General features: G+C 42.9%; 3 protein-coding genes and 1 pseudogene across 10 annotated transcripts; 2 read left to right on the plus strand and 2 right to left on the minus strand.

Moving 5' to 3' along the window:
- The first annotated feature begins 42,448 nt into the window (after nt 1-42,448).
- On the plus strand, nt 42,449-52,214 carry ALKAL2 (ALK and LTK ligand 2). 2 transcript variants are annotated; one of them, XM_030921258.1, is made up of 7 exons: nt 42,449-42,462; nt 42,647-42,907; nt 43,565-43,874; nt 45,103-45,156; nt 45,319-45,399; nt 48,370-48,434; nt 51,631-52,214. In XM_030921258.1, exons 3-7 carry the CDS (start codon nt 43,622-43,624, stop codon nt 51,634-51,636), a joined length of 459 nt encoding a protein of 152 aa, XP_030777118.1. In that variant the 5' UTR covers nt 42,449-42,462; nt 42,647-42,907; nt 43,565-43,621; the 3' UTR covers nt 51,637-52,214. The 2 variants fall into 2 exon arrangements, with proteins under 2 accessions (XP_030777118.1, XP_030777119.1); XM_030921259.1 differs by having other exon boundaries at nt 51,634-52,214.
- A 1,276-nt stretch (nt 52,215-53,490) lies between these two features.
- ACP1 (acid phosphatase 1) lies at nt 53,491-69,056 on the minus strand. 4 transcript variants are annotated; one of them, XR_750425.2, is made up of 6 exons: nt 68,911-69,056; nt 61,744-61,817; nt 61,383-61,651; nt 56,566-56,627; nt 54,686-54,791; nt 53,491-54,545 (listed from the first exon to the last, which is right to left on the minus strand). XR_750425.2 is itself a non-coding variant. In XM_010386091.2 (6 exons), the coding sequence occupies exons 1-6, from the start codon at nt 69,002-69,004 to the stop codon at nt 54,468-54,470; spliced, it is 528 nt and encodes a 175-aa protein (XP_010384393.2). In that variant the 5' UTR covers nt 69,005-69,053; the 3' UTR covers nt 53,491-54,467. The 4 variants fall into 4 exon arrangements, 3 of the variants coding, with proteins under 3 accessions (XP_010384393.2, XP_010384392.2, XP_030777117.1); XM_010386091.2 differs by having other exon boundaries at nt 61,383-61,496; nt 68,911-69,053; XM_010386090.2 differs by having other exon boundaries at nt 61,538-61,651; nt 68,911-69,053.
- Nucleotides 69,057-69,345: 289 nt separating this feature from the next.
- On the plus strand, nt 69,346-117,064 carry SH3YL1 (SH3 and SYLF domain containing 1). Of its 4 annotated transcripts, none has more exons than XM_010386088.2 (10): nt 69,346-69,887; nt 81,045-81,155; nt 84,456-84,569; nt 86,706-86,770; nt 99,765-99,877; nt 100,806-100,934; nt 102,829-102,997; nt 104,348-104,426; nt 109,414-109,470; nt 116,213-117,064. In XM_010386088.2, coding segments are annotated over exons 1-10 (1,029 nt in total). In that variant the 5' UTR covers nt 69,346-69,886; the 3' UTR covers nt 116,404-117,064. The 4 variants fall into 4 exon arrangements, with proteins under 4 accessions (XP_010384390.1, XP_010384391.1, XP_030777116.1 ...); XM_030921255.1 differs by lacking the exon at nt 69,346-69,887 and adding an exon at nt 71,028-71,221; XM_010386089.2 differs by lacking the exon at nt 100,806-100,934 and having other exon boundaries at nt 116,213-117,056.
- On the minus strand, nt 95,233-95,654 carry LOC104680235 (annotated as a pseudogene).
- Nucleotides 117,065-144,179: the final 27,115 nt, after the last annotated feature.

Raw genomic sequence — 144,179 nt, forward strand, 5'->3', positions numbered from 1 at the left:
GTTGGGGTTTGGTGAACACATGGATTCAAGGCACTACCATGCCTGTATCTGAAGGGTATATGTTAGTGTGTGTTGAAAGAATGCATTCATAGAACTGTCATACCAGTATTTGAAGGGTACAAGTTAGTGTGTGGGTGAACATATGCATTCATGGACCTATCATGCCAGTATTCAAAGGTTACATGTTAAGGTTTGGTGAATGTGTGCATTCATGGAACTACCACACCAGTTGTATTAAGTTTCCCATGGCAGCTTTAACAAATTGCTGCAAATTTGATGGCTTAAACCAACACACATTTATGCCCACACAGTTCTGGCAGCTAAATGACCAATGGGTTTCACTGGGACAAAATCAAGGTGGTGGCAGGGTCCTGCTTCTTGTGGAGGCTCTAGAGCCCATCTGCTTCCTTCCCTTCTCCAGCACCTGGAGGTCACCCTCATTTATTGGCTTGGGTCCCTGAATTGCATCACCTTTTCTTTCTTGTGTCCATTGTTTTCTCATCTTCTTCCTCATCTGTCTGCAAATCTCTCTCTGCTCCCCTTTCATAAAGACACACGTGATTACATTTAGAGCTCACTGGGGTAATTCAGCATGATCTACAAATTTCAAGCTCCTTAACGTAATCACATTTGCAAATTCCCTTATCCATGCAACATTCTCAGGTTCCAGGGATTAGGATCTGGATAACTTTGGAGGCCATTCTTCAGAAGACCACACGAGTCAAGATGGGTAAACATCTCTGTTGTCCCAGAACATCCCATTCTGCTCCAACTGCATCAGGAAACAGCCAGCAACTCCTGCAGGCACTGAGGTTCTGTTTCCTGTCAAGACAGTGTCTGTTCTTAAACTTCCTATCAAGGGAATCATGCAATACTTACACTTATGCCTGGGTTTTTTACTCAGCATGTTTTTCAGATTGTGTTGTTGTGTCCAATTCCTTTTAATTGCTCAGTAGCATTTTGCTGTATGATTGTATCATCTCTTTAAAATCTGTTTTCCTGTTGATGGGTACTTGGTTAAGGCTTTGGCAATTGTGAGTAAAGCTACTACAGACATTCTTATACAAGTATTTTTGTGGATGGTTATTTTTATACTTCTTGGGTAAATACCAGTGCAGTGTAACAGTCATAGAGCAGGTGTATTTTTACCTTAATGAGAAACTTCCAGTTTCCAAAGTGCTTGGTCTATGGCCCTTCCTGAGCACCTGTTGAAGAGTTCAAGGTGCTTCGCAATCACCTCAACAATCAGTGTGGTTGAATTTTTAATCTTAGCAAATGGTATACACTGTGCAAAGTGGTATCATCTGACATTAATTACATTATCCTCATATCTAATATTTTTGATATTTTAATGTTTTTATTGAACATGAATATATTTAGTGGAATATATGTATAAGTCATTGAATCATTTGTATTTATTTGTTGGAACTCTTTATATGTTCTTTACAGAAATTTTTTGCCTGATATGTGTATTATGAATATTTTCTCTAAGCCTGTTTTGCTTTCGTGTTGTCTTAATGATCTGTTTTAAATAGAATAATTTTTAACTTCGATACAGCTTAATGTTCCAATTTGCTCCTTAGGTAAATGCCTTATTTTGTTCACTGTAAGAACTTTTGCCTACTCCACAGTTGCCAAAACATTCTCCTATGTTTTCTTTTGGAAGCTTTATAGTGATAGCTTATATTTTGTATTGATCTATGAACCATAGTTTACATGTGTAGTGAGAAGTAGGGATGCGGGTTGTTTTTTCTCCACATTTTTTTTTTCAATTATCCCAGCATCATATAAAAGAAAATATTCCTTTCTCCATTTAACTTCTCTAGAACTTTTGCGAGAATTCAATTTACCTCCCATATGGGTGTCTATTCCATCCTTCTCCTTGTTTCATTGATGGAATGGTCTATGTGTGTACTAGTATCACACTGTCTTCATTGCTAGAGCTCTATAGTAAGTCTTGAAATTAGGTAGAATGTGTCCTGCTGCTTTGTTCTTTCTTATCAGAAGTATTTGGGTTATTCTGAGTCCTTTGCTTTCCATATACATTTTAGATTTAACTTGTAATTTTTTTCAAATCATACTGTTGAGATTTTGATTGGGATTGCATTGAATCTAAAAATCTATTTGTGGATATTTGAATTCTTAACAAAACTGAGTGTCTAAATTAATGAAAATAGTGTTATCTCCATTTGCTTAGGTCTCCTTTAATTTCACTGTATATGTTTTGCTCATTTTTATAAAATATGCTCCTATTAAATACTTTGTTTTTTCACTCTATTATAAATAACATTTAATCTCATTTTCCACATGATTGATGCTATCATATGGAAGTACAATCAATTTTTATATTTATTTTGTATCTTATGGCCTTGCTAAATTCACTTACTCTCATAGTTATTTTGTATATTCCTGAGAATTTCCTGCATAAACAATGGTGACATATGTGAGCAAAGACAGTTCTGTTTCTTTCTTCCAATCTATATACCTTTTTATTTCTTTTTCTTGTGTGATTGCACTGACTAAAAGCTCTGGTTCAATGTTGACTTGACATAATCAGAAAGAATATCTTTGTCTCGTTCCTGACTAGGAGGAAAGCCTTCAGCATTTCACCATTAAATGAGCTGTAGGTTTTTCATAGATTCCCATTCACAGATTAAGGATGTTTCTTTTTATTCTATGTTTACACTTGCTGAAAGTTTTATTTAACATGAATGCATGTTTAATGTCATCAAATGTTTTCCACGTATATTAAAATGATCATATCCTTTTTCTTCTTTATTCTGTTAACATACTGATTTTTATTGATGGATTTTCAAATGTTAAATCAACCTTGTATTCCTGGGATATATCCCACTTGATAATGATCTTTTATCCTTTCATTTGTCAGTGTGTTGTTACAAAGCTTTTGAGATTATGTTTCTGGAGAATAATGCCTTTGTCATGTTTGGTATCAGGGCTGTGTGGGCTCAGAGAATACACTGCAACATGTCCTCCACTGTCCTCTACTTTCCATCAGAGTTTATTAAAGTTTCTGTTATTCCTTCCAGCGTTATTCTAGATAGCACCATCTAGACTCAAAGCATCTTTGTGGCGAGGTGTTTTTATAAACTTCAATATCCTTTAATACAAAGGTTCAAATTTTTTACTAGATATATGGTTATTCAAATTTTTAACTTATTTTTGTGTCATTTTTATTAAACTGTATAACAATTTCTCCATTTTCTCCCAGTTATCAAATTTACAGGAATAACTTTGTTCATAATATTCCCTCATAATATTTCTAAATTTTGTAGAAATTGCAGTGAGATCTGCTTTTTTATTTCTGATGATAGTAAGTTTGTGTTTTCCCATTTTTCTTGATTGGTATTTCTAGAGGCTTGTATTTTTTTCTGTTCAAAGAACCAACTTATAGCATTTATAATTGTCTTTAATGTTTACATTTCTCTATTTTACTTATTTCAGCTCTTTATTATTTACCTTATTCTATTTATTTGGGTTTTTTCTTTTTCTAGTTCCTTAGACGTAAAAACGCATTTATTGCTATTTTCTAATATCAGCATTAAAATCTCTGGATTTTCTTATAAACACTGATATTGCTATGTTTATTTTCATAGAGTTCAAATATTTGTAAAAATGTTTCTAGTGCTTTCATCCCTTTCCCATGAGTTATTTAAAAATGTGATTTAATTTCCAAGGATTTGGGTGTTTTCTAGATCGGGGGCAGTTGTATCAATTTCTGAGAAATGATGTTAAAAATCTTCACTATAATTTTGTATTTGGCTTTTTCTCCCATTCTATCATGCTTCTTTCACTTATTTTGAGGCACTATATTTAGCTACCTACCTTACTAATGATTATTTGGTCTTCCTACAAACTTGAAATTTTTATAACTATTAAATACTCCTTTTTATTTCTTGTAATAATTCCTGCATTAAGTCTACATTGTCTGGTACTAATATAGCCAATTTAACTTTCGTATTTTGATTGCCTGGTATATTTTTTTCATCATTTTTACTTTCAACTTATGTTTCTTTATATTTAAAGTCCCGCAGGCAGCAGGTAATTAAGTCTTACATTTTTATTCAGTCTGACAATCTCTGCAATTTAATTGTAATATTTGGCCCATTTACAATTAACATAATTATTGATATGATTGGGTTTCCAAAATGGAATCTTAAGACTGGCATGTGAATGAAGCTAAGCTATCCTGATAAGTGAAAAAGCAGATGGTGAATAAATAAAAACCTCAGCTAATAATTAGCTAACCCCTGGCCAACACCCTGCCAAACACCAGACTCTTAAGTGAGGTCAACCTACATCATGCATCAGCTACCCGCTGGCCACCAACAGACCTGCCAACTATCCACTGAATGAAAGAGCCCTCCAGAGAGTGGCCAAATAACCACCCATCTAACCTACATAATTGTGAGCTGAATAAAATGACTATTATTTTAACTATTAAGTTTTGAAGTCATTTGTTACCTAACCAAAATTAACTGATACACTATCTCACTGACTACTGTTTAATTAATTTAATTATACTTTCCTCTGATTATCCCACCTCTAATTTAGTCCAAATTTTTTTTTTGCCTGATACTTTCCCATATTATGGATCTATCAAAAAATCTGTCAAGCCCACTTTTTGATTAAAAAAATAAATTTTTCCTAAATTTCACTTAGTGGATGATTTGAGATTGTTTGATGTCTAAGACTTCTTCCCATCTTTGAGAGATGACATGTTTTCTCAGATAATCCCACTTCACCTACCTAAGCTTTCATTCTGATAATTAGGAGCCCTATTTTTCTTTTACTATATTTACTCATCCTTTACCTTTCCCGTTCTTTCAAAAACTTATCTTCAATATTCTATCAGTTATAGCACCTTACGTAGGCAAGCAAAACTCTCACTCATGTCTACTACTGAATCAGTACTTAGATAGGGACTATGGTGTTGCTGAGAAGAATTAATGGCCCTGAAAATCAAAATACATGGGAATATTTGTATATTAATATAAGGTCATCCTGAAAATATACAAGGGAAAGAATGAGACCCTTTTAAAAGTGTTGCTGGTCATCAACCCACAAATACGTCTAAACATAGTAAGTTTGTGGATACAGGTCATGGGCACATTGTCGTCAATATATGTCACTAATGAGAAAAACTAGCTCTCAAGCTTACTTCCACCCTACAGATAAATCAGGATATAAACTGAGAACTTTGCCACAGCCAGTGCAGAGGGCACTCAACTGCAGTCACATGCTATCCATCCTGGTGAGAGTCCCATGTTCTTGCTGATTATGGCATAAAACAAGATTTTGCACAAAAACATATTTAACATTTTATTATATATATTATGTGTGTGTGTGTGTGTGTGTGCGTGTGTGTGTATATATATATATATATATATATAAATTTCCATGTTACTAACATATTTGGAGCCCCAGAATAATTTTTTTCTATAAAATTCAGGGTGCCTGAGAAACGGCTCCAAAGACTAGAATATGAGGTATTGCTGTTGGCTAAACTATATTTGTTTTCATGCCCTCACATTCTCACAGCACAATGTTTTATTTATGGGAACTCTATATAAAACTTGGAAAATTAAACAAAAACAAACAGATACGGTTTGATTCTGAGTCATGGGAGTTCAAAAATTATCAGCTCAACAATGTGTTCACGGGATCTTCATGACTCTCATCTTCTAAAACAGTATCATGATAGACATGGCAAAGATACTTAACACATGCCACCAATCCCACACCATCACTCCACTTTTGAGCCATAAAATGTTTCTCTTGGACCTGACATAGCAAGAGAGAGTTCCAGGTTCAGCAGGAGGCATCCCAAGGGTGTGGAAAATAAGAAACCATGAAACTGGGTACATCTGGAAACACTGAGCTGTGTGTTGCAAGACAGGGGTGGAGAAGTTGACAGAGGACTATGAGTAATCTTTGCTAGCCAATTTGGCTCTATGAAGAACTATCTCTTCATCCATCTTCTTCTCATGATAGCTGTTGGGCATAACTATGGAACTTTAGAACTTAAGCTAAGTTCAGTGAGCAGAGATTCATTTTCATATTTGCCCTCATAGATTCTAAAACACCCAACAATTGGGTCACATGTAGGAGAATGGAACTGGATCCTCATCTCTCACCTTATACAAAAATCAACTAAAGATGGATCAAACACTTAAATCTAAGACCTGAAACTGTAAGATTTCTAGAAGATAACATTGGGAAAACCCTTCTAGACACTGACTTAGGCAAAGACTTAATGACCAAGCACCCAAAAGCAAAAGCAACAAAAACAGAGACAAATAGATGGGCCTTAATTAAACTAAAAAGCTTCTGCACAGCAAAAGAAATAATAAGCAGAGTAAACAGCCAACCCACAGGTGGGAGAAAATCTTTGCAAACTATGCATCTGACAAAGGACTAATATCTAGAATCTACAACAAACTCAAATAAATCATCAAGAAAAAAAAGTCTCATCAAAAAGTGGGCTAAGGAAATGAATAGATAATTCTCAAAAGAAGATGTGCAAATAGCCAACAAACATGAAAAAATGCTCAATGTCACTAATGATCAGGGAAATGGAAATCAAAACCACAATGTGATACCACCTTACTTCTGCAAGAATAGCCATAATCAAAAAAACCAAAAAATAATAGGTGTTGGCATGGATGTGGTAAAAAGGGAACACTTTTATACTGTTGATGGGATTGTAAACTAGTACAACCACCATGGAAAACAGTGTGAAAATTCCTTAAAGAACGAAAATTCCTTAAAGAACTACGATTTGATCCAGAAATCCCACTCCTGGGTATCTACCCAGAGGAAAAGAACTTATTATATGAAAAAGATACTTGCACATGCATGTTTATGACAGCACAATTTACAATTGCAAAAATATGGAACCAGCCCAAATGCCCTCAATCAATGAGTGGATAAAGAAAATGTTGTATATATGTGTATATATTATGGAATACTACTCAGTCACAAAAAAGAATGAAATAATGGCATTTGCAACAACCTGGATGGAATTGGAGACCACTATTCTAAGTGAAGTAACTCAGGAAAGGAAAACCAAATATCATTTGTTTTCGCTCGTAAGTGGGAGCAAAGCTATGAAGATGCAAAGGCATAAGAATGATACAATGGACTTTGGGGAAATGAGGGAAAGGGTGGGGGGGGGTGAGGGATAAAACACTACACATTGGGTATGGGGTACACTGCTTGGGTGACGGGTGCACCCAAATCTCAGAAATCACCACTAAAGAACTTATTCATGTAACCAAACACCACCTGTTCCCAAAAACCTATTGAAATAAAAAAACAGAATCTGAGCACACATACACACACACACACACAAATAAATAAATATATTTTTAAAAAGAGAAAGAAAAAGAAAGATAAAGAAATAAAAGAAATGAAAGAAAAAGGAAGGAAGGAAGGACAGACAAGAAAAGCAAGAAAGAAAAGAAAGGAAGGAAGGAAAGAGAGGAAAGAAAGAAAGAAAGGAAGGAAAGAGAGGAAAGAAAGAAAAGAAAGAAAGGAAGGAAAGAAAGAAAGAAAAGAAGAGAAAAGAAAAAAAAAGAAAGGAAACGAGAAGAAAGGAAGGAAGGAAAGCAAGCAAGCAAGCACGCACACTGCATTGGTATGAGCACTGCTTCAGAGCAGGAGATCACATTGGAGCCTCCGTCTGCCTGCCACACCCTGCTCAAAAACAACAACAAAAGAAGACTCCAAAAAGGAATAGAAGTCTCTAAGCTTTCCTTGTAGCACTGAAGGTTTCCATTCTCAATGCCTATTGTGTCCAGCCTGCCTCAGGGCTCAGAAGGCTGCCTGGGAGGAGTCGACCCCTCTTAGCCCAGAACAGCTCAGTGCCGTTCCTAACTGGAGGAGCCATGAGACGCCATCATTGTCACTAAAAGGCTCATCTGGGAAGGTGACTCACAGGTTCTTGCTGCAAAGCACCAAGGAGAGTTTGTTGAAGAGAATCTAAGAATTCTAGTTGAAATTCATGGGACTCGACTTCTGAAGACACCTAGTGCTATAAGGGGAAAAACAAACAAAAAGGCCCTCAAGTGTCGGCCTTGAAACACCAGAAGCACAGGGCATCTGGAGATCCCAAAGAGCCGACTGCTGAGCGGAGTGTTCCTGGGAGTCCGGTGACAGGAGTGGTGCCAGGCCAGGTGTGGGTGGCGAGTTGACACTGCCCGGGTGTGGCGTAGAAAAGGCAAGGGAACATGAGCGTGTCAGCATGGTCTGCAGGGCCCCACAGCAGGAAGACAGTCTTCCCATAGCTGGTCATCCCTTTAAGTAGGTTTGCCACTCCATCTTGAGATTCTCATCATTCTCACCAGTTTGCCAACGTAGCAACATGTTTTCCCTATCTGTTTGCTTCATGTCATCTCAAAATCAAGTATCACATGCACAAGGCCCTTCCTTCTGCATGCTCTCGACAAAGAGCTCTCTGCAGCAGGGTAGCCCTGGTGAGCCTGCCCCGTGTCTTACAGTGGTATTTATAATGGCCAGTCCTCAAGCTGGGCCCACTTTCCCACGCACCCTCCTTGTCACATGGCTCCTCTCGCCTCTCTTGCCACCTGGCTGCTTCCTGGAGGTGGAGCAGGTGAAGGTGGGCGTGATGACAGAGACAGGTTTTACACTAATCTTTTTAGATCCAAAGTAAATACTTTTCAATTTCTTTTATGGCATGGCTACTAGCCTGAAAGAGAAACACCACACTAGCAGTTGCATTGGAAAAGAAGATAAATTACTACCAATTGTTCCTTTGGGTCAGACTCCAGATTAAACATTTTTCATTTATGAGCTAACTTCAGCACACAATTACCCTGCATGATAGGGACTCTGGTTCCTGTTTTGCAGAGGAGGAAGCTGGAATGTAAAACTTGCCTAAGGTCACATAGTCTGAATACAACTCCGGGATTTTGACTCCAAAGCCACATCCCTCCTGCTCCTCCCCACCTGCCCCACCCACATCCTCCTGTCCCCTTGAGCACACCCTCTGCCATCCATGGCTTCCTTCTATCTGGGGACACAAAAGCCTCTCTTTATGCCTGGCCAGACATCAGAGACGAGTATGGTAAAAAAATGACCTGATACATCACAGTTGACCTTTTCTCATGATTTGCCATAGGTGGAGTGGGTGGAACCTGTACATACGTTTTCATTTTTCACCTGTGGGATTCAAGAACTGTCGAGAACAGTGAATTGCCCATACTTTTTGTCAGTAGCAAAGCTAGGATCTGCTTCTCAGTCTCCATCTCTGTCATCACCCACAAACCAAGTCCTACACCAGCCACACACGGGATGCTCAGGCATCCACACTGGGGGCAGAGCACACTTCCCTGAAAGCAGTGATGTAAGTACTGGCATGTATCACTTGGATGAGACTTTTATACAACTTCTTTTACCTTACCTTTTGAGATCCAAAGTAAGTGTGTTTTAATGTCTAAACATTAATATTATTTTAGATGCTTAATATACTTTTAAGTTTCTTTTATAGCATGGCTATCCTATTGTCTATAAATACAGGAAATATTCTACCAAAGGTATTATTACGTAGGCCATGGCACTTCATGGATTGTCTCAACTCCTGCCTAAAAAGTCAGCGCTGGGTGATTTCCAAGTTGCAGGGACTCTGTGACTCCAACAGAACCCTGGGCTTTCAGGGCCATGTCACTGGGGTTTATTACCCAGCATCCACGGCTGAGCAAGACCCTGGGATTTTGATGCCATGTCACTGGGGTTTATTATCCAGCATCCATGGGTGAGCAGGACCCTGGGATTTTGATGCCATGTCACTGGGGTTTATTATCCAGCATCCACGGGTGAGCAGGACCCTGGGATTTTGATGCCATGTCACTGGGGTTTATCATCCAGCACCCGCGGGTGAGCAGGACCCTGGGATTTTGATGCCATGTCACTGAGGTTTATCATCCAGCACCCGCGGGTGAGCAGGACCCTGCGATTTTGATGCCATGTCACTGGGGTTTATCATCCAGCACCCGCAGGTGAGCAGGACCCTGGGATTTTGATGCCATGTCACTGGGGTTTATTACCCAGCACCCACGGGTAAGCAGGACCCTGGGATTTTGATGCCATGTCACTGGGGTTTATTACCCAGCACCCACGGGTAAGCAGGACCCTGGGATTTTGATGCCATGTCACTGGGGTTTATTACCCAGCACCCACAGGTGAGCAGGAACCCGGGTTTTCGGGGCCATGTCACTAGCGGTTATTATCCAACACCCACGGGTGAGCAGGACCCTGGGCTTTCAAAGCTGCGTAACTGGAGTTCATTATCCAGCACCCATGGGAGATACATCTGTGTGTCTTGGGCTGTGCTGGTCACCAGAAAAAAAGAGAAGTGAGATAGGATCCCTGTCTATCGAGGGCTCGGAGCTAAGCAGAAATCTGTCCCATTTAGCCTGGTCCATCACTCCAGCTGCAGACATGGTCCCCGTTGCTGCAGATGGAGCAGAAGTTGACTCTGTGCTGCAGGACAGAGCACCTCCACATGGGCTACCTCACACTGGCTGTCAGGGAAACCTGAATGTCTGGAGGTTTTCTCTCCCTTTTTCTCTCTTGCTGTGGCCTTTCCTCTGCCTTTCTCAGCAATGTGCAGACTTCTGAATTGACAGGCTTAAGAGATGGATATGGGTCTCAGCCAGCAACAGTTTTGATCGCCCATTTTGACTCACCTCACATCACCTGATGACAATTTCCACAGCAGCCCCTCCAGAGCCACTTCTGAGAAGGATGTGGTCAAGATGAGCATCCACTAGTTGGAACCTACAACCAGGCAGGTGCAATTCAGATGTCACACTGCACCCAGGACCAGCAGGCTAGGTTTGGCTAGGGTGAAAGCATGAACTCCAGCATGAAATCTCACTGTGAAAAGTGCTCAGAGATGAAGAGAGGGTGTGGGGAGCAGCCCATGGCAACTGGCATCACTCTGTGAAGTCAGGAGGCATCTGCTTATCCAGGAATACAGATGCAGTGCCCCAGGCCCACCAAACAAACCAAGTTGGAGCAGAGACGTAGAAGTCTGGGGAAAAAATGTTTTCTGCTTTTGTTTCATTTTACTTGATGATAAATGGGGGATGAGAAAGAGTGGCCCAAATTTATAGAAAAGAGTTAGGATTCCTATTACCTAAGAGCTTGCTAATTCTTTTTTCTTTGTTTTATAAAATATATAACAATCAAACTTTTAAAATATATCCATGGATGGAATGAAAGGTACAAAGCGGTGTGGTAGACAGTTTCTCAGCACACCTCTCCGCAGTGCCAGCCCCTCCCTGGAGTCACTACGGCACTGCCTGGCGCTTTTCCTCCGGACCAGGCGTTGCTCCCTGAATCCTAAACCCAGGAAGAGCATCCCAGGCTCTAGGTCCTGCCGTAACCAGCGTGGATCAGGAGTTTCCACCGGAAATTTACCTCTTAAAAACTTAGCCGTGAGCTGTGACCACACCACTGCACTCTAGCCTAGGCGAGAGAGTCAGACCTTGTCTCAAAAAAAACCCATAAGTTTTCCTTCCCTGAGCTCTCCTCCTCCACCGTGTAGCTGAGAACTTTAAACATGAAGGAGGCGGCGACCCCAACTGCCTTTAATTAAAAGCTCAGTCCCACTGCACAGCAGCCTTAAAGAACAACTTCTTCAGGATGTTGGAAGTGTCAAGTCCGGTCCAAGGCGGAACCTGCGTTCTAATTCCTGCTTCATAATAAGCACATGCTGCGTGGATTGCACCTGATGTCCAAGGGGAAGGGGGTGTGGGGCCCGGATGTGCCGGCTAAAATCAAGCAACCCTGTGGCACGTGCGGGGAGGGCTGGCCCCTCCAGCCTCCCTGCAAGCAGAGCGCCGGCTGTTTACATCTTGGTGCTGTTCTGTCACTTACTAAGCCACCAGGGGAGATGAAACATTCCAGCCCTGGTGGTGCATAAGTGAGCGCCAGCTGTTTACATGTTGGTGCTTTTCTGCCCGCGCACACGTCTGCACACACATCCGCACACACGTGCCCCCACACACCGGCGCCCACACACACACGCCCGCACACACACGTGCCCCCACACATGCGCCTGCACACACGTGCCCACACACACATGCCCACACACATTGCTGCACACACACGCCCGCACACGCACCCGCATACACCCCACACGAGCTTGCACACACACCCACACACACATGCTCGCACACACCCGCGCACACACGCACCCGCGCACACACATGCCCACACACACATGCCCTCACACACACGCCCTCACACACACGCGCCCACACGCACATGCCCAGCAGATGTCTTCTACCAGCAGCGGAACGCAGGCGGCAAGGCCTGTCTCCTGCATTCCTAAAACGTGGACACGTGAGGGCACGTCCTTGCCGGGCTCCCTCCCCATTCAGCCACGTGGGCTCAGCAGCCAAGCTCCCCACCTTCATTCACATTCACACTCGCGTTTATTCAGAGCAAGGGAATAAACGTGTCTTGATATTACACTGTAACTGGTTAGTTCTTTTTCAAAAAGGGAGAAATCAGGACTTTATTATTTCTGCTTATTGAAACAGGCTCTTTTTTGGCTGACACCAGATTATACAAGCATCTGCTTGTTGCTCTATTCTGAAAGCAATGTAAAAATCTGGTTTCTTACTCTTTCCTCATATTATCACTGTTACAACCATGGCTTGGATTTCAGATTCATGTATCCCTAAGCTTGAAGGTCCATGTCTGGTGAAGCTGATTAGCTGCAGGGCAACAGGAAACTGGATCCTCCGGGATAACAAGAAGAACCATTCTCTTTACAAACATAGAAAAACTTTTTGCCAAAATGACAGACAGGTTCTCCTGAAACTGCGAAAGTGTGTGTCACTCTGACACCACATCCTGTCTCTGACTCACCAAGTGTTTCTCCTGCAATCCCCCTGTTGAAAGCTGGTGCAAGGGGCTGTGAGGAGCCTCCAGGCGAAGCCTAGCTCCTGCCAGACCTTGAAGCAGCCATAGCCATCACAGCACCATCGTGGCAGCCTTGATCTGGCCAATGTCCTTCCACCCTCTTACCTGAACCCCAGTGTCCAGGCCAGGATAGGAGAGAGACTCTTGGCATCCGTTCCTTAGAAGCTCCCTTCTGCTTCCATATCCAGGTCACTGTCACACAGTACAAAGTCTCTGCCACCAGCAGGGCCAAGAGCTGCGGGCTCTGATGTTCATCCCATCATAATAAACGTGTTCATCAAACTAAAGCCTCAGACTCTCCTCTTTTGTGTGGGCTGACAGCTCTGACTGTACAAGAGAAAGTGGTGTTGCCGAAAAGTGAAAAATACCATTTACTTGGGGGAATGGTGAGTCATTCTAACTGAATTTGCACAGAGCCTGCAGGGGTCCTACAGGATCCACCTGTTTCACATTTGCAGGACAGAGGTCAAGGAGGTCATGCTGCCAGGGTCATATGCTAATTAGTGGAACAGCTGGGACCAAAACCTGCCTTGAATGAGGCAAGCTGTGCAGAGCCGCTGGGTCAGGACCTGGCTCCCCCGCGCTCAGGAAACGAGTCTGCGTCTCTCATGCTGCTGGAGCACCGCCTTCTACAACACTCCTCCCTGACTCAGCTCAACCAAACTCGTCCATTTACCACTATTCTGGGATTTAAACTAAATTTCTTTTCACTCGTTTCCCACACTGGCCATGCCGGGCGGCTCAGGATCATCCAGGCCTCCCTCAGGCCACCTACATTCGAGTTTCTGTGGATGCTCTCAGACCAAGGTGGGCGGTGACCCTCATGCACCCATTTCCGCCCCATAGTCATCTATTCAGCATGAGACAAAAATCCCATCTGAACTCCATTACATGTTATGCAAAGCATATGCCCTAAGTTGCAAGCACTATTCAGTATTCATACAGGAAACACTGTCTGGTCTCCCATAACAAATATAAACATTCTGGGCCTACCCTGTCTTTTGGTGAGTGCTTGCTGGTTGTCCTAATCAAAGAGAACATTCCTCTTGGAATATTAACTGCTACTTTTATTAATTAGGCTCTTCTGAGCAATCTTCCTGCAATAACCTTTGTAACACTGTTTCAATAGCTTTTTGTATTAAGACAGGGCCTTCAATATCACCTAAGTAAACGGTTTTGATTTAAAGAGAATTAAAAGCCTTTCTGACTGAAATTTTTCCCCAATGTCCTGTTTAAAATTTCCACTCTTGGTCAAATGAAGTAAATGAATTGATTTAACCATTAAAAATGTTTATTATCTACCATGTTTCAAACATTCAGCTAAACAGAGGAGTCTATAAGAAACACAGTAGGTGCATTCCAGTCTCACCACACGGCCTTTCTGACCCCACAGCCCCCCAGGTGCTTGCTAACATCCTAGCCTGTGGGTACTGACCTGCTGCCATGGCCGAAAGTCGTGTATTCTCAGGAGAACTCGGGAGAGCATCGTGAGGGACGCGTCCTCAGAACATGGGAGAGCATTGCGAGGGACGCGTCCTCAAGGGAACTCTGGAGAGCATCACAAGGGACGCGTCCTTGGGAGAACGTGAAGAGTATCGCGAGGGACGTGCTAGAAGCTGCTGGCCTGTTTTCAACCCACAGCCCCAACGGCCACTGGCTCGAGACTCTTGGGCTGAGGGGCCATGAGGCCACCCCTCTTCCTTCCCGCACCCTGGGCACTGCACAGCCGTCTACTTTGCAGCCTTGGTTGCACTTTCTCCAGCTACTTGCTGTGGAAACTATGATAAAGTTCAGCCTTGAAGGCACTGGGTAACCTGTTTTATGGTTTTAAAAAAAAATTCTTCTTTCTCCTCTCCTCAATTTAAAGACATCTGTTTCATAAATACCAAGTGAGAAAATTAGTGAAGTGTTAAATAAACGCAAGTAGAAACTGTATTAGTCTGTTTTCACGCTGCTGATAGACATACCCAAGACTGGACAAAAGAAAGAGGTTTAATTGGACTTACAGTTCCACGTGGCTGGGGAGGCCTCACAATCACGGCAGAAGGCCAGGATGAGCACATCACCTTCCACACGCATGCCGCAGGCAAAAAGCAAGCCTGTGGACGGCCAACTCCCGTTTTTAAAACCATCAGATCTCGTGAGATCCATTCACTATCACGAGAACAGCGCGGGAAAGACCCGCCCCTCACGAGAACAGCGCGGGAAAGACCCGCCCCTCACGAGAACAGCGCGGGAAAGACCCGCCCCTCACGAGAACAGCGCGGGAAAGACCCGCCCCTCACGAGAACAGCGCGGGAAAGACCCGCCCCTCACGAGAACTGCGTGGAAAAGACCCGCCCCTGTGATTCAATCATCTCCCACCAGGTCCTTTAGCACACGTGAGGATTATGGGAGCTACAAGGTGAGATTTGAGTGGGGACACAGAGCCAAACCATATCACAAACAGATAACACTAAAAACCAAAACCAAAGCAACTTCTAAGCCTGACACAGGTCAGCTGTCCAGGGGCCCCTGTCTCCCCCCCTCCCCCGCACCCAGAGAAGCTTCCTCGTGGCAGTGAGATGCCGCCAGGGCAGGGGGTCAGAAGACAGGGGGGTCTGGCCTCAGTGGTGAGGGACCCCTGGTGCCCGGGCTGCAGACAGACGCCTCAGTGTTTTCAACTTGGGAAACAGAGCCACGCCATCAAGACAGACGGCCGAAACTCCCACTGCAGCCAAGCCTCTCCACACCTTCCCATCGCTCCCACTGCAGCCAAGCCTCTCCACACCTTCCCAGTCAGCAGCAGTTGTTTCAAGAGATTTCGAAGAAGAAACAGGTTCAGTCTTGATGCCAGCTCTACACAGCAGTGACCGAATAGCCCCAAGGTTTAGTCACCTAAAGCCAGTGAGAGAGGAAGTACAGGCAAGCCCCCAAAGGTCCTGTCCAAATGGACAGAAACGTATTTGTATTGGTTGCCTCCTGATCCCGGCCTCAAACGGTGCTTTGTAATCTGTGTTTTCTTTGGATTCACTGAAGTGGGGGATTGTTATGCATTTCTGAGCTGCACAAATGCTACCTCTTTCAGTAACAACTCTCCCAGGATTAAAGATGATAAAAAAAAAAAAAAAAAAAAAAACCCACTGGCTGGCAAGCCCCCAAGCTGAACACAGACCTAGATGTGTATCACCCTCCCCACAAGTTATTTTTTCCACTGAATTAAATTCCAGATGTTTACAAGCACAGATTTCTGTGTTTCTCTGGTCAGAAACGTGATGTGGTCCGTTGTGTGGAAGCCAAAAGAGGCGCTCGGAGGCCCCCATAACGTGACGCTAAATGTGGAAATCCAGTGAAATCATCTTTGCGTAAAACTGGCTCACTTTGCTTTTTAAGATGCGGTTGTGAATGGGAGCTAGGGCACCTCCATTCCCCGTGAACCGAATCCATCTCAGGTTCTTCTAGTCAGCATGGCTACGTGCCAAAACACACCTAGGGTTAAACTGGGGCTCTTCGGCCGGGCGCGGAGGCTCAAGCCTGTAATCCCAGCACTTTGGGAGGCCGAGACGGGCGGATCACGAGGTCAGAAGATCGAGACCATCCTGGCTAACACTGTGAAACCCCGTCTCTACTAAAAAAATACAAAAAACTAGCCGGGCGAGGTGGCGGCGCCTGTAGTCCCAGCTACTCAGGAGGCTAAGGCAGGAGAATGGCGGGAACCCGGGAGGCGGAGCTTGCAGTGAGCTGAGATCCGGCCACTGCACCCCAGCCTGGGCAACAGAGCGAGACTCCGTCTCAAAAAAAAAAAAAAAACAAAAACTGGGGCTCTTCCACCTGTCCCTTATTCCCACACTGGGGACTTCACAGAGGGCCCACGCCTGACCACTTTGCACCTTTTCCATCTACTCTGATAGAATCATCTCAATAGGACAATGCATATTCATGTTTTGAATCTAAGTACTCCTGCATCAGTCACGAAATCGAGCCCCTGGCCACTGAGGCCTCCCCGTTCACCTCCCAGAGGCTGCCACTTTCTTCAGGGCTATCAGATGAAGGCAGCAACAGAAACACCACGACAAGGCCGACTTCAGGCTGCAAAGCTGATGACGCCCCACAGGCTCTCCAGCTTTCCCCGTGTACTTCACCCCTTTCCCTGCGGGAAAGCCCCCAGGCATTCCTGATCCCTAGTCAGAGCTGTGCTGCAGCCCCGGGGCTAGGGTGGGGACAGCGAATGTGTTTGTCCACAGACCTTCCTCAGGTCACGTTCTGAGTCTGCTTCTCACTCCTGCCCCCTCCCACCCTCCTGGTTCTGCCATGGACAAGCTGAGGTCTCCCTGGGACCAGGGGACCCTCATGGCCCAGCCGCCCCACCCCACCATCTCCCAGGCACGTGAGAAAAGATCACATTCTCTGTGTTTTGGAGATTTCTTCTAAATGTATTTTCCAACTATCATTTCATATCAAATCAGCAAGAAAAAAGATAAGTATGTGTGTTCACCTGGCCATCTTAAACCAAAGCCACTTAACCAACTCATTTGTTTTTCTAAGTATGTTTTAACACTGCTGTGAACAATTCTCCCTCCTCTTATTCTTTCATTCTCTCTCAGTACACACACACATACACACACACACACACACACACACACATACACACACACCTTCCCTACTGAATAGGATCCCTCTGCTATAGGAACAATGTCTTACTCTCTCTGGTATCATTTTTAGTTTGCATAGGAACCACTTGGCATGGTTGTTTAAAATATAAAGGGCTCTAGGCCTTAGACAGTTTGATGCAACAGCCCCAAGCAAGCCTACAAATCTGCATTGTAAGAGCTCCCAGTTTTTTCTGATGCTAGGAGTTAATAGCACATTTTGCAAAATATGTTCGGGTGTTCTGTATATAAGGCATGCTATAAACATATGTTGCCTTCTTAACATAAAGGAACTAACATTCTTTCTGCCTATTTACAAACAAGAAAATAGGCTTTACTTAGAAATGAAACTCAGCTAAAGGTAAAAGATGTCAGGAACATCTCCAAGAAAGCCAGAGTCAGCCTCTAAACTTTGCATCAAGAACGACAGAGGCTTCACTGAGGGCCCAGGGACGCTTGGCAGCTGTGAGGCAGCCCTTTCTGTGCTATCGAGGAACTGGGCACTTCTCCACTCCCTTCCCACAAGGTGGGTCTCTGCTCACGGTCCCTCCTTGGGGGCCTTCCTGGGTGGGGGAGGTCGTAAGCCTACCCACTGCACGGGGAAAGCCTGAGAGCTGGGAGAGAAGTCAACAACAGTTAACAGCCTCTGTAACAACAGTCAGCACCACAGTGTACAGTAAACGTAGAAATTCAACTCCAGTGAAATCTTATTTACTTTATGGAGATCATAGACCACTTAACATGATTGAAATACATTCAAGATGGTTGTAGTCACAGATTTCCCAAAAAGGATGTAGTTATCCAAGATTTCATATGTATTCACAGTCGGAAACACTGTCAGGCAACAGAAAGCAACTGGCCAAGCCACTGCATGCATGTCAGCATGGCAGAAAAATCAGGCCAATAAATCACTGTGACTCTTTGCTGCCAAACCACAGCTAAAGGTGTTCGTCAGCACCACGGGCCACCTCTCAGCGGAGCTGAAGGCAGCAGAACACTTTGGGTGGGTAGAACTTTGATACAAATGTAAATAACTTTTAAAATCTCTTTTGGGAAGTATACTTTCTTTTGTGGTTATAATACATCTAGGTCATTAACAGCCATGAGACTTCTATTACAATACATAAATGCAAGCAGAGAGGCCAAACAAACACGTCCAGTCACAGGAGTCCTGGGAACTTGGGAAGGCCAGTCACGCTGAAGGACAGGGACCATGATTATTTAATTTAAAATATGTAGATGTTAAGTAGAGTCATCTAACTCTGTGTTCAGGTGGAGGTTTTAAATCTCAGGCTTGCGGCTCTCATGTTTGATCTGATGTGGATGCTGTTGATGGCTAACAGCAGATCAATTCTTAAGACTAACATTGACTATTTCTAATCCACTTTAAGGAAAACTTGCCATTCTCTCATCACCTTTACGGGGGTGGGTAACATTTCTGATGAGAACAAAATGCTTTCTGGTCGGATATCTGAAATGAAATTGGGAAGTAGAGCAGCGCCTCGGTCCCGAACCTCTGACATCATCACCTTTCCAAGGGAATCAATTCACTTTGTAAAACCCACAGAATTACACCACCTCCATCATTAATGAGAGTAATTAATGTCCTTTTCATTTTATTATTTTGATATTTTTATGAAACCGTTTAAGGAGACATGTTAGTCTCTGGAGGAGGAAAATCATGAACATCAGAGGCGTGTTCTTGAATTAAACGGTCAGTCTCATCCGACATGGATTTCCAATCGAATTCTGAGTCACAGCCTGACAAGGAGAAATACTGGTCTCCGGATAAGTTAGAATGTGCAGAAGAAATGCTTGGGCAAAATAGACGAGTTTCGTTCTGTAAAAGATTCAGGACTTAGTGCTTGTGGTTGGAGTGGTGGACATGGCAAGACAGGAGCGGAAGAGAGAGATGGAGAAGACTCAGGGGAACTGCATCTGCCTCTGCTGCTTGTGTGGAGACCAGTGCAGGGACCATGGACGGGAGAGTCCTGATGTACTCAATGTAAATACCAATTGTGTGCTTCTTTTACAGTGAAAACATATTCCTCATGTTATGGTGTTATTTACCAACATACAAAACTAAATACTATATCATGCTGTGTTCTCTTAGGCATATCTCCGTGAAGGCCAGCCACCAACACAGCATAATAAATAACTGTATACACTGAAAAAAAAAATACTCAGGAGGGGAAAACATGCTACATTAAGCAGAGCAATAGCTAACTGTAAAATCCCCAGATTGAAGTCTCGTGGTCAGCAGAAAGAGCAGAACTTAATGCTAATTAAAGCTTCATTTAACAGGAAGGGTGAGTTAACAAGTGGTCACCATAGCAACAGAAGAAGCGAAGGGTGTCTGCGTCCCCACACTGCACACCTGTTGAATCCCTTTATCTTCACAATCCATTGCACCGACCCTTACCTGACAGCACGTTACCCTTTCTCAAACAGGTGGGGTCATAGTGGAACAAAGCATTTTATAGATGATATTAAGAAATAAACTCAGAAACTACTACTTTCATATAAGACAGCATGAGTTCGGTGGACCGCTGATTTCAAACTCATGCACTTCACGTCCCGCTGATGGTGAGCACCACGGGATGAATTCACTGTTTGGCAGCCTTGGCTTCTCGGCTGCTCAAGCTCCAGAGTCCCATTCTCAGCTCGCTGTGCTCACCTGTGGGGACTTCACCTTTCCTTCTGCAGCTTTTCTGGAAGGCCAGAGCCACCACCTGGGCCCCTCCTTCATCTTTACCCGACTGGTCCCCAAAATAATCATTATCCACTCAGCGGTCCCAGCCTCCTTGTTTGATAAAATAAGCCTTTTTACCATCTTGTTTACATAGTTACCTTTAAAAGCCAGCATAAAAAAACCAAAAACCTTGATTCTGCTACTTAGTAAAGGGTGCCATCTTAAGTAATTTAACTTCTCTGAGAGCATGAGAATAAATCAGTAAATATTTTTTTAAGCAGTGAAACTTTTTTTCTAGGTACAATATTAGGCAGAAACCCAATTTAAAAATAAAAGCCGAGTTGTAGATTCAGCGAGGGTTAGGGACCTGATTCTGATGTGCCATCTCCCCATTCAGACAGGGGCTTCCTGGAGCTCCTGCACCCCCAGCTTCGGTTCCTGTGCAGTTCTAGGATCAGATCAATTAACTCGACAACAAGAGAGACATATGGAGATTCCTACACAAAGACTCTCAAGCACAAAGAAATCCTGCTGCCTGTAAAGTGGAGCTGCCTCAGCTCTTGATGAACGACATAAAATGTAAAAGTAGTTGTCATTTTCATAAGTAGTCACCCAGATTCATATCCACAGAAAAGATAAGAGTAAGTTGTCATTTTCACAGGCAGTAACCCAGATTCCTACTTGCAGCGGCAGCGCTAAGTCACATGAATCGATTGAATCGTCAGTGGGTTCACTGATGGGTTAAAATCGTCTATTTTGGGTTGAGTTTGGTAATATGTACCAGAAAACCAACTTGCAGTGGCTTGACCAAATCAATAATCATCTTTTGCATAAAACCAGCAGCCCACTATTAGGCAAGCCAGATTGAAACAGCAGGTCCACAATTCACTTAAGTCCCAACGTTTCTCTGCTTCATACACTCTGGGTTTAGTTTTTGTCTTAATGGTTTTAAAGTGGCTCTTACTTGTGTGATAAGAGATCATGTGTGCAGCTGCCCAAAGGCCACCCTCACAATTGGGCTTCAGTGAGTAAGGAGGCAAGGGCTACCTGCCGGCAGGTGTGCCGAACACCTGTGCGACCACAGTCGGGCCCCACGTCCCCTGTGCGACCACGGTCGGGCCCACATCCCCTGGGGCTGCTCCGGTGGGCTAAACAGGTCCTCAAACCTTGCTGCCTGTTCTCACTGCTCCCTGGAGAGCCACCCCAGCGGACTGTCTCCACACTGGAGATCACCCGTCCTGGAAACTCCCTCCCTCACTCCTTCTGGTCTGGAAGTGGGCGGGGTCCCTGGGTGTTACAGCATCTCTGTTTCCCCATAGCCTGCCCCTTCACTCTGTAGATGATGACATCACTAACTCCTCCCCTGAGTATTCTGGCAACAAAGGAGCCAGCAGACAAACCTCTTCTCTTACACAGACGACCTACGCCAGACCTCATCACCTAACAAAACGCTCACCCACCTACTGCTTTTAGCTCAATTTCCAGGAATTCAGATGAAGGGAAGTGCTCTCATGGGACCAGGTGCAGTTCTTCCAGTCCACTGCCCTGCAAGCCTCAGGGGAAGCCCACTGCCCGTCAGGGAGTAGCATGTGCTTTGTTGGAGGCGTTGGAAGTGCCACACGCTACATGTCCGGCCCTGAGCGGGAGAATAGGTGCAGGGACGTGCTGGGAACGCTGACTGTGGCTGGTTCAGGTCTAGCTACAGAAGAATAATGAAGACTGAGGGTTGGAAAAACAAAACCTCAAGTGTGAGGCAGCCAACCTGTGACCTTGAGGGACTGTCCTGCAGCACAGCGGGGCCATGGGAACAGGAGCAGACACCCCGGCCTCTTCAATACCTGTGTGTGTATCAACACCCCGGCCTCCTCACTGCCTGTGTGTGTATTAGACACCCCGGCCTCCTCACTGCCTGTGTGTGTATTAACACCCCGGCCTCCTCACTGCCTGTGTGTGTATTAGACACCCCGGCCTCCTCACTACTTCTGTGTGTATTAACACCCCGGCCTCCTCACTACCTGTGTGTGTATTAGACACCATGGCCTCCTCACTACCTGTGTGTGTATTAGACACCCCGGCCTCCTCACTACCTGTGTGTGTATTAGACACCCCAGCCTCCTCACTACCTGTGTGTGCATTAGACACCATGGCCTCCTCACTACCTGTATGTGTATCAGACACACCAGCCTCCTCACTACCTGTGTGTGCATTAGACACATGGCCTCCTCACTACCTGTGTGTGCATTAGACACCCCGGCCTCCTCACTACCTGTGTGTGTATTAGACACCATGGCCTCCTCACTACCTGTGTGTGTATTAGACACCCTGGCCTCCTCATTGCCTGTGTGTGTATTAGACACCCCGGCCTCCTCACTGCCTGTGTGTGTATTAGACACCCCGGCCTCCTCACTACCTGTGTGTGTATTAGACACCCCGGCCTCCTCATTGCCTGTGTGTGTATTAGACACCCCGGCCTCCTCACTACCTGTGGGTGTATTAACACCCCGGCCTCCTCACTGCCTGTGTGTGTATTAAACACCCCGGCCTCCTCATTGCCTGTGTGTGTATTAGACACCCGGCCTCCTCACTGCCTGTGCGTGTATTAGACACCCCGGCCTCCTCACTACCTGTGGGTGTATTAGACACCCCGGCCTCCTCACTGCCTGTGTGTGTATTAACACCCCGGCCTCCTCTCTGCCTGTGTGTGTATTAGACACCCCGGCCTCCTCACTACCTGTGTGTGTATTAGACACCCCGGCCTCCTCACTACCTGTGTGTGTATTAGACACCCCGGCCTCCTCACTACCTGTGTGTGTATTAGACACCCCGGCCTCCTCACTACCTGTGTGTGTATTAGACACCCGGCCTCCTCACTGCCTGTGTGTGTATTAGACACCCCAGCCTCCTCACTACCTGTGTGTGTATTAATACCCTGGCCTCCTCACTACCTGTGTGTGTATTAGACACCCCGGCCTCCTCACTACCTGTGTGTGTATTAACACCCCGGCCTCCTCACTGCCTCTGTGTGTATTAGACACCCCGGCCTCCTCACTACCTGTGTGTGTATTAGACACCCCGGCCTCCTCACTACCTGTGTGTGTATTAGACACCCCGGCCTCCTCACTACCTGTGGGTGTATTGACACCCCGGCCTCCTCACTACCTGTGTGTGTATTAACACCCCGGCCTCCTCACTACCTGTGTGTGTATTAGACACCCCGGCCTCCTCATTACCTGTGGGTGTATTGACACCCCGGCCTCCTCACTACCTGTGTGTGTATTAGACACCCCGGCCTCCTCACTACCTGTGTATTAGACACCCCGGCCTCCTCACTACCTGTGTGTGTATTGACACCCCGGCCTCCTCACTACCTGTGTGTGTATTAGACACCCCGGCCTCCTCATTGCCTGTGGGTGTATTGACACTCCGGCCTCCTCATTACCTGTGGGTGTATTGACACCCCGGCCTCCTCACTACCTGTGTGTGTATTAGACACCCCGGCCTCCTCATTGCCTGTGGGTGTATTAACACCCCTGCCTCCTCATTACCTGTGGGTGTATTAGACACCCCTGCCTCCTCACTACCTGTGTGTGTGTTAGACACACGTGCTTTATACATGTCTACTTTAAGCCACCTTTGAATTTCCTGTTACTTATCACCAAAATCATTGCTAAATGTTTCCATTTCAACTTTCAGATCAACTATGGCCTGAGTATGATAGACTTATCCATGCTTTAAACGGAATATATTATTTTCAACTTTGAAAATAGAAATATGTAAATCCAAATGCAGAAATGTGAGAAGAAAAGAGAGCAAACAGAGTGGAAGGTCAGGTGACCTTGCCTGTCATGAACATTAAGGTCAAGGTGTGTGAACTGTGAAATTTCCAAGAGAACCTCACTGAAGCAAAGGATGGAGAAAGAATCGCATTTGGCGCTGGGAGGGTGCAGGCGTGGGTGGTGCAGGAGCTACATCATTTTTATACCCAGAAATCAACAGCCACTATTTGAAATAATCTAAATTTGTGCTGCTAACCTTCAGTGTGACACAAATCACCTGGGGATCTTATTAAAAGCCAGTTTCCGATTCACTAAATCTGTATGGGGTGGGAGTTAAGGGCAGAGAAGCTCTCAGAGGGTGTCGAGCTGACCCTGAACCAGACTTTGAGGGTCAAGGTTCCAAATGGCATTGCCAGCAGCAGGGCAGACACTAACATTGTAGGAATCATCCCAAGAAGTGAACAGCCTGTAAGTCACACGTTGAATGTGAAAGAAGTCAGGGTGTGTGCGTGTGTGCAGTGTGTTTCTCTGTGTGTGCACGTGTGTGCCTGTTTTTGGCTCTGTGCATGTGCGTTTCTATGTGTGCACATGTGTATATGTGTCTGTGCATGTGCATTTGTGTGTCTCTGTGTGTATATTGGTTTAGATCTGTTGGAGAGTTTCTATTTGATGAGATCGATATATTTCCCCACTTTTTGGAAAGGACGGTGTATATAGAAAGACAATGAGTACTTACGTTATGTGAACGGAGTCTCTCTTCGACCCTCAAATGTTTTATAGAAAGTAATGATGAAGGCCGGGCGCGGTGGCTCAAGCCTGTAATCCCAGAACTTTGGGAGGCCGAGACGGGCGGATCACGAGGTCAGGAGATCGAGACCATCCTGGCTAACACGGTGAAACCCTGTCTCTACTTAAAAATACAAAAAACTAGCCGGGCGACGAGGCGGGCGCCTGTAGTCCCAGCTACTCGGGAGGCTGAGGCAGGAGAATGGCATAAACCCAGGAGGCGGAGCTTGCAGTGAGCTGAGATCCGGCCACTGCACTCCAGCCTGGGTGGCAGAGCAAGACTCCGTCTCAAAAAAAAAAAAAAGAAAAGAAAGTAATGATGATGGTGAGGATTATAATAATGCATGTTTCCTGAATAATGAAAAGGAGTTACAGTACACTTTTACCTAGTTTTCCAAAGCGCTAGGTCAAATTTAGCTAAAGTGTGCTTGGAATTAATGAGACTTGGAAATGCAAAATCTCAGAGCAGTAAACATCTCTTTGTTCTAATGTTCTTATGTAACCATTAAAACTTAAATATTAATACTAAAATAACTACTGTAAAATAAAGTAAACATGTAAGAAAATAATGAAAATAATTCTAAACCATCCACAAACACTTTTGAAACTCCATATCTACACAGTGACATAAAGAAATTTAGATGTACCCAAGAAATAATGAATAGTGATTTTCCTTATGAAGAGCTGATTGGCTTTAAAAATAAATTGACCACAGGTTCTTTAAATAACAAACATCCCTGGCACATTTGAGGTTCAATTCAACTTAAATTTCACCTCCATTTCTCAGGGACACACATAAGTAATTATGAGCATGTCGTCTGGGTCAACTCTGAAGACATGCCCCGTAAAGACTCCAGCCAGTCGCTTAGGAGGGATTTCTCAGGGGTGCCAAACATTGGGAAGCATCAGGATGATGAGTCCCTTGTTTCATTTTACGTCCGACGCTCTTGCGTCATATGGCATAGACACTGGTATTGCATGTAACAGTTTCTCAGGGCCGGGTGCGGTGGCTCAAGCCTGTCATCCCAGCACTTTGGGAGGCCGAGACGGGCAGATCACGAGGTCAGGAGATCAAGACCATCCTGGCTAACCCGGTGAAACCCCGTCTCTACTAAGAAATACAAAAAAAGCTAGCCAGGCGAGGTGGTGGCGCCTGTAGTCCCAGCTACTCGGGAGGCTGAGGCAGGAGAATGGCGTAAACCCGGGAGGCAGAGCTTGCAGTGAGCTGAGATCCGGCCACTGCACTCCAGCCTGGACTGGCAGAGCAAGACTCCGTCTCAGAGAAAAAAAAAAAAAAAACACAGTTTCTCAGAACTGACTGCATTTTAAAAGAAGGAGGAAATTATAATTACCAAGCCCCTGTGTATGGGACTATTTTTCATAAATCTGTTAATCATAAGGGTTCAAGTAAAAGCCGAAAATGTAATGAGCTCTTTCCCTTTTTGTACATACAAGTTGTACTAATATAAGAAATAAGCTGGGCCCAATGAAAGCTACAACTTGAGAGTTTTATGAATTTGTTTCCACTATTGTCTATGACTGTGATTTCAATCTGCTGACAATAAGAACGTAACTTCTTCCTGTGGTGTTATGCACATGAAACTCACCATTAGAAACATTCATTAAGGTTTGAATAAGGCCAAATCACAAGCGTAAGAAGAGCTGTCTACCATTTTAAACAGCCATCAATTAATTTAGGCAAAAACAGTCCCTTGAGAACTGTTTATTTTTAATACTTCAACGAGAAAAGCCTTTAACATGACACTCTTCAGTGTCAGGTGTCGTTTCAGTCTGGACTCCACTGGACTGGCCACATCCACATTAATGTCATGGTTATTGGTGGCACTGAGTAAGGGTCCCACCTAAAGAAATCAGTATCAAACGTGCTGAATTGTGCAAGCCGCATTTACTTCTTGCTATACAAATACTATTTATAATATAAGTGCAATATAAGATCAATTACTAAAATGTGTCAAGCAGTTAAAATATATCTTAATCTTAGTAAAGTTATAGCAATTTAAAGATACAGGCTTTACCATAAAAATGTCCCTTTTAAAGGTGGAATCTCGGCCGGGCGCGGTGGCTCAAGCCTGTAATCCCAGCACTTTGGGAGGCCGAGACGGGCGGATCACGAGGTCAGGAGATCGAGACCATCCTGGCTAACACGGTGAAACCCCGTCTCTACTAAAAAATACAAAAAATTAGCCGGGCAAGGTGGCGGGTGCCTGTAGTCCCAGCTACTCGGGAGGCTGAGGCAGGAGAATGGCGGGAACCCGGGAGGCGGAGCTTGCAGTGAGCTGAGATCTGGCCACAGCACTCCAGCCTGGGCGACAGAGCGAGACTCCGTCTCAAAAAAAAAATAAATAAATAAAGGTGGAATCTCTTCTCCAACTCAAATGTTCCCACTCTGGGGAAACCAATAATCACCCACTGCCATCTGCCAACACCCCACTCAAACCAGATGTTGTTCAGATCTCAATGTAATGGTGCTAGAGCTGACCATTATTATTCTTAGTATGACAATCTTCTAATGTCTATTTTTTAATGTGAAGTAATGATTACATAGAAAATAAAAGCAATATCCAGGCTCACCTTGGAGATAGTGCAGGCTCAGTTCCAGGTCATCCCAATAAAGAGATATTGCAATAAAGTAAGTCACCCAAATATTTTGGTTTCCCAATGCATACAAAAGTGATATTTACACTATAATGTGGTCGATTCAGTACACAATAGTATTACATCTGAAAAAAGTATAAACATTAATTTAAAAATGTGTTGCTAAAAATGCTAACAATGCCTTCAGTGAGTCATGATCTTTTTGCTGGTGGAGGTCTCCTCCCTGTTGATAGGTGATGAATGATCCTGGTGGTTGGGGTGGCGGTGGCAATTTCTGAAAATAAAACAAGAATAAAGTCTGTTACATAGATCGACTCTTTTTTCATAGACCATTTCCCTGTAGCATGTGATGCTGGTTGATATCATTTTACCCAGAGTAGAACTTATTTCAAAATTGGAGTCCATCTTCTCTAACCCCTGCCACTGCTTTATCAACTAAGGTTATAAAATACTCTAAATCCTTGGTGATCATTTCAACAATGTTCACAGCATCTTCACCAGAAGCAGATTCTACCCCAAGAAATCAGTTTCTTTGCACATGCATTAGAAGCAACTGATCACCTGTTAAAGTTTAAAGTTTTTATCATGAGATGGAAGCAATTCAGTTCCATCTTCAGGCTCCACTTCTAATTCTAGTTCTCTTGCTATTTTCACAACATCTGGTTACTTCTTCCATTGAAGTCTTGAATGCCTCAAAATCACCCATGAAATTTAGAACAGACTTCTTCCAAAGTCCTGTTTATGTTGATATTTTGACCTCCTCCCATGAATCATAAATGTTCTGAATGGCATCTAGAATGGTGAATTCTTTCCAGAAGGTTTTCAATTTACTTTGCCCAGCTCCATCAGAGGAATCACTATCTATGGTAGATATAGCCTAGCAAAATATATTTCTTAAATAATAGGACTGGAAAGTCAAAATTGCTCCTTGATCCATGGACTGGAGAGTGGATGATGTCTTAGTAGGCATGAGAACAACACCCATCTTCTTGTACATCCCCATCTGAGCTCATGAGGGACCAGGTGTCAATGAGCGTTAATATTTTGGAAGGAACCTTTCTGTCTCAGCAGTAGAGCTCAACAGCAGGCTGAAAATACTCACTAAACCATGCTGTAAGCAGAAGTGTTTTCATTAGGCTTTGTCGTTTTATTTATAGAGCACAGGCAGAGCAGACTTAGCATCATACTTTCAGGCCCTAGGGATTTGGGGAATGGTAAATCATCACAGGCTTCAACGTAAAGTCACCAACTCCATTAGCCCCTAACAAGAGAGGCAGTCTTTCTTTTAAGCTTTCAAGCCAGGCATTGACTTCTCCTCTCTAGCTATGAAAGTCCTAGATGGCATCTTCCTCCAATAGAAGACTGTTTTGCCCACATGAAAAATCTGTTGTGTAGTGTTACTACCTTCATCAGCGATTTCAGCTGGATCCTCTGGAGAACTTGCTGCAGCTTCTCCATCAGCACTTGCTCCTTCACCTTGTACTTCTATGTTATAGAGATGGCTTCTTTCCTTAAACCTCGTGAATAAACCTCTGCCAGTTTCACACTTTCCTTACGCAGCTTCCTCACCTCTCTCAGCCTCCACAGAAATGAAAAGAATTAGGGGCCCTGCTCTGGATGAGGCTTTGGCTGAAGGGAGTGTTGTGGCTGGTTTGATCTTCTGTCCAGGCCACTCAAACTTTCCCCATAGCAGTAATCCGGCTGTTTTGCTTTCTTGCCACTCATGTGTTCACTGGAGTAGCATTCTCAATCTCTTTCAGGAACTTTTCCTTGCACTCACAACTTAGCTAACTGGTGCAGGAAGCCCAGCTCTGAGCCTATCTTGGCTTTTGACCTGCCTTCCTCACTAAGCTTAATCATTTCTAGATATGATTTAAAGTGACAAACATGAGACTCTTCCTTCCACTGAAACACTTAGACTTCATTGCTGGGTTATCAATTGGCCTAATCTTAGGCTCGGTGTGGTGGCTCATTCCTATAATCCCAGCACTTTGGGAGGCATAGGCGGGTGGATCACTTGACGTCAGGAGTTCGAAATCAGCCTGGCCAACATAGTGAAATCCCGTCTCTACTAAAAATACAAAAATTAACTGGGTGGGGTGGCACTTGCCTGTAATCCCAGCTACTCGGGAGGCTGAGGCAGGAGAATCGCTTGAACCTGGGAGTTGGAGGCTGTGGTAAGCCAAGATTGTGCCACTGTACTCCATCCTGGATGACAGAGCAAGACTCAGTCAAGAAAAAAAGAAAAATGACCTAATCTTAATATTGCTGTGTCTGTGGGAATAAGGAGGCCTGAAGAGAGGAGAGAGAGAAAATGAAATGGTTGTTCATTGGAGCACTCAGAACACACACACTTATCAGTTAAATTCGCCATCTTATACGGGTATAGTTCATGGTGCCCCAAAACAGTTACAATAGTAACATCAAAGATCACTGATCATAGATCACTATAAAACACATAATAAAAATGAAAACGTTTGAAATATTGCGAGAATTCCCAATATGTGACACAGAGACGTGAAGTGAGCATGTGAGGTGGACAAATGGCACTGATGGACTCACTGGATGCAGGGTGGCCACAAGCCTTTGATTTGTTAAAAGGAGACTATCTGTGAAGCACAATAAGGCAACATGTGGGAAACGGTGAGCATCTGTCATACATCAGCATGGCAAGGAATGTTAACACCTAACGAGGGCATGTCATGTCCCACTCAGGAGCCCAGCGTCAATGTGCAGATAGCAGGAACCAGGAGATCCTCAGGCCACTGCCCATCTTCTGAAAGCCTTTGAAAATGATCCAAGGGCATAACAGCTGCCATATGATAGTGGTAAATCGTTCATAGATGGGGGAAAAAGGTAGATCTAGAATGAATCTTTTCTGAGCACCTAAGAGGATATGGGTGGTGACAACGCACACGGTGATGGAGGTTTTATTTATTTATTTATGTATTTATTTATGTCTTTTATGATGTTGACTTTTTTTATTACACTTTAAGTTCTGGGGTACATGTGCACAACATGCAGGTTTGTTACATAGGTATACATGTGCCATGTTGGTTTCCTGCACCCATCAGCTCATTATTTACATTAGATATTTCTCCTAGTGCTATCCCTCCCCCAGCCTCCCCACCCCACCAACAGGCCCCAGTGTGTGATGTTCTCCTCCCTGTGTCCATGTGTTCTCATTGTTCATCTCCTACTTATGAGTGAGAACATGTGGTGAGTGAGAGCATGTGGTATGTGGTTTTCTGTCCCTGTTATAGTTTGCTGAGAATGATGGTTTCCAGCTTCATCCTTGTTCCTGCAAAGGACATAAACTCATCCTTTTTTATGGCTCATAGTATTCCATGGTGTATATGTGCTACATTTTCTTTCTGCAGTCTATTATTGATGGACATTTGGGTTGGTTTCAAGTCTTTGCTATTGTGAATAGTGCCACAATAAACATACATGTGCGTGTGTCTTTATAGTAGCATGATTTATAATCCTCTGGGTATATACCCAATAATGGGATTGCTGGGTCAAATAGTATTTCTAGTTCTAGATCCTTAAGGAATTGCCACACTGTCTTCCATAATGGTTGAACTAATTTACACCACCAACAGTGTAAAAGTGTTCCTATTTCTCCACATCCTCTCCAGCGTCTGTTGTTTCCTGACTTTTTAATGATCACCATTCTAACCAGCGTGAGATGATATTTCATTGTGGTTTTTATTTGCATTACTCTAATGATCAGCGACGACGAACATTTTTTCATATGTCCGTTGGTTGCATAAATGTCTTCTTTTGAGAGGTGTCTGTTCATATCCTTCTCCCACTTTTTGATGGGTTTTTTTTTTTCTTGTAAATTTGTTTAAGTTATTTGTAGATTCTGGATATTAGCCCTTTATCAGAGGGATAGGTTGCAAAAATTTTCTCCCATTCTGTAGGTTGCCTGTTCACTCTGCTGATAGTTTCTTTGCTGTGCAGAAGCTCTTTAGTTTAATTAGATCACATTTGTCTATTTTGACTTTTGTTGCCGTTGCTTTTGGTGTTTTAGTCATGAAGTCCTTGCCCATGCCTATGAACTGAATGGTGTTGCCTAGGTTTTCTTCTAGGGTTTTTATGGTTTTAGGTCTTACATTTAAGTCTTTAATCCATCCTGAGTTAATTTTTGTATAAGGTGTAAGGAAGGGGTCCAGCTTCAGCCCTCTACATATGGCTAGCCAGTTTTCCCAGCACCATTTATTAAATAGGGAATCCTTTTCCCGTTGCTTGTTTTTGTCAGGTTTGTCAAAGATCAGATGGTTGTAGATGTGTGGTGTTATTTTTGAGGCCTCTGTTCTGTTCCATTGGTCTATATATCTGTTTTGGTACCAGTACCATGCTGTTTTGGTTACTGTAGCCTTGTAGTATAGTTTGAAGTCAGGTAACATGATGCCTCCAGCTTTGTTCTTTTTGCTTAGGATTGTCTTGCCTATGTGGGCTCTTTTTGGTTCCATATGAAATTTAAAGTAGTTTTTTCCAATTCTTTGAAGAAAGTCAATGGTAGCTTGATGGGGATAGCACTGAATCTATAAATTACTTTGGACAGTATGGCCATTTTCATGATATTGATTCATTCTAACATAACATGAGCATGGAATATTTTTCCATTTGTTTGTGTCCTCTTTTATTTTGTTGAGCAGTGGTTTGTAGTTCTCCTTGAAGAGGTCCTTCACATCCCTTGTAAGTTGGATTCCTAGGTATTTTATTCTCTTTGTAGCAATTGCGAATGGGAGTTCACTCATGATTCGGCTCTCTGTTTGTCTGTTATTGGTGTATAGGAATGCTTGTGATTTTTGCACATTGATTTTGTATCCTGAGACTTTGCTGAAGTTGCTATCAGCTTAAGGAGATTTTAAGCTGAGAAGATGGGGTTTTCTAAATATATAATCATGTCAGTGACAGAGGTTTTAAACCTGTGAGCTGGGGGAGGGAGTGCACCGCTGAAAGCCAGGCCTGTTGAGGGCGTCGGCAGAGCAGAAATATTGCTGCTGATGCCTCAAAACTGTAAAGAAAGAAGGCGAATTTCCATTTGAATATATATAGAGAGAAATACATGAAATACATCTGACGCATTGTATTGATTTTTGAGCATTCAGCAGCAGAGCCTGGGAGTCACTACTGATGGGGGCCCCAGATTCTGTGAAAGCAGAGATGACAACTAAATGGGACCCAAATTCCTGAGTCAGAACGAGGGTGGCACATGCATTGTGACACTCTGAATGAAGCTGTAATCACTGCTTCACCATGACAGGTTCTAAGACAACAAAAACCCAAAATGTTACCACATAAACACAGTCCCTGAAACATGGGATTTTGAAAGGAAAACCAGGAGTGTATTTGGTCAAAGTCAACTAAATTATGAACAGCACGAAAAAAATAACATAGCCAGTTGCTTAGTTTATAGAGACAATTATATTTACTAATTGATTCAATCCTTCAAAAAGACCTACACACTAAAAAGAAAGGGAAAGTAGCCCCACTTTGCTCATGAGGAGATTAAAAGCCCAGAGCCACAGGCACTGGCTGTGGCCACAGTGAGTGTCGGAGTAGGAGTCAAAAATCAGCTGCCCCTGCTTGGTCTCCTCTGACTCAAAGCCTTTCCTTAACTCTTACACACGACTGATGGGAGTGTAAACTGGTACAGCCACTTAAAAGCTAAAACTGAGAACAGAACCTCTATATGGTCCAACGAACCTCCTACTGAATGTTTATCAAAGGGGAGGGAAATCTCAATATGAAAGGGATGTCTGCACCCCCCAATTATTGCAGCACTATTCACAACAGCCACAATGCAGATTCAATCCAAGTTGACAGCAACAGCAGGTGAATACAGAGGAAATGTGGCAAAATACACACTGGAATACTACTCAGCCTTAAAAAGAAGAAAATCATGTCATTTGCAACAACACGGGTGAACCTGGAGGACATCGTGCTAAGTGAAATAAGCCAGACACAGAAAGAAAAACACCGCATGGCCTCACTTACATGTGGAAGCTAAAGAAGAGCTCACAGACGTGGTGAATGGAACAGTGGTTACAGGAGACAGTGAGGGAGTGGGGTGCTGGCGGGGGGAGCTTGGTTAACACGAACAAACCTACAATTACAAAGGAAGAAGTTCTCGTCTCCTCAGAGGGTAATTGACTGTATTTTCAAGCAGCAGAAGAGAGGATTTTGAATGCTGTCAACACAAAGAAACGAGAACTGAGGTGATGGATATGCTAATTAGACTGATTTGATGATTACACATGGTACACATGCACCAATATTTCACACTGTACCCCATAAATATGTACAATTATTACATGTCAATTTAAAAAATCCATGGGAACAAAAAGTAGAGTTGCTTTTGCCAGAGTTTTGGGGAAGAGAGAAATGATGAGCTAGTGTTTAACAGGTCCAGAGATTCTGGTCAGCATGATGGAAAGTTCTGGAATTGAACAGTGATGATGATGGTTGTACAAAATTGTGAATTTACCTGATGCCACAGGGCTGCACTCTTAAAATGGTAAAAATGGTAAGTTTTATGTTGCATATGTTTTATCACAATTAAAAATAAAATAGTACATGCATTCATTTTGAGAGAAAACAAAAGTCTCCTTCTTCACTTTGAAGGTGTCAACTCCCAGCCCATAAGCACAAAGAGAAAACCTCAGAGTCATGTCTGATTTATACTGAGAACAAATTGAAGAAAGTAATTTATATTATGAAGAGTAAACTTACGGAACTCATTGCCGAAAGAGGAGGTACAGACATAAAAATATCCAAAGACATCTACGAGAAATTGTTCATTTATTGACAGCAGCCTAACAGAACATGGAGCACGATCAGGTTTTGAGTCACCCTGAGGTTCGCATCACAGCACACAAGCAGCTTTTTGTCCCACTGCCACTGTGCCCCAGTGCGTTTCTGAGGACAGGAATGAGGAACTGGATGTATCTGCAGATCCTCCCCATAGCAAAAACGCTGCACCTTGCACACACCTGGGTCCCTGCTGTGTCCAGCCCCAACCTGTGCACAGTGAGGACAACATACCTGGTGATCAGGACAGGGTCAACCCTGAGATGCCCAGTGCCTAACTGTGCACAGCGAGGAGAGTACACCTGGTTGTAAACACAAGGTCACCCCTGAGATGCCCAGTGGTTTTACATGGTGAGGGCAGCACACCTGGTTCTCAGCACATGGTCACCTCTGAAATGCCCAGTACTTGCACGTTGTGAGGGAATCACACCGGCTGTCAGCATGGCGTCACCTCTGAGATGCCCTCCCGTTCACATGTGTAGCAACAAAAAATGTCTGGCTTAACAAGTATCATTCTCAGCTCCCAGACAAAGCAGAATAGGGTGTAAGGCTCATATTTAAAGCTTTATTTTGTATTGTGTCTGTTTTTATAAATTGTCTGTTTCTTTTTTCACGTAGGTAAAAATTACATCTTCAATAAGCCAAGTAATAGGAACTTACTTTGCTCACCACAGTGCCTGCTCCGCCTCAAACTATGCTCAGGATGTGGCCAGCACGTGGTCAGTTTTTGCTGAATGGAGGGAAGAATTAACTTTTGGAGGCTACACATGGTCCCAAGCTCAAGGCTATGTTTTCAACGGTCCTTTTAAATGCTCTTACAGAAATGTTCATACTGGGAATGCCAATGTCAGGATGAAACAGGTGATTTCTATAAAAGATGATTCTCTTAGGAAACCAAGACTTTCTCTACTCTCCATCCTCATCTCCATGCCCCAGTTCTGAGCCTCCTCCTTTTTTCGCCTGCATCAACTACAAATGTGGCTGTGTCCATGCCGAGGTTTCGATTCAAATACCATGTCCTCAGAGATGATTCTAAAACCACCTTATCAGATGCAGGTCCCCTCCACCCTCACCATCTTATCTCTATCTCAGCATTTGTCTCTCTCCTTCTTCCCTCTTTCTTCCATGCTCTTTTTATAACTTCCTACTATTCCATATAGTTACCTGTTTGCTGGTGTTTATCTTCTGAAGCAAGAAAACCATGCAGGAGGGACTGTCACACCTGCAGCACCTGGTGCAGTGCTGGACGTGGGGGACACTTTTCATCTCTCTGCTTAGCAACAGCATCTGACGGAAGGAGGGAAGGTCAGAAAGCCCCTGGCTTGCCTGTCTGCCCACTGGGGAGGGTGGGCAGAGGCAGGCAGGACTGGTCTGTCTACCCACGGCCCCAAACTCTTTTCCTCCATCATCCATAGCTACCTCCATAAAACACAGATCTGATCATGTTGGTCCCCTGCTCAAGGCTTGTCAATCATTTCCCACCGCCTGCAGGACGAAGTTCAGAGTACTGCAAGTGGCATTGAGAATGGCCTCTTCTCCCCTTGTCTCTCCTACACTCTGCTCCGGAAGGGTCCCTCACACATTCCAAGCGCGCTGGGACCCGGCACCTTGGCTACTTTACATGTGCCTTCCCTGCCCCCTTCATCCATAAACCAGCCTCAAGGGAGTGGCTCCCACCCTACACTCAGCCCAGTCTCCAGGAGCACACAACACATGGGACACACTGCACCAAACAATGCCGGTTTCTTGTGGACAGAATTTCTCCCTCTGTCCCCTGAGCACCTGAGGACCCAAGCAATGGCCATGGGATGTGTGAGTGAATCAAAGCTTCTTAGCACGAATTCTCCCTTCCTTCCTGGAGGTGCAGACTGTTTCTGTTTGATGTCCATTTCCAAGCATGTCCAACCTGTGGCCCACGGGTCACATGCAGCCCAGGATAGCTTTGAATGTACCCAACAGGAATTTGTAAACTTTCTTAAAACATGGCATTTCTTTGGTGATTTTTAAAAAATCTTATCAGCTATTGTTAGTGTTAGTGTATTTTACATGTGGCCCAAGACAATTTTTCTTCTTCCAGTGTAGCCCAGGTAAGCCAAAAGGTTGGGCATCTCTGCCTCCGTTTTTTCCCGGGACCAGCAACTGGCCTGCGTTATACTGGTGCTGCCTATCTGCTGTGGTCTCAGTGTCTGTGTCTCCCCAAAGTGCTTGTGCTAAAACCTAATCCCAAGAGTGATGGTGTCAGGAGGTGGGGCCTTTGGGAGGTAATGGGGTCCTGAGGGTGGAGCCTGATTAATGGGATTAGTGTCCTTGAAAAAGGGACCCCAGAGAGTTCCCTTGCACCTTCCACCAAGTGAGGACTCGGTGAGAAAGCTCCATCTATGAAGAAGGCGGGCCCAACGTGAGGACTCGGAGAGAAAGCGCCATCAGTGAGGAGGGTGGGCCTCGGAGAGAAAGCGCCACCGGTGAGGAGGACGGGCCCCACGTGAGGACTCAGTGAGAAAGCGCCACCGGTGAGGAGGACGGGCCCCACGTGAGCACTCGGTGAGAAAGCGCCACCGGTGAGGAGGACGGGCCCCACGTGAGGACTCAGTGAGAAAGCGCCACCGGTGAGGAGGACGGGCCCTCACCAAACACCCAGTCTGCCTTGATACTGGACTTCCAGCCTGCGGAACTGAGGAATATGTTCCTGTTGTTTATAAGCTACCTGTGTATGATATATTGTTCTAGGAGCACACATGGACTAAGACAGTGTCTCAAGCACTCTGCCTAATGGACTGCATTATAATAGTGGCAAAAATATCAGAGAAAGCAGTCTTGAAATGTCCCCATGGTTTTAGGGAAGGGTCAGTTGAGCAAAACATACACTGTTCTTAACTAGGGCTATGGATTCATAGCCCTAGTACATCCCAGCCAGCCACACTTATATACCATCCTAACAGCACAGGTACCATGCCCCAGGCAGCAGCAGGGGCCCTCACGCACAGGTTTGAATCCTACTCCACTGGACTGAGCCCTCACCCACTGTTCTGAGTGCTGGTCACATGGAAACTTACTAATTCAGGATATTTCAGTCCACTTCTAACTATAGATTTTCTATGCAGCTGTGAACAAGTCACCAAATTCTGATGCCCCAGACGTTCTCCAGGATTGGATAATGCTCTTTTTCATGCCATATTGTAAGGGACAAAATACAGGAAAAAAATAGACCACTATGACAGCAGACACTCTGAAAGGCAGTAACAGCGATAATTGATCAGTTACAAGACATTTAAACTACACTAACAAGTTAGCATACTTTACCTTATTCAATGCTTATAAAACCTCTGAGGTTGTACATACTCCTGTCCTTTTAGACATGAAGAAACTGGGCTCAAAGAAGTTGTCTTGCCCAAGTTCACACATATGTGAGCAGGAATCAGAACCTGAGCCCATTTCTGTGACTTTGAAGCCCACATCCTTTGCACTCTGCTGTGCTGTGTTCTTGAAAGAAAGTGGAGTTCAGGGGAGGTGACTCTCCATCTGTTCCTCCCACCCCCTTCCTACAGCCCCATCTTCCCAGCAGATCCAAGAGGTTCTGGTGCCTCCTCCTCAGGAGTTTGCAGATGCAGTTCCCTCTATCCAGGAGGCACCCCCATCACTGTGGTTAGCTTATCCTAGAAACAAACAAAAACATACTTTGGTAGGTGGTGCCTTTATGACACTTTGGATGTCTCTGCGATGAACCTAGATCATTGTGTGTGTCACTTCTGATCAGGATATTTGCTTTCCTGCAGAAAACAGATGGAATGCAGATATATCACTGTTGTTACTCAGCATCTATGAATATAGTTTGTTGAAATATTGTCATAGATGAGTTTGACTGTTGATGTAGCCTTTATACCAAATAAAAGGGTTTTTTTTTTTTTAATATGTTGATGATGGGTGTGTTCTTTCAAATTTATTCTTACTGCTTTCATCAAAAGATGTCAGATTGGTGCCTCCAAATGGCAAGTAAGCATCACAGTGTTTTTAGATTTTAGAACTAAAATTCAGTTTAAAGGAACAAGGTAAAGTCCATACTTCCTTTAAGCCTTTCCCCATGAAAAGTCCTCTTTATCTTGGCCATGGAACAATAAATTTTTTAAAAAAGCAAAGCAGCCATGATATCTTATCCCAACCCTTTAAATAAAACTTTCACCTGATTTCTGCATAGCAGCGTGCATTTGCAGACGCAAAAGTGGTGTCGAAGAATGGGACGGCAGTAGATGACCATGTTTTTGGAATCATCTTCCTCCCTGAAGGGGAGAAGCGTTACACAGAATGCTGCACTTCATTGATCTAGAATAAGCTGCAGATATCATGCATACATTTTCACTTATAAGAGTCTATATTTATTACATTTATACTAGGAAAATTAATCCTGTTAGAAAGCTTGTCTTCCTAAACGCTTTAAACACTGTTTAGTACGTGCCTGGCATACTAATAGCATTTTGATAGCTTAAAAAAAAAACAGAATTGGTAAATATTAAAGAGTAAGCAATATTTGTTTATAGTACATGATGCTATCCTTTATGAAAGGTGATTATTTTATTCTACAATATGAACTTTAGATTGTTAAATGATTGACATAATGACTGAAAAATATAACAATTCATCTTAAAGCATGTGGTTAATACATACGTATTTTAGAAGTCTTTGAAGGCAGCTAATATTCATCTAAAATTAAATACGTACCCTCTGGATGAAGAAAAAAATGACTGCAGTCAAAACACCAGAACTTTTTGGGAGGCCGAGGCAGGCAGATCATGAGTTCAGGAGATCGAGATCATCCTGGCTAACACGGTGAGACCCCGTCTCAACTAAAAATACAAAAATATTAGCCGGGTGTGGTGGCAGGCGCCTGTAGTCCCAGCTACTCCGGAGGCTGAGGCAGGAGAATGATGTGAACCCGGGAGGCGGAGCTTGCAGTGAGCTGAGATGGCGCCACTGCACTCCAGCCTGGGAGACAGCCAGACTCAGTCGCAAACAAAACAAAACAAAACATCAGAACTTTAACCTGTTTATGAATTGAAAAAAATAACTCAGGCCGGGCGCGGTGGCTCAAGACTGTAATCCCAGCACTTTGGGAGGCCGAGACGGGCGGATCATGAGGTCAGGAGATCGAGACCATCCTGGCTAACATGGTGAAATCCCGTCTCTACTAAAAAAATACAAAAAATTAGCCGGGCGAGGTGGCGGGCGCCTGTAGTCCCAGCTACTCGGGAGGCTGAGGCAGGAGAATGGCGTAAACCCGGGAGGCGGAGCTTGCAGTGAGCTGAGATCCGGCCACTGCACTCCAGCCTGGGCGACAGAGCGAGACTCCGTCTCAAAAAAAAAAAAAAAAAAAGAAAAAGAAAAAAATAACTCACCCATCTCATGACCTATACATAGTACTCTTAGAGTAGATTAAATACAGGTTTTTATTTTTTTCTCTGCTTGGTTTTCTTCCTAGGATCCAACACAGTTTTCTCAAAAAGATAACCAACTAAATCAAATCTAGAAAAAAACTTTTTTCCAGTAATCCTAGAACATAGTTTGTTGCTAATTTTGCCTCTTTTCTTTTTGGCTTCCTGGACCCTTGACAGTAGAATGTTGTTCACGTTCTAAAGGAAGGAATTAAATGATTTAATATGAACATATCACCTCTTCTTGTCTGCAAATAGATGGTGAAACTCATAGTGATGATCTCAAGTGAATTATCTTCAGCTTTTTGTAGGGAACACGGCATCTTGTTTTAAGACTTGTTTTGGTAATAATTTTAGTATTATGTAATTTTAGAGTTTGGAGACCAACTAGCCCAATCACCTCATTTTACACAAAAAGTAGAGGAGAGACTAAGCGATTTGTTAAATACAGCTTCATATGTTCATCTGCACTGGGATGCTTTACTTTGCATTAACCGGCATAGCCAATGAATTTAGCAGATCAGACTATACTGACACAACACAGCTGATTCTTGAACAACACGGGTTTGAAGGGGTCCACTTACAGATTTTTTTTTCAAACGTGGGTCGAAAACACAGCAGCTGGAGGATGCGAAACGCACGCAGAGGGAGGGCAACTTTCCGTATTTGCGTGTTCCACAGGCCCATTGTGGGACCTGAATGTGCCTGGATTTCGGTATCTGCTGGAACCAGTCTCACGCTATACCAAGGGATGACTGCACACGTATTTCTGGTGACTGGAGAACTCCAAGGGGTTCATCTTGACAATACCATTAACTTAAAAGTTCAATAAAGATGAACAAATCAGTGGTACACTCTAAGTTTGTTAAAATCTGTAAAATTTGTTTCTGTAATATAAAATGAGCAGCACCTAGATAATTTTAGCACAGAACTTTGTAAAAACAAATGAACACATAAATTGCCTGACTCTTAATTGTAAGACCTCATTAATCCAAAGACCAACCAAGCATCAGCTCTGCTGCTGTTGATTATCCACCAAACCTCTGCTGAGCTGGGCAAAAGTCTTGGCCCACACTTGGATGTGGCTCGTTCAAGGAATCCATTTGTCCCAATAAAAACTGCAAAAGAAAAGAGATAATATTAATTACTAGCAAGGCTTCCTCGGTAGGTAGAATTTGTGTGTGTGTTGGGGGGGGAGAGCCTACTGGTATTTTATAGAAGAAATTTAGCTTTTGATTGTATAAAATACTATTCTAATAGAGTCTACGTAAATTTAAAATACGTGAAAATGTGTTTTCTTCTTTTTACCATACAAAGCTTTTTGAAAAACTGTCTTACACCAAGCTATTTTACAACAGTAAAATCTTCTCATGGTTCTATTTTTCTGGGAACTGCGGTGTCCACCAGCCTGTGGGCCCTGCGAGCAGGACAGGGAGCAGGGCCGGGGAGGGCCGGTTCCATCGCCAGGCGTCGCTCTCGCCAGTGGAACTCAAGTGTCTAAAGGGAAAGGGAGAAAGGAAAAATGCCTCCTTTTAAGTGCCTAAGGTCTGTTTGACATAAAATTTTACTTTTTTTCTGAGTGCATTTTAGCAGAAATGTTCACATTTCAGTCATGTTGCTTGCAAAAAGAAAAAGAAGAAAAGCCTCGCTGTGAAATCAAACCATCTGTTTTTAAAGGGAGCGGAGAGAGCGCACATCCCAAGGGCGTGGGGCGGGGTCCTGAACAGGCATATTTCATATCTTCCCTCTCCACGCTGCCTCCTTGCCCAGTTCTGCCGGACACTTTCTCCTAAGGAAACAGACCCGGTGCAGGGGGGAGAGAAAGGACGCGGAGACGGGCGCAGACGGGGCCTCGCCGAGAGCTCAGGGGACCGGGGCGCGCAGCCTCCAGCCCGCACCGCCCGCGCGCACGTGCGCCTGGGCCAGCACCTTCCCGCCGCGGTCCCGCGGCTGCCGCGATCCTGGTGCAGGCCTTTAATTCTCGCCCACTCCGCCTCTCTGATTGTACTCAGAACACCTTTCCCAACCAGATCGCGGACTTGGAAGACGTCCAGCTCTTGCCCAGAAAGCACCAATCGAATGGGAAAATGCGCAACGGATGGATAATACATTTTACAAGAATAAAACAAAAGAGGCAAATTGCTGAACTTTCACAGATGTGCCGGGCTTCAGCCAAAGAGCCAAACTTTCTAAAAGACGAGCCCGGGAGGCAAGTGCCCTCCTGTGGGCTTTCCCTGCCGGGGCGCGAGGTACCTGCCGGCCGAGGGTCCAGCGCAGAGGAGCGCGCAGGCGGCGCGGTCCCTGCGGGGGAGGGACCTTCGCTAGTCCTGTCGCGGGGGGTCTGGGGAGGCGGTGCAAGCCCGCCCCGCTCGCCCAGCTCCTGCCTCCTGGCCACCCCGCTTCGGGGACCCGGGCTTGGGGACCCGAACCTGGGGACTGGGCTCGGGCGGGGCAGACCCCTCGGGGTCCCGAGAGCGCATCCCTCCAAAACGGATGGACTCTAATTGACTTATTAAATGTCGAAGCAATCGGGCAGCTCCCTTTTTAATAGCCCAAGATCTACATTTAGACAAAAACAGAACCGAGTTCCTGGTAAAGGCGTTTCTTCTCATCCTGTCACAAGTGACAGGAACGGAGGGAAACAGGCTGGGAAAAGGGGCGGGGGGAGGAGAAAGGGGGGAAGAGGAGGAGACGGGGAGTGGGGGAAGGTGGGGCAGGAGAGGAGACGGGAGACGGGGAAGGTGGGGAGGAAAGGGGCGCGGGAGACGGGGCGCGGGCGAGGGGGAGACGCGGTGGAGATGCGGGTGGGGGGACCGGGCGGGGGCGGGGGCGGATTGGGAGGGGGGCGGGAGACGGGGGGGGAGGCGAGAGCGAGGTGAGGCGGGGGTACTGACGAAGATCCGCATGGGGGTACGAACACTTCAGCGGCTTCTAATTAAAGCCCCGCTCCGAGCCCTCGGGGACCCGCCTGACGTCGGCGGGCGCGGGGATAAGAAGCGCCCCGAGGTCCGAGGCGGGAGTCGGAGACGGCGCACCCCAGGGCGGCCGCGGGTCCAGCGCTCGGAGCGGCGGAGTCCCCGCGTCCCCGCGTCCCGTGCGCTCCGCCCGCCGGGCATGGAGTAGTGGCGAAGCTCGGGGCGCGGGGACAGACGTGCGCACAGACGGCGGCGACTCCGGCGGCTCCAGGTAACCGGCCCGGCCCCGACGCGCAGGTGGCTCCGCGGTGGCGCGGGGCAGGTGCGGGCGGGCGCAGCCGCCCGGAGGCGGAGGGGCTTCCAGCACGTGGCGCGGCCGGGGCCAGCGCGAGGGTCCGCACCCGGCCTCCCCCGTGGGTTTCGGGGACTCGGCGCCCGCCGGCGACCACCGCACAAAGGCAACGCTGGAAACTTGAGCGCTGCCGCCGGGCCCTGCGCGCGGCGCCGCGTTCTTGGAGAGAGGTGGGCGCGGGGGCGCGGCCCCTCCGAGGTCCGCCCGCGGCCGGGAGCTGCCTGGCACCCGCGGCTTCCGAAGGGGAAAGAAAGTTGTGCCCGCGCCAGGCGCAGCGCGCTCGGCGGACGCGGCCTTTCGGGCGAAAGTTAGGAGGGGCCGGGCGGGCGGGCGGGCGGGTTCCGGGGGCTCCTTTCGGCACCAGCGGCGGTCGCTCCCCGTGGGCGGGACCTCGGGCGGGATCGTCGAGGAGACCGCGGCCCCCTCACCTGCCGGCTCGTTCCTCGGGGTCCGCGGAGGTGCAGGGCCGGGTCCAGCGCCAGCGGCTCCTCCCGCCTCCCCTCCCCCCCCGCCCCGCACTCCGTCCCCCTCCCCCGCTGACTTTCTCTCCGGCCCCCCGCGCCCCTTCTCCCGCAGCAAGCCCAGCTCCCGGCGCGTGTCGGAGTCTCCCAGCCCCGCGGCCCCGAGCGCACGATGCGCGGACCCGGGCGCCCCCTCCTCCTGGGGCTGCTGCTGGTGCTGGGGGCGGCGGGGCGCGGCCGGGGGGGCGCGGAGCCCCGGGAGCCGGCGGACGGGCAGGCGCTGCTGCGGCTGGTGGTGGAGCTCGTGCAGGAGCTGCGGAAGCACCACTCGGCGGAGCACAAGGGCCTGCAGCTCCTCGGGCGGGACTGCGCCCTGGGCCGCGCGGAGGCGGCGGGGCTGGGGCCTTCGCCGGAGCAGCGAGTGGGTGAGTGGGGCCGAGCGCGCCCGAGGGCCGGGGCTGCTGGGAAATAGAATTGTCTTTGAGAAACACGTTTCAAAAAGAGACATCAATTTTGACCATTGAACAGCAGAATTCCTTTTTTTTTTAAGAAAAAGAAAATAGCAGCAATAGGTCCGCGCATGAGGCCTGGCAGAGAAGCGCCCGGTCTCCTCCTGGCGCGTGTGAGCTGCTGTGCGGGTTGGTGCTTTCCGCACGGAACTGTCACCCGTCACTTTGGAAATGGAAGCATTTCCAGCAAAGCGTTCCCAACTGAGAAGGAAGCATCCAGGCTCCTTCGTGGCCCTGCCCAGAGTGGTGGCCCACGGGGAATTTCCCAGGAAAGCATGAAAGCTTCTAATGCTTTTGTGACACAATCAGGTCAAATATGATAAGGTCAGTTTTACCCCGGCCGCGTCAAGTTAGGAGTGAATGAAGACTCTCACTAGGGGGATGCCCTGCGAGGGATGCCAATGCTCCTCTTCAGAGGGCCTGACTTCACACACAGTCGGGGCTCAGCCAGGAGCCCTGAACGGGGGAGTGAAGCTGGAGAGGGTCGTAAACACGCAAAAACAAAGCTGAACTCAAGAACACCCGCAGGGTTCTCCCCACCCACTGTCTGCGGAGAACCCTGGTGGCAGAAGTTTGCCTTACTGAGTCTTTCCCTAGGATTCTTACCTTACAAACCAGGTTAATGCATATTCCCACTAATTCACACCTCACTGAAACGTGGTCTTTTAATCCTTATTCTAAATATTTATCTAGAAAAATTAATATTCTATAACCCATTTTTTTTGTTTGAAGGATCAAGGGTTCTCTAAAAACTTTGAAATGTTGTGGGATTTGATTCCCAAGGTCCTCAAAATTAAAGTGCCTAAAAGTGACTTATTCACTGGAAGTTAAATGTTTAAAAGAAAAAAAAAAGTTTTCTTACCTCTGTAACTTCGTGGTCTCTGTCTGCATCCCATGGGGTAGAGAGCAGACATAACCCTGGAGTTTCAGGAGTAGTTACTGTTATTTCAAGGAAAGTAAATGTCCCTGATACTGAGTCTTCTTCACTGTCGTGTGTTGCAATCCAGGGCCCCAGCCTTTTTTATTTTGTGTAAAGCAACTTGGCTAGTGTGGAGTTTCTAATTTTCTTCAACATTCACTTAAGATCACATTTTTAAAAAATGCTTCCTTCAGGTAATATACTACTTTATTTTCCCTGAAACAGAAATTGTTCCTCGAGATCTGAGGATGAAGGACAAGTTTCTAAAACACCTTACGGGTAAGTTTCCTCCTCATTCCTCACCTCTCCCAGAGTTCCTCACCTCTCCCAGAGTTCCTCACGTCTCCCAGAGTTCCTCACCTCTCCCAGAGTTCCTCACCTCTCCCAGAGTTCCTTTGTACCTGTGAGTCTTCATGATCTGTTTCTTCTTCCATGTTCCAGGCCCTCTTTATTTTAGTCCAAAGTGCAGCAAACACTTCCATAGACTTTATCACAACACCAGAGACTGCACCATTCCTGCATGTAAGTAACGGCATTGAATTTTTACAAAATGCAAGCGCAGTGCAGGCAGCGGTTCCCACCTCCTTCCATTTCCTCATATAGGCCCCTGCCTTCTTGGCTCAAATTTGCCTATTCCTTCCTCACTATGGAGTTAGGGGCCAAGATGGCCAGACCATTGCAGAAGATAACTAACTTCTGCATCAGCTAATGCCAAACTGGAAATTATTTACAGTCACTGGAATAATAGGCTCTTGGGATGGGCTGAACTCCGATTCTCCTTCTGTTGTTAATTCTCCTCCAATGCCCATGTTTGTGCGTACTCTACTATGGCAGTCAAACAGATGTTAAGAATGAGTTGCTAAAATGACTCCAAGAATCAGATTGACCTGGATCATCTCCACTGCTCTGAGCAGACTTTTTCCTCCCATCAGTAATTATAACCTCATCACCCAAGAATTTCATTGTGATTTCAAAACTGTTTCTCTGGCTGGCTCCATCACTCCTTCAGAAATGCAGAGCTGCCCTTATCAACCTAGCTCTCAGCAGTAGCTTTCTCTCCTGTTTATTTTCAGTCTTCCTAACCTGCTTCTGGCTATTTATTCATAACAAAACATTTTATTTCTCCAAAAGTAGCTCCTTGTTCTCTTCACTGAAACCTTATTAGCTACAGTGATAGGGCCCTAACCCATTTTTTTAAAATTCAGACTCCAACTTTCATTTCATTTAAGGCTTACAGAAAAGTCACGCAGAGACACTAGGCATCCTGCTAACTGCTGTCATCAGGGCTCTCCAGCCAGACCAGGCAGCAGACGAGACTTGCTGTCCTGCCTTCCCCCTCCAAAAACAAACAAACCAAAAGCCAATGTACACAAAGCATAAGTGCTTTTCTTTGTTTAGGCAGCAAAATTACTTCAAATAATAATAACCATCATTTATAGGGCTTCTTCTGTGTGCCAGGTGCATGCCAATGAACCTTAGCCCACTGAAGTAGTGTCACCAGCACGTTTTGGACAAGGCTGAGGCACATGCATGCTTAGCATTCGCACCAACAGCACGAAGACACATGGAACACAGCCTCGGCCCCTCTGACCATGCTTTAGCGACACCATCCTCACGCCAAGGCCAGCAGCACACACTTCCTGAAGAGTTTCGTTTTCATATTCTTGGTGCTGGGCCCCACCCTTCCATGTGGACCTGGCACACTAGTACTGTTTTCTTCTTTTGGAATGTAATCACCTGTTTGGGAATCATTAATGTGGCTCTTGGGGCCAGAAAATTTTATCATTTGTATTGTTTTGATGTGCATATATTTTAATTACATATTTCCTTACAGTAATAGGATCACAGATTCCAAATTTGGAAGTGACCTCTGAGTCATTCAATCTCATCTCTTCATTTATGGATAAGGAATTGCTTTTGCGCTGTCAGATATCAGCAAAGCTAAGGCACAGATCTCATGGTTGACTCTGCAGGCCTTTTTCCAGGGCATCAAGCTGCGCCCCCATTCGATACCTCCTTTTGCTCACAGCAGCTCGGCTTTGTGATACTAAGCTCCTGATCACAGCTCAGCCTGGGCCATGGAGAGGGAGAAGGCTGAGAGATCTGTGCCTTAAGATGGGAGGCTACTTTGTTGCTTTCTGCCTCTTCTTAGCCCATAAAGAACTGGAGAGCTGAAGTTGGACCACTTTTTTACTGCATTAGGCTGTATAAAAGAAAGTCCTTGGGATCCTGAAATATCAGACCTGAAGGAACTTAGTGCCTTCTCAAAGTGTGGTCCTATGGGGAGCTTGCTGGGAAAGCAGAAGTAAGTCCCATCTAGACTTGTTGAACAAAGTCTACATTTTAGTAAGATCCCCAGATGATTGGTCTGCACATGAAGGTTAGCAAGACATTGCTGAAAACACCTGGGTTAAGCAGGATGTGGTCAGCTGGGACCCTGGACATGACACAAGTGGAAGTCTTTACAATTCATTGATTAGATCAGCCATTGAAATCACACAATCCACTGCATTCATGATGTGGAATCTGTTTAGGAAAACTACATTCTAAAAGGCATGATGCTGCTTGTGAAAGAGAAAGCCAGGCGTTCAGATGACCCAGGGCCACTGTTTGGGCATGCTCTTTCCCTTTGAAAAACATTTTCTGTTTGAAAAATGCCTAACAATATGTGCCATAAATATTTAGGAGGTATATTTTTGGAAGTAGAGCTGGCTACTTATCTAACATATTGTATACATTTGTCATTGTCAGTCTACCCGTTCAACTCAGATTTTCAGTTGGGTATAAATTCTTCCTTTTAATAGGATTTTTCTATTCTTCAGAAATAAACTGTAATAATTTACAAACAATTTCAGCTTTCCATAGATCTTCACCCTGAGGACATATTTTCCCTTATGGCCATGACCACTACACCTTCTCAATTTCCACAGGCAGCATGGCCAGAATAGTGGAATGGGAGACTGTGTACGATACCAAGGAGTATCAGTCTCTGCTTAGAAATGGGCACATTGCTTCCGCTCGCCATCCACTCCAGGCCTCTGCTCTGCTGACTTTTGACCCACTTTCTTTAGAATTTACAGGCAGAAGGCTTTGTCCCATGGTCAACTCAAGTTGGGATTCAGCCTGCAGATGACCCAAAAGTAGCACAAGGGTATGGAAGGATTGTTACGTAGGAAGCAAAATGAAGTTATTTCTGAGAGAAGCAATGGGCAGCCAGCTCAGCCATGCAGTCTGCGTGTCTGTCCCTCCTCCCTCCGCAGCCCCACTTACATCATCCCACTTCTGCCATTGAAGCTTAAGCTCTTGAAGTACCATAAATTATTAAGTCAACAACTTAGAACCCATGCCTGCAGATTATACTCCGTATTGCTTCCAGGGAATTAAGATATTTAAAGAAATAAATGGCTTTAGTAGCTGATATACTTGCAAAAAAAAGTGATTTATTTGTTTTTTAAGTAACTGACAAGGGTCTGTGATTTATTTTCACCATAGACTATAAAAGATGTGCCAGGCTTCTTACCCGGCTGGCTGTCAGTCCAGTGTGCATGGAGGATAAGGTAAGCTTGGACAGAAGCGCACTGGAGCGCATACCAAAGACGGGAATCCTGCTTGGGACATGAAAACTTCATGGGAGTTTAGGAACACTCATTCTTTGGCTGAGATAGCCGTATTCTAAGTAGAGATGGTCCAACACTCTTATCTCAGTGCTGAAAGCCGCCCTACTGGCCTGTCTACACTGCCCAGGCAGCTGTTGTTAACTGCTCACCGCATGGCACATGGGCACTGAGTGGGTCCTGCTCTGAAACACAGCAAATCAGCCAGTTTCAGCATATGACTGAATGCATAAGCCAGGAACAGACTAAAATTGTCCCTGTTTACTTTGAGGCATTCATTCATTCACTAACACTCACAAGTTGAGTAGATGACCAACATTGTCCATGTAAATTCAAATGATCACATCTGGTAAATGTTTGAGTTGTAGTCTATCATGACAAAAAGCTCATAAAGAACAGCTATCCTCTTTAAATGTTTCCATCAATGTTTTTTATTTTCATAGCCTCTAATAGTAAAAACGTAAATGCATAACACATTTATGAACTGAACTTTGTACCTGGGCCCCTCGAGGGCTGATATGCAACATGTAACACCAACCATCAGCAGATGTTTTGAAGGGTAAGGTTTTATTTTCCTGACACAAATGCCACAGAATTCAGTCACGTTAGACAGCAGGATGCCACTGTAATTTCACCAACTTTATACTTACTACATATCTTGTGTGTGTGGGCACTGCCAGATGCCGGCTGCACCAGCACAAGACAGACAGGCTTCCTGCCCATTGATAGCTGTTCAGAGCACATTCATGAAGGGAATATTTTTCTAGTGGTTACTCGAGTTTGTCTCATGTAAAATGGATGAGGGTAGGGTAGTGCTCTTTCCTATACAGATGTGCTCTCTACGGAGAAGCAGTGCTTATGAATATTTAGGTAGCAGCAGTAGAAGGGTTGCATGCATGACCCCAACAGCAGCAGGAAGCATCTTTCCCAGTAGAAGAAACTGCTGCTAATGAGAGGAATGGCACGGGGAGGCAGGCCGGTGGGTAATGGCGGGTTGAGGCTGCGTTTTGCAGTTTCACTGCACTTTTTCTTTGGAGATAGTGAAGGTTTCAATGCCAGGCAAAGCTGGGAAGTGCTGTGTAGTAATGTCCCCCCAGGTCCCTCCTCTTTCCAGTTCTCTCGAGCTGCTCATCCACTGCCTGTATGTCACACGGACTTTCTTCTCTTTAAATCAGTGAACAGATGTATATTCCTGTCACCCAAGGTGATATGCCAGGGGAGATGAGATTTTTTTTTTAAGGTATTTCTTTATAATTAAATCCCATTGTTCCCAGAGATGAGCCAGGGACATCCTTGGAAATTTTCCACTTACTTACAAGTGAGGAGAGCCAGTTCCCCACTGTTTTAGCCACTCGAAGAGCTACTCTGTCTACATGTCCATTAGCCAACCCCTGCCTCCCCTCTGCTGGCTGCTGCTGGAGGCAGCTGCAGTTACACTGAAGGACGTGGTCATTTCAGTGGGACTCAGGCTCCTGGATGGGTCTCTGCATGGCACTTCGTGCTTCGCAAATGCCACAGTGATGCCCCGCAGAAAAGCTGTGGCGGAATCCCGATAGTCTCCAGCACCCTTTACATCACTCTCCCCATCATCGGACAACCACATCAGAGCCTGACTGACGATGAGATGCAGGTAAAGGTAACAGGGCAAGGCCCAGGCTCGCAAGCTTCTGTTCCCAAAAGGGCACCTGCTTGACAGCCACAGGTGTCGCAGCTGTAACTGGGTTCATTTTGGCCAAGACATAGGTATAGTTTAAAACACTGATACCCTCTTAACTATAATTTCATAACTTCTATTTTTATTTATTTATTTATTTTTTGAGGCAGAGTCTCGCTCTGTCGCCCAGGCTGGAGTGCAGTGGCCGGATCTCAGCTCACTGCAAGCTCCGCCTCCCAGGTTTACGCCATTCTCCTGCCTCAGCCTCCCGAGTAGCTGGGACTACAGGCGCCCGCCACCTTGCCCGGCTAGTTTTTGTATTTTTAGCAGAGACGGGGTTTCACCGTGTTAGCCAGGATGGTCTTGATCTCCTGACCTCGTGATCCACCCGTCTCGGCCTCCCAAAGTGCTGGGATTACAGGCTTGAGCCACCGCGCCCGGCCAACTTCTATTTTTTTAAAGATACCTTCTTCAAATTCCAAAAGTTTTAAACGGCAACAGCAAACTGTTACCTGGCTAGTCACCACAGTGTAGATACAGTCCGGGGTTTCTCTGTGCTTTGCAGACCTCAGTGAGACACCAGAGGGCAGGGCAGGCATCCCAGGGTGCCCACACTAGTGCGACGGTGTGGCATCAGGAAGGCTCTGCAGTCCCGGTTCTGCTGCTTAACAACCTGCCACACGCACTTCCGTCCTGACACACAAGGACGGCAGGGCAAGACTGCAAACCATGACCTTGTCTTTGTAAAGAAAGGCCCAGAGCCTGAGAAAAGCAGGTGTTTAGCAGGAAGGGCTCTGCCCTCATCTCAGAGCAAATCCATTTGCCGCATTCTGAAGCTCATTAATAGACCTCTTCAGGCCAAAGAGAACAATGTCCCCACCTACCTTCCCTAACAGTCACAGACGCCCTTCACTGTTGGAATTCCAGGTCAATCAGAAGCCTGAGCTCTGGAATGTTGTCAAAGAAAAGGAGTTCTGAGTAGTGAGTGCCCAGTGCACTCTCCCAAATGCAGCCTTATCTTAGTAACCTTGAAGTTTATCATTCTTTTAAAAATAAACAGAATACCAATGGTTTAGATATTCCAACAAAGAATGCTAGAAACAACTGTCTAATCTTGATTATTAGCTTTACCAACTCTGAACACTGAGGTTGCACAGAACTGCCAGGTAAATCCCTGTGGCCTGGACTACTGAGGATTCTAATAGCACATGTAAGACTAAGCACTCTTCTTCAAGCTTTAATAAGCATCCACATGTATCTGTGATGACTTTCATTGCTTTAGCATCGCAGCCATGTAGTAAGTGCAGAAAGAAGTTATTTTTCAAAATACAAGAGACTACACTTTTTGGAACATAGAGACAGACGCACTCTGAGACTGCCTATGTTTATACACATGTTGTGTCCCCTAACTGAAGTGACAGGTCTTCTGGAATTCACAGGAAGAAGTGTGGATAGTCACATCAAACACAATGTATTTGTTTTCAGCAGTGAGCAGACTGTACAGGAGCAGCACACCAGGAGCCATGAGAAGTGCCTTGGAAACCAACAGGGAAACAGAACTATCTTTATACACATCCCCTCATGGACAAGAGATTTATTTTTGCAGACAGACTCTTCCATAAGTCCTTTGAGTTTTGTATGTTGTTGACACTGTTTGCAGATACATATTCGATAAATCAGTGTATTGAGTGATATCTGTCACTCTTATTTTAAAAACAACCACAAAAGGAATGCTCCACGTTTGATGTGTAGTGCTATAAAACACAGAGAATATTTCATTTTCTTGATTAGGTGAAATCACAAAAAATGTTTCTTTAGAAACGTAAGCAGAATCTTAAAGTATATTTTCATATAACATAATTTAATATTCCGTATTACTTTCACTGTTAAATTCTCAGAGTATTATTCGTAATGGCATGAAAAATTAAAATTTTGGTCATGTTTTAGGAACAGTGTGGAGTGTAAATCTGTGGCTAATTCTGTCGGTCCTTTGTATAATAAATGTAAAATAGTATTCCAGCTATTGTGCAATATGTAAATACTGTAAATAAACACAAGTAATAAATGAAGTGTTTGTTATAATGACTAGTCTTCAAAGTGACTCTCTACCTCTCTAACAGGTTCACTGTTGGGAATTCGTGACTTCAGATTTACTGAGACCATGACACTGGCAAAAGGTCACAGAATATAAAAGTCATAAACAAATGAAAACTTGAAGCCTAAGAATTTCTCTAAGGGATAATTAGCATTTTTTTAAAGTAGAGGCTACTATATATTGGTGACATAATTTCTTGAGATAGGCCCTGATTTGCTGGGAAATATTCCAAATGAGGTTGTATCCATTATTTCCCAAGCGATTTTGTAATCATGAAAATGCAAAACTAGGAGGAACCTTAAGACTTCTAAGCAGTCTCAAAATTTTACATGTAGATATATTTTAAACAGATCTAACTGGATCCAATTTAAAAAGCTGAATTCAGCAAAGCAATGTTTCTCCATTCATATGAGCCCTTGTCGGCAGATGGTATTGTCTGGGTGTAGCCATAAGGACAGAATAGTCAAGAGTCCTAGGATTTGTTTGAGGATGTGTATTTATAAACATTAAAGAAAAACTATAGGATTTTATTTCCAAACATAAAGGAATAGAAGAGTAAGAAATTTTGACTTTGAGATAATTAAAAGCAATTACTGAATGAAGAGAACAGGGTGTAACTTTTGAAGTCTTCTTATTTAATCCTGTTTTCTAATTACAGCTCATTACTTGACCTTTTCTTCCCAATTTTTTATGTTTTAAGGATATAATGTTCAAATATCCAATCGATTAATATTTAATCCCCTAAGTTTTCTGTATGTCTGAGTAATTCCAATAAGAGCAAGACTCACTGAGTTTGCAAACTTTCTTCCTATGAAGACAGCGTGGCACTTCCACATGATACAGTGGGGAAACTACTCACTTTCATCTGGCAGCAGCTCATCCTCCAGGCACCAGTGAGTCAAGGATCAAACATGTCTCCTCCCCCTGGCACTGCCTGGGACCCTGATGATACTGGTCAGGAGTGCAGATGTTCTGGCCAGGTGGCTATGCATCACTGCACAGGAGGGCACAGCGTAGAGGCAACATGTCCAGAGGATGGTATTAGGCAAGGACATTTCCAGCTGTAGGACCTCAAACTTCTTTCAGAAACTAGACATTATGATATGCGGCAGTAATGTGCTTATTTTCATCATTTTACTTTCTCATCCTGAAGATAAAACATGCACACATAACATCATAGATCATGTAAAAAGGACAAAACAATGTTTTCAAATGCTTCCTTGTCAATAAAAAAACAGGCAGACACCAGATTTATATCTCTAGTTGTATTTTTGTAACTCCCCAGTTTATTTTGAAATATTCATGATTTTGACATTATCTCAAAATACACAGAAATTACCTATATCTGCCTATACACTTATTAAATGCTGATGAAGAATACTTAATATTTAAGCATGCCAAATAATAAAGCTTTTCCCAACTTTTAAAAATTTTAAAAATAAGCCAATTTATATTGGACATTTGGGTTACATGTGCATATAAAAACAGTCATATTCCTCAACTGACCATAGTTAGACTAGCATACAAGCGTCCTTCTTTCTGGATATAATTAAGTTTCAGAGGCAAAGTGGTTCAGATGGGAGCCAATGAGCTGACCTCCTCATGAAGTAAACTCGACAAAAATCATGAAGTATTGAAGGTGCTAACGACTGTTTCCATAAATGTTTCTCTCTTCCCTATCTTTTCAATATACAAGTGTGCAGTATGGGTGTGTATAAATTAAAACACTTCTAATCTAGACTGTGAGCTCCTATGGAGAGGGCTACTGTCAATCCATAAAAGGCCCGGGGAAGAGAGAGGTAGCACAGGGAGCAGAGGGCACCTGCCTTCCATCAGGCCATCCACACAAACCTACTGAAGAGGTAGACTTGACTATCTAAGTCTCAGCGGGCTCAGATGCTGACCTGGGCGTTCAAGTGAGGTTTTCCTTCATTATGTTTTATGTTGTTTGTTCTACTATTTTTGTAATTGGGGCAAAGTGAGATGTTCAACTAGTCTAAGAATGCTTAATATACCCCATAAACTGTCAGAATCAAATAATTTTATTGATTCTTCTGCCAAACATAACTGATTTCCATCTACAATATTTTTTAAGGTAAGAAACAGTAAGTCAACTGAACAAAGAGCTAGGCCTTTGGGCTCTGGAACATGATTACACACTGACTGAGAATGCAGGACCTCAGGGTGGGGTCTAGTCAGGCTGGCCACAGCAGGGCATGAACCTGCCTCAGTGGGCCTTCTCCAAGAACGCTCTGCAGCACCTGACACATTGCTGGTACACCGTCTCAAAGTCAGAATCATTCCCCTAAATGGACAGGAAAAGAAGAAAATGGCAAAACCTGCATAACAAAAACATCCTTAACACAATCTACTCTGTTATTTAATACTGCAGGATACAGACGTGGTGGGTCATCATATTAGCCCTAAAACGTGAACTGTACTTACATAATAGGGATCTTCAATAATAAGTTGTTTTTGTGGATCATAGCTCCCAAGTAGTTCAATTTTAGCTTTGCAGGTTTTAACTTGATTACTTTTTCTATTCAAATCTCTGTAAAATTGAAACATGAACTTAGTTTTCTGATCTATGGTTTCAAGTTAAACAGGGACATCTGCTAGGGTCTTATGAAACATCCATATCGAAATCAAGACAGGATGACCTAATTTGAAATGAAACAGAACACTCAGCAGGCCCGTGTGGCCCCTTCTGCAGCTGTATGCCACTGCCCTCTCTCTAGGCAAGAGAGTTTGCCACAGCAGCTTATTCTCACTGATTCTGTTATACAAAATATACAATAATTATATTTTCTCCCACGAAATATATTTTGAGACAATCAATCAAGTTTCAGAGATAAAACAAAGGTGACAGAAAGGAACCCAAAACACCATCTGAACCAGTTCCAAAACAGAGGGCTACCAATTCCATCCTCAAGTGTCTTGACAGCACTTCCCGCAGCATGACCCACTCCTTAATTACTCTTCCTTCTTTTACTCCTCAAGCCTCTGCCCAAGCTGAAAACTCAGCTTCACTCTAGACTTCCACCTTTAGCTTTCACATTGCTACAAAAGAAAAAGGCAAACTGAACTAAGTGCCTCCATTTATTTAACACATTCGACTGAGCACCTACGACAGATGAGTCGATGAGTCAGGCATGTGCTTTATGTGGGAATGGAACAGCCAAGAGCCCCGTGCGTGAAGGTTTACAGCAGCTCAGGAGTAGGCGCAGGGACGAGAACTGCGGGCAGGCCTAAGTCTAATGCACAATCTGGCCTAGTGACAGGGTAGCGGAATACCTCTACAAAGAAATGAATTTCAGCTGACCCACAAAAGGCAAATAGGAGCCGAATGGCCCAAGCAGCAAGGAGGAGCTTCCAGGCAGAGGAACAGCACATGCAAACGTGAGGCTGCAGGAACTCCGCTTGCCCCCCACACACAAAGAAACACAGTGCTCAGTGCCGATCAAAGCAAATGGGGTCTCCTAAAAAGGTGTTTTTACGATACCTATAAGCTATGGTGTCAGTGAAAACAATGAGAGCAGAATAAGGACTGAAAAATAAAATTAAAAAATGCATGCATTTTAATGAAGGTCCTGATTAATATAAAGTAATTAAAACTGGTGCATCCCTATCTGTTCATTTGTACAAAAGTAATTAAAAACACAAATAGTTTATCTTCATCAAAAACAAGTACTATTTATGAAAAAGTAGTGATGTAAGTCAGAATCCTGGAGTGACATTAAATTATGATTAGTTCCCAGCGACGCCCTAAGTAGAGGACTGGGGCAGGTCAAGAGAGTGGTGACTGAGGCAGGACGGCAGCGCCCTGCCTCACTGAACCTAGGCTTAAATCCCACCACATTTACCACGTTAGCTGTGTGAACTTGGGGACACAACCTAACATTACCATTTCTCACGTCCTTCTTTCACAAGATGGGGTAATAATAGGAACCTACAGTTGCAGAGCTTTGGCCTGAGAATCAATAAAACACTGCCCTGTCCAGGAATCATTACAGCAAAAATAACAAAATCGCTCTCATGCAGAACAATGTGCCTGATACAAAACTATCACAGTCAAGCTAGTTTTCCAATTAAATCATGCTATTAATAACTGGACTTTCCCTTTTCTAAGGTGTATTTCCTTGAAAATACCTAAGGGACAATTCTAGATTACTAAGTTTTTTTGCTGTTCTAAATAAATAATTCTACATATGGTGACCATCACTATTAAAACCTTTAATATAGAAAAAGTAAATCTGGACAACAAATTACTTGGCCCATTACTGAACTGAGAGTTGAACAGACATATTCTTCAAAAACAGGATTACCTCAGATTGCTTTCATCCATACATAGTATATAATCAAACGTGGCAAAATCTTCTTTGGTAATCTAAAATTGAATAAGAAGTCAAAATACAGTGTTTATACCATTTAAGCCTAGAGGAGGCAAAGATATACTAAAAGAAAAAAAAAACTGCTATATTTGAGCCTGTTATTCACTAATTAACAATTTAATTAAATAAATAATTCTTAGGATACTTTTAAGTTAGAACACAGAGTTAACCTACTTCTCAAAACTGAACTGCAAAGAAATTTTGTATTATAAAGTTCCATACAATAATCATAAAATAGTATAATGTGTAGACACAACGTTTATACATCAGCTTCAATTCCTTAGTAACAATGTATAACACGGTCAACATACTAAAATTTCACATATTTAATCCCCTTCATTATTCTACTCTATTTCTCATTCCACAAGCACTGAACATCCGGGGCCCCAGTGACACACACCAAGCTAAGCGGATAGAGCCGTGTCTGGTGGAGCCCTTCTACACGGGGCAGGCAACACACAGGAGGCACAGATGCCCCGGAGGAAATAAAGCAGAGAGGAGATACACACAGGTCTGGGGCAGGGAGAAGGAGAAGTATTAAGTTGCGTAGTCAGAGGTGGTCACTAAGAAAGAGACACAGGAGTCATAACCGACAGTCCTCCTTTATTTTGATCGAATATCCATAATTTAAACCTGACACAGAAGAAAATGCCACCCAGTATTTCTACTGATTGCAACCTGAAAGCTTATCATTGTTTTCTGATATAATCTATAAATATACCTACTTAAAATATAAATAAAAAGATTTTGTGAATTTCAACTACTATAAATAATGGCAGAATAAGAAACATAAACATACATACTGCGAAACAAAGGCGCAAAGTGTAACTTTCCTAATATAACTTGTTTTTCTGAAAAATGAGAAATTTCGGCGTTTAGCATGCACTTCCAGAAACTAGAAAGGCCTGTATTTCGTCAACACTCCCATGGCACTGACTTATTTCAAAACTGAGAATAAGTACAATACTGAATTTTTTTTTCTTTTTTGTTTTTAGAGAAAAGGTCTCACTGTCACCAACGCTGGGATGCAGTGGTGAGACCATAGCTCACTGCAGCCTCAACTTCTTGAGTTCAAGCCATCTTCCTACCTCAGCCTCCCAAACAGCTGGGACTACAGGCACATGTCATAGCACCCAGCTAATTTTTTACATTTTTGTAGAGATGGGTCTCACTATACTGCCCAGGCTGCTCTTGACCTCCTAGGCTCAAGCAATGTTGAGCCTCTCAAAGTGTTATTAGGATTATAAGTGTGAGCCACCAAGCCAGAACAGTATTATTTCTCCAAATTAGTTATGTGAGAAATGCCCTAAGATTTAATACTAAACTTGTTTCAAATTCTGGACTAATTGTAAATTTTTCATAAAAAAAGACTTAGTAATCGTTACATAATTTTTAGATGTTACAATAATTGAGAAAGAAAAGAAACAGCTATAACTTATGTAACAAATGCACAGTAAAGGATTTCCACTTGCAGCTATAAATGAAACAGCTTGTGGCAAATCATCCCTATTACTAAAAACAATTAGAAACCCCATATACAAAACCAATGCTCTAGTGACCATCAGGCTTTGGGGGCCACGAGGCCGCTCTAGCTCTGCGGCTCTCGCACAAAAGCAGCCACACACTACAGGTGAATGAACAAGTCTGGCCGTGTTCCAATAAACACTGTTCATAAAAAAGGTACCTCAAAAAAAGGTGCAGTCCCCAACCTGCAGACTCCTGCCACTTGCCACTTCTCTTCCCGCTAAAACTGGGCAATGACAAGGCCTCAGAACAGGGATCTCAAACAGTTCAGTAGCAGAACTCTTTAACTCTTTACAATTATTTAAATCCTATGTTATGGTTTGGATGTGTCCCCCAAAGTTCCTGTGCTGGAAACTTCATCCCCAATGCAACAACAGTGAGAGGGAGGATCTTGATCAATGCTACCAGCTTGGGAGTGGGCTCCTGACACTGATGGGTCCTCTCTCTCTCCTGTTTTCCTCCTCTTGTTTTTCTAGTTCTCGCTCTCACTCACTCTGGGACACTCTCGACTCCTTCACCTTCTACCACAGGATCAGGCAGCAAGAAGGACCTCACAGCCCCATGAGCCCCTTGACTTTGGACTTCACAGCCTCTGGAACTACAGGAAATAAATCTCTGTTCGTTGTAAATTACCCAGTCTCAGGTACTGTTAGAGCAGCACAAACGGACAAAGATACACAAGCAACAAAACAAAGAGAAAAAAACAGAAAAGGAAAGCAGATTCACAAATGGTCCAGATAATCAGAAAATCAGATAATCAGAGTTGCCACGGTATTTAAAGCACTTGTGATAGTATGTTCAAGAAAACACAGAGCAAGATGTAGAATTTCACCAGAAAAATAGAATCTACAAAAAAAAAAAAAAAAAGAAACTTAAAGAATTAAGTAAATAACAGACAATCTTGATACTGTTTGAAAATGGCAGAAAGATCTGTATATCAGAAAACAGGTCAGCAGAAAATATCAGACTGAAGAAGAGAGTGAAAAGGATAGAAAATAGAAGAGTGTTAGAAATATATGTTCAATATACATGTAAGGTGAATCTCAGGAGAAAAGAGAAAGAGAAGTACAATACGAAAAGATAACAGCCTGGGATTTTCCAAAATTGATGAAAAGCATCAAGTCACAACGTCAAGGATCATATCTGGTCTACCACACCGAAACTGCTGAAAACCAAATTCCGAAAGAAAAACTGAAAGACTGCCAGAGAAAGTATCAGACAACAAAAAGACAACCCATTAGACAAATTTTTCAAATGATAAGCAGAAACACTATCAATCTTCAACAAACTTTTTTTAGAGAAGAAAAAGAGGGAACATCCCCAATCTGTTTCATGAGGATGTGTACCCCACTACACGGTGTCTGCTGGGCATGACTCCAACAGAACACAGCAGGTGCACACCGTTACCACAGCAGCACTATCTGCAGTAGCCCCAAACTAGAAACCCCCTGACCCCCACCAGGAGGACAGCGGACAAACTGTGAAATGATATCGTATCCGGCAATGACAATTATATTGCCACAATCAACACGGAGATTCTCACAAGCAAAAAAAGCTGACAGACAACAGCATGTACTATAATTCCACTTCTATGAAGTTAAAAAGTACAACCAATTTTTTGTGGGGATTTCTGGAGGAGTGGGGAGGGGGCTATTATGGGACCTCAGGGTTGCACTCACAATCTGTGTACACAAGTCAATGAAAAGTTTACCGAAAAGAGAACATAATGCATAATAAAGTAAAAAAATCTCCTTTGAACTAACTGGGCAGGAAGCTCACGTATTCTAAAAGACTAACTGTAAGAGTTAAAAATAAGCACCCTAAAAACATTTCATTTATTGCCGGGCGCGGTGGCTCAAGCCTGTAATCCCAGCACTTTGGGAGGCCGAGACGGGCGGATCACGAGGTCAGGAGATCAAGACCATCCTGGCTAACACGGTGAAACCCCGTCTCTACTAAAAATACAAAAAACTAGCCGGGCGACCTGGCGGGCGCCTGTAGTCCCAGCTACTCGGGAGGCTGAGGCAGGAGAATGGCGTGAACCCGGGAGGCGGAGCTTGCAGTGAGCTGAGATCCGGCCACTGCATTCCAGCCCGGGCAACAGAGCAAGACTCCGTCTCAAAAAAAAAAAAAAAAAAAAAACATTTCATTTATTAAACACAGGTTGAAAGGCACTGAGAAAATTGAGATTTTAAGAAATGTACAATAGTTATCACACAAATTGTGACATTAGTAAAGGAAAAGAACTTGTAAACAAAGATCTGATGTGATACTGATTCATAAAACACACCTTAAAAATTTCTTAAAAGAAACAGGAAAAAAAAAAAGCAAGAAACGTGCAAATACTGCTTCTAAAACTGTTCTTTAAAAAAGTTCCTAATATGTCTTTAAAATACTTCATTTGCATCCACTCTTATTACACACTTAGTGTATAAAAAAAACTGACCTTAAAAACATAAAACTTCAAAGTATGAGTGCTCATATTCTGAAGGACTGCTCCAAATAAATCTATTTTCAACAATGGCCAGTAGAAACTGGCAAGGTATGCAAAGGCCTGAAGAGATTAGGATGGATAAATTGTATAAAAATGTTTAATCACCTGACCAATGACAATTCCATTTCAGAAAAGGTCAGTCCCAGAGTACTTCATTTAAATAAAGAACTCTTAGAAAAATCAACTTTAGCTTCTAATTTATAATATAAAGACAAGGTTATCTTTAACTGAAATTGCAGAATTTGATTGTGACTTTATTAGACTCCAAACTCGAAGTGTGGCACAACACACTATAATTATATGTCCATAATGTTGTTGGTATTACCCTATATTACTAAGCCACTTTACAGTTGAAAAAATATTTTTGTATGTATTATATAACTTAATTCTAGCAACAAACTTGCAATATAGGCAGGATAATTACTATGGCCTAAATGTTTAATAAAAATTATGCAGGAAGGAACAGAAGACAGAGTACCGCTCAGCCCCAGCTCGCAGTCAGGCTCTCTCATTATAAATTACCTAGCTTTTATGTGCATTTTAATAAATAAATTCCAAAGTCATGCAAGTCTTTCAACACTGTGCAACCAGAAGTGACAAAATGGACACACTGTAGCTGGTTAAGCTCACCCTAAATAAACACATTCATTAATATGCAAGTCTGGTTAATCCCTTCACTACTTCTCAAGTTACCGGACTCTACATATTAGAAATGGAACAAGAGCTTGTCTACCTGTCTTGCTTTATGGGCTGTGTGAATGCCATGATTTCTTAGGCAGCTCACAGCTCTTGGGTCTGGGGACCGGCCCACGTTCCAGTCAGAAACAGCACCGCTGTCCATGACCCACTGAAACACAAAACACACATCTTCAAGTCCAAGGACGGTACCTGCCGGGCAACGTGGCTCATGGGAATGCCGTGCCTCTTCATGCAGTTCTGCCCTCGGTAGTCAGGGGCGTTCCCTATCTCATACCCGGAAGTCGCCGCGCTGTCTACCCTCCACTGCAGGGGAAGAAACATGGAATTTTTTTTTTGGCAATTTCCTGCCCAGAAGAGTTCAGGGTGGCCTCTTTAAGATAATGAATGGTACTTACATTCTCTGAGATGTTTTGATCAGTTACAAGTTTCCTGAAAACTGCTTCTGCAATGGGTGATCGACAAATGTTACCTTTAAAAAAAGGGGGGGGTTGGGGAAACAGAGGGTTAGGTTGGATGGAAGGGCACACGCCAGTTCCCCTCTTCACATACCTGACACGCAGGGGCTGTGCTATCCCTCAGGAAAAATAAAGGCCACCAACACTATCCTTTGACGCCTTTGTCCAACCAGTGAGGGTAGACCCTGCTGGAGAACAGCCCATCAGGCTCAAGTTCAGTGACTTGACACCAACCGGCCAAGTACTCCAAGTACAGATGACAAAGGTATCAGAATAACAACTTCAACCAAAATTATTGTTTAAAGAGCTGCTACTAAAGATCCAGGAGCGAATCATGAAAATGAAGTGGGTTGCAACCAGCTTATTTTACAACGAAATACAACAGAATAAAAATAAAATACAGTGGTCTGTCCCTCAGCAGACTCAGGGAGCTGGTTCAGGACACCCTCCCACGCCTACCCAGTGTACCAAACCTGCATACTCAGGTCCCACAGGTGGCCCCCCTGTGAATTTGGAGTCCAAGTATAGGAAAAGTCAGCCCTCCATATAGATGGATTTTTCATTCAGACAGCAAGGTATTTTCCATCTGTGCTTGGTTAAAAAAATTACTTGAATAAATCCCTCGAAGTTCAAACCCCTGTGGTTCAAGGGTAAACTATGTATTTTCAAGTATATCACACATAAGGATGACTATTGGTTCACAAAACAACACATAAACACACAAACACACAAACATGCATTTAAGCATAAACAGCGATTCAACACCGACATTCACTGAGCGATCACATGCGAAGCCCAGGGGCACAGATCCAGGCATCAGCAGCCCAAGGTCAGGGACCCCACTCTCCAGACCATGATGTCGACACCAGGGCCACCCCTACTTCAGACAGCAAGTGAGAAATCCAGGTTCCCCAGGGCTCCCTCAGGTTTGATAATTCCCCAGAATTACTTCCCAAACTCAGGAAAGCAGAACACTTACCATTACAGTTTCATTATAATAACAGTAACAAAAACAAAAACGAAAACAAAAAATAAAACCAGCCAAAGCAAGTGACCCACAGGGCACACTCTGGGAGGTTTCCTGACAGGCAGCTCCACTGTCCCCCGGGACACCTTCCCCTCCTGTCATCAACATGGGGCAATATTCAAAGAGCAACCCAGGAAGCTCCTCAGAGCCATGGTGCTCCGAGGTTTTACTGGGGTTTTTGGAGGGAGACACAATGGGTTCAATCACTGGCTATTCAGCTGAACTCAATCTCCAGGCTCCCTCCCACATGTGGCTCAAAGCCCCCACCCGGAGTCATCTCATCAGCATATATACTATGGGGGCCACCTTCAATAACTAAGATACTCCCATCACTCCTAGAAAACTCCAAGGCATTTAGAGGTTACCTCCCAGGAGGTAAGGTAAGGGCCAAATTCAAATTCATTACTACCCAGAGGAAAAAGACATAAGATCTCATCCCCAAATAGATCTACCATATACAAGCAATGTACTTATGGGAGGTGCACAGTTGGCTATAATAAAAGTGAGAAAATGAATACTAATAAGCAATATACTACAGTAGCACAGAAAAAGAACGATGTTACAAAGCAAAAACAAGACATAAGAAAATTTCCTACCAGAAAAAAGAAAGATTAGAGATGATATTTAAAGGATGATCAGGATCTTAATGGACAGAGGAAGGGAAAGGCATTTAACTCAGGGGGATTGTGGCACTAAGCAGGTGAGGCTGCGATGCTTCAGATACAGACAGCCAGTGTCTGGAAACTGATGGGCTGGTATACAGGAGGCCTAAAACACTGGGCCAAGACTTGGACTTCGTGTAGCCACTATGAGGAGAAATAGAAAGTCCTATGGAAAAGGGTAATATGACTTATTCAACAAACATATTTTGTATGCCCACTCTATGTGCCAAGCACTGTGCCCTAATCTGAAGACAGTTGTTTCAAACATAGACCCTTCCTACAAGTTACCAAAATTACTGGCAGGGCTAAGGAAACGCTAGAAGAGCACATTACTGAATTGGAGAGACCTTGTAAGAGGTTCCTATGGAGGAGCAAATACAAGACAGTGTCAGAGTGGAAAGGTGTGGCAGCTTTCCTCAACCATGATAAAGGTCATGGAAGATACTCCTGTAACAAAAGACAGGTTAACAAGAGAAAAAACATAACAAATCTATTTAATCAGTTTTATGTGACATGGAAGCCTTCAGAAACGAAGACCCAAAGACCCAGGGAAATGGTTATGATGCTTAGATGACCAATGCACAGCCATGTAGAAACGGAACTGGACAAAAAGAAATGATCCAATGGTAGTGGACTGAGGAGCGAAAACCAGCAGGGCCACAGCATTTCCTCCCCCAGGAATGAGGCAGGGCCACTCTGGAATGGGGTCTTCAAGAGAAGGCAGAAGGGAGACAGTGACCTTTGTAGGTTTTACGGCTTGCTTTGCGGGAGAGTTCTAGTTTCTATGATCTGCGTTGGGGAAGATAAATGACGGTTTCTATGACTTTGCTTCTGGGGCTGCTCTGAGGCCTTCCAGTATCCTTAATGCCAAAGCACTATACTGAGTCCAAACATTAGGAACTGAATTTAGGAAACAGACAAGAAAAAGAAGAACTGTGAGAATAGACAGCACTAAATAAGAGTTGACTCTTTGTCATTATTAGGGTTTCTGTTTATGACAAACAAGTACAATGAGGATCTTCTAGTGTTGTAAAACATAGCTAATTCCCTAATTCAGAAAACCAACTCATTGCCTTACTATACAGCCTTCAGTTTCTACATTGTAAGACCTAAGCACATTATGTAATTTTTTCTCACAGAAGACTGTAGTTTCCACAGCAGTAAAAAATCTTACCTACAAACCATAAAGGGAAAGACAACAAATTAGCCTTGAATGCCCTCTCTATGCCACTTTGTGTTATGAAGTTGTTCCTTTTGACATTCTAAATTTTGTTTAGTTTTTTAAACAGGTATTGTCATCAGCACTATTTTAATTACTGAAAGGCTTCCCATGGGTGTGTAACTCTTTTACTTGTCACCATATACCCTGGGAATATTTTTAACAGCAAACATTGTATTTCTAAATTAAGACACTTACTATTATTTTGGAACTGTACAACAACTGATGCCTAATATCTCAGCATCTAAAAATACAATAATAAAGACTAGCCCCACACGTTTACAAATAATTATCATTAACTGTAAAATAACAGTTCACTTTCCCCACAACAATATGAAAACTTGCATTATTAACTGTCCTGAAGGCCAGTAGTAGTTTGCCCTGTTGATTTCGAAAGTTGATGCCACCAAATTGTGTCATGAAAAAATGGAGCACCCTGGTCTTCAGTGAAACATTGCATGTACTTCACCTACAGAACAAGTTCTAAAAATAGAACATTCCAAAATCAAATGCCTTTAAAAACTGTTTCAATCTGTAAAGTATCAAGTTTGTCTTTTCCAAATTAGGCAGAGTATTTTATACCTTTCTTCAGCATTTTCAATTCAAGGATGGAGACTCATAAAAGGCAACAGGTAGGCTCTGGGAGCGTAGGGCTGTGTCTGCTATACCTGGTAAGAGACCCGGCACCCAGTATGGGTGTAGCCCAGAAGTAAAGTGACTCCACCAACATGTGCTATCTCCACCAACCATGCTGGCTGGGTCATGGCTCCTGCATCATCTTCACTGGTAAGTCTCTATCTTACAAAAACATAAAGCACCCTTCCTAATTGGGCTGTAGTAAGGCAGCTCAATTATTTCCCATCATTAGCTTCCCCGGTGAAAAACCTCTGATGCTTTTCTACACTTCAGTCTCAAAGGGTCCAAATGAATGCTTTGAAGGAACAAAACTTTTTACATTTCAAAAGCATGCAACTGTTACTGTCCTCTATACAGCCAGCAAATAAAATGCCATTTACCGCTTAAATTCCCTCAGAATGCAACTACTCACCACCCAACCAGTAAGGGCATGCTCCACCTCCAGTTTAATCTCAAAACAACAGCTGAAACTCTTCTTTTTAAACTTAAATTTGATCATTTCCCACCTCTGCTCAAAACCTTCCAATGTTTATTCAGAGTAAGCCCAAGTCTTCACATGGCCTCCCAAGATCTGGATATAAAACACGGGTCTGTAAATTGGCTCATGGTCCACCTTTGTGTACAGCCCACAGCGGTAAGAATAATTTTTACATGGTTGGGTAGTTGGAAAAAATCCAAAAGTAGCATATCTTGTGACATGTGAAAATTATACGGAGTTCCATCCAACTGTCATGTCCATAAATGAAGATCCACTAGAACACAGCCAGGTTCACCACATGCATGGGTACTTTGTGCTACACCCTTTCTGTATGGCATGTGAAGCAAATCTAAAATAATTATAATCTGGTTCTTTACACAAAGAATTTGCAAACTCCTGCCCTAAAGGACCAGTGTATATAAGGAATTAACTACTCCCTATACATCTACAATGGAAGCACTGAGAAAACAGTCACTCAAATTATCTGCTAAATCTTCCAGTATAGATGAGGAATCCCAACTGAGAAAAGGTATCCAGCCACCAGGCCCAGCCACTGTGGCTTCCCTGTGGTTCATGACCACGGCCAGTATTCTTCCTTCAAAACCTTTACCTGCTTTCCTCTGGGTTCAGGATGCTTCTCCAAAATATCCTAGGCTTGCTTCCTCACCTCCTTCAAGTCTTTACTCAAAGGTCATCTAGCAGATGGGGCCTTCCCTGACCACCCCACTCAAAACTGCACTCCACTCTCATTCCCCTTTTCTGCTCTATTTTTCTTAATGCTTCACACCAACCGATTGAGCGCATCAATACTGGCTGGTGACTGAGAGAACGTGAGCTCCAGAGAGGCTGGGATTTTTGTCTGTTGTGTTCACCACTCCATATATCCCTACCACTTAGAGGAGTTCATGTCATATAGTAGATGCTCAACAACAACAACAACAAATCATTGAATTGCACTGAAATACAGTAGTCCCCCCTTTTACAAGGCTTTGCTTTCCATGGTTACCCCGTGGTCAGTTTGGTTGGAAAATATTAAATGAAGAATTCCACAAACAAATAATTCCTAAGTTTTAAATTGTGCACTGTTCTGAGTAGCAGGATAAATTCTCATGCCATCCCATTCTGTCCTGCCCCAGAAGTGAATCATGCCTTTGTCCAGCGTATCCATGCTGTCTATCCACCTATTGCCCTCTTGCTTATCAGATCCACTGTGATATGCTATCACAGTGCCTGAGTTCAAGTCACCCTTAGTTTACTAATAATGGTCCCAAAGCGTGAAGCTAGCAATTCAGATACGGCAGAGAGGCCATAAGCACTACCTTTAAGCAAAAAGGTGAAAGTTTTTGACTTATTCTGGAAAGAAAAAAAAATCTTATACTGAGGTTACTAAGATCTACGGTACGAACAAATCTTCTATCCATGAAAATGTAAACAAGGAAAAAGAAATTCCTGACAGTTTGTCGTCTCGCCTCAAACTGCGAAAGTTGCGACCACATTGTAAGTGCTTAGTTAAGGTGGAAACGGCATTACATTTGCGGGTGGAAGAAATGAGCAGACACATGTTCCAACTGACAGCAGTTGGGTCTGGTACTACCCATGGTTTCAGGATCCACTGGAGAGTCTTGGAATGTACCACCTACAGCTAAAGTGGGACTACTGCATATGCAAGGATCCAACTCCCCATTAACAGCAACCATGATACCTTATACCAGCATAATCGACAATACTAACCAGAAATATACAAGGGAATGAAATAGTATTTGGTAACCATCCTTAACCAAACTACTGTTTAATAAACTTGTTGATTACATTCAGCCTTCAATAAGTCTTAAAAATCAAATGATGCCCACTACCAATGTAAAACAAGGTGAGTCTTCCAATTCTTCTTTCACAGAAATTAACTTCTACAAAACCTAGTCAGCGTTTATCATATATTGTCCTAAAGCTGGAAACAAAATGAAAAATAAGCCACAGTTATTGCCCTCAAGAAAATTAAACTTAGCTGGGATTTCAACAGACTATCAAATAATTATAGCAAAATTTGTGTAATACAGGATGTCGATAAGCAATCACAAGAAGCAACTCATGGTCTGGGAAAGCAAAGGAGGAAATACTTGGGTTTGACTTTATAAAATAAAAAGACGTTCCAGGCAAAATTCATAATGGGCACCCAGCCATGGAGGCTCAGTAAGCATGTGAAGCGCTATAGAGCAACGAAAGATTCTGTAAGCCAGTGTCCCGAGAGTGTGAGCAGGAAAAGGTACAGGAGATAAAGTGAGGAGTCTGTAAAAATAAACAGAAATTTTACTCTGCAGGAAATGCAAACTCACAGAAGGTTTTAAGTAACCTGGACTACTGACAATTTAGGCCTTCCTCTCAGGGTGGAGGCACCGAGGAATATAACCTTGTAGTACTACACCAAAGGAAGATCCCCGAAAACCTAACGGAAAGTAAATTATGTTTGAAGTAAGGTAAGCTAAGTGTTGAAATTCCAGGAGTGAAAATATTTTAAGCTGGAAAGTTCCTAAAAGCCATTAATAAAATACACTTTTATTTTTCATGGGCAAAGTTATACAGGGACCTCCAGGTCTCCTTGGCTTGGCTTTTACAATCAAGAAACCCGAAACCGTAAAACTTCATCTCCGTTTAGCTCAGATCCATACCTAAGCACGGCCTAAGGAAACCAGCAAGCAAAACAATTTTGTCATAGGACTTCGGAGGCCCCTAAGAGACCACATCAGTCCGACAACTCCAGGCCTACCTGGGCCCATTGGAGGGGAACGAGAGGATTCTAGTAGGCGCAAAGAACGAACCTTGGCTTGTAGGGGCTGTGGCTGCAAATGGCAAAAGCCCCGGATATATGGCAGGTGCGAGGAGACCCAGGTTTACAGGGCAGGCTGGGCCGCTGCACGGGGCGGATGGGGAACAGGGGCGCTGCGAGACACTCCTGGAACACCCTAGGCCTCCCAGTCCCTGGCCTCCTCTCCCTCATTGTTCCCAGCCCCGCGGCATAATCCACAGGGCCCAAGCCCGATCCAACCCCCGCGGGGGACGTCAGAACATGAGTAAGTCGGCGCCCTCTTACCCAGACACACAAACAGCACGGACTTGGTAGCCTGTTCCGCCATCTTTCCGCGCGCAAAAGCGCCAACAGGCCGCGACGTTCCGCACGCCGACATGGCGCATGCGCACTGCCAGCCTCTCGCCCAGCGCGCCGGCGCAGTCCCGCACCAACGCCGCCAGGGCAGCGCGGGCTGGAGCCACGCCTGCGCAGTCGGCTGCAGTGCGCCTGCGGGGGCGGTCCTGCGACGGTCTGAGGGCGGGCGGGGAGGGTCCGCGGGTCAGCTGCGAGGACTGGGCCGTCGTTCACCTGCAGGGGCGGGGCTGCAGGTTGTCCGAAGGAGGAGGAATCGCGGGGTGGGGTCACCTGGAGGGAGTAGGGCCGCGGAAGGCAGGGGGGGGGGGGGGGGGTCACCTGGAGGGGGCGGGGCTGCGGGTAGCTTGGAGAGGAAGGAGCCGAGGGAGATCAAGGTTACCAGAAAGGGCCGAGAGTCGCCTGTAGGGGCGGGGCCGCGGGTCACCTGCGGGGCGGGCTCAGGCTCGGCGGCTCAGCGGACGGCTCACCTGGGTTGGGGCACAGCGCGAGTCCCGCACACGTGGCGGGCTGTGGCGCGCGTCGTCCGAGTTCGCGGAGAGAGGCTGGCTGGGTGAAGCGGGGGAACCTGCCTTGAGCCCCGCAGGGTCCACGCCGGACCAGGGCGGGCCTGAGCCTGGGCGTCCCCCCGGGACCCCCACCCCCAACGCCGTGCTTGGAGCCGCCGCGGGGCCCTAGGCTTTTTCGATCTTAAGGACGGGGGCGGTTCCGGAGTCCCCGGGGGCGAAGGCCCGAGCGGCCCGGCGGGCGCGTGGGTTTTGTCCCGCCAAACATACACGGCAGGTGTCCTGCGCCGCCGCCTACCTCACCTGCCGCAGGTACGCCCTCACTGGGGCCTCCCAGTCCGCGGGGCGGGGCGGCGCGCCTTCCTCTTCCTGGGACCGGGCGCCACGGCCGGGCGGGCACCAGTGAGTACCGGGGGGCCCACCTGTCCTGCCGCCCCTTCCCCTCTCAGGAGCTGGGCGGTGGTGGGAGGAGGAGGACGGGAAAACCGACGATGCCTCTGGGGTTTGTAGGTCGCGCGTCTGTTAACAGCAAACTGCCCAAAGTTAAGATAGAGCAGCTCCCAGGACTTTCTTGACCGCAGCGATTTTGATTGAAGTTTAGCCACCGTCTTTTCCATTTTTAGAAAAGCTTTTCCGAAGTTTGGAATGTTGACGATGGTCGTGTTATTTTTAACTTCCTGATATTTGAATGGCCAGGTGTCAGCGACCATCCTTCCGTTCCACGGAGGCGGCTCTGAAGTTTGGGTCGGATACGCGCGCTTGGAATGCGCGTGGAACCCGCGGCGGGCGCGGGGAGGAGGCCTTGAGTAGGGCTCCGGCGAGGTTCGAGTTTGCCCACCCCCGACCTGAAAGAGAAGGGCCAGCCCTTCACACCCGGAAGGGAAGGGCCAGTCCCCCCAACACCTGGCGCCGGGGTCGCTGGGCCGCGGGGTCGTGGCAAGCACGGGTCCTCTCAGATAGCTGGGCCTGAGCGCTGGCTGCTGAGTTTTTCCTTCGTTAAGGAGTGAAACTGGTCTGAATCGGTTGACCACTGTAAGGAAATGGGATTTACACTATGGACAGAGATGTGGCCTTTTCACTTCATTTGAACCAATATGCTCGTGCCCCCGAGGAGGCTGAGTTGGAAAGTGACAGGAAGCTGTCCCCGCAAGAGAGTAGGTGCTCGGTTTCTCTTCTGCTTACAGGAGATGCATGTCCTGATTTCTCGTTCTCCTAGGTGTTTTTATTGAGATGTAGGGAATATCTGAATTCATAACGACTTAGAAAATCTGTACACACAGTTGAGAGAAATAATAGGTCTCGAGGCTAAGGTGCTGTTTACTCCCCTAGGCTGGCCTCTTATTAAAATATTTGTGCAGCGATTGATGTTTACAAATTACTATGTTGGAGATTAAAATGATCAGAGTGATAGCCTCCGTCCTGTCTATCATGTTTAAGGAGAATTGGTTATTTAGTTCACTAATGTTCTATTTAAACAATATTTCTGTAAAACTAGTAAATGTTACCCCACATTCTTTGTAAGTTAAAAAAAAAGTTTAATGTTTGCTCATCAAAAGTGATTTGATACTTTTGTTCTGTTTAGGAAATCTTTATTCTCAGGAGATTTCTCATTCCGCAGAAATAAGGATCTGGCATGTCAACACAAACATAGGACGTTGATGCAGTCAAAGGGAAGTAACTGCTGCCCTGACTGCTGAGAGCCTCACAAGTCCCAGTGCACGCCAGCTTATTTGCCAGTGAGTGGCGTCATGATGAGACATAATTCTCTGCTCTTTGAGATCTAAGTACATGAAGTTTTTAAAAAGATTTTCTTTACTCTGAAAGATCAGACCAGTGTGGCATGTGTGGACCTGCTCTGTACCAAGATCACACTTTTCAGCTGGAGAAGATGGATGGCAGGGATAAATAAAGGGCTTTCCTGTCTCCCGAGGGAGCAGAGAAACCTTTCTCTGTCCTCTTCCTTCCCCAGCCACAGCCTCGGTTCCAGGGACTGGAAACAACTCAGGCTGGCACTTGATGTTCAAATGGTAGTCTGGTTTAAAGTATGACTGGGAAGTTAATGATCTGACCAGAAGGACAGGTTTTTATTTTGAGAACTGACAAGCTTTGTTTCCTTAAAACGAAGTAGTTAAACCAAGGCCACAGAAAGGTAAGAATTGACTTAAGAAACAAAGGCCATAGTTGTCAAGCAGTGGGGTTCAAAATGCAGTTTTGTTAATAAAAGTAGCTTAAGGCAACATTTGAAAACCTCTTCAAAGATTAGATACAGGCCGGGCGCGGTGGCTCAAGCCTGTAATCCCAGCACTTTGGGAGGCCGAGACGGGCGGATCACGAGGTCAGGAGATCGAGACCATCCTGGCTAATACGGTGAAACCCCGTCTCTACTAAAAAATACAAAAAACTAGCCGGGCGACGTGGCGGGCGCCTGTAGTCCCAGCTACTCGGGAGGCTGAGACAGGAGAATGGCGTGAACCCGGGAGGCGGAGCTTGCAGTGAGCTGAGAGCCGGCCACTGCACTCCAGCCTGGGCGGCAGAGCAAGACTCCGTCTCAAAAAAAAAAAAAAACAAAAACAAGATTAGATACAACACTTTCTTTTGGCTAAGATTTCTTCAACTTATTCTAAATATATATTTAGCAGCATTCTAGTTCCAGTTCCTTTGATCTTAGATGGAATTTTATCAGTTTAGTGAGTTAATCTCCATTTCACATAAAGTATAAGGTTTAATAATTTGATGAATATATAATCAATAAGAACTTGGAAAACCAAATTTACTAAGCTTGCTTTCCTGTAAGTATTCCTTTCATAATTAGAGTCCATTGAAGAAAATAATATAAGGGAAGCAAAAGTTTGGGAATCTGAACTCTGGTAATGAAAGTGGTGGAGAGGGGCCCTTGGGTCTTCTTGCTTTCATTCCTGACCCTCCGTGGAGGACTAGATTGGAAACCATAGTCAACTTTCTCACCTCAGGTGGCAGTTTGCTCCAAGTAGGGTTCTCATGTCCGTGTTTGCCCCCAGTGGCTCTAGCATTGAGTTTATAGACCTGTGATCAATACTTAAAATTATTTCCAGATCTTAAGCTGATTTACACTTTTGAGGTTTCCAAAGTAAAATTTTTTTTTACCGTATTTTATAAGCCCTTCTCATTTAAAAAACGTGTTACTATGAAAATTTCAAACATTTTAACTTTTTTTTTTAAAGAAAATTTTATCTGAAAGTTTATTAGCTTGAGGTTTGGCAGCCACCTTTTTTTTTTTTTTTAGGAAAAAACTTAAATATTTATAGAGATTTTGCATGATTCAAGGGGCTTAAGACGTTTATGAGAGTGCAAATGCTAACCATGATATGAGGTTTAAGAGGCTTCATTAGTATGACCTGTATCTTCGTAACTTGGGCCATATGATAGAACAGGACATCAGCACTCTGAACAGGTCATGCTCTCCATGCCTTATGGTATAGCAGAAGAAAAATGGGGGAGCCATCATTTAATGCTGAGGATGGGATTTGAGGCTTATATCTAAATGTTTATTTGCATATGTTTTTGTTCTGACAGAGAAATTCACTGCATGTAACTGTGACCAGGCATGATTTTATCAGAAGTTGATTAGAATCTGTAACATTTTCTGTAGTTCAACTGACACACTGAAGATGTCCTTACTGTGCCCAGCCTTGTCAACAGCTGGATCACAGTGACACAGGCTGTATCTAGGACGGGTCTTGCGGTCTGCAGCTGTGCGAGGCTGCATCTGATTCCCAAGTCCAATGGCTCTCTTCCCGTGTTTATAAATCAGGCCACGACCTTTCCCTACAGCAGGATGTTTGCAAGATCAACTCTCAACTGAGGAATTTGCTTATTTGACTGCTCTAATACTGCTTGGTTGAGAGTTCAAAGTAGAAAGTCTTCTGAGGGGATAAGATTTATGTATTATTTACAGTGCTTCAGTTGCATGTATCAGAAAATCTAGTCTAAATTGGCTTTAACAGAAAAAGATGTTGCTGGTCCATTTGACGAAGAAGTCCAGAGCTGCTGTGACTTCAGTCTGGCTCTGCAGAGCCCAGGTTCTCTCTCCACCTCCTGCCAGGCTCCCCTACCAAGGCTTTGCTCTCAGACTCTACCCCTGTGGAGACAAAAATCCCATAGCAAGTGGAAACAGAAGTGCCTTGGAAAAAGTTCTTCTGGCAGTTCCTACACGAGCCCCCCATCAGATGCTGGTATTGGACCAGCTTTGGTTATAAAGCCTTGCTGTGGCACAAAGAGGAATGTTGTCCTGATACAGCAGCCTCGGGTCACCCACTCCACTCTGGATACTATGGCTGCAGCATCAATGGAAGCAGACAAGTTGTGCTGCCTCTAAAATAAAGTAGATGAAATATTCAGCAGCGGAAAGAACAAGTTTCCACTCCAGTGAACTAATTCAAATGTATCCAGCATCTAGATATATGTATAATATGTATATATGTAATTAAAATGTATTGAACATCTAGAGCATCTCTCCCAAGATAATTACTACCTGACAGTAATGGCTATAAAAGCTAAAAAGTGGAATCAGTCTACATGTTTAGCAATAGGAATCAGTTGAAGCATACATCAAAATGCAGGCAGTAGTATTGGTGGGTATTAATGTTACAGATGCTTTTTATCCTTCATATTTGGATATCTGTACTTTTTCCTGTATTTTACAGTGTACTTGTGCATTGTACAAATACTTGCTGATAATGTAAAAATATAGAAATACAGAAATTTTGTTGCCATACTTGGGTTTTTTGCACTATGAAGTTGAAAAAAAAATTTTATAATTCCTGGTTCTTTTATAATTTGATATTTGACATTCTAAATGAATTTGGAGTTTCATCTTCAATGAATTTGGAGTTTATCTTTCTGTAACACAAAGCTGTGAATGAATTTTTGTTTTTCTCCCCAAATGAACATTATCTAGTATGCAATACATCATTTCAACATAGAATTGAAATGTCATTTTTATTATATATTAAATTTGTAAAACATATTTGGGTCAATTTCTGAATTTTCTTTGTACACTAATTTTTGTCCTACATTTGCATCTGCTGTTAAGTATTAATTACTGAGGCTTTGTAATATGTCACAGATTCCGTCAAGGCTGGGCTATCATTGTTCTTCCTTTACGTATTATTTCCTAGCTCTTCTTATTTTCCCATTTGAAATTGAAAATTACTGTGTTTTGTTAAAAGACCCTTGTAAGATAGAAGACAGATTTGATTTCATTAAGAAAAAACAGAAAAAAAGCAAATTCTAAAGACAAGTAACAGGGAGTCAATGTTTTTAAAACATATTCCAGAAAAAATATTAATTTTTTAATGTATAATACGAAACAGGGAGAAACTCCCTGTAAATAGACAAGGTGCATGACAAATCTTTGATAGAAATGTAGTCAGCATTGCTCATCATAAAAGAACAAATGGAAAATGCACTAAGAGCTACTGGCTATGGCAGTGAAACGGCTCCTGTTACTCACACTCTTGGTAAACAGCTAGGAAAATGGGCAGCTGTGTGTAGAGCACTGTTTGCGCATGTTGGACATGTCTGAGATCCACAAGATAAGGGGAACAGGAGGTGAACTCCATTAGTGACCATTTTCTGCCTGGAGCACTTCCTAAACTGCAGGACAAGGAGGGGGCACCCAGAGCCCAGGCTCCTGCTGAAATGAAAAGGCAGAAACTGAGTCTGAAGAGGCTGAGGTAACTGGAATTTGCAGAGCATGTTACTAGCAATGAGGGACGGCTGAGAGAAAGAGCTCCAGAAATCTACAAAGGGATCCCCCTGAGCCTTCGGCTGAATATTAAGTGCTATCTGTGTAGGGTGAAATTTGCAAAGGAGGGCAAGAACAACTGCCATGAAGCTTTGAGGTGAACTATTCACAGTGCTTGCACCAGGCTGGGGACAGCCATTCCAAACAGCCACAATGGGGAGAGCTTATTAAACAACCAGGGCACCCAGGAGAGAACCCAGAAGGGACACACCTGATGGGTAAAATAGTTCTAAAGACTACTCTAGACACACAAACAGAACACAACAATAAGCCAACAAATGATCAAGCTGATCTGCAAGTAACTTAACTGCCTGCTAAAACAAGTGTCAACACTTTTAAGGGAAGCAGTGAAATCTAGGCACTCAACATGGTAATATCTACAATGCTGTTTTACTAGAAAGGAGTAAAAACAGGAAAACATAACCCAGAGCTAGAAGAAGAATCAGTCAAAAACAGATCTAGAAATGGCAGATTATGCAATTTAAAACACCTATTTAACACACAAAAAATAAAATACCTAAGAATACAGGTAACCAAGGAGGTGAAAGATGTCTACAAGAATTACAAAGCACTGCTGAAAGAAATCAGAGATGACACAAACATGGAAAAACATTCCTTGCTCAAGGATAGGAAGAAGCAATATTATTAAAATTGCCATACTGCCTAGAGCAATTTATAGATTCAACACTATTCCTATTATACTACCGATGCCCTTCTTCACAGAATTAGAAAAGAAAACAAAAGTATTTTAAAATTCATATGGAACCAAGAAAGAGCCCAAATAGCCAAGGCAATCCTAAGCAAAAAGAACAAAGCTGGAGCCATCATGCTATCTGACTTTAAACTATACTACAAAGCTACAGTAATGAAATCAGCATGGTAGTGGTACAAAAACAGACACATAGACCAATGAACAGAATCAAGAGCCCAGAATTAATGCCACACACCTACAATCATCTGATTTTTGACAAAGTCAACAAAAATAAGCAATGGGGAAAGGACTCTATATTCAATAAATGGTGGTGGAATACCTGGCTAGCCATATGCAGAGGACTGAAATGGGACCTCTTCCTTACACCATATGCAAAAATCAATTCAAGATGGATTAAAGTCTTGAATGTTGTTAAAAGAAAAACTTCAGCCGAATTAAATTTTAAGGAGTTTAATTGAGCAATGAATGATTTGCAAGTCAGACAGCCCCCAGAATCACAGCAGATTCGGAGAGACTCCAAGGATGCCTCATGGTCAGAACAAATTTATAGACTTAAAAAAAGGGGGGAAGTGATATACAGAAATCAGAAATGAAGTACAGAAACAACTGGATTGGGTACAGCTCATCATTTGCCTTATTTGAACACTCAGCAGTGTATGAGTGGTTGAAGTATGGCTGCTGGGATTGGCCAAGACTGAGCTATTGTTACAGATGCATACTCCTAAGTTAGGTTCTCAATCTTGTCTACATATTAAGTTAGGTTGCAGTTCATCTACAAGGACTCAGATATTGAAGTATGGAGTCCTCAGGTCATATTTAGCCTGCGTTAACAATGTAAAACCTAAAACTATAAAAACTCTGGAAGATAACCTAGGAAATTCCATTGTGGACATAATCCCTGGCAAAGATTTTATGATAAAGATGCCAAAAACAATTACAACAAAAACAAAAATTGACAAATGGGACCTACTTAAAGAGCTTCTGAACAGCAAAAGAAGCTATCAACAGAGAAAACAGGCAACCTACAGAATAGAAGAAAATATTTGTAAGCTATACATCCAACAAAGGTCTAATATCCAGAATCTATAAGAAACTTTAACAAGCAAAAAAAACAACTCCGTTAAAAAGTGGTTAAAGGACATTGACAAAAGATTTAAACAGACACTTTGCAAGATATAGAAATAGGAAAAAGTGTTCAACATCATTAGTCATCTGAGAAATGAAAATTAAATCCACAGTGAAAGGCCACTATGTACCCACTAAAATATCTAAAATTTTAAAACCTGGACATTGAAAGTGTTCGTGAGAATATGGAATAACCAGAACTCTTCTAAGTTTCTGGTGGAAGCCTAAAATGTATAATCACTTTAGAGAACTCTTACGTGGCTCCTTGCATTGCTAAATACACATTTACCACGTGAACTGGCAATTCCTATCTTAGGTAATTACCCAAGAGAAATAAAACATTTTTTCTTTTTCTTTTTTTTTGAGATGGAGTTTCACTGTTACTGCCCAAGCTGGAGTGCAAAGGTGCCATCTTGGCTCACTGCAACCTCCACCTTCCAGGTTCAAGTGATTCTCCTGCCTCAGACTCCCGAGTAGCTAGGATTACAGGCATGCATCACCACGTCAGACTAGTTTTTTGCATGTTTAGTAGAGACTGGGTTTCACCATGTTAGCCAGGCTGGTCTCCAACTCCTGACCTCAGGTGATCCTCCTGCCTCAGCCTCCCAAAGTGCTGGGATTACAGGCATGAGCCACCGTGCCCGGCCATAAAACATTTTTTTACAAAAGGCTTACAAAGGAATATTTATAGCAGTTTTATTTATAATAGCCAAAAGCTGGAAAGAACCCAATTGTCTATCAACAGTGACTGGAAGGACAAATTGTGCTATGTCCACACATTAGAATACCAGTTGGCACTCAAAAAGGAAGAGCTTCTGATCTATGCAACAATGTGAGTGAGTCTCAGTAATTTCATGTGAGTAAAATAAGCTAGACAGAAAAGAACACACTGATGACTACAGGAAATTCTGGCACAGACAAAATTCATACTCAGTGACAGAACTCAGATTGGCACCAACCTGAGGCAGGGACTGGGTACAGGAGTGACCACTGCAGGGGGCATGGATGGAGTCATCAGGGGTGGTCTCTACCTCTCTCTGTCCATGCCCACTGAGCTATACCTGTAACAGGTAGATTTCATTTTGTAAATTGTGTCTCATGAAGTTGATTTGAAAAGCCTACACTGAGAGGCAGTATTTTAACTATTCTGAGATAATTTTAAAATGCAATGTGCCAAAATACACTAATGCTGTGATGCCACTTGTTTTTAAAAGGAGTAAAGAGCTACACACATGCATCATGCACACTTCATTTTGCATAAAGTATCTATGGAAATACCTTCCTCTATCTTAATGCCATTGATGATTCTTGGGATGGATTTTTTTCCTGATTTGATACTAATACTCCTGTGTTGAGCCACAAAGAACTGATACTGACATCTTTTAAAGAAATTAAAATAGAACTCCAAAATGACCCTAAATCAGTTTTAACTTTTTAAAATTTTATTTTATTTTGAGACAGGGCCTTGCCCTGTTGCCCAGGCTGGAGTGCAGTAGCCCAGTCATAGCTCACTGCAGCCTTAAACTCCTGAGTTCAAGTAATCCTCCTGCCTTAGCCTCCTGGGTAGCAAGGACTTCAGGTGCACGCCACCATGCCTGGCTAATTTTTAAAATTGTTTTATTGGTAGAGATGGGATCTCACTATGTTGCTCAGGCCGGTCTCAAACTCCTGGCCTCAAGTGATCCTCCTCCCTTGGCCTCCCAAAGTGCTGGGAGTACCCAGCCAGTTTTCACTTTTAAAATAAATTACATCTTTCAAACATACCAAGCACCAAAATATATCACATTTTATTAGAAATATTTATATTTTCTTAAATAAAAGAAAGGGATTTTTTCCCTTATGCTCTTTGAGCATTTGATCTGTTGAAAGAGTAAACCATGAGTTTACACTTGAGATCTGACACAGGTCTTAAGCAATTTTAAAAGTTTATTTTGTCAAGGTTAAGGATGGCCCATGACACAGCCTCAGGAGGTCTTGACGACATGTGCTCAAGATGATCTGAGTATAGTTTGGTTTTATACATTTTAGGGATACATGAGACATCAATCAATATATGTAAGATTGATTAGATCCAGAAAGGCGGGACAATTCGAAGTGGGGAGGGGGCTTCCTGATCATAAGTAGATAAAAGACAAACAGTTGCATTCTTTTGAGTTTCTGATTAGCCTTTGAGTATGCGATTTACAGGAATAGTCACGCCTTAGTCTGGCTTAGTGAAACAAACAGGGCAAAGGAAACAATAGATATGCCTTTGTCTCACGTGAGCAGAGGGAAGAGTCTGAATTCATCTTTTGTCCACAGGGAATTTCCTTGTGGCAAATTGTGACGGAAGTGTGTAGCTTACCTTTGTAGCTATCTTTTTAGGAACAAAATGGGAGGCGGGTTTGCCTGACAGAGTTCCCAGCTTGACTTTTCCCTTGGCTTGGTGATTTTGGGGTCCTGAGATTTGTTTTCCTTTTACAAAAGCAAGCTTCCGTTAGCGTACTTCATCTACATTCTGTAAATTACTGAGGTGAAACAGTGGAAATGAATGCCTTCAACCTTCCAGATCCTGACATCTTGCAGTACAGTCACGCATAAGCCGCTTAACTGTAGTCAGTGAAACAAGAACTTCTCAGCCTCAGGGCTCTCATGGTCCTACACTGAAGCCACTCAGCTTCTTCGCTCTGCTGATTCCTCATCCAGTGACCAGAGAATACTCCATCTTCTCTGATACACTTCAGAGCTGGAAGAATTATGTGAGCTTTTTTATGACAAGCCCTCCGATGAGTGTATAAATGTCCAGGTGACACTGAAAACATAAAGTGCCATAGAAATGCAAGCTGGCATTACTTGTAGACTCAATTCCCAAGTCTTCTAGAGTTTTACTCATCGGAAAGTCTACAGGCAGCCAGTTCCAACATTTTTGACAAGAACAACAAAATATATTAAATTTTATACTGCATATTATAGATACAAAATATATTTATTTTTAAATTTTAAATTCTTATTTCAAGTTAGTATTGAAGTCTGTTAATTGCAGGAAGAAGATACATAACGGAGGTTTGGCCAGGTTTTGTTTAACATCCTTTGGGGCCCAAGGATTTTATAATTTCTGAGATTCTGAGAGTTTAGAGTTTCCCACTCTCAGCATAGATTTTATTTATTAGGAGAAAGAGAGATGATATTGTCAATGAGCATTTCCAGTTCATTTCCTTTGATAGGCTATGCTGTGTTAATGCTTCATTGTGTTACCAAAAAGGGGTCCCGATCCAGACCCCAAGAGAGGATTCTTGGACCTGGCGCTAGAAAGAACTCAGGGCAAGTCCATAAAGTGAAAGCAAGTTTATTAAGAAAGTAAAGGAATAAAGAAGGGCTACTCAATAGGCAAGCAGTGGCATGGACTGCTCGACTAAGGATACTTATAGTTATTTTTCAATTACATGCTAAACAAGGAGTGGATTATTTGTGAGTTTTCTGGAAAAGGGGTGGGCAATTCCCAAAACTGAGGGTTCCTCCCCTTTTTAGACCATGTAGGGTGACTTCCCTACATGTTCCCTTGTAAACTGTGGTGGCGCTGGTGGGAGTGTCTTTTGGCAGCTGACGCATTAGAATTAGTGTATAATGAGCAGTGAAGATGACCAGAGGTCACTTTCATTGCTGTCTTGGTTTTGGTGGATTTGGCCGGCTCCTTTACTGCATGCTGTTTTGTCAGCAAGGTCTTCATGACCTGTATCTTGTGTGGACCTCCTATCTCATCCTGTGACTTGGAATGCCTGACCTCCTGGGAATGCAGCCCAGTAGGTCTCAGCCTTATTTCACCCAGCTCCTATTCAAGATGGAGTCTCTCTGGTTCAAACACTTCTGACAATTGTATATGAGAAGAATGAAATTATAATAAATTTCTCACTTCTATTTAGCAGAATTTTTGATTAAAATATCTTTTTTTATCTTTCAGTGAATAACCCTATACCTTCCAATTTGAAATCAGAAGCAAAAAAGGCTGCCAAAATATTAAGAGAATTCACAGAAATAACTTCCAGAAATGGACCTGATAAGATCATTCCTGGTAGGTAAATAGGATGAGTGCTGTTCATCTCTAAATGTTTTTTTCCTAAGTTGTTTTTTGCATTGTTCAACACTCCATTTTTAGGCAGAAGCCTCTATCAATGCCAACAAGTAGTTCCTCCACCTTTTTTCTCATGGCTGATCCAGGGATGCTCTGGAAACCACTACCTATTCATTACCATTTCTGGTTATTTCCAAAGGGTGTTCACAGCATAACTTGTTTCATGCAAAGGAGATCCAAATGCCAGTTCACTTTGGCAGTGTTACAGACCAACCTCCCTCTTAATCAATCACAACACATGACTCTGAGCTCTGTTTTAAAAATTTGTTATTGATAGAATAATCTTAATAATGATAGTAATTATTTTTGCATTCCTGTCACTTCTCCCATCATGAGAAAACAGTCCTCATAGACCCTTGCTACTCCAGGTGCAAGGGGTCTGGACAGGGCCAACTGCAGACCAGGCAAACCAGCAGGGCCTCTTCCCTCCCTGTCTCTCCCTTTTGCATAGGCTTTTTCTCCTGCCTCCCACCCCGGGGTGCCAGTGCCCTAAACACCATGTGTTCGTGTTCCACTTCAGCTCTCTACAGCCTTGTCTGTCCTTCGCCTCGCGTGCTGAGGACTCTGCAAGCTAACCTCGCAAACTCACCAGCTAATCTCATACATAAATTTTAATTTTGTGTTTCCTCCTTCCACATAAGACATTTACATTCTCTAGTGGTTTAAGACATTAATCAGTAATTCCCAACACAGATGTGCATCAGTATCCCCTAGACCATAAAAGCACAGTTCTTAAACCTCATTCCAAACCTGCCAAATCAGACTTTTAGTGCAGTGTGTCCAGGAACGCATGTTTTAAATGTGTTTCTCATGTAATTCTTAAGTAGTCAGTGACACATAAGATCGGTCCAGAGGGGAGCCTTTGAAAACCACTATCTGTTCATCAGCACTTCTAGTTATTTCCAAAGGGTGTTCACAGAATACTTGTCTCATGCCAATTAGCCTGGACACTGTTACAGACCAGCCTCCCTCTTAATCAGAGTACATGACTCTGGGTCCTGCATTAAAGAGATAAGTTTAATTTTTCTAAGCCAGATATCTAAAGTTATGTAATAAAACTTTAAATAATGTTTTAAAAATTTGTTATTGTTTTAATAATCTTAATCATGATATTAATTATTGTTGCATTGGCCCGGTGACTCCGCCTGTCTTGAGGAAACAGTGCTTGGTAGATCCTTGCTACTCCAGGTGCAGTCTGAATCTGCAGCTTGACATCCCCTGGGAGCTTGTGAGAAATCTGGTCAGATGTCACAAATCAGTCTGCATTCCTCCCAAGGTCCCAGTGAAGTACACACACACGCTAGTTTCAGAAGCGCTGCTTTAGAGCTTAAAGAAAACTCAACAAGAAAAACTAGATTTTCAGTATCAGTATTCTGAAGGAGCCCCTGTCAGTGGGTGAAGCTCAGAAAAAGAAATTCTGTTTGCATGTTAGTCTAAGTAAGAGATCACCCCAAGGCGTGGGTGTGGCAAAGACAGAAGTTCCACAGCCAACAGAGATCCAGGCCCACTTCTCCTTGGAGTCTGGTGGGGGGCATCATGTTTACATTAAAACAAAGATGCTATTTCATAGGATAAACAATTGCATCTACAAAACATTTAAGCAAGACATCTAGATCTTGAGACCTTCCCAGTGGTGTGTTTGGCCTCCTCTAATGTTAGGATTCTAAGAAGTAAGTGAAACTTAATTTAGCGATTAAATCTATAATCAGTACATTCTATGTTATAAATCAAAAGCTAATTGGTAGATTATTCAGTGATTATTATTATTTTAGTGCCCCTGAATTTGAGTGGAAATCTATAAAAATATAATTGAGAAGTGGAATATGTTCATTTTAAAACATGCTTTTGTTAATATCTAGTATTCCCAATAGGGGCGATAGCAACTCTGGAAGCACTGAGAATAGAATGTGAGGAAGACATTCTGCCAACAAGTGGCTGTAAAAATAAACCTGCATGACATATTATACAGCTGTTAATCTTGTTACAATATAATTATAACCTTTTAAATACAAAAATAAAGTACACTTAGTAGACAGCCATCCAGGATGCAACCTTATTTTCTGTAGCTTTTTTATTAAGAACAGCTCCACAAATGTTCTGCATGTGAACTTCATGGTGTTGGATGAATTATTTCTAAGAGTTGGTTCTTAATTTAAACTTTGAAATGGTGGCATAATTACATGAGAATTTTAGTGTTCTCTTGGGGCATCTGCAAAGCCTTTGCTCTGTGAGCTGGAGCCCCATGTCTGACTTCACTTCCTTGGCAGAATATTTGATAAAAATAATAATAAATTAAGCTACCTTAAAATTATATGATAGGCTTCCCTTGTTAGTTTGAACGAGGTATCATTGTGTCACAAATTCACAGAATCCTGTGGGACTATATTCAGTGGATACATATACTAATAACCCTCATTTTATGTAATGAACATTTCTGAAATGTGAATAAACCAATATTTTTTAATGGAATTATATTATCAGTGTACTAATAGTTAAGTGGTACTCAAATGCTATAGCGGATCATTTTATAAAGTTAAAAATGGTTTAACATTGAAAAATTACTTAATTTTTCTGTTTTTGAATCCAACTTCTTAAATTAATACAAGGTTAATTTAGCTACATGGCTTTAAGATCAAAGTTCTAATTCATGCTGCCTTTTCGTAATTTTTAAAGTTTCTCCTTAGTACTATACGGATCTTAATTTCATTGAAAACGTAACTTTTATCTTCTATGTTGTGCACTATATCCTAAATTAATTGAAATTGCCAAAATATTTGCAATACTAGCAGATATCAATAAAATCTCATTCAAATATCTAATTTATTTTGTCAGTTACAGGATTTGAGAATATTTATGATGTTGTGTTTAGCACTGCAAAAATAGCAAACACAAAAAACACATGTGGGAAGAGAGAGGCCTCGTGCCCGTTTGTTGAGTGACTGACTTTTGTTCATTGCTCCTGTATGCCCTGAATTCCTAGGGAGAACCTCTGTGTACACTGACTCTGTTTTATTTATTTATTTATTTATTTATTTAATTATACTTTAAATTCTAGGGTGCATGTGCACAACGTGCAGGTTTGTTACATATGTATACATGTGCCATGTTGGTGTGCTGCACCCATTAACTCGTCGTTTACATTAGGTATATTTCCTAACTCTGATTCTGTTTAACACTTAATCGTCTATCCAGGCACATAGATCAAAATACTTACCTTCCCATTGTTTTCCACGTTAACAGCTCATGTAATTGCGAAGGCTAAAGGCCTTGCAATTCTGTCTGTGATCAAAGCCGGGTTCCTGGTGACCGCCAGAGGAGGCAGCGGGATTGTACTGGCACGCCTTCCAGATGGAAGTAAGTTGGCGTCTGTTCACTGGAGCAGAGAATCTTCATTCTTTGTTCTGTCTGTTTTCATATGAACACATTGCATAGCGAGTAGGACAGGTTTCCTGCATATCAACTAAAACTTAAGTAATCAGGGCTACTCGACTGAACGTGCAGTTTGGTGTCAGTGAACAAGCCACGGGAACTAGCCTTTCTGTCTCTGTCCTCAAAATATTAGACAAGACACGACACGTAGATCTAACTTTGTTTTGCATGCATTTTGTAATTCTTCCATGGAGCAAATCTTTAAATATGGCAATATGTGCATTTCTTTTGTTTAATATGAATTATTATTCCTCAGCTTCATGGTATGCTACTTTCTTTTGTTTTATGGAAATTGATGTGAAAATAAGGGGCCATGTGTGAACTTCTTTGTTTCTGTGGTAGGTCATAAAAACTGTGACGTTTGAAGAATTTTCCCAAGCCAGAATCATATCAAAGAGCAGTATCATCGGGTTTTACTTTCTGGGATGAAATCTACTACTTGATTCTTCAGAGATGAAATCAAAATATTTGCCATGAATCCCAAGTACTAACATTTATAGTAATATTTAAAATGCACACAGGTGTGTCAAAACCAACTAAAATGTTTTTTATACCAATTTAACATTGGCTGTTCAGTGCACACATTTTCTATTAGTTGCAGTTTTTTAGCGTAATTTTATTTTATTTTGAGAGAGCATGGGACACTCACAGACAATAAATATACAATATATGCATTTGTGAAACATGGCCTGGAAATAGCAGTCAGCAGATTCACCATTTAGCAGTCAGCAGATTCACCATTTCTTCCCAAGGTATCCCCACCGTCAGCAAGAACCTCTTCCTTATTATGTGGATCAGTTTTCATAGCTCAGTGTGTGGCTTTGAAAATGAGAAGAAAATAATTCTGTTTTTCTCAAGCATTATCCAAATTTCCATGGGCAGACTTCTCAGCAGTAAAACCAAACAAAATAGAGGCACATTCCAAGGGGGCCCATTGTCAGATGGGACTCAAAGTCTATGAGAAAGTCCCCGCGTGTCTCAGGTCCCCAGCTGCTCCATTGACAGGGTGACTTGCTGACCAAGGGGAGGGACAGCCAATACGAAGCCTTGAGCTCGTCTCAGAGCCCCAGCAAACCTTCCTACTGGTTTCAAAACCTACTTTTCTCTCCCTTCTTCCTGAGCTGCAGCTGCTGACTCTACTGACAGTAATTTCAAAACTGTCCAAATAAGGCACGACACATTCCCCGGGATTCCGGCCAAGACCAGCCGTCTTAACACAGGGACAGTTCCTAACATAGGGAACAAAAAATTATCAGACACTGATTTCTGTAACCTAGACTTCTCTAAGCCTAGGTAGGATAGTTCTGGATATATTCCAGCAGTATTCTATTATCTAGCATGGATGGTAGCAACCATTTTCAAAAAGTGCTTTGGCCAGACCATCCCCCCACCAAATTGAAAATGCATTTTTCTAGACTTGTTTAAGGTGACTGTTTCAACATCAAGAAAAATAAGCATATAGTAATCCTAAAATGAGCCATATCATGGCAAATGGAATTACTGTACTAAATGTAATTTATCTTGTTAGAATTTTAACAACCTTGAATTTGTAGCCTATTTCTTGTGCTCAAGCATGAGAGGTGTTAGAATAGTTTTTGCCCTCAGAAATTTGCAGTGGAAACAATTACTATGTTACTGTTAGATAATAAACTCTCTTGAATCCTTCTGATCTCTTAAATCTATGACAGAATTCTAGCTGAAGACTGGAGCTACAGCTAAGTTGTTTTATAAAAGTATTGACAGTTGAAGTTACCAGGTGCTCTGTATGGTTAATGGTTAGGGAACCAATAGTTTGGTCTTAGGCATGTTGGTAGAGAAAGATTAGAGGATGTGGGCTTGTAAGGCTATGAGACTGGTAATGAATATCTAATACTTTTCAAATATTTTCAACTTTTTAAAAATTACATATTCTTTGTGAAGAACACTTTAAAACAGGGGGAAATACCAAGTCTCATTATTTTAAATAGAAGCACTCTTTAGATTTTAGCATTTTTCCCTCCTATATTCACATGTTGAGGGTGTTTTAATGTTAGGATAACGTTTGTTTGTTTTTTTTATTAGAATGGTCTGCACCCTCAGCCATTGGGATAGCTGGCCTTGGTGGGGGATTTGAAATAGGAATTGAGGTAAGTAGGTTGTGCTTGTCCATACAACTGCCATATCCTCTGAAGACACTTAAGATGCAATCCGTGAAAACTGAGAGGTTTCCTAGTGTTCTTATTGTTACCGTTGGCACCTAGGAAAAATTGTTTCCTTTATTTTCTCAATGAATGTCTAACTAAAGCTATCTGATGGTTCCCATTTTCTTTCCTTTTCTTTCATTAGGAGTAAGGTTTCTTTCATTTGCCATTTTATCTGCTTCTGTCTCATGTACATTTGTGTAACAGGCACATCTCAACACCCGGCCAGCTGTCATTGGCAGTTTATGGACTGCTCATGGCAAAGCCACCCTTCTCCTTCAGTGGACATTGAAATCACGTGGGCAGTGAGTGCATCATCATTTGTGGAAAAATCCAGTTTTACAACATATGATATTCATATCCCTCCAAATTCTTTAAGTAGAGAAGAGCTTCACATTATTTCAGTTTAGAACGTTGCTCCTGGGAGTCTGGCGTCTGTCGGGCGGATGTGCATGCTCACAGAGGTCTCCTACACAGGGATCCTCTTAGGGCTGATGCTCATCATCAGTCTGTCATTTTGCAAGGGACTGGAAATCGAATCTCCTGGTACGCTCAATTCATTTTCTTCTCAAATTTCAGTCCATTTCTTCCTAAACTATCCTTTGTAGATGTGCCCTGTTGACATAGTTTTAAATTCCCTCAGCCTTATTAGGAGGAAGTATTTCTAACTCATCTTTCATCTTTATTCAATCTTTCTTACTCAGTGCTGTATAAATCTGTAGTATAAAAGAAACATATTTCAGTTTTGCTTATCATGACTGCATTTTTGTACCATATGCAACCAAATCAAAGCTTTCAAAACTATCGCCCTCTGGTGGAAAGTGTATTTTCATCAGGGACTGTGGCTTCCCTCCCTCCCCTCTCTTCCCCTTTCCCCACCCCCACCCAGTCCCCTGACCCTCCCTGTAGAAGGGCCTTTTTCTGTCAACAGATCAGACTGCTAAACTGGGCTGAGTCACAACCCATTCTTCCCACAACCCTCTGGCTCCCTGTGAGGCTGGGGGCATGCTTTGAGCATTTATTTCAAAAATGATGAGAGACTCAGAAATGATGTCTGTATTAAATTTCAAGTATATTAAAGATCAAAAATTGAGTTTCCATGGTAATTCTTTGAAAAATTTGGACTTTTAGCCACAGGGCACATTAGTAGCCCTGAAAAACAAGTACAAGTAAAATGTGGTCTCTTGATCCGGTAAACGAAATAGAAAGACTTTAAACATTTTATAGACTGATACACAGTATTTTTTTCTTTTCTTTTTTTTTTTTTTGGAGACAGAGTTTTACTCTTGTTGCCCAGGCTGGAGTGCAATGGCGTGAACTCAGCTCACTGCAATCTCCACCTCCCGATGTCAAGCAATTCTCCTGCCTCAGCCTCCCGAGTAGCTGGGGTTACAGGCATGTGCCACCACACCCAGCTAATTTTGTAGTTTTAGTAGAGATGGGGTTTTACCATGTTGCTCAGGCTGGTCTCAAACTCCCGACTTCAGGTGATCTGCCCACCTTGGCCTCCCAAAGTGCTGGGATTACAAGCATAAGCCACCGTGCCCGGCCTTAGACTGATACACAGTATTATTTTTAAAAGACAATATGAGATAGGGGTGAGCTATGAGAGAGAAGACTGGGTCAGACCATTCTGGCTCCAGTTCTGACCTGGGTGTTTCCACTCTGTGACGTTAGGAAGTAGCTTTTCTTCTCCACACCTTGGCTTCATCTGCAAAACACAGTTAAAAATAGCCTTATATAAGTCTCTGGGCCTATATTGGTGATTAAATATGGATTTCTACAGTAAAAGCACTTGAAATGACACAAAATATAATTCTATTGTTAATATCTTCTTCATCTTTGCAGCTTATTTAGGCTTGCCATTTACCGAAACTTTTTATTGCAAAGCCTGTCTTTATGACAGTATGGAAATTAACTATGGAATTTCATTTAAATAACATAACTATTAACTTTTAAATGTCAATTTCAAACAGAGATAAGAAGCATCTCCTGGGGATTGGAGACATGAGCTTTAAACTTCTTAACTATGACCTGACTTTGCTTCTCAGAGCCCCATAGATAAGTCTCTGTGTGTAACCGTGAGTGTGAGTGATGTCACAACAGTCGGCTGGTTTTCGATGTTAACAGAAAGCACTGTTTGCTCTCCATGAAGCACTCTCAGATTCTGTCTAAGCCTCCATCCTAACAGAGCACTCCTGCCTGCTGTCTGAATGAGGGAGGGAGTCAGAACAGGAGCATGGGGCATCTAGAGCGGCTCCCTCAGGCTGTTCTCATCACAGCAGGTCTGGTGCCACCGAGACCACGGGGGCTGGAGGGTGGACACGTCTTACCTGAAGGGACCGACCTCTGAGGGCACTTCTGACTCAGGTGACCGGCTGAGTGAGCAACCCCTTCGGGCCTGGCTTCTCCTGGAACTTGCTCCTACCATGCATGTCCTAGTAGCCACAAATAGTAAGGACCAGCCCTGAAGTGGACTGTGAGTACCAGGAGGGCAGAGACTTTCTCAAACTTCACAGCTACGTCCACAGAGACCGAGGAGACACCCATGAATACTTCCTTTCTGTAAAACGGGACAATGACAGGGCCTGTAACCACACAGGGTTTTCCTTTCAAGCACATAGAGGGCATGCACGTACTCGGTTCGTACTATCCAGTATTTGTTGAATAACTATCTGCCATTCTATTTTCATTTATGTATTTATTTATTTATTTATTTTTGAGGTGGAGTCTTGCTCTGTTGCCCAAGCTGCAGTGCAATGGAGCAATCTCGGCTCACTGCAAGCTCCGCCTCCCGGGTTCACACCATTCTCATGCCTCAAGCCTCATAAGTAGGTGGGACTACAGGTGCCTGCCACCATGCTTGGCTAAGTTTTTGTATTTTTGGTAGAGATGGGGTTTCACCGTGTTAGCCAGGATAGTCTCGATCTCCTGACCTCGTGATCCGCCCCCCTCGGCCTCCTAAAGTTCTGGAATTACAGGCGTGAGCTACCGCGCCCGGCCATTTTTTAACAAAACTTGTACGCACGCTCGTACGGAATCATTTTCATAGCCATGGAAGGTGGTCGCCATTGCTCTCATTTTATTCGTAAAATAACCAAGCCATGGGAATTCTCCAGTAGGAGGTAGCCAGAGAGTGGCAGATTGGGAAGCATCTGGTCCCACATCTAGGCAGCATGTTATACAAAAGACAGAGTTTCCTGTTGTCTGTCTTGTCTGCACATCCCTCAATGGGGAAAAAAGGAAGGTTCAGGAAAGTTACTTGATCTTGGTTTCACAGGTGTTTGGGTGGTAAAGTAAAGGCCACCTCACTGTCACATTCATCTGCATAACAAGCCATCGTTTTCAGGGCACTATACAAGGTAGGCGAAGTCCACATTATTTTCAATATACAGAGACAGTAGGTCTTACCTAAGATCACACAGCTAGTGCGTGGTTGTCAGATTGGGTTCACCAGAAGCGGAGCCTGATACCAGTTCAAGTACATGTGATATACCGAGCCAATGTTCTTCGGGGAAAGAAACTGAAGGTATAAGGGAAGCAGAGTAAAGAAGGGGAAAGGTCCAAGCAAGGCTGTTGCTTAAAGTTCAGTTAAACTCGTCTTTGTCCGTGTTGAAAGGCAGTTCGAGTTACCGACTCAAGATCTGTTTTATTTTAATAGACACATTTACAGCTACATATTCCCTCTAGGCATTGCCCTGGCTGCCTTCCATAAGTGTGGGTATGTTGTGTCTTTGTTTTCCTTAATCTCAAAATATTATCTAATTTCTCATGTGATTTCTTCTTTGATCCATTTGTTATTTAGGAGTGTGTTGCTTAATGTCCACATATTTATAAATTCCCAAATTTGTTTTGTCCTTGATTTCAAATTTCATTCCATTGGGGTCAAAGAAAATACTTTGTATAATTTCAGTCTTTTTAAATGGGTTAAGGCTTCTTTTATGGCCTCACATATAGACACTTGTCCTGTGCAATGTTCCATGTGTGCTGGAGAAGAATGTGTGTTCCGCGTTATTAGGTAAAGTGTTCTCCAGGAGTCCATTGGGTCTAGTTGGTTTACACCATTGTTCAGTTGTTCCATATCCTTGATAATCTTATGACTAACTGTTCTCTTCATTATTAAAAATGGGTTATTTACATATCGAGCTATTTTTGTTAAATTGTCTATGTCTTCCTTCTAGATTGTCAGTTTTTGATTCACGTATTTGGGGCTCTGATATTATGTGCTTATATAAATATATGTATATTACTATGTTTACAATTCTTATATCTTTTTAATTGATTGACCATTTTATCATTATAATATGTCCCTGTTTATTCCTAATTACATTTTTTGTTGTTTTGAGGTCCATTTCATCTAATATAAATATTGCCACTCCCGCTTTCTTATGGTCGCCGTCTGCATGATGCATCTTTTTCCATCCTTTTGCTGTCAATCTAATGGTAACTTTGAATCTAAAGCGTGTCTCCTATGGAGCATATAATCGGATGTTGTTGTTGTTGTTATTGTTGTTATATCCATGCCAGTAATCTCTGCCTTTTTATTTGATTGTTTGATTAATTTACATTTAATAGATTATTGATATCATTAGATTTGTATCAGCCATTTTACTTTTTTCTATATCCCATGCCTTTTTTGTCCCTCTGTTTCTACTTTACTGTTTTCAATTAAGTGAATGTTTTGTACTATAGCATTTTGATTCCGTTTATGATTTTTTAACTGTGTTTTTGAGTCATTTTCTTAATGGTTGTTCCAGAGCTTACAATATGTCTTAAATATTTCTAATTCATGGGAACTTGTTTTAATAAGATACAAAAACATTGCTCTCATATTGCTCTCATATGGTTCTGGTCTTTTTTCTCCTTTTTTGTGCTACAACTGTTATCTGTGTTAAATCTACATACAATACACACTCAGCAATTCATGATTACAGTTAATAATTTATATAATTTTATGTTTTTAGAAAACTCAGAGAATAATTGAGAGCAAGTATTTACTCATTGAACTTGCCATTTTAACCTTTTTTATTTACCATGTTTGGTTTGGTTCTATTCCATTGTATCTGTTCAGTCGAGTTACCGTCTGGCGTCATTTCCAAGACAACTTTGCTCCCACCTGACTCTTCTGTATGGCTATTGTCAAGTGTATAATATTTCTATATGTTACAGACTTAACATGTAGAAAAAATTTATTTATTTATTTATTTATTTATTTATTTATTTATTTATTTATTTTTTTGAGACGGAGTCTCGCTCTGTCACCCAGGCTGGAGTGCAGTGGCCAGATCTCAGCTCACTGCAAGCTCCGCCTCCCGGGTTCATGCCATTCTCCTGCCTCAGCCTCCCGAGTAGCTGGGACTACAGGCGCCGCCACCTCGCCCGGCTAGTTTTTTTTTTTGTATTTTTAGTAGAGACGGGGTTTCACCGTGTTAGCCAGGATGGTCTCGATCTCCTGACCTCGTGATCCGCCCGTCTCGGCCTCCCAAAGTGCTGGGGATTACAAGCTTGAGCCACCGCGCCCGGCCAGAAAAAATTTATTTTTAAACCGATGAGAAGAACTATGCATCTATACTATTATTTATAGATAATTATCTTTACTGGTGATTTTTTTTTTTTTTTTTTTGAGACGGAGTCTGGCTCTGTCGCCCAGGCTGGAGTGCAGTGGCCAGATCTCAGCTCACTGCAAGCTCCGCCTCCCGGGTTCCCGCCATTCTCCTGCCTCAGCCTCCTGAGTAGCTGGGACTACAGGCACCCGCCACTGTGCCCGGCTAATTTTTTTGTATTTTTAGTAGAGATGAGGTTTCGCCGTGTTAGCCAGGATAGTCTTGATCTCCTGACCTCGTGATCTGCCCGTCTCGGCCTCCCAAAGTGCTGGGATTACAGGCTTGAGCCACCGCGCCCGGCCTAACTGGGGTTCCTTTTATGTGATGAGTCATTTTTCTCTTGCCCCTTTCAAGATTTTTCTCTTGAGTTTTAAGATTTTTTACAATTATCTATCTGGAGTGTATCTTGTTACATTTATTCTACTCAGAATTTGTTGAGCTTCTTGAGTGTAGATTCATGTTTTTCATCAGATTGAGAATTTTCAGCCATTATTTCTTTGAAAAAAATTTCTGCTTCTTTCTCTTTTTCCTTGCCTTCTAGTACTTATATCACATATGTTGGTGCACCTAATGGTGTCCGAAGTTTCTTGTGTTTTTGTTAATTTTCCTTCACTCTCTTTCTCTTAGTTTTTAAGACTTTCTATTGACCTATCTTCAAATTTACCAGTTCTTTATTTTGCATGCTCAGATCTACCATTGAACTCCTATAGTAAATTAAATTGTTCTTGTTGCTTAATACACTTTTTATCTCCAGAATTTCCCTTTGGTTCTTTTATATAATTTTATGTTTTTATCAATATTCTCTATTTGATAAGATATTCTCATGGTACGTTTTTCTACTTCTTAACCATAGTTTTCTTTAATTCTTTGAACATATTTATGACAGCTGTTTTAAAGTCTTTGTCTGCTAAATCTGATAGCTGGACCATCTGAAAGGCAGTCATTCTCGCCTGCTTCTGTTTTTAATTTGTTTTCTATGTATGGGTCACACGCTCTCGCTTCTTTGTTTGTCTTCTTATTTTTGGTTGAAAATCAGAAATTTTAGATATTATATTGTATCAACTCTGGATGCTCAACCTCTCCCCCAGGAGCCTCTTATTGTTTGTTTAGAGATTTGGCTGGACTGTTTGAATGAATTCTGTACCCCGCTACTGTGAAGCCTCCAATGTTGTCTACGGGCATGCATACAGTTTTCCTGAGATGACAGATGTTCTGACTATCCCTGTCCCGGACCTGTCTGTTAAGCTGTTTGTCTCCCTTGGTATGACACACTGTTGTTAGCCTCCACTAACTGCCTGCTGATTGCTCCATTGTTTCCAACAATGCCCTGGGGACATAAATTGCTCCACAGTTTGATCCAGTTAAAAGTGTGCTCCTGTGCACAGGTGGTCTTTGAAGCTCATTTCTGTTTCAGGAGGGCTCTTCTTAGCTATCTCTGTCCCTGGTTTTCCCTGATAATTTTCTAGACCACCCGTGGTTTAGCTTGTTGCTGTCATGGAACTGAATACCTCATCTTACCTGTTTATCACCAAAATCATCACCCTTGAACTTCCCCACTCTCTGTTCCAAAAAATTTCACTTCCCTTGGGGAGAGCTTTGGAGCTGCCTGCCCTTGCAGCCTGTCTCTGTCTCTGCCCAGGATCTCTGTGCTGTTGCTCCAGAGCTGGAGGCTGGGGCAGGGGCTCACCTCTCCTGGAGTGACATCCCTGCAGCCTTGGGCGGGGGAGTAGTGTGGCTTGCCTCTGTCAGTGTGGAGCTTTTGCCTCACAGGTGAACTGGGGCCAGAGTGGGTTGGGCCCTGGTGCTCCTGAACTGTTGTGCTGGGCTGGAGCCTCCACTTACACATGGGTTCTGGGTGGAGGAAGGAAGCTCCAGACCTCTCAGCTGCTCTTGCCTGGAATGGAGCTTCTGTACATGGAGCTGTGGGAAGAGAAATGCTGGCAGCAAGCCTCTCCTGTGGAGATACTGCAGCCCTGACCAGGGGCTGGGGGAAGGAAGTCTGTGTTCTTGCAAACCCCCTTCCCCAAGAGGAGCTTCCATCAGGCTGACCTGCAGCAGGGCACAGGTTGTAGCTCAAATGTCACCAACTCTCTCTGTCCTTACCAATATTTAATAGTGTTTATTGAATCATTGTGTCTTCATTTTCTTCACTTGCCATTTGCCCTTAGGACAATTTCCAAAAGTGTTAATTTTTAAAATAATTTACCAGTTGTGGTTATTTCGCTCTCGAGAGGGTCTGTGGCCTCTTTATGCCACCATTGGTGTGGCATTCTGATTTGTAGATACATTCTACGGTGGAATGGAGATTCAACTGTAATTGTTAAGTTTTAGCTCTTCTTTTATTAGTTACAAAACATTGAACAAAGTACTTAATCTTCCTGAATCAAATCTGTAAAATAAAAAATTGTAAAGTTGAATAAAATGGTCTTTAAGTACCCCCTTTCCCTTCGGATACTTGTGACTGGCAGCAAAGCTTGCTGGTTCTGGGCTAAAGTTGTGGCACATTGTTTTGTGCCTGGGTCAGTCTCAGTTTTCCTTCGGACACCTCCCACACCTTCTACCTGTCCAATGCTGCAAAACCCTAACATTTGCTCCAGGTTCTTCATCTGACCTTCCAAACACAGAAAGGGATTTGAGTACCACCTTCTTAATTATTTGTGCTATTACCCTAGAATATCTGGGGAGATGCTAACCTATTCGTTGCAGTGGATGCCTTAGGACATTAGAGCTTAATTCTCTTAGAGAATCCTGGTGGAAAAAGATTGCAATCTTAATTGTGTGTGTGTTTTTTTTTCATTAGTTATCCTTAGTTTATTATAAAAGAGAAATATGGAAATTATTTACATGATGAAAGATTTCAGAACTTCAGTGGAGTGGGCAGCTTCATGTTGATGCCATTTCAATAGTGACTTATTTCAGTCTACGTACTTTCCAAGAATGTCACCATCTCTAAATAGGAAAGAATCCTTGTCATCTAGAACTACTTTGGTGCCTCCATATTCTGGCAGAAGAACTTTATCTCCAACTTTTACGCCAACCGGTTGAATCTCTCCACCCTTTCCTTTAGAACTGGATCCAACAGCGACTACTGTTGCTTGCAGTACTTTTCCTTGAGATTTTTCTGGAAGCATAATGCCTCCTTTGGTTCCAGTTTCAGCAGCACTCCTTTCAACCAATACTACTCGGTCAAAGAGTGGAAGAAATTTTCTAAATGCTTGTCCTGCCATGACTCCCTCCGCCTCAGACTCCTCTGCTCTAGTGTCATCCTTAAGGTCAGATTGTGTGTTCTTAAGGTCAGTTCTCTTAACTAACAAGATCTAGTTATGCAAAGGATGCTGCTTTGCAGCCCCTGCTGCCTGAGGCTGCTTGTGGATAGCTTACTGCATTGTGCCCTGGTTTCATTGGAGAGTGAATGTCAGACTCATTCTTCCAGGGGCGTAAGTGTAAGTGACCCTAAGCTTAGCCAGAAGGCCGGCATGGGTTAATTTATGTTTGACAATCTCAACCTTTAGACTCCCAGATTCTATAGGGCGGAGAGTTTCCTGTTCTTGGAACATCAGAGGTACTGAATAATGGTCTAAAGTAGTGACTGAATACCTGTATCTGGATTAGGGATTACTTTGGGGGAGGGGGAAGTTTTTGTGGTAAAGAGAGAGATAGGTCAAGAGAGTTGAGATTGTGAGAAGGGAAGATGTGAAAGTCGGTAGTCTGAGGAAAGATAATGCTACATTTCGTTTAAACACCACTAACGGATTCTTTTTGGATAACAGTTGTAGCAAAGCCCAAAGCTCAGAAAGTCCTGCTGCTGCCTTGGCTTTGGACCTGTACAGTCCTTTGCTGTGTTTCCAGTGCCAGAGCTCACACTGGGCCATCAAGCCAGAGCAGTCTGGCTCTTACTCAAGATTGGAATTTGAAAAAACAAAAATGACTCTGCTTTTTCCAGGGAGAATTTAGATGGGCCCTTTCACTTTACTGAAGAGGAAGGTATCTGGGTTACAGTTGAGGATAAATTATTGTTAGAGACCAGAGTCCAGTTTTTAAGCCCCCTAAGAATGGGATGTAAGGAAAAGATCTGTTGTTCCGAGGCATGGAGGGTGTTGCCGGAAGGGCCCTCCACTTAAGCTTGGTTTGCATATTGAGACTGGTCATGCCACACACAAGGAGGGAGGAAAACGTTTATTCCCCTTGTAGTGAGGCTTTTAGGGAGAGTGGGGTAGGGAGAGTGGGGCAGGCTCCAAGCCCAGCCCAAGAGTGGCGTGAGAGAACTGCAGGCCGGAGGAGGGAGCCCAGCTTTCTTAGCAGGTTGTCCAGATGTGGGGCTTGAAGGCTGACGGCAGTCAATCATCCAAAAGGCGGTGAGGCTCTGACAGGACGACAGCCCAGGACTCAGCTGTGTGAGTGTGAAGCAGGCTGACCACACGACAGGGAGATGGGGTGGCACCTTCCAAGGAGCTGCTTTCGGGACATTCAGTTGCAGAAAAGAGGGACGTTCTGTCCCGCAGCTTCCCCTCCATGGCAGTTGTGGTTTTTCACGTTCTTATATTTAAGAATTTATTTAATTGAAACACTTGCATCTGAGTTATTGTTTTATTTTTTAATTTTATTTTTTGATTTATAGTGGAGTACGTATTTTCCTGGCACTTGTAATAATTTAATACATGCATACAATTTGTAAAGGTCAAATCAGTATGATTGGGATATCTGTCACCTTAAATATTTGTCATTTCTTTAGGCTGGAAGCATTCAAATTATTCTCTTCTAGCTACTTTGAAATAGTCAATAGATTGTTGTGAACCATAGTCACCCTACTGATCTCATAAATAAAACACAAGTCTTATTTCTTTGATCAGACTGTGATATAGTTGAGTTTTAATGCAAACTTCTAAAGAAGTCTATCAAATACTTACAGGGTTTTCTGAGAGTGCTGTCCAAACGTATTGTTCAGCTGATCCCGATTCCTGCAGGAAATTTGTCTTGCTCCTTCTTCTAGCTAATTGGTGGTGTCACCAAAAAACACAATGTTATCTTATTCTTATTTCAAAAGAACTAAAGAGAGATCAGACCAAAAAAAAATCAAAAAAATTTTTTTCCTTCAGCTGCCTCTCATAGCTTGGCCTTACTTAACTGTACCATGATGCACCAAGCCAAAGCAGAACATAAGAACCAGTGTAGCTACAAGGTCATGGGTAGAAATGTGTATTTTCTGAGTGTGTATGTGGCAAGTATTCTGCAAGGCAAATTTGTTATCTAACAATACATATAAGATGCAGGTTATACAATCATTGGCGAAAATGCTTAACTTTGCATAAGAAAAGCTAAATAATTATCTGTCATTCAGCACCATAATCCTCAGAAATTGTCTATATGTAAAATAAAATGAGCAGTTGGCAAGCGTCAAGCTGAAGCATCCTGTGTGGGTCAGCTGTCTGATAGACTTAGTTTGTCCTACAGATCTTAAGTGTATTTTATTTCATAAAATGATTCAAGTTGAACATTATTAAGAACATGCTTGTATCAGGAACTCTCTTAGGGCCTTTCAAGTATAATCTCATTTGGCTATAACAGGATTTTTCTGTCACTCATATGAAAACGTTGACTTGAGAGCACTGATTTGATTAAAAATGTGAATAACTGTAATGAAGGCATATTTTAAACACAAGTCTGCTTGACCTTTGCATGTTGTATTGAACTGATTTCAATTCATCCCTAAACAGCCTTGAATGTGTGCCGCTATTATTACACCCATTTTCCAGAGCTCAATGATTTACCCAAGGTCGCACAGCATGCAAAAGGGAGTCGTGGAGTTCCCACCTAGCTAGTTTTACTTTTGAACCCAAATACTGAGCCCCGTGCCAGCACTCTGTCAACTTCCAGGTGCACCTGACACCTCTATCTGATTCTGACGATCGTTCCATGAGGTATGGGTCCTGGTAAAGCAAATATTAAACACAGAGCGGTCAGAGACACAGAGGCTGGTTAGAAGACCACAAGGTCCACAGCTCTCGAGAAACAGAGCTGGGATGGACATTGGTTCTCCACACGCAGGAATGCCCTGGCCCATCCTGCCTCCCCTGACCCATGCTGCCTCCCCTGACCCATGCTGCCTCCCCTGACCCGTACTGCCTCCCCTGACCCGTGCTGCCTCCCCTCGCCCGTGCTGCCTCCCCTCACCCGTGCTGCCTCCCCTCGCCCGTGCTGCTTCCCCTGGCCCGTGCTTCCTCCCCTGACCCGTGCTCCCTCCCCTGGCCCATGCTTCCTCCCCTGACCCGTGCTGCCTCTCATTTGATGGGTCATGTTATTTTTCAGGTCTAACTTTGGGCTTCCACACTGCAGTGATGAATTTGAGAAACAAATGATTTCGCTATGTTGACTTGCCTTGAGCATTCAGTTGAATCTCATTGTAGTTTCTGCGTTTATTTAGAGAAAAATTAAGTCCGCTGGGCTCAGTGGCTCACGCCTATAATCTAGCACTTTGGGAGGCTGAGGCAGGTGGATCACCTGAGGTCAGGAGTTTGAGACCAGCCTGACCAACATGGTGAAACCCCATCTCTACTAAAAATACAAAACATTAGCCGGGTGTGGTGGTGGACACCTGTAATACCAGCTACTCGGGAGGCTGAGACAGGAGAATCACTTGAACCCTGGAGGTGAAGGTTGCAGTGAGCTCAGATCATGCCACTGCACTCTAGCCTAGGCAACAAGAATGAAACTCTTTCTCAAAAAAAAAAGAAAAATTAAGTCATGGAAATAGGCATTCCTAGTGGAAACTACTTTGCTTTCTGATATGTTGAGCTTCTGTGACCTGTAGTGAAGTGGCCCAGGTTCAGCTTCCTAGTAAGGAGCACACCACTGGCCAGGAGGGAAGTGTAGAAAGTCTCTCAGGACCTTCAGTCCCAGCATCCCTGGTGCTGTGCTGTTTGGGCTTGGCTTGTACGAAGTGTTTAGTCTGATGAGATCAGAGAGCCTGTCGGATCCCTTCCTCCAACCTTTGTTTGACTTGTTAGCACTGACAGTTTACCTAACCCCACTAAACCCTAGGATCACCACCTACACGACCAGGTTGTGTGGAAGATTAAAGGACAAGATGCGGGCAAACCTCATAGTATCCACATGGTGCACAGTAAATGTTCACTGGGGTTTGCTGTAATTACCTGTGGCAATATTGGCTTCATCATTCATCAGCTCAAAATAAAAATACGGCTCTTATCTCACATTCTTTCCTGTCTCTATTGATGTTTTGCAGTAATGCATACGGTGTCGTTGAGTTTTAGTGAAGATGAATTTTAAATGATATTTACTCTTAACTATTTTTAAGTCAGTGGGTTTCTACACTTTAGGTGTCAGACTTGGTGATAATTCTGAATTATGACCGTGCTGTGGAAGCTTTTGCGAAAGGCGGAAATCTAACGCTTGGAGGGAACTTGACCGTGGCGGTCGGGCCCTTGGGAAGGTGAGTTCCTTACGTAGATGTTAGACAGTAAAGGCTTAACAACTGCATGTTTTATTTTGCTTTAATAGGAAACTTGAATTAAAATGAACAGATTTATACATCTCCAGATTTATACATGCCCAGAAGATTCGAGGTCTTCACAAATAGGAAATTCGCAAATCACAGCCAGTGAGATAAGCTAGAAAATCTGAAACCAGAACACACAAGAAATAATGAAATGTTTTAGAACCATAGGCCATTGTATCTGTCAGGCTTGAACATAAAATCCACCTTCAGCTTTGAGAGAGCCAAAGGCAAGTCAGATTTTATGATAAAGTTCAGCTTCCATTAGGAAAGAAAGAGCTTTTTTCAAAGTAAATCATAAAAATTGGATATGGATGTGTTTTTTTGAGCCGTGTTTACAGTACTTAAAGTGTATTTTTCTTCTTTATTAATGAAATGCTAGTCTTGGATTAATTGTGCAATGTAGAAATATCTTTTACCCACACTATAGAAATTACACAGTAAAATCATCTAAAAATGTTTCTTGGTTCCATGAAAATACTCAATGTAAAAATAATCCAAATTATTTAGCACTCTTGAGATGTATTTCCCAGTTTTAAGAGAGGACGATCCAGTTGGAAAATATCAGACTTACAAATTTTAAAAATATATTTACACATTCTGCACTGTATTTTTTGCAACACAATTCTATATTATCATAACCTTCTGTAATAACTTCATGTATGTTCTTCCCCCTCGCCTGTTTTTCCTCTAGGCCACATTAAAACATCTAATTTAGGCCTACAGTAAGTAAAACATAGAAACAGCTGAAGAAGGTACAAAACAAGATAATTCATCTGAGCTAGAAGAAGAGTGCTATTTAAATCGTTATCTTCGGGCTTAGAGCTGCTCACAGCTTTGTGACGCAAAATCTTGTGCTTTGCAGGAACTTGGAAGGCAACGTGGCCCTGAGAAGCTCGGCCGCCGTCTTCACATACTGCAAGTCGAGAGGACTCTTTGCAGGCGTGTCTTTAGAAGGCAGCTGTTTGATTGAAAGGAAAGAAACTAATAGAAAGTCAGTCCAAGTTAAAGTGATTTTAATTGAAAGTGTGATGAGAAAATAATACTTAAAGAGTCGATATAATTTGCAGAGTACATTTATATACCCTTTTTACAACATGGTTTTAAGTGTGTATCTTACATTTAAAAATTAAATATATAAATAATATATGCTCATGGAAAATGCAGAAGAAACACAAAAAATAAAAGAAAAAACATTCGATCCCTTTGAAAGACTAACCCAATTCACATTTTGCTTTACTGCCTTCCAACATTTTCCTAAGCATAATTTTTTTTGTGTTGCCATATATGATGGTGATCACCATATATATTCAACTGTAAATGCTGTTTTTCCACTTCGCGTTTTAAGATAGCTGAAAACCATCATTCTCAGCAAACTGTCACAAGGACGGAAAACCAGACACCACATGCTCTCACTCATAGGGGAGAATTGAACAATGAGAACACTTGGACACAGGGCGGGGAACATCACACACCGGGGCCTGTCGGGGGTGGTGGAGCCTGGGGGAGGGACAACATTAGGAGAAATACCTAATGTAGATGACGAGTTGGTGGGTACAGCAAACCAACATGGTACTCGTGTACCTACGCAACAAACCTGCACGTTGTGTACATGTACCCCAGAACTTAAAGTATAAAAAAAAAAGGAAACGTAAGCGTAAGTTAGTAATACCCTTAGTTGGATGCAGCGACTTCAGTGATTTTCAGATGTTTGTGGAAGGCACACCAGTTACAACTCACGGGTCAGTCGGTGACGTGAGGTTTCCTGTTCTATACTCCACCTTTGTCTTTTCTCTATGTCAAACAGAGACCAATTTAAAATACAGAAATACAGTTCGATTAAGAAACAAAAGAATCTGGAGGTACCCTAAGAGGTAAAGGGAAGCTTCTACTTTAAATTGCATCTGGCTAATTTTTCCTAAAATGCAAATTAAGTGGCTCTAAATTGCCACTAAAATATGTGTGAAGGCCCAGAAAGTGATAAAGAGCTAAGACTGACAGCAGGACTTCTTCCAGAACCTGCAGAAGTTCCCCTAATTGCCAGCCTGATGAGGCTGGCACCGCTGGCATTGACCGTTAACATTCGCCACGCATGGCAGACAGACCCGCCACTCTCCGAGACAAAGCACCCAGTGTTTACCCCACCGACTCACTCAGGAATCCTACAGCACTATTTGATAAAGCTAAATATAAACCACAAGAGGTAGAAAATAGGAGGGATGGGGAAAAATAAGGTTTGCAGAACTATTCATCTTATAAAATCAAAAGTGATGTGTTAACTCCTGGTTTTATTAATTTGAGAAAAGTTGACAAAAGAATGCTTTTAGAAACTTCTGGTTTGAGGCCGTTGGCAGACCTTCCCACTAAAGTTCAACTAAACCCTGGATAAACTAAAATAAATATGTTGCTTAATGAATGGCAGGGCCTCCAAGCATGTAATGTAAATGTTTATTTAATCTTGATAAAAATAAATATTTTAAGGAAATTACAAAACCACAGTTATAGGTACCTTTTTAAAAGAAACTTAAAAAGTAAAAACCTATAAAAATGTATGTGCTTGTGTGTATATTTATATGTGTTTATATATGAATATGTGTATATGTATATATGTGCAAGTATAAGTATTTCTACGATAATGTGGATGTGCTTTTTGTGTTAACAAAGAAAGGATACATATAAGGATATTTACGGTAGTTGCCTGTAGAGGTGAACTTGGGGTACATTTAAGACTTGAACATGGGATATTGCTTAAAGTTAGTGTTTAAAAAGTAGTGTATATGAAGTGCTATATATGAATGATTATATATACACACCGTGTGTGCACTCATGCTATGTTTAGAAAAGATTTGTGTATATTGAAATGTTTTTAATTTTGTATTTCCTATTAGATTTTATTGTCAAGATATCCGAGCTTATGACATTTTATTTGGAGATACACCGCGGCCTGCTCAAGCTGAAGATCTTTATGAAATTCTTGATTCCTTTACTGAAAAGTATGAAAATGAAGGACAACGAATCAATGCAAGAAAAGCAGCAAGGGAGCAGAGGAAGTCTTCTGTACCGTTTGGTTTTATGTTTCACTCAGTATTCTCAGAAAATCTCTTTCTGTGGAACATTCTGTCCCTGAATGTTCCACATTATACACTACTTTTTAAACACTAACTTTAAGCAATATCCCATGTTCAAGTCTTAAATGTACCCCAAGTTCACCTCTACAGGCAACTACCGTAAATATCCTTATATGTATCCTTTCTTTGTTAACACAAAAAGCACATCCACATTATCGTAGAAATACTTATACTTGCACATATATACATATACACATATTCATATATAAACACATATAAATATACACACAAGCACATACATTTTTATAGGTTTTTACTTTTTAAGTTTCTTTTAAAAAGGTACCTATAACTGTGGTTTTGTAATTTCCTTAAAATATTTATTTTTATCAAGATTAAATAAAATCTTGATAAAACCTTATCAGGTTCCCAAGAACCTACTAAGCCTCCTTCGTAGTTTCACTGACTTCACATTCTTGTGAAAAATTCATGCTCCCTTGACATTTCCTCTATACAAATTTCAGGGAAAGACGTCATTTGTCTTTTGTGGTTGCGTTTCTCCAAGGATGGAACTTGGTTGTATCAATAATACAGATAATGTTTGGGAGGCCGAGGCAGGTGGGTCACTTGAGATCAGGAGTGTGAGACCAGCCTGGCCAACATGGTGAAACCCTCTCTCTATCATAAAAACAGAAACATTAGCTGGGCATGGTGGTGTGTGCCCGTAATCTCAGCTACTAGGAGGCTGAAGCAGAAGGATCACTTGAGCCCATGAGGTTGCACTGAGCCAAGATCATGCCATGCCGTTGCACTCAGCCTAGGCAACAGAGCAAGACCTTGTCTCAGTAATAACAATGACATGAATAATAGTTGCAGATCCTGGCGCCTGTGTATGTTAGGCCCTGGGGCACCAAAGAGTTCGTGTGCCTTGTTCATGGGGCTCCACAGCCCTTTCAGAGTTGGTCTGATGCCTGTTTCATGGAGTAAAAACTGAAGCCTAGAGTTTGTCTGCCACTGCCTCTGCCAGTCGCTTGCTAAGCCAATTACTACAATTACCATCCCTGCAGCTCGCAGCTCCCTAAGACCTTGCACAGGTGGTCAGAGGTGCCTGGGGGACGTTGGCTTCCAGGCATGAGAAGAGCACACCCGGTCCACATCTGAGTCTTGTCTTCCAGTTCAGTTACACAGAGTCCAGAGGCGTGCATATGAGCTTTGAGAGCGCCTCATTACTAAGCACATATAATAAAAGTTTGCTAAATAAACTCATTGGAAAAGAGTTATATGTGCCTAAGTAAAAACAAGATTTTAAAATGACGTGTATTTATGTTTTTGTTTCTCCCAGGCTAAAGAATTACCTCCAAAGCCACTGTCGAGGCCACAGCAGTCGCCTGCACCAGTCCAGCTGACCTCTGGCTCTCAAAGTGAATATTTTTGTTGCAATTCAAATACAATTGTAATTAAGTAATTATTAAATGTTATTGTTAAGAAATCAAGATACATTGTTAAACTTTAGAGTTAAATAGAAGAACTAACATATTTAAGAGAGTAAAATAAGTGCTCAGCCTCTTCTAAATACATGAGACAAATTGTCGTTGCTATAATTTATGAAAACTTCTGTTTCTATTCATAAGATACTTTCTTAAACCTACAAAGATATTGATCTTTAAAGGTTTTCTCATTTATTTTCTTTGCTGTTTCTTTCAGAAACCGTTATCCACCTGATTTGAAATGACAACAAAACAAGCGTGTTTTTTTCTTATATACTCACACATTTATAATTCTGAATATCGGTTTTGACATAATGTTCCTTGGAGCTCAGGATTTCATAAGATGGTTTTTAAACTAGATGACATTTATAAAGCACCAGGTTTTGGTCTTTATCTTTTTTTCTATCATTCATTTTGTGAATCACTCTCATGTCTCTGTTTTTCGTATATGGAGGTCACCAGTGAATAGGAGGATGTTGAAGTAGGGACTTTGAGGTGATGGTTGACTGTTATACAAGAGTCATTGTGCTGTGGCTTTGGGTGCACAAAGGTGATGTTAACATAGATCTGGCCTTTAGAGAACTTTCAGAAGAGGAGGAGAGCGATTACATGTAGAAACATAACTGCTATTAGTAGGAGAAGGCATATGCTGAGTTTTGCGGGGAGTAAATAGTAAAGCTCTGCAGCAGGCAGGAAGCTTATCCTTGGGCTGCTCCTTAATTTTCTGTATTCGTTTCCCCAGCTTTGAGCCCAAGTCCCTCATATGATTTTTGGCTGTGCCTTTGTCTGGTCTAGATGTGGCCCTCCCAGGAAGATGCTCAGGAGCCAGGCTTGTTCCTCATTTCCCACCTGCCCCTGCATTGTCCCCTGTTCTTTTGGGATTCAGGTGGTCGGCCCACTGCTGATTCATGTTCACATGATTGATTTATTGAAACTCGTGTTTGCAGTGACTAATGAGATGTGAGCACTGAATTTATTTTTATTTTAGATCTCAGTGATTATATAAAATTTGACCCATATGTATGTTTTAAAATATATAAAATGTCCTCACTGAGAATGGATACCTGCACATGCATGTATAAAATCCTCTCCCTTATAAAAATCCTCTTAGTATCAAGTCCTTATCAGTGCGGATTTAAAAATGACTGTGGACCTTAACTTAAAAAATGCCTTTCAGTTAACAATGGAAAAGCTCTGCAGCTTGTTTCCGCCGTATGACCCCCTTGAGCGAGCTTTCTAAAAACGGGCCCCTTGCCTGTGCCGGCTTCTGGGTCTGTTTCCCATGGTGCCCTCGTGTGTTCCCCGAACCCTTTATTGGGGAGACGAGCGGTGCCCTCCCCATTTTGCAGTCACAGCTGTGTCCCTGCTGGTGTACAAGTTAGCCTGGCCATGTTTCTGCAGCCTCAGCCTCACTCGACAAACCTTCTCGGCTTCATCCTTTGTGGCTACGCCCTGCAGGTTTTCCATGCAATACCATCATTTCTCATGTGCTGTATCTCTCAAGATTTGAACATCAGTTTTTAATTCAGTAAACTAAAACTGTAAAACTAGTGTCTACTTTTAACCTTTTATGTTAAATCTGACCTTTTCTTAAGTTCTTTATTTAAAAACTAAGTATTTTCAATTTATTTACATATCCTTACATATATATACACACACACATAATTTTATATAAATGCACATATGTTCATATGGATGGTCAGTGAAGGCAGTATTTTTTTTCTTTTCCTTTGTTGTGTTGCTTCCTTTTTTCCATTGCACCTATATTTTAACTTACAAGATACCCTCCTCTACCCTGATTTCAGGAAAACTAGGTTCACAACATAAATTATGAACTTCCACATTTTTTTCTCCATTCTTGTGTAGTCCTACACATGACATGTACAAACATATACATAAACATGGCCAGAATAGTTTTATTTTGTCTCATAAAAATGCTATCATCTTATACATGCTTTACTGTATCTTCTTGATTTATTTATTTGTTATTTGTTGGTTTATTTTGCTCAACAACTCCACATACAAATCCCTAAGTCAACTGGTATAGTTGTAATTGCTTCTTTTTGGTAATTATTTAATATTCCATGGCACAAATGTATATCGTTTACTCAGCCACTCTCCTATTGATGGATATTAACTTTATTTCAGATTTTTTCCATGCCAAACAGTGCCACAATTGATAGACTTCTAAATTAATATTTATATATACTGGCACTTTTATGTTTTTGAGATAGTTACCACTAGTGGACATAATAGGTCAAATAATATATTGTTAAAGTTTTAACAGATTTAGCAGATTACTTTTCAAAAGTTTTTACTACTTAGAGTCTCATCAACCATTCCCCACCATAACATTCACCCGCATATGCGTTCCCCACCGCAGGCATCCCCACCACAGGCATCCCCACCACAGGCATCCCTACCACAGGCATCCCCACCGTGTGTACCGCCCACCATGCGCAGTCCTAACCATACATACTCCCCACCATGTGCACACACTCCGTCATAACCTTCCCACCATGATAGTCCCCAGTGTAGTTGCTTCCCACCACAGGCATTTCCTACCATGCACACTTCCCACTAGACTCCACCATATGCATTCCCCAACGTGTGTCCCACCCACCATGTGCATTTTTCACCGTGGTTACTGTCCACCATATGCATTCTCCACTATATACATTCTCCACCATGTATACTGCCCGCCATACTCTCTACTGTGTATACCACCCACCATGTGCAATCCTAACCATGTGTCCTCCCCAGTGTATATACTCCCCCATAACCTTCCCACCAAGTCCTCATTATATAGACTTCCCACCATAGACATGCCTACTATACACATTCCCCACTGTACACATTCTCCACCATTTTCATTCCTCACTGTGTGCATTTTCAACTATTACATCCATTATGATATTCTTCAGCATATATCTTCCTCCCCACTGTTAGTGCAGAATCTAGAAGATTTTGCCAGTCAAGGCTTATCACATCTCCTTGTTAATTGGATTGTGTTTATTCCCATTAGTGAATGTAAACATCTCTTCATATAAATTGCTGGTGCTTTGGATTTAATCTTATCTGAAAAGTCTCTTCATTTCATTGGTCTGTGTTTCCTATTGGGATATTTGTTGCTTTCTCAATTTATGGAAATGCTATCTATATACAGGTTTTGTTGGTCATTTGGGTTGCAACATATTTCTACATTTATCATTTTTCTTTTGATCTTGTTTTTTGTAATTTTACTATATGAAAGTTTTAAATTTTATCTAAAAATATGTCTATCATTGAGTTTTTATAGATTTGGATACTTTGGTCATGGTTAAGGTCTTCCCACCTCCTATACAAGATTGTATTCATAGTCTCCTAGATTTTCTTGTGATTTTTTTTATCTTTGCATATACTGGACACTTAGTCTTCATATAATCTGAGACCATTTTCCCAATTTTCCCCTCCTTCCAAATATGCAATTCTAATTGAAATAGTATTATGTACTTGCATCCATTCTATAATTTTTCGATGCTAATTATGTAATGTTACATGTATACATTGATTAATTTGAGATATAATAATTTTACCATTTCATGCTTTCCATTTGTTGAGCTTTTATTTATTTATGTCTTTCAATAAGATTTCGTCGTTTCTGTGCCTTTTGTGTTAAATTTGTTCCCGAGTACTTTGTGATTTTGATTTGCTGTGGTGAACGAAATGCACTTTTCTATTTCTGCTTAAGTACCGATTTTCACAGTTAAGGAAATCTTAATTTGCTTATATTTTGTTTGTCTTATATCTGGTCACTTGCCCAAAAATATTTCTAATCAGTTTTTAAAATAGGTTCTCATGGGATATTTGTATCCTTTTCCCCATCCCACCAATGTTTATTTCTAAATTCTTACTTTCACAAATTTCTTAGGCCAATGGCCTTCAAACTGGTGTGTGCCTGTCCTTAGGAGTACACAGAGATTTCAAAAGGGGGTGTGGGCACCGGTCACTTAAGACACACCATCCCCAGATCTCCAGCTCCTGGATAAGTTCTTTGTAAGGCTGAACGTGATGTGCAGGGTGTGCTCTTCATCTTCTATACTGTTTTTTTTTTTTTTTTTTTTTTTTTTTGCCCAGGCTGGAGTGCGGTGGCGCGATCTCAGCTCACTGCAAGCTCCGCCTCCTGGGTTCACGCCATTCTCCTGCCTCAGCCTCCTGAGTAGCTGGGACTACAGGCGCCCGCCACCGCGCCCGGCTAGTTTTTTGTATTTTTAGTAGAGATGGGGTTTCACCATGGTCTCGATCTCCTGACCTTGTGATCCGCCCACCTCGGCCTCCCAAAGTGCTGGGATTACAGGCGTGAGCCACCGCGCCCGGCCATCTTCTATACTGTTAGAATCCGGTTTTCTACATTTGAATAAGAAAAGCAAACGCCCAGACCATCTGCCTCTTTCACTCTTTGTCTCCTATACTGTTAGAATCAGTTTTTCTACAGTCGAAGAAGAAAAGCAAACCCCCAGACCATCCTGCCTCTTTCTACACTATGTTGCCCCCAGAGCGTCAGAACAGGAATCCAGTGTGAAATGTGGATGCAGTTAGTGAATGACGCTTGTGCACAGTAAATCCTTCCATGAGTCAGTGATTTCTGTTTCTTCTCCTTCAATGCAATTGAAGAAGGACCTAGTAGAATTGTCATCTGAATTTAATGAGAATAGTGTGTGTACTTCTGTGTCATACAGATATCAGGTATTTATACTTCATTTATCTTCTGGCTTTATTCAGGCACACCTTCTGATTTAAAGCACAATCAAATGATGATGATCCTATCAATTTAGTGATTTAAAATATTTTCTCAGCAAGGGCAGGATTTGGCAATTTTGTATGTTTTATATAATATGTACTAATAAGTTCTCAAAATCACCACTCTCCTCTTTTTTGGCAGGTAACAGAAATGAATATAAGCTCTATCCTGGACTTTCCAGCTATCACGAGAGAGTTGGTAAATCGATAAATCTATACATTATAAATGATTCATATTCATTTTGTGATCACAAACTTCCTAATTAATCTGATAGCTTATGAAAATCTCTGGGAATTCTTCAGCCCTTTAATTTATAGAATATTCACATTATTTTGAGAAGTACTTCATTTAAAAAATGCTATGCTTTTGTTGTCTTACTTGCCTTTAAGATAATTAGGGTGACAGGAAGCTGATGGTCAGTGCTGACTGTGTAGGGAGCGTGTGCTGGGGATAGCGCTGCTGAGCCCTGGATAGAAGCTGACGGTCAGTGTTACCTGTGTAGGGTCAGTGTCGTCTGTGTAGGGTCAGTGTCGTCTGTGTAGGGTCAGCGTCATCTGTGTAGGGTCAGCGTCGTCTGTGTAGGGTCAGTGTTGTCTGTGTAGGGTCAGTGTTACCTGTGTAGGCTCAGTGTCACCTGTGTAGGGTCAGCGTTGTCTGTATAGGGTCAGCGTTGTCTGTGTAGGCTCAGTGTCACCTGTGTAGGGTCAGTGTCGTCTGTGTAGGGTCCGTGTTGTCTGTGTAGGGAGCGTGTGCTGGGGACAGCGCTGCTGAGCCCTGGGAGCCATGGCGTCTTCTGAGGAGCACGTGATCTCCTTAACACTTGCTGTCCGGAAGCTTTTGAATTTACAATGGAGATAAAATGCCAAAGTTTTCTAATTCTCAATTACAATTTGATCCTTATTCCATTTTCTCTGTGTTTTAACACCATAAATTTTATAGTTCTAAGAATTTTATTTTTCACGTTCAAATGTTTTGTTATTATTGGGAACTACTTTATAAAACTTGTTAAGATTTACCGTAGTGAAAATGGTCCTTCAACCTGTCTTAAATACTCTTCAGAGGTTCCCTGGAAAGAGCTGAGCAAATGTGAGTGGGACACAAATTGAGGGCAAAGTTAAACAATCATAAAATAGCCTGTTTATTTTTTCACATTGAATACTTTGGTCACTGGACTTACAAAGCCGTATGCTGCTGGATATATAACTGTTGGAGAACTAAACATTTCATGTAAATACAATTCCAAAAAATTAGGTACTCAAGCATATTTTAGAAATTTGTATCATGCAGATAGATAAAAATATGTCGAAAAGGTCTCTTAAGCAGCATCTCCTGAAGAGAGGTCAGTGTGTTCCTGACGGATTTAGGGTTGCTGACCTTTCTCTTCACCGTGATCTCTCCTCCTGGGAGCTCACTCCGGTGTTTTTCCCAGCTGGTTCTCCTGTGAGGGGGTTGAGCATCTGCTCCTAGAGTCTGTATGGAGAGCAGGTGTGATGGTCTGGCTCACCTGCAGAAGATGCCGTGGTCTTAGGTATGCAGAGAAAGCTCTGAGAGGTTTAAAAATGTGTTTCACCGTTTGTGGTTCACACCCATGTTACAGGCCATGTTAAAAAGACATGAAAAGTTTGGCCTTTGGATACACGTCCTTTAGAAGCAAAAGTGATTAAGGTGTAAATGTTGACACCAAGACAGCCTAAACACCTCGATTTTTATCTTACACAGCCTCTTACTTTTAAAGACTCAAGATTAGACTTAGACTTAGGTGTCTAGTTGGTAAAGCGCTCCTGAACTTGACAAGGTCAGCCGACTGGCTGCAGTTGCCTGGGAAGAGAGGGGTCCCTGCAGAGAGACAGAGCTGAGGGAAGCTGGCTGAAAGAGAGCTGAGGTCACGGATTCCCCAAAGAATGCCATGGTAATGTGACGTTGGGAACTAGAGTTCCTTTCTCTGTTAGAAACTTCCTATAACTGGCACCAAGGAAAAATGTTTCATGATAAGAAACTAAACTCTAAGTGTGCTGTGGCGACAGGGGTTCCAATTTGAACCCCTGTACTTTCACTTACCACCTGTGGGACCCAAAGGTAACTTCACTTGCCATGGCTGGTTTCTCAGCTGCTTCTATGTTTGTATTTGAGGACAGGACAAGGTAAATTGTAACTCAGTTACAACTGAGATAATATTCCTTTAGCCCATTCTCCAAAGAGGTTCTTGAAGAAAAAAATAAAAGGGAAGACTTATAGTACACTTTTTAAATAAAACTTACTTTACGTTACTGTATTTTTTTAAAAGCAGCTGTGAAGGCATTAACCTCTTACCAAGGATTTCCTCAGTGTTTGCTTACCATCACTGCAGAGAAAAGTCACAGTTACATGGTCCCAGGGTCCAAGCCTTAAACTGAAAACCTGATGAAGCAGGACACTCAGTCCTCCATGGGCGAGCTCCTGAGTCTATCTCAGCCCCAAAGAGGGGCTGTCAGGCATGATGATCCGCTACATCACCTGTACTTTCCCTCCCACTGTCTTTTGGCTTTGCCCTTTAGAAGGTCCAGCTGCGTAGTTCTTGGGCCTCTCAGAGAGACAAGACTCGGAAATGCACAGTCCAATTTTCTGATCTTCCCTCTAGGGACTCTGGAAGGAATGGTTTCATAACCAAAAGCCTGGACCCTCCAACGTCGGCATTCTTCCCCTTCCTCTTACCTATCCTATAGTTGTCCGGGGTGGGGTTTCTCAACCTGGGCAGTACACGCAATTTAGGCTGGATAACACTTTGTGGTAGGGGCTGTCTTCTGCCTCATAGGGCTCTTAGCAAAGGCTGTGTTCTCCTAGTTGTGACCTTCCCAAGGCTGTGATTTTTCTCCTGAAACAGGTCAGGCCAGGGGTGCTGGCTGCAAGGAGGCTACCTTATGCAGGCTTCGTGAGAAAGTGGACTGGAAGTGAAACAGGGACATCCACAGACCAGCCTTTCTAATCATGGGCCTCAGGGCAGCTGCCAATCGCCAGTGCTGACTGTAATCTAATTCTGCTTCCTGTTTGGGAAACATAACCCCTACCAGAACTAAACTTGAATATTATGAAGGAAATGGCCAGTTCCCTCAAAGATCCTTCCGATTTTTTAAGTACTTGAGTATAAAGCTTAAAGGCATATGTTGTGCAGAAGGAAAGGCACCTGTGAATGCCCAGCTTTTCAGTAACTCAGTGGGGTTTGCTTCCCGGTAACCAGGAAGGTTTTTCTTCATGGAAGGAATCATTACTTGGCTCACGTTTTTTTAGTGAACTCTTTTGTGGGCATTAAACTTCTCCTTGTTAAAATTATTTCTAATATTTACATTAAAGAGGAACTTTAAGTCATTTGGAGTTTTTCAAAAAAAAAAAAAACTAACAGGGCACAGCACTAACTGGCTTATGAACTGTTATCTCAGAAAGCAGGTAGGCTCCTGGATCTGCTGGCTTCACTCCTGTGATTTTCATGTGGATGGAGTTTCTCCAACAACTGCTCAACTCCTGATGCTCCTGTACTCCTCCTCAGGAGGCAGAGGCATTTATGGTGAATTGGGTGAGGAACTGGGTGAGGAATTCAGCACAAGGAACAGTCAACACACATCTTAGCCTCAGTAAAGGAAAAATGTGAGATCCCAGCCCCTTCAGACCTTCAGTGGTGGCCTTGCCTTCAGCTGCACCTGAAAACCACCCATGTTGCTCCTCTAGCCTCCTCTCCCACTCTGCTTTATCCTCATTTCATTTGGAATCTGCACTTCAGAGAAAATTAGACAACACTGAAATGTGAGGGCAGGGACCAAACCGGGTCTGTGATCTCCTTCTTTCTCTTTCTTACTTCATAATATATTTATTTCTCTAATTATTCATCATAAAATATATTCCTGAAACTGCTTAGAACCAATCCAGTTATCAGGGATTACCCGGAACCACTTAGAACCAGTTCAGTTATCAGGGATTACCCGGAACCACTTAGAACCAGTTCAGTTATCAGGGATTACCCGGAACCACTTAGAACCAGTTCAGTTATCAGGGATTACCCGGAACCACTTAGAACCAGTTCAGTTATCAGGGATTACCCGGAACCACTTAGAACCAGTTCAGTTATCAGGGATTACCCGGAACCACTTAGAACCAGTTCAGTTATCAGGGATTACCCGGAACCACTTAGAACCAGTTCAGTTATCAGGGATTACCCGGAACCACTTAGAACCAGTTCAGTTATCAGGGATTACCCGGAACCACTTAGAACCAGTTCAGTTATCAGGGATTACCCGGAACCACTTAGAACCAGTTCAGTTATCAGGGATTACCCGGAACCACTTAGAACCAGTTCAGTTATCAGGGATTACCCGGAACCACTTAGAACCAGTTCAGTTATCAGGGATTACCCGGAACCACTTAGAACCAGTTCAGTTATCAGGGATTACCCGGAACCACTTAGAACCAGTTCAGTTATCAGGGATTACCCGGAACCACTTAGAACCAGTTCAGTTATCAGGGATTACCCGGAACCACTTAGAACCAGTTCAGTTATCAGGGATTACCCGGAACCACTTAGAACCAGTTCAGTTATCAGGGATTACCCAGAACCATAGCATCAGACGCTGTTATTTGTACAGTCTGGAAACCCAGTGATGCAGGCACCACGTGAATCCTCCTTGAACATTTGCCTCATAAAAGTAAAATGCTGTGATAAATGTCAGTTTGGTCTGTTGAGCACAATTTAATATTTGTGAGGTTGTTGAGGGTCTTGGATGACCTGGAGACAAGCTTCACTGGATCCTGATCTTGGACAAATTACTCGGCATCTCTGAGGCTCAGTTTCAAATTCTGTGACGTGGGATAGGAGTAGCTGGCTCATTGCAGTGGGCAGTGTAAGTGGAGCGCGTGTGAGTGCCACGTGCCTGAGCAATTCGCGGTGGCTGTTCTTCCCAGATGCACGTCGATTGGTGCTGTTATCATTGTCATCATCCTTATTATGCATTTTTGATTTTACAAATGAGACTGCAAGTGTATAAATGGATGGTAGCTAAGATGGCTACAGCTCCCAGCACATTCCCTGATGTTCACAAGCATTCTTTTAACTCACTTCTTCCTGTTATCTAACGTGTCTAGGAGACAAGAGGGAGGAGAACAGAGTTCCTGGAGGGTCTTGACTGATTTGGTCTGGTTAATTAAGATTCAACTTTATTAGTGGATATCCTAAATATAATCATGAATGAGAGATTTCCAGGATGGATTTTTCTTTATCATGAGCTTGCATCCTGATCTGATGACAGGGAAGCATGGCGTGAGCCCCGTCCAGGGTGCCCCGTCCAGGGCAGAGCACAGCCCCTTTCGCAGTGCCTGGCAGTGACTACTCATTAACATGTGTGGAATTTAATCGTGTACTCAGAATGTTTAACTTACTCTGTTTCTAGACTATGTCAAAATTTTATTTTGGTGACATTCTTTTAACCTTATTCCTTAAAATTGGTAAACTAAAAGTAAATATAAGATGAAATAAAATACACAGAAATTCTTTGTATTATAGAAAAAGTAGTTATACCAGTATTATCTCTAGTGTAATTATTATTAGGATTATTTCTTTAGAACTCAACTAGATGGCACGTACTTTAAAGAAAGAACGGTAGCACCATCTTGTGTGAGCTACAAATTCAGTGTTTTCGTCAGAGTAGTTTAAAGTGTTGACTATTTTTATTTCTTACAGATGGACCAAATTCACTTTATTATTATTGTTATTATTATTGTATTATGGGTTCAAACAGGACCTGGCTCTAGAGTCTGGTTATTGGTGTTTTCTGTATGTCTGTACATCTAATTGCCTAATTTATGCACAGAATTATATGACATGTAGAAGCATCAGACTCCATTTAGCTGAGTGCTCAAAAACTGTTTCGTTATATTTTTATGATGTTATATGGTTTATAATATTTAATGTCCTTTATTCATGTTAACTGCTCAGTTCTCAAAGTATTTTCTTCCTTCTACAATACGTGGATATACACATTGCATTGAAATACTTGTGAAACATGTAGAAATGCTCCTGCCTGTGCTAATTCCAATTTATCTCTGATATTGAGAGGATGGATCAATTAAGCACAGAAATGTAAACAGTCACAAAGCCCAGGGAGAAGAAATGTCTGCTGATGAAACAGCAAAATATAACTGGGCTGCAGTCTTCAAGCCCAGTGAGTAAAGGGCCAGGTTTTAAAGCTGACTCCCCTAGGGTTTGATCATGAGCTCACATATCTGCCTTTCTCCCGCGTCTGCCATCCATGAAACTGTCACAACTATCTTAGCCCCTTCCAGCTGCTATGACAAAACACCATACCCTGGGCAGCTTATAGACAATGGAATTTTATTTCTCACACTTCTGGAGGCTGGATTCCAAGATCAAGGTTCCAGGAGACTCAGTGTCTGGCAAGGGCTTGGTTTCTGCTTCAGAGTTGGTGCCATCTTGCTGCATCTTCGCAAGGAGGGAGTTGCAAGAAGCTCCCCTCAGGCTCTGTCTGTAAGGACACTGATCCCATTCTTGAGGGGGAAACTGAATGACCTAATCAGCCCCTGGAGACCCCACTTCTAACACCATCACCTTCGGGTTGAGGATTTCAACACTTGAATCTCAGGGGGACCCAGACATTCAGACCACAGCAATTACTACTCTATTAAAATGGAAAAATATATAAGTTGTATTATCTCATAGATGATTCAAAATTTAGAAAATTATAACCAGAAGCATGTGCTAAATCCTTAGGTATATAATGTGCAGAGAAAAATAAGTTTAATAATGTGATGAAAATTACACAGACTGTGTGTTGTGGTTTCTGCCAGCCTCCAAGACACCAGCATGCCAAGCCCTAAGTGGTTAATTTGTATCTTACCAGCAGTTACCCCCAGTTTCTCCCTTAAAGAACATAAATATGTGAATACTTTTTTCTTGTTTTAGGCAATTTGAATCCACCCATAGAAGTGACAGCGCTGTATTCATTTGAAGGACAGCAGCCTGGGGATTTGAATTTTCAAGCTGGAGACAGAATCACAGTTATATCAAAAACAGATTCACATTTTGATTGGTGGGAAGGAAAGCTTCGAGGTCAAACTGGCATTTTTCCAGCCAACTATGTAACAATGAATTAAAGCATATACTATTTTCTTCTTTGAGAATTACAAAAAAAAAATTATTTCTATGCTGACAGGATTTACTAGTTAAGCAATGTTTAATATAAATTTTAAAAACTTCTGTTCTACACAATTTCCATTCAGTATGTAAAAGATCTTGTTTGTCTATATAAAAAGAGTTGACTGACATGTCTTTAAATACTTTGTACTAACTTTATCACACATGCTGTGCCATAGACTATCCTACAATTTATGTGCTCATAGTTCTTTTGTGAACATTTTCAAACATCACTAAGCATTTGATCTGGCCATGTATATGGTTTGAGAATCTTGAGGGTAGAGCTATAAATTTCAATTCATACATTTCCATTTGCAAAGTGACTAGAGAAAAAGAAATCAGCTTAAATAAGGTATGAAGTAATGTTTAGAGTTGTAGCTATTAATTAGAATATGAATTCTTAGAAATCATATTTATGCTTTCAAAAATTGTACTGTGCATTTATCATAGAAATATGATTACAAAAATGTCTGACTACCATGTCTTTAGACATATGGCATCTCTCAGGTTTTATTCCTTATGGGGCTACATTTGTTCATTTCCAGCAGTGCATAAACTTACGGTGACATGGTAGACTTGTCTGTAAATAAAATTTTTAAAAGTTTACTAACAATATTTCAATTTTGTTCTTATTTTTTTTTTTTTTGTAAGGTAGGCGAAGGTCCTGTGTCTCGTATGCAGGGTGAAATCCACCTCCTTTTTGGGCTACCTGAGCTCCTCCCTGAACTCTGGATTCCCCTCTCCAGCTATGCACTTGAGAGCTCCATTTGGACAAGGAACAACACCTCAGCCCTCATGGGCTCAAATCCAAGCTCTTCTTTCTCCTCACTTAGCCCGCCCCTCCCACAGTGTTCCTCTTCAGTAAATGGAAATTCCATCCTTGGATTTCCTTGGTCCTTAGGGTGACTTCAGAGCCAACTTTCGTTCTATCTCATGCCCTCTGTCAAATCCACCAGAGATGATGTTGCCTTTCAGACACTGGCTGACCCAATATTTGCACTCCCCCTGTGCCCACCCTGAAGCGAGCTGCCCGCTCAGCCCCAGCTCCCACGTAGACTCCTTGCTTCAGCCCTGGCTTCACCCAGCGAACCCTCCTGAGAGGAGCAGGTGCACATTGCACCGTTTGTCCTGCTATTCGCTCCTCACTGCCTTATGTCATACACACACCTGTGCATTTGCCTTTTTATTGATTGTACCTTCTTAAGACATGGAAAAGGAGAATGAAGATCCATGTTATCTTCACCCAGCGAGAAGTAAAACGATGATTTCCTACTTTCTAAGCCCTTTCCAATCACCACTGTCTCTTTCTAACTCAAAGGGAATCATCACCCTGAGTCTGCTGTTTCTAATTCCATACTTTTCTTTACATTTTTACTACATATGTGTCCTTAAGCACTATATGGTATTTCCTTCCATGCTTTTAAACTTACAAAATTTAAAGTTTTAAACTTATAAAAGATACGATAAATTCACTCATTTACAATGGATTTATTGTAAAGAAACTATGCTTTATACGTTCAAGGAATTAAAAGAAAAGGTGGAGAACTTCAGCAGAAATTTGACACTATAAGAGAGAACTAAATGAAAAACGTAAGACTGAAAAGTAAAATAAACTAAGAAGACAATCAATGGATTTGACAGTCATTTAGACACAGCAGAAAAAAGAATCATTGACGTGAAGGCAGATCAGAAACATGCATCCAGACTGAGAGTTGAAAGGACTGAAAATGCTAGAAAAAACAAAAGAAACTATGGGATAAGGCAAGAAGGTGAGAAAATGAGTAGTGAAGGTTCTAGTCAAAAAGTGGACAGAAAATCAGGCAGATGCTGTACGTGAAGATCAAATGCCAGAGCATATTCCAAAACTTTAAAAAGACATTGAACTACAGATGTCAGAATTACTATGAACTCCAGGCACAATAAACACAAGGAGAGTCACATATGTGCACATCATTATAAAACTGCTAAAAACCACAAAGATAAATCTAAAAAGTAGATCAGAAGTTAATGGATAAAAATGCACACTTAGAAAATATAAGACCAGGTGTCTTATAGATCATTAGGGTGACTACAGTTAACATTAATGGATTATACATTTCAAAATGGCTAAAAGAGAATAATTTGAATGTTCTTTTTTTTTTTTTTTTTTTTTTTTGAGATGGAGTCTCGCTCTGTCACCGGGGCTGGAGTGCAGTGACCTCAGCTCACTGCAAGCTCCGCCTCCCGGGTTTCCGCCATTCTCCTGCCTCAGCCTCCCGAGTAGCTGGGACTACAGGCGCCCGCCACCTCGCCCGGCTAGTTTTTTGTATTTTTTAGTAGAGACGGGGTTTCACCGTGTTAGCCAGGATGGTCTCGATCTCCTGACCTCGTGATCCGCCTGTCTCAGCCTCCCAAAGTGCTGGGATTACAGGCTTGAGCCACCGCGCCCGGCTGAATGTTCTTATAAAGAAGAGATACATATTTTATGTATTTGATATGAAAGATATATATGTATATGTATATACATATACATAAAGATATATGTAAAAAAAGATAAATATTCAAGGTGATGAATATCCCAATGCCCCGATTTGATTATACGAATGCATCAGATTATCACATGTATATCAAAAAGATATACATCTATTACATACCAATTTTTAAACATAGATGAGAACTGTTACAAATCACTAAGATGATAAACAACACAATCAAAAAATAGATCAAAGATTTCATTGATTTCACCAATGAAAATATATGGATAACAAATAAGGACAGGAAAATATGTTCCATATCTTTAACAATTAAGGAAAGCAAATAGGAACTGAGAGTGAGATGTTGCCACACAACCTCTAAATGGCTAAAATGCAAACAGCTGATGCTATCAAGTGTGAATGAGGAGATGGAGCCCCGAAAACTCCCAGGCACTGTGGCTGGAAATGCAAAATTGCTTGGTGACTTTGGAAAACAAATGTGGCAGTTTAACTTCTAGCCCAGAGATTTCATTCCTGGGTATTTGTCCAGGAGAAATAACAATACATGTCCACATAAAGTATTATATGATGTTCATAAGAGCTTTATTCATAGTGACTCCAGACTTGAAATCCAAATGTTCATCATCTGTTTAATGGATGAAAAGCATCGTGCTCTACCTATCCTGTGGAACACTACTCAGCAGTAAGGAATGGACGTTGACACATCAACAACATGGTGCATCTTCAAAGCATTTTGCTTCATGTCGGAAGTCACACGCTGAAGGCGACATAAATCCACTTACATAAAATTTCTCAAAAGGCAAAATTGTAATAATGAAAAGCAGATAAATATTTGCCAGGTGCCAGAGGTTGAAGGAAGAGCTTGACTGCCAAGGTTGACAAGGGCACATCTTATGATGTTAAATTTAATAAATCTAAAACAAATACATAATGTGTGTGGCTGTCAATGGGCCTGTTAATATTTAGCAAGCTAAAGTATATTAGAGAAACAGAGAAATCTAAAAAAACAGATTAACCCACCCCTCAGCATACTGTAGATCAAGCATACAAAAATATATAAACATATATACTATATAAAAATAAAAGGTAGCCAATGATTTGAGACCGTACCCTGAACTTAGGCTGCCTATTTATATCAAGTATCCACAGAATATTCCCCAAAGTTGACCATAATGCCACAAAGAAAACTTCTTTTGTGCCATTATAAGAAATAGTATAGATAACATTTCCTGGCTCTGTACTACAAATAAGAAAATCCACATTAGCTTGAAAATTTCAAACTCTTAATAACTCAAGGCATATATATGGGTGCGCACCCTCGTGTGTGTGTGTCAAGTGAGTTTGTGTGTATACACACACAACACACACAACAAAATCCTAATCAAAGAAAATAAAAGAGAAATGATTATGTTTCTTAATTCTTTCCAATTAAATTCAAAAATATAAAAAGTCCACTTCATAATATTAAAATTGTTTGATTACAGGTGCACGTCACCACGCCCAGCTAATTTTGTTTTGTATTTTCAGTAGAGATGGGGTTTCACCATGTTGGTGAGCCTACTCTCGAATTTCTCACCTCAGATGATCCACCCACCTCCGCCTCCCAAAGTGCTGGGATTACAGGCTTGAGCCACTGCGCCTGGCCAACTCCATTTTTTATAAACACACTTAAAAAATGGTCTAGATACTTTCTTAACAAAACTAGGCTTATTCTGTCACTGGGAAACATGAGAAACGGCCGTTTACAGTAAGTCAGAAGAAGTCACCATCAGCACTGTGACTCAGTGTCGTCCTGGAGGCATTTGCCAGAGAAATTAGATGACATGGAAACGAGAAATATGAAAGTTAGAAAGGAGGAGATAAACAACTGTTTTTTCCAGATTATAAGATGGATTACTTGGGAAATCCAAGTGAATCAACTAAAAAAGAAAACAACAGGTGCTATAAATAATAAAGAAATATAATAATTTTCAAAACTAGTAATCAAAATTAAGAGTTTTCTTATTTACCAAGCACAATCAGTTAGAAGATGTAATGAAAAGAACCTCTCAATTTCAAAACGCCACCCGAAGTGTTAAATACCTAAAATCAAATAAAATAGAAAAAATTTAAAGGCCTAATGAGGAAGACGCTCTTTACAGACACACAGCTTAAACGAAGGGACAAGCAGAGATGATTCTGGCTAAGAACCCTCACAAAGATAGCAAGCTTCTTTGGGCTATTTTTTTTTCTGAAAAAATAAAACAATAGGATGACGAGCCTACCAGACTCTGAAACACACCCCAAAGCTGCAGCAAGCTCACGGGGCAGTTCTTCGCTCCAATCAAGGGTGAAGATGAGTGTTTCCTGCTGAATATGTGAGCTGTTTAGTTTGCCCATTGTTAAAGTTTCTATTTCTTCCTGATGTTTGAGTTTTTTTTTACATTACAGAGATGATCACCGTTTTCTGTAAGTTGCACGTATCTTCTCCCAGTGTGTTTTTGTTTTTCTACAGTGTTTTTTGCTATTCAAAAAAATCCACCTTTTTATTTTCCTGAGATGGCAAATTAGAGTCTTTTAGCTTATCTCAGCCACCTGGAAATAGCAAAATAGTACATAAAGATCAACTCTGTGTGCTTTAATTCAAGAAAGAAAATGGGAATCTACTGGAATCATGAAGGACACCCCAGCTCCTAGGAGAGAGGACAAGGGCAAGCAGCCCCCACGATGGCACTCAGCGGATAAAATCGAGTGAAGCCCCAGGACGAGAGAGCAAAGGGAGACCCTCTGTGGCTCACCTCAGCAACGCAGGCCGTACTTTGTTTTTCCCAAGTCCTGGAACTGACTTGAGGAGAGGCTTGGAGAGCCTGAGAGGGAAACACTGAGAAGAGCTGCAGGCATTTTCCTAGACCTGGGACCAAGAGCAAGAGGCCGTTTTTAATCCAGGTGCATACAAAGTCAGCCTTTCCTTGGTGACCCAGCAGTGTGGCCATACAGGCATTTTAATCTCAGGCCAGAGATTGGAATATTTGTTCTGGAGTAGGGTAGGGACCTCCATGGACAGAATCATGGAAAGCACCTTGGCAACAGGTGCCGAAATTGTGCTCTCCCCCGTTGCAGGCAGGGAGCAGGAGGAGAGCTGCTATAACCCTGATTCCTCCTGGGTGACAAGACTTGGAGCCAGGGCCAGCCTTGCAACCTGGGACCAGTGTGTGTGTGTGTGTGTGTGTGTGTGTGTGTGTGTGATTGTTTGGTGCCCTGGCCCGCTTTCCTGAGAGCATGATGCAGCAGGGCCCTCTGCACTCCACCCCAAGGCAGAACTCCAGGCAACTGGGGCACCTGCTTGCCTGGATCAGAAGCCTGGGCTGTCCCAACCTTCCTGGGCATAGATCGTGGTGCAGCAGGGCCCTCTCCACTCTACACCCAGGCAGATCTCCAGGCACTGGGAGCACCTGATCCTGGTGCAGGGGGCCCTCTCTGCCCCACACCCAGCCAGATCTCCAGGCATTTGAAGTCCCTACTCTTTCTGTGCAGAGACCATGTTGAAGCAGGGCTGTCTCCACTCTATGCCCAGTCAGGTCTGCAGGGATCTGGAGCACTCACTCTGCTGGATTAGGAGTTTCAGCCATACCCCTCCCCATACAGAGAACTTGGGGATGAAAGGCTTCCCGCCTCCATGCCTAGGCATGCCTCTGGGCACTTAGTGGCCACCCACTGGATTCTCCCTTGGCACTGGTGCTTGTGCCTGCAATTAGGGGACCTATAGGCAAATCTGCCTGCTCTAGCCCTACCAATTTTGCTTCCCCAACCCGGGCTGGGCAGGGAGCTCAGACCTCTGTGTACTCCATGGATCAGCCCATTGCCAGAGGCAACAGAGAGCTTCTCCCAGTAAACAAGGATACCAGTATATACCTAGCCACTTGGCCGCAGCCAGCTGTTACTCATAAACACCATCTACTTGCCTGTAGATCAAACTGCACAACCCAATATAAAACCTACTGACAGAAGGACATAGGGCTACAGAACCAAAGCCAAGAGACCCTACTCAGTACTCTCTACAGTCACCCCCCTATGGAGAGGGGAAGGAGAAATGAAATAGTAATATTATAGAGGCAGAAAGAAAGAAAGAAAATCCTATCCACACTAAAATAATTACATTAGAGATAGCAGCATCTCCAGATGAAAAGGAACCAGGAAAAGAATTCTGGCACCATGAAACAAGAGAACTATGAAACACTGCTGAAAGAAATCAGATGACACAAACAAATGGAAAAACATTCCTTGCTCCTGGATTGGAATAATCAATATCATTAAAATGGCCATACTTCCCAAAGCAATCTACAGATTCAAAGCTATTTCTATCAAACTTCCAATGTCATTTTTCACAGAATTAGAAAACACTATTCTAAAATTTATGTAGAACCAAAACAGAGCCCGAATAGCCAAAGCAATCCTAAACTAAAGAACAAAGCTGGAGGCATCACATTATCCAACTTCAAACTATACTATAAAGCTACAGTAACCAAAACAACATGATGCTGTTTCAAAAACAGACACATAGACGAATGGCACAGAACAGAGAACTGAGAAGTGCAGTGAAGTGCACACCTACAGCCATGTAACCTTTACAAAGTCAACAAAAACAAGCAATGGGGAAAGGACTCCCTATTCAATCAACAGTGCTGGGATAAACTGGTTAGCATGTACAGAATATTGAAGCTGGACCTATCCTTTTTACCATATACAAAAATCAACTGAAGATGGATTACAGATTTAAATATAAGACCTCCAACTATAAAATCTTAGAAGAAAGCCTAGGAACTACCATGGTGGACATGAGCCTGAGGAAAAAATTTATGACTAAACCCTCAAAGGCAACTGAAACCAAAACAAAACTGGACAAGTGAGACCAAATTAAACTACAGAGCTTCTGCGCAGCAAAACATCCTATGAACAGAGCACACAGACAACCTACAGGATGGGGGAAAAGATCTGCAAACTATTCGTCTGACAAAGGTCTAGTATCCAGAATCTACAAGGAAACTAAACAATTCAACCAGCAAAATTGGATAATTCCATTAAAAGGTGAGCAAAAGACATGAACAGACCCTTCTCAAAAGAAGACATACAAGCATCCAACAAACATAAAAGACATGCTCAAATCACTAATCATCAGAGAAGTGCAAATCAAGACCACAATGAGATATCATCTCACACCAGTCAGAATGGCTATTACTAAAAGTCTAAAGGCAGTAAGTGCTGGTGAGGCTGTGGAGAAGATGGAAGATGTGTACACTGTTGGGTGGGAATGTAAATTAATTCAGCCATGGTGGAAAGCAGTTTGGAGACGTTTCAAAGGAAAATAAATTGTTTGACCAAAAAGACACATGCACTCATATGTTCATCGCAGCACTAGCAAAGACATGGCATCAACCCAGGTGCCCATCAGCGGTGGACTGCAGAAAGGAATGGACACACCGTGGAATACTACATGTCCACAAGAAAGAATGAAATCACATCCTTCGCAGCAACATGAATGTAACGGGAGGCCATTATCCTAAGCGAACTAATGCAGGAACAGAAAACCACACACTGCCTGTTCTCACCCATATGTGAGAGCTAAACACTGGGTCATGGACATGAAGATGGAAGCAACAGACACTGGGGCTATTTGAGAGGGGAGGGAGGGGGCAACGGCCACAAAACCTACCAGGTGCTATCCTCACTGGACACGCAGCCAAACCATATCATCCTCAATAGAGAAAGAGAGACAAAGCATAGGAAAATTGAGCAGTTTAACAAGGGCTGCATACTCTTGAAAGTCTAGAACTTACGACACATTCTTCTGAATCTGTAGAAATATTCTATATTTAATGGAATCAAGCCAAATTCTCCAAACATCATTCATGTATCATAAGATGTTTGCCCTACATTTTAAACATCACTAACAGTTCACTTTTGTAAAAAAGATAGTCTTCCTCATCCAAAATACTCAGATATGTGTCTTCAGTGTTATCTACAATTCAGAAGTTTATTGAGAGTTTCAAATAAAATTAAAAATGCTTGAGAAAAAACGGCTAGTGGCACTAACTCTTTCGAATTTGGTCTCTTGCCATGTAGAGTGCAGAAGGTGCCTCCCTGTCTTCCCTTTCAGTATCCTCAGCTGCCTGCTTATTTGATCACCAGATCCACTGAAGGCCACACTGAGTTGGTCAGGGCTCTACAGACTCAACGCTGAGTGTAACGGGGCAGAGCCACGGACGTTCACAAGACGCAGATTAAATTTTCACAACTACTCCCCAAATGTTCCTAACATCACCAAACCACTTCCTCCCGCAGATGTCTTCATTTTCTTTAAATGTGGTATTTCCTAACTGCTTCCAAGAAAGTTAAAATGAGGCCACAGGGATTTTCTGACATCTCCAGCAAAGGAAACCTGTCAGCCGGGGCGGCCCAGCACAGGCCGAGCAGCTGCGCTGCGCGTTCTCCGATGAGCCACGGACTTTGCACAGCAAACGTCAGACACGCTGCCTGGAAATGGGGCAGTTTTCAATCCACTGCCACAGAGTGTGTTGGGCGGTCACACTTCCCAAAAGTCTGAAATGTGAGCCCCGCCTGGAGTCGGATTCCCACTTACTTCTGACTGGTGTGGGCAGACCACGGGCTCCGTAGTGGTCAGTCCGAGGTCCGTGCTGCTCCCGCTGCACGAACGGGGAGGTTCACGCTGCTCAACCCCCAGCCTCGTCTGTAAAGCACCCACTTGCTGGGACTCCCAGGGGCCTCGGAGGAAGAGGCCAAGCGTCCCTGCTTTGTAAGTGCTCCTGACTCTTCCCTGGCGTAACACAAACCTTTCCACGCAAGCTTGATTCTTACAGGGCGCATACCAATGTCCATGAAAAGGTAACCCGGACATTTATTTATTTATTTGTTTGTTTGTTTGTTTGTTTAGCTAAATTAGAAACGGACTAAATAATTCTCACATTACATAAGGAAAAGCCTCACATTTACCAACAGAAGGTTTTCCCTTCATAAAAGCAGCCCTCACACTGCAGAACCTCCCTGCAGTCAGAGTCATCCCAAATGAAGTAACTGTCCTGTCTTTTACAATGGATGTAACAACTCATTTCCTGGTTAGAAAGTAAAAATAAATGAATTTTACAGCACTACAGAGAAGATCCGGTCTATTCACAACCATAAGATAGAATTGTTAACAAATATGTCACCACTAATGTGAAATGTTAAAAATAAGGGAAATTTGAGGTGATGACAGAGGGTATGGGGACTCCTGTACTCGCAGCTCAGTGCTTTCTGTAAACCTGCAACTGTTCCAAAAATGAAGTCTCTTAATTAAAAAATATTATCTGAAACTACCATTTGATCTTATAATTTAATCCACTTATAAATAAAATGTTTATCGTTAAAGAAAAAATATAGCTTCCACTTTCATATGACAGCATTGGCGTCTGTTTTCAAGATTCAAACCCTCATATTTATGTCATGTGGTTTAAACTTCTCAAGAAAGTTATAAGTAACAGGCTGAGAATGCGCTAAGGATGACTCGCAGAGCTACCTATAGTTAGCTACTCTCTGGGGCAGAAAGTTTTAGTGGCTGGATAGAAACTCAAACCAGCCATAACATTCCCTTAAGCCAAAACCTAATCCAGAGCAAGACCCTAATTTTCTTCCATTCTATGAAGTGGGCATGGGGAAGCTGAAGAAGTTTGAAGCTGGCAGAAGTTGGTTCATGAGGTTTAAGGAAAGAAGCCAACTCCACCAGATAGAAGTGCAAGGAGAAGCAGCAAGTGCTGGTGGAGAAGCTGCAGCAAGTTCTGCAGAAGATGCAGCTAAGATCATTGATGAAGGTGGCTCCGGTAAACAAAGAATTTCCATGTAGATGAGACAGCCTGCTATTGGAAAGCAGATGCCATCTAGGACTTTCATAGCTGGAGAAGTCAGTGCCTGGCTTCAAAGCTTCAAAGGACAGGCTGACTCTCTTATTAGGGGCTAGTGCAGCTGATGACTTTTGGTTAAAGTCAGTACCGATTTACTATTCCCCAAATCCCAGAGTCCTTAAGAATTATGCTAAATGCACTCTGCCTGTGCTCTGCAAATGGAACAACAAAGCCTGGATAATAGCACATCTGTTTATGGCATGGTTTATTGAATATTTTAAGCCTAATGTTGAGACCTACTGCTTAGGGAAAAAAATTCTTCCAAAATATTGCTCATTGACAATGCTGATGGAGATGTACAAGAAGATACATGTTGTTTTCATGTCTGCTAACACAACATCCACTCTGCAGCCCCATGCATCAAGGAGTAATTGTGACTTTTTAGTCTTATTATTTAAGAAATATATTTCATTAGGCTACATCTGCTGTAGACAGTGATTCCTCTGATGGATCTGGGCAAAGTCAACTGAAAACCTTGTGGAAAGGATTCACTGTTCTAGATGCCATTCAGAATGTTCATGACTCAGGGGAAGGGGTCACAAGATCAACATGAACAGAAGTTTGGGAGCAGCTTTGGGAACAGTTGCTGTGCAGGTTGTTTGTGGTCAAACATGAAGAGAGGGGAGGGGAAGCTCTGATGTGAGGGGGGAGCACCTCCCGTCCTTGAGAAGAGTCTGCCTGAAAGTCAGGGAAAGAGCTGGAAGGAGCCTCTCGGTGCCCAGGGGAGTGACCCAAGAGATGGAAGCAGTTTCCCATGTCAAAAAAGACATCAGAAATAGCGCCAAGTGTAGGCACCAAAGTCCCAAGAGGATGGAAAACAGGCAGCACTGATGGAGGCGGATCTAGAGGAAGATGTGGGAATTCCATGAATTTGGAAGTGGGGTCCTTGGCTGAGCCTGAGACAGAGGCAGCTGGGAGAAAACACACTGTAGAAGTGTGTGGAGCAGGACAGAGTCTCTGTGCCACCTCTATGTTTACGTTCTTATTAGTTCCTTAAAAGAAATCTTAGTGGGAAGTCAGCAGGCGAAACCACACAATTTTTAAAGCTTTCACTATAATCTCATGTTCAGCTTTGAAAGCTTGTAGGGCTCTGAAAGGCGTAAGACTGGTTAGAAATCGTATCGATTACCTATTTTAGTGCCACTTGTGTATAACAATAAATTACAAAAATAGCCTAAGTTACTATAGAAAACTGTTTGCTGTAGACCAGGCAGTCTGGATGTAAACCCTGCTGGTGCCAAGGATCAGTTGGGTGATCTCAGCCAAAATAACATTTCTGGGCTCACCTTCCTCAGTTTAAAAACAGGGGCCCTAAGAGGTGCCTCCAGCTATCGTGGTGATGATTAAATATGATCGAATATGTTCCGTACTTGACACAGTGAAGTTTACATATTAAGATGATGAAAATAATAATCTGGAAAGATGGTATGATATGTTACAGAATTTTAAAAATCAGAGTTCCACATATATCAATATGATTTATTTTAAAAATGTACATAGAAAGAATGGAAAGCATGAACTCAAACTGCTAAAATGGTTAGAGCTAGTTAATCCGCATGGTATTAATCAACTATAACTGAATATTTATTAATAAAAATAGTTATTAAAAATAGAAATCTGTTTGACAAGCCACCCATGAACAAACAGGGGACCAGGTCTCCTATCCAGGATCCTACGAAGGAGAGAAGAAAACAGATTTGCTGCTCACAGAAGTGCCCGAGCGGCTGATGGCAGCAAGGCTGGCATATCCTTGCTGTCTTACGTCTGCACAGGTGGCCCTGGGAGACAGACCACACAGCTGGGGAGGGCACAGCAGCAGCCCTGACCCAAATCTGTCAAACGCTCTGCCCCACCAGCAGCTCAGATGGATTCCTTTACATCTCCACAGGCTTCCAGGTCCTCAATGCTCAGAACAGTCTTGAAGTTCCACAGGAAGGGCGACACCTTGTCCTCTGAGTCAGGGGCTGCCTCACTCACCAGGCATCTGATGAGTTAGTTAGCAGATGAAGGGGAAGGTGGAGCAGGAGGGAGCGGAGGCCTGGCTGACTCAGAGCGCAGGAGCTGCCTCCAGAGCACTCTCACCTGTCACCTGGGACATCATCAATTACAAGTCGTGCTGCCTGCATTCCTCTTGCCAGTGTGCACGTGTGCAGGGAGCCAGCCCCACCGCGGAGGCCTGTCTAAACAGAGCTGCCTCCAGCTCAGAACGTAAACACCTGCTGGTGGTCCCTGCTCTGTGGGCCGTCACTGCTGTCCCATGTAGACTGGGAGGGCTCGATGGGGGGAGATGAAGCCTCCTCTTTAGGGGCAGAGCTCTGGGGGTGGGGTGCACCCTGGCTTTTCAGGAAATGACCCTGCTGTCAGGACAGAAGACCTAGCAACTTGGAATGCTTCCAGATTTGCCCATTAGAAGAGCCAGTACAAAATGTTAGCTGTGTGTCTCAGAGCGAAATTCAGGAAACAGAAATGCGTGTTAGTGAAATAAGAACAAGTTAGGAACAACTAAAAGACACTAGGAGATTATGCTCTGTGCTCACACCCTAAAGGCTAATGCCAGATTTGCACACTGGGAGGTGAGTGTATGTGAGAAATGAGGGCACAGTCCTGCACTGAGTGTGGGAAGGGCCCTGGCCTGGTCACTCCCTACTCCTGGGCTGTTCTGACCTGCTGCACCCCTCCCAGGCATGTGGGCACAGATAACCCTTGTGAAATGAGACAGAAATGTGCTTTAATAATTCTGCCACTGCAAATAACAGTAATAGAAGACATGAAAATATTAGACTAAACATATCAGAAATTTCTTTTTCTTGTATAACAAAAAGTAGGGAGATACAAAACCCAAAGCTTGGAGGCTGGCGCTGATGGAGCTGAAACCCAGGCACATTCCAACTTTCTGCCCTATGTTTTGGAATTTGTCCTCATCCATCCACCCATCTCTCAGCAGATATCCCATTAGTATCTACTGTGCGTCAAGCCCTGTTCTGGTTGCTGAGAATACAGAAGTGAACAAAGGAGACAACGACATTTTATCGCAGAGCTTAATACACAACAAACAAAAGTCTGATTACAGCATATCAAGATCTGAGAACTGCTCTGGAGAAACATAGATTGGAGGGGGAGGAAGATGTGTGGAGGGAGGGTTGCTGTTTAAAATGGGGTCCTCAGGAGACATCTCAAGCAGCAGGAGCCCAGGCTCAGGCCACTCTGCAGTGCAGGGATCAGCTGAGCCTTCCCTGCCCTGTGCCTGGGGCAGGGAGGGACAGAGAGGCAAGAGAGGAGAGGAAGCGAGGGCATGTGAGGCGGCTGGAGGGCTCTGAGTGTTACTGCGAATGAGCTACAGCTGTTGAGGTTTTGAGCTGAGACGTGTTGCCATCTGATTTATCTTTCAGGAGGCTCTTCCTGGCTGCAGTGTTGAAAATCAGCTGTAAGAAGAAAGGATGGAGATGGTGGCAATTGAGTGGATTCTATACATCTTCCCACTTTCTTTTATTCCTTTTAAACCTAATTAAACATTTATGATGCCCTCTCACTTTGACCATCGTATTCCTTATACTCTTTTATATTTTCTTTTTGTCTCATGGGATAATATTCTGGATAATTTAGACATATCTTCCAGTTTTCTGATTCACCTTCAAGTGTCTCTAATTTGCTTTTTAATATTCATTGGGTTTTAAATGTCAGTTATTACGGCTTTTATTTGTGAAAGTTCTAGTGTCTTTTTCAAATATTATCCCTTTCTTGTCTCTTGTTCTTGCTTATATTTTCAGGTTTTTTTTTTTCTGTTATTTCTGTAGCCATACCAGACACAATCATTTTGTATTTCATGTCTGGTAACCCCATCCTGAGCCCTGGAGAGCCTGAGTGTTTCTTTGCTGTTTCTCTCTCCTGGTGCCTTGCTTCTTTATTTGTTGTCATTTTTATAGGAAATGGATCAATTTCCTGAGTACTATAATTATGTCTGGGTTTAATGTTGCAGATTTCCAGATGAAACTTGTTTCTGCCAGTTGCTTTGGGGCTCGAGTAACCCAGAACTGCTTCACGTTGGGGCATCTAACTGGGTTTTGGACCACGAGCCTGTGTGTGTGACCTATGCCAGCACCGATGTAGGACTAGTTCCCATTTTTTCTTTTGTGTGTAGAGTTTATTTCTTTTTATTCTTGCACGGAGTGCATGGCCTTTGCAGTCTCAGATTATTTGGGGATCTCTGATTCGTCTTCCCACCTTACACAGCCCTTGACTTTTTCTCCCGGATTTCGTATCCAGCGTAGCCTTCAAAGTAGAGTCCAGTCTGCAGTCTGCACCCAATCTGGGTTAGGCATTATCTTGCAGGATTCCTGCCTTCGCTTTGTTTTTGCTCTCTGCATTCCTAATTTTTGTGCCAGCTCAGCATTGCTTTTAAAAATATCTATTCCTCCTGTGTTTTAATGGACATGGTTACTAAAAGTATAAAATCTGGCTTACTGTTGGAAACAGACTCTTTTTAACCCCTAGTTCAAGCTGCTACAGCCAACTGCCATAGCCTAGGTGGCTGTAAACAGCAGATACTCATTGGAGGTCCAAGGTCAAGGTGCCAGCGTGGTCGTGTTCTGATGAGCACCTGTTCTGGGCCGCAGGCAGTGCCTTCCTGCTGTTCCCTCACATGGTGTAAGGAGTGAGGTATCTCTGGGGCCTCTTTTATAAGGGCTCTAATCCCATCCATGGGGGCTTCCCTCCAGACCGCGTCACCTCCCCAACGCCCCTCCTAACACCATCAAACTGGGGAGTGGACTTCAACTTAGGAGTTTGGGGGAAGACAAACATTTAGCTCACAACAGACCCTTTATTTCAGTTTTGTTGTGTTAGTTTGCTTTGTTTTCATTTTCTGTTTTCTAAGGAGTTTCCTGCAATAGCTCTTCGTGGGCCTGCATCTGTGTTTGTTACGCTTTGGGAGATAAGTCTGCTTGTCTTCTATTTATTTTCCGACTTCTATCAGTTCACGCTCCATTGCCTTCTGGTGTCTCACCATCTCTCCCTTGAAATGCTGCGTTCTGGATTTGTGATCTTCTTTTATAGTAGTGATGGCTGCATTAATTTTTGTGGTTGATGAAATATTTAATTGCATTATTTATTTTGTGGGAACAGTTTTGGATGTTACTTAGTTCTACAGCTTTCCTTCGTTTGTTCCTTCCTTCCTTTCTTCCTTTCTTCTTTTTTCTGTCTTTCTTATGAATTTTCTATTTCCTTTTATGGTCTTAATCATTGAATGAGTTTGGGTCTCTCATGCCAATATTTTCCAGTTTCCTGTGAACTCGGAGAAGTCCAGATTGTTCCTTGTATAGTTTTCACAACGCAAAGATTCTCTCTCCTCCTGCGACAGACACTGCTTTATGCAAATACGGTTTATCTTTGATCCTTTGTGTCAACTAGTATTTCCCCGACCCCAATTTCCCTCTTTCCCATGCAAGGGATGTGGCTTTGGCCCTCAGCATGTAGCACCCTCACAGTCCTGGTCTCCGGTCACTGGGGCTTCTCTAGTTTCTGATTCTTCCCACACAGCTCGTGCCTGACCTCAGCTGGGTCTGACAGTCCTTAGAATTCATGTGGAGTCTGAGGATTATATTAACACCTGATCCTTGTTTTGCTGATAATGGGGTTTTCAGTCACTTAAAACAAATGTATTATCATGGTGGTTTTTCACTGATTTCTGGGAAGAGAGAAGAGAATGCCAACTTCTTCAGCAATGTTCATTCTGCAAGTCTGCATTGACCTGTTCAAATTTTAATGGGGTGACATTTTTGTGTGACTTAGAAAACATATACAACTGTCACATCAAACCCACTGTTTTCCGAATACAGTTAGTTAGGGTAAGATAAAACATAGTAATTTTAATTGTACTTTATGTAGATTACACAAACTATAAGCAAGTACATTTAAAAATACATGTAAATATTTCAAAGCTTCAGCAATTGAATCGGCTGCTACATATGTTTTGAATTTGGGGTAATATGAATAAAATAAATTAAAAATGTATATTTTCCAAGATTCCGTTCCATGCCCATGATTGAGATCTATACTATGATATGGGAAACATCAAATCTGGATGTGGATGATTTTTATTATGAATATTCAAGTTGTTTCACAATAAAAATGTCCTTACTGTTGCTACAGTAACAGTTACACAATAAAAATGTCCTTACTGTTTCAAAGGACTATACCTTTGCCATTGAAATTATGCTGAATTTTTAATATGACAGTGAAAATTGTCAACTATGTTTAAGGGCAGAGTACTGCATTCTCAATTTTATAGAAAGTCACATGAAACATTTGAAATTGGGACTCTGTAAATTTCCTTTCGAAATAGGTGATGGAGTGGTGAAAAACAAACCTTTTCATACTCTTTCTGTACATGATGAAATAACAACACCCAGCAAGAGAATAGTATATTGCTCATGAAGGTGTTCGGAAACAAAGGTATATTGAAAAAATAGTTACTGTCTTAATTTTGTTAAGAAATTAGCATGAGAAAATAGTGAAATAATTGTGATTTTTCAAATATAAGAGGTGGTATTTGGAGAAGGGCTTAGCATAAAAAACCAAAACACTAAATTGTCTTCTGAAATGGAAACAAATTTACCTTCATCCTAGCCTAAATGACATCTACTCAAATATCCATTTGTTGCTAACACATTATACATCTCCATTTTTTTCTCATTCGGAAATTATCTTTAAAGTTTCATTTTGTAAAATCCAACATGTATATTAAGGTATGTTCAATTCTTCTGTCAATGCAAAGAGTCAAACTCTAAAATATTTTAAGAGATTTATTCTGAGCCAAATAAGTGACCAATGGGCTGTAACCCAGGAGAGCCTGAGAACTTGCACCCAGGCTACAACTTGGTTTTACACATTTTAGGGAGACATGAGACATTAGTCGATACATGTGAGATCTACATTGGTTTGGTCCAGAAGGGTGGGACAACTGGAAGCAGGGGATTCCAGGTTACAGGTAGATAGAAAGATTTTCTGATTGGGAATTCATTGAAAGAATTAAGTTATTATCTAAAGACTTAGAATCAATAGAAAGGAATGTCTGGGTTAAGATAAGGGGTTGTGGAGACCAAGGTTTTATCATGCAGGTGAAGCCTTCCATAGCAGGCTTCAGAGAGAACAGATTGTAAAGACTTAAGATCTGTGTTGATGTTAATGCTGGTCAGCTTTTCCTGAATTCCAAAAGGGAGGAGAGCATAATGAAGCATGTCTGACCCCCACCTTCCCATCATGGCCTGAAATAGTTTTCTGGGCTAACTTTGGAATGCCTTTTATGGAGAGAAAGGGTTCCTTCAGATGGTTGGGGGGCTTAGAATTTTACTTTTGGGTTATGCTTCTATTTATTTTTTTAAATGACACATATAAGCCCCCCATTACATGTAAATATTTTAGTTAGTTTCTATTTATTTCAAATTATACCAATTTTTCATTTAAGTTACCAATATAAGATTTCATTTTGAAAAAGATGAAGAGAATGTGATTCTCTCGTATGAAAAAATGTGAAATTATACATGAATGACTGATATTTGAAAAGCGGTACTATAAGAGAGCTAGGCACCTGCTTTTAAGAAAATATGCCAAATAGCTGTGATTCATGAGATTCTTAAAGCCGGCATTATGGAAGAGAAATGCTAATATGGGCAGTAGAATTATTTTAGACAATTCTGTAGAAATTGACATAGAACAATTTGAAAGTCAAGTTCTGTGGTTTGAGCTTTTATAAGCTATAAAATAAATGATGCTATGTCTGAAATCAATGAAACATGTTGTCAATTGAATTTCACTTATATTAAATTTGGGGGGCATATAAAATAAACATGATCTGAGAAATGCGTTGCTACTGATTCTGTTCTGATGTGTATTAGTTCATTCTTTTACTGCTATAAAGAAACATCTGAGACTGGTAATTTATAAAGAAAAGAGGGTTAATTGACTCACAGTTCCACAGACTGTACAGAAAGCATAGCTGGGGAGGCCTCAGGAAACTTACAATCACGGTAGAAGGCAAAGGGGCAGCAGGCACATCCTCACATGGCCGGAGCAGGAGAAAGAGATAGAAGCGGAAGGTGCTACATGCTTTTAAACAACCAGATCTCATGATAATTCACTCAATCATGAGACAGCAAGGGGGAAATCCGTGCCCGTGAGCCAGTCACCTCCCACCAGGTCGCCCCTCCAACACTGGGGATAACAACTGGCCATGAGATTTCGGTGGGGACACAGATTCCAACATATCAGATGTGATAAAGGGTTAGAATAGTATTTGGTCTTTCAGGGACTACTCCTGCCCTAGATTTTCATCAGCATGTTGGGCTTCAATATTAAAGTCCTGAGTATCATATTTTTAGACTAGGCAAATTTGTCAGGGATTATAGTTATGTAAAATGGAAGTTCTAAATGTCTCTATAAATGAGAACAAAGGCACAGATCTAATATAATTCAATCAGAATAGACGAGTCAGCATTTCCCCTCCTCACAACCCACTGCCCAAACTGATTACATACAAGTGAGAAAGGAATCGTTTAAAATAGCAAAACGTAGGGATTTGAGGATTTCCGTGCCCTAACTCATGCGAACCTTCAGTGAAATGTCCATCTTAGGTCGGGAGGAGTCATTGTGCTGTCTGGGGATTACCAAAATGGCACAGTAAGAAGTTCAGCCAATCCCTGCTTCAGAAAGCAATGGGAAAGCTTGACAGAACTGCCAAAAACAACGATTTCAGAACTCTGAAAATTAACCAAAGGCATGCGGCAAGCTGACAGGAGGCTGCACAAAAAACCCATGCCTGGTGCATGGCAGGGTCACAGCTGCTGAGACTGAGATCCTGGGTAGCCTGACAACAGACAAGATGAGAAATTGGAAGTGAAATCTGGGGAGCGAGACAGAACCTTGATAACCTCCCACATGTTCCTGGTGCTCTGAGAGGCTCTCGTGTGCATGGAGCTGAGCAGGAGGAAACTCACATTCACTAAACATGAGAAGCTGGCTCACCTGGCATGCAGACCATGGACCCAGAATTTTATCCTTCATATCTCCCCAGGAATGTGAAGCTACTGCACACTGTTCACAGAGATCCCCAATTGTGAAATTACTAATAGAACATCCAGGGAATAACAAGAAAAAAAAGACCAATACAAGTGAATTTCTTTATATAGCAGTAGTGACCAAACGTAGTGGGTGCTTTAGGCATTTCTGGAAACAGCTGGGGGGCTATGATGGTGTCTGGCTGTGTGTCTCGAGGGACACACGGCTGTCTGCTGCAGTTTGGTCTTGGCTACAGTGTTTGGGAAGTGCCTCTGCCTCACACCAGGACCCTGTGCACATCGAAGGTGCTGTGACTGTGACATTCAGCTGCTAAGAGTGACTTGCCTCTACACTCACCTGCAGTTTTGGAGAGCCATTGCACTGGTCCATTCTCACAGTGCTGTGAAGAACTAACAGATACTGGGTAGTCTATGAAGAAACAGATTGTACAGGAAGCATGGTAGGGAGGCCTCAGGGAACTTATGATCATGGCAGAAGGAAGGGGAAGCAGCACCTTCTTCACATGGCGAAGCGGGAGAGAGAGCGACGGGGAAGGTGCTGCTCACTTTCAAACAACCACATCTCACGAGAGCCCTATCATGAGAACAGCAAGGGGGAAATGCAGCCCATGGTTCAGTCACCTCCTGCCAGCACCCTCCTCCAACACCAGGGATTACAATTTGACATGAGATTTGAGCAGGAATAAGAACCAAACCACGTCAGCCACCATGTAAACAAAACATAGGTTTAACCATCTCAAAGAACATAAAAGCAAAACAATGAGAACAAAACCCATTCCACACACCTGTTTTAGAGAATGCATATCACACACACACAGCAGGCAGGAGGAAAAGGACCGGCCTGGTGACTCTGACAGTGATTTGATAGGATGACAAAAGGCTAAAGCAAAACAAATTTGTGAAATGTGCACAAGCTCCATATTCTAGTTAGTAAAAATAACAAAAGATACACCATCGCACTTGCATTCTGTGTACAAGCCGCTGTTTGAAATGTGTATATTTAAAGTGTTGCTTGAAAATTCCTTTAGGCCTGAGCCCATGGCACTTGGCATCCGGAGGGGCCCCGGGCATTCCCAGCACACAGGACTAAGCTCGCAGAGCTTGGCTGGGCCACTGTTGAGTTTGGCTTTGCTGTGTGTTTTTGCATGCGCGTTTACATTATTTCATAATTGTGTTTTCGTTATCACAGCAGTGAAAACAGAGCTGTCTTCAGACCCAAGTTCTTGTGGGACTAAATCAGCAAAGGACAGAAGGTGGAAACTGAGCAAGACGTTGCTGGAGGCGGGGCCCTTACAGTGGAGTTAGCCAGAGTCACCTGTGGAGCCCTGCAGGTCCCAGGCTGCTGTGCTCACATACCTAATAGTATTTCTGGGAAGGCTACCCAGACTTTGATGCAGGTTTCAAACAAAAAGTTAATAGTCTTGAGTGGCTTCTCTCTGTTCTCTCAGTGCACCTGTTCCTTGATCAGGTGGTGCTGCTGGCTCAGGCCTCGACTGCCTCTGGTTCCACACAGGAAAACTGGCATTCCTCTTGAATGAAGTCCCACGTACAGACAAATTTAGTAGGCAATAGACTGATCTCAAAATTCCTACTGGTCACAGAATAATGACTTGTTTGAGTTAAGAAGAAAATGACTCAAGAACTCAGTTAAAAGCAATAATTTTATATAATGATTTTACATGAGTTTAAAATGGTGAATCTTTTTCTTTAAACTTTAAAAATATCCATGCTTTCATTTAAGTCAAATAAAAATATTACACATGTGCTGCAGGCCTCCTGGTTTACCAGGTACCTTCCACACCATTCTCTCACTTAATCCTCACAACGGAATGAGGACGGGGTTATTGTGCAAATATTACTGGTGAAGAAACTTGGTTAATTCCCAGCATCGCATCCCGAGGAAGTGAAAGAATCACAGCTCTAAACAGGTGGGTGTTCTGCTTCCAAACCCAGGGGTCTCGGATCAGCCGTGAGAACGTGAGGAGTTCAGCTCTTCCCAGCCATGACTCTCAATCACCTGCCCGCAGGGCCTTTGATAATAATCCTCCGAGTCCTGAGCGTGAAGTAATTTCTGTATTTTCACATGAAGTTTAGGTCAAGTGGTATAACAGGATTTGCAGGGTGGTCAAATGCCAGAGCTGGAGCTCCGCTGTCGGGGCTGGACCCTGGCTCTGCTGCCACCAGCTCCCTGACCTTGTCTGAGTGGCTGCTGTCTTTGAATCTCAGGTCTCTCCACTGCCAAATGGCACAATGCAAGATCATGCATACAGGTGGTCTTGTGGGGTGCTGGGCCCATGCGAATGCTCCCTAAGCATTATTGAAGGTGACTCTTACTACTCTTGCCACATAACACTTCAAACTTGCACTGGTGGTTTACATACAATTGACATGTAGAAGCACATCTGATTGCTTGGATTCCAGCTGAAGTCAAGTCGTGGAGCTCTTTTTGGCCTTTGCCACTGTCTAGCATGGTCCTCAGTACATGTCTGCGTTATGGAATATAAAACCAGGAGCCCACTGAGTGTCCTACAGGCTGTTAGTTCAGGTGTTGCTGCACCAGGTGATTTATTGGATACTTTTTGGTTCTAACTTTAGTTTCATGTTTATTGAAGACTGGACACACACGTAGTCCTTTAAAGTTGCTTCATTCAATCTGAACCTACCTTTAACACACGGTATTGCCTGTGCCTGCCTCTACTCTGTATGTCCCACCAAACAGCAATCAACTCTCCGAAAAGAGAGAAGCTGTCATGGTGTCTTCAGAGCTGAGCCTGCTAAGTGGTGTGTCGTAAGCACTAAAATACACTTTTATTGAAGAAATGCTGTTGACAAATGGAAGTTAGGTAAGCCTTCTAATTCCCATTTTAATTGTTACACCTATGTATATATTAAGACCACTGTATATTAAAAGTCTAATATCAGAATCTACTGTGTTAAATGACAATACAATCATCTATTCAATCAATAGAAGTACCATATTTATTGAATACCTACTCTGTGCCAGTCATGGCTATGCCAGCAAAGCAGAGAATTAAAAAGATAAACTGCTGCCTAGTCCTCGCTGTTACCACAGGGCCACGCCAGTGAACATGGACTCTATGAGGAGCCAGGCTCCCTGTAGCTTGTGTTCTTGCCAAGAAGTTGAAAACCAAATCAATGCAGTAACAAGACACAGATACATACGGGTGCGTGTTTGCTGAACTCAGGAATGACCACCAGATTGGCAGGGCTAATTTGCCCTCAGTGTTTTGTGTTTTTCCTCTAATTATCCTAAAAGGATCGTGTTGCTTTATTCCCACAGAACAAGCACTGGCCGAGGAGGAACTACCCCCAGCAGGCCTCGGCGGCTCGGCGACGCACCCCTGCCCTCAGAAAGACAGCCTTGCTCTGAATTTATTTTCATAATTACATGAACGTTATCTAAAAGAAACAAAGGACGTGGGAAAGAATAGAGTTTAAAATAAACTTTAAGCTGTGGGAATGCAGGGGCCAGGCTGGACAACAGAGAAAGCCAGAGTGAGCTCAGTGTCTCTGTGATGCTCTACTCGGCCAGCAAGAAGCTGCACACAGCTGAGATCTGCATCCACCAGCCGGAAGTTCAGGACTCAGACACACAATATGCTGACTCTATCTAGAGCTAATTCATTCCAAAGTATGAGAAACACAGAGAAAAGCCAGCAACTGTTGGCCACACAGGTAGTAACGTTTCTTTCCTAAAGACTGGAGTTGTATTTCTTCCATTGTGGTACAATCTCATTGTTTTTATGGCCATATCATCATTTTATTCAGGAATGTTTAAATGCTCTGAAATATCACTTAGCCATTAAAATGTTGATTACTACAACTAAATGACAACATAGAGAAGTGCTTATGATACATCATTTAGAGAAAATTCAGGATACACGATCTTATAAGCACTATGACAGGAGCTGAGTAAAAGTGGACTATGTCAACAGGCCGGAAAGGAAGACAGAAGGGAAAACGCTCGGCGTGTTACTATGTCAAGAGGCTGGAAGGGAAGACAGAAGGGAAAACGCTCGGCGTGTTGCGGGGCTGGGGGTGTGCAGTCAGGGTTTTCTTTTCCAACACTTTATATCATGTCTTATTTTCTTAATATTAGTAATAACACATTAAAAATGAGTTCAAGTAGAAATTATTTTTTTTCGAAGAGTAGGAATACAAAACCTGGATGTTCATTGCTCTCACTTTGTCCTTGCTAACATTTGCAAAACCATCTGGAATTTCTCCCCTGGTGCTTCCAACGAGATCATAATTATAACACAGACACTGGAGAAGACACCTGCCGATGAGGTGACGTTTGTGACCCCTGGATCAAGGTCAGCATTTACAGTATGCTGTGTAAGTACTGAAACACAATTTTCTGCAAAACCTTCCAAATCAGTATACACATCTGTGGCTCAGAATTATTTAAACCGCCCGTAAACGTAGGCCAAATGCACTGCTTTGGTGGGCTCTGGCTTGCCCCCAGCAGGGGTGGCTGCAGTACTTAGTTGGGGTCCACTTGGTCCAGGTTTTTAATTTTCAACAGTATTGGAAGGGTTCTTTAACATAGGAGTTTAAATGCTATAAAATAGATACTCAAGAAAGACTGAGTTCTTGATGTATGCATACAATCCCAAACTCCTTAATATTAAAAATCGAGAGACTAAAACCCTTAAACTTCTGTTCCCAGGAGACTATAATGGTTTCACAAAAGCTTCCATGTTTCTGTTTAGACCCTGAGAAGGGCTCTTTCCACCAGAGAAGGCAGAGGTCCTTGGCCCCACCTCTGAGGTGGGCACAGCCTGACCCAGCCCAGATGGCTGTCACGGCCAGGACCAAGACACATCCTGGCTGAAGACCACCGTGCTCAGAAGCTGGGCCCCTGAAACATGAACTCGACGAAACTGTAGCATAGAGAATTCCCAACAATTAAACTCTGGACACCAAATGAAATCCACCCCGGACAAAAATCTGTTTCAGTAACTACTGCCAACATTGGATGTTCCCCCTGCCCTGTGATGGGGAAAAGAGGGAAAGGAAAGAGCCACCTTCTCCCCACTTTGTGCTCCAGCAGCCACTGAAAAGAACCACCTTCCCCACCTGACACAGACAAGACTCACCAGTGACAGGGCCAGAATCAGACCCTCTGAATTCCCATTCTTTGTCCCACAGATGTATAGCTGAACGGTTTTGTCTCCCTGATCTATCTTAAAAAAATGCTTGTTAGCCGAACTTCGACTCAGCTTCTCCTCTTGACCATGCCCACCCACGAGTGCTGGAACAAGGACCCCACCCTCCCCTCCTTCTCGTCCCAGTGACTGACCCATTTCCTGCCCACTGTCCACTGCGCCACGGGCCCCTCCATGCCTCACCCAGGTGCTCTAGACTTGGTTACTCCCTCCTCCTAAAACAAAAGTGCTTTTCTGCCTGAGATGCTTGAAGGTCTTGGGGTCAAAGCATTCGCCCTGGGACATGAAGTCCTCTCCCTGTCTCTAAATGAGAACTTCAGGTGAAGACTCTGCTTACCTGAGTCTGGATGTGTGTTTCACTGAAACACGGAGAAGAACAGAGGACACTACACCGGCTGAGAACTGCTGGAAGTCCCTAATAACAATGGAAAATGAGCAAGAGACAGGGCCCCACGTCCTGGCAACATGGAGAACCTGTGAACTAGGGAAGCCCTCCCAGCACAGAAAATGCCAGAAAAATAAAAACACAGAACATTTTAAAATTTATGACTGTGTAATTAGAAGCATAAGGTGAGTCTTGGAGGTCTGAATCTGTAAGAACAGGCAGCCTTGACTGGCCGAGCCTGTGATTTTCCTAGAAGGAAAATGTGGCCGAGACATGGGGTTTCACAGGTCTCATCTGAGGGTGGTGGAACCGGCCTTTGTAAGTTTAAGTCCTGCAAAGGGAACAACTACCGCGTGGGAAAAAGGGACAGGCCCTCGGGATACTCTGTTTGAATTCCGGTGGACGGGAAATGAGACCAAATACATCACCCCAGAGTCTTCCTCAACTCAGTGCTTTGATTTGGGGTTCAGTCCACACTGTCTCTGCGGCCCGGCAAGCCCTAATTCTAGAATGGAAAGATCAGTACCAGGCGGAAGCGAACACACTCCTCTTTGGGGCAAAACACTTTCAAGACAGGTCTGGGCCGCGTTCCAGGCCTTCAGGAGACTCTCCCAGGAAAGTGAGATCTGATTTGCTCCAGCTGTGGAGCCTGGGAAGGTGGTTTTGGGGGAAGGTCGTGCCTTTCTGAGCAGCCTCTGAGAGCTGAGTCAAGAAGTTCGAGGAAGCCAGTGTCTGGTTGGGCCTGGCCAGTAACTTCTGCAGGAGCTGCAGTGAGGCCGACCCTGAGCCCAGAAAAGTTCCCGATGATTAACAGGAGGCTCTGAAAAATGCATCGTTTATTCTTAGCATTGTCGAACGACTTGACCCAAGTCAGAGGTGATTCTTTGGTTATTTACTGTTGGAAAGCATCGTGGCTTTATCCCACAGGGGCCAATTCCCCTCACAGGGAATGCAGCAAGGAGCTTGGAAGCAGACGGCAGTGGGGAAGGGCCAGCCCGGGTGGGGGTGCTTTGAGAGGAGAGACAGGGCCTTTGCCCTTGCACCGGAGACACACGGTGCCACTGAGAGAGCTGGGAAGAGGAAGGAATGTGTGAAGACACAGATACCTTGAGGGACAGTTATTCTTCTAACTCAGGAATGAGGACGCTTCAGCTCACATTATTTTAAGGCTTCCAAGTAAACAGCTGTTAGTAAAAGCACAGTAACTGTCTCTAATACTACTTGCTTAAATATATGGATATATGAAAATTTATCTCAAAAAAATAATCTAAAGAGAAGGAGGAAACTATAATAAAAGGTGTTCATTGCAGTGATGTGTAAGTAATACACATATACTGTAATAGCAGTAAGTGTAAGAGTCTTGCAGTCGAGCTTTAGGGTCTTGTTCAATAATCAAAATAAAATGTTGATTATGAAGCAACACATTAACATGCTTACAATAAAAAGTGAAATAAATTACATACCAGAGTATTTTTCTAAACTATGATCAGAATGAAGGAAAACATGTCACACATATGATCACAAACTGAATGCGTGTGTGGGAAAATACAAGCAATGATCTCAGTATAGAAAGAATGTTAACACTGATTTTTTAAAAAGGAATTCTGAGGTTTGGGTTTGGTTTTACACTATTGTTTCTGCACTAGATGATTTGTAAAGTTCTAAACATGTAGCCTCTAGATTTATTAAAAGAGCATGTAACGTGCAGTACAATGTCAGAGATGGGCCAGAACAAGAACAATGCAGGCTCCTGGGACAGTTGCAGTCACACATTTGCCCGTGTCGACAGCAGAAGGTTCTTCCTTTTCAGGGTCCCTAACCCGGAAAGAAGCTGCTCGTGCTGTAGTGTGACAGGGACACGTTTGGCAGGTGTGGTCTCCAGCGTGCTTGGTTTGGTGGTCCAGGAACCGCTGCCTCCATCTTTGCCCGGCTCTCCCTTGCCTGTGTACCCAGAGCCAAGCAAAACACCCACGGGGCAGTGGTTAAGAATTAATGTCTATTTGTTTTGCTATCCATGAAACACAGGTTGTGAGCTAGCAAGAAACAAAGTACTTTTGGAGGCTTAGTGACTGTTTTTTATAAAAAGCGACCTTCTCCTCAGGCTTATGGTATGTCCTTAGTTATGGGAAAATGTCTATCTACAGGCCACCAAAGGGCCAAGACCATGTAAAATTGGAAAGTTAAAAAAATTTTTCTAAAATAACCCTCTCTTTCTTTGCCTCCCCCAAAGCTAGAAAACGCTGGGAGCCAGATGTTTTCAGAAGCGAAACAGTGTCCCAGGGAGGAGCTGTCGTTTTGAGCAGCAGAACTTGGCCTCTGTGGCCTATTTATAGTTGCCACGGGCTCAGGGTGAGACGCAGCTGGACGGGGCTTCTAGAAGCCTCCAGGCATGAGCACGGCTGAGGATTTAAATTCTTCACAGGCCTCTGCTGGCCCACCGAGGGCTGGCCGAAAATGCAGGGATGACTAACGGATTTCAGGGCAGAAAACAGCCTGGAGGTGCCCCACACAGGCTGCCAGATGAGGCGCAAGTCAGTTTCTGCGTCTGGCTGACAAGTCTGACATGGCCTCGGCTACCTCCACAAGCCAGAAAACCTTTACAGCGAATTTTCCAGGAGCGAGAACTGGAAAACCCCAAGCATCATCACAGAATGAATAGACGTCGGCTGTGATGTGTTCTGTG

This window comes from Rhinopithecus roxellana, chromosome 17 (assembly GCF_007565055.1).
Source record: "Rhinopithecus roxellana isolate Shanxi Qingling chromosome 17, ASM756505v1, whole genome shotgun sequence".
Lineage (NCBI taxonomy): Eukaryota > Metazoa > Chordata > Mammalia > Primates > Cercopithecidae > Rhinopithecus > Rhinopithecus roxellana.

Bases quoted from the DNA above. Each gene is read 5' to 3' on its own strand.
- ALKAL2 (XM_030921258.1), top strand. From the start codon at position 43,622: ATGCGCGGACCCGGGCGCCCCCTCCTCCTGGGGCTGCTGCTGGTGCTG. The intron at 43,875-45,102 runs GTGAGTGGGGCC...TCCCTGAAACAG, and splicing joins TTCGCCGGAGCAGCGAGTGG to AAATTGTTCCTCGAGATCTG. The intron at 45,157-45,318 runs GTAAGTTTCCTC...TCCATGTTCCAG, and splicing joins GTTTCTAAAACACCTTACGG to GCCCTCTTTATTTTAGTCCA.
- ACP1 (XM_010386091.2), bottom strand. From the start codon at position 69,004: ATGTCGGCGTGCGGAACGTCGCGGCCTGTTGGCGCTTTTGCGCGCGGA. The intron at 61,497-61,743 runs GTAAGTACCATT...TTTGTGTTTCAG, and splicing joins ATCAAAACATCTCAGAGAAT to TGGGTCATGGACAGCGGTGC. The intron at 56,628-61,382 runs GTAGACAAGCTC...ATTCAATTTTAG, and splicing joins CAGCCCATAAAGCAAGACAG to ATTACCAAAGAAGATTTTGC.
- SH3YL1 (XM_010386088.2), top strand. The intron at 102,998-104,347 runs GTACCGTTTGGT...TGTTTCTCCCAG, and splicing joins GGGAGCAGAGGAAGTCTTCT to GCTAAAGAATTACCTCCAAA. The intron at 104,427-109,413 runs GTGAATATTTTT...CTTTTTTGGCAG, and splicing joins GCTGACCTCTGGCTCTCAAA to GTAACAGAAATGAATATAAG.